Raw genomic sequence first — 144,179 nt, 5'->3', positions numbered from 1 at the left:
GAAAACAAAGTTAATGTGCCTTATACCAAATACAATTGTCAAACATTAACTTGGTTTTCTATCTGTAGATGGTATGAGACCTGCTGAGTTTATCCAGCAACTTCTGTTTATGTTTGTTTCAGATCTCCAGCATCTGCTGTTTTCTGTTTTCTTTTCCTAGAAACTTAATCTAGCTATCTGGATTATTGTAGTTATCACTATACTACCATCTCCCCAAGGGAATTGGAAAGACATAACCTGACAACACAAGGAACTATGGTGTCAGAGCTGCTGGAATGTTGCCTACATCTGGTTCTCAAATAAATAAATGGTCACCAATTGAAGTCTGATCACTGTCTGCAGCTGACTTGTTAATGGAGAAACAAAAACATTGTGGTTACATATTGTGGTTACATATATTTTTGGAATTGTTAAAGAGGAGATTTAAGTACAGAGAAACACATTACTATTTGGGGAAGAGGAAGGGCATCCAAAGAAAGAATTGTCTGAATAATGGAAGTTACAATTAAAAATATAGTAAAGAAGCTGAATATAAAAATATTAAAGAGGGAGTTTGGAAGAGGCAGTAAAAGGGGCAAACAGCTCAACAAAGAACAAAAAGATGTTGTGAAACTCGAAATGGTTCAGAAAAGATTTACAGGATGTTGCCAGGGTTGGAGGATCTGAGCTACAGGGAGAGGCTGAACAGGCTGGGGCTGTTTTCCCTGGAGCGTCGGAGGCTGAGGGGTGACCTTATGGAGGTTAACAAAATTGAGGGGCATGAATAGGATAAATAGGCAAAGTCTTTTCCCTGGGGTCAGGGAGTCCAGAACTAGAGGGCATAGGTTTAGGGTGAGAGGGGAAAGATATAAAAGGGATCTAAGGGGCAACTTTTTCACACAGAGGGTGGTACGTGTATGGAATGAGCTGCCAGAGGATGTGGTTGAGGCTGGTACAATTGCAACATTTAAAAGGCATTTGGATGGGTATATGAATAGGAAGGGTTTGGAGGGATATGGGCCGGGTGCTGGCAGGTGGGACTAGATTGGGTTGGGATATCTGATCGGCATGGACGGGTTGGACCAAAGGGTCTGTTTCCATGCTGTACATCTCGATTTGGTTAGGTCTTTGCTCAAAGGCAAATCCAATTCACAGTAACACAATCTCCACCACAGATGGGGAAAGGAATCAAGTCCAGAATCCATTCAGCTAGCCCAGGGTGAGCCTATGATGGTACTAATCTGAACCAGACCAGTCATCTGTCTAACCAATCTGAGTTCAAGGCAGTGACAACTTTTATAGACTTTTATCTTATGGGGCTATGGATAGTGATGGTACAAGCTCCAACAATTTGTTTCCAACATTTGGAAGTTCTCCCACTCTTACTCCCTACTCTTGATTGCGTTGGAAGAAATTACACATTGATAACCAACCCATTTGGCTGTGTTATGTACATGTCTTCAGTGACTATTGAGTCTCCCCTTAGATGTAGGCATGCTTTCCACTGTGCCACAAGACCTCCAAAAATATTTGGAAAGCGAATAAATATAAAGTTAGTCAAAGTCAAGATGTGACTAATTAGCAAATAAAAATGGCGTTCAGCAAAGGCTTGGGGATGAGGCTTCAACCATCTCGGATTAAAATCTGCTTTATGCTTGCCAGCTGCTTTGCAGATGTGATGAATGACCCTACATCAGAGCTTAAGAATCTGCATTATTTTGTTATGCTATTAGAACCATGCATCTATCTTCACTAGAAAGGAGAATGCTGCCAATAAAGGAAGAGGGAGTAATGATGTTGGTTAAGATAAAAATGTAATTTAAAAAATTCAGTCTTCAAAAGTTGAAATATCATATGAATGAGATGCATTTGGAGTCACTGAGGGCTGTTTAGGATGAAATTTTTTTGGCTGCAGTTTTATAATTCTTGGTATATATAGGGATGGTACTGGACAAATGGTCAACTACAAATATTAAATCTAAACAAATGTGAAGGATAAGCTTGGCGACTAGAAGACAATCAACCATCACTGATGGGAGAAATCTTTGCAGACAATCATGGACAAAATGAATTTGCATTTGATGAGGGTGGGATAATAATTGGAAGCCAAGAAAAAATTGTAAAAGGCAAATTGTATTAATATGACTTCTTCAAATTTTTTTGAATTAATAGAAAAAGAATGGGGATTTTGTGGTTGAATTGTATCTGAACTTCCAGCACATGGTACAGCATGTAAATCTGGTAAAATTGGGATTAAATGAACAGTGGATTCAGAATTGGGTAATGCATGGATAGCAACAGTACTGCTTTTTTGGTACTTCTCAAGGTTAGTAAGATGACTTTTTGATAACATTAATTACCTGGATGTGGATACACAGAATAGTTTGAAAGTCTGTGAATGACACAAAGCTTAGAAAATAATGGAATGAGGTATTATCCTGGGGTTAAGTAGGAACAGGGATCTTTTGGAATGTTTCTACCAGAGTCCTTGAGGATAGTAGGATTATTGAAGAAGGATCGTGAAATACATGGGATTTTTGCTTTGTTAATAACTGTAGAATACTAAAGCAAGAATGCTGTGCTCACCCTTTATAAGGGTTTAAAATGATTGACAAGAGAATCAGATACAGCATGTTGTGTGGTCTCCAGTGCATTGCCTGAAATGGTGGTAAAAGCAGATTTAATAATAATGTTTGAAATAGAATTGACTAAGTAGTTGAAGGAGAGAGAAAATACAGAAAAATAGAGGAAGAGCAAGGAAATGGGAGCAATTAAATAATTTACCAAGACCACAAAATATATGAGCATTCTGCTCATTGAGTCTGCTCTGCTGATAGATCGTGGCTGATATATCCCTCAACCCCATTCTCCTGCTTTTTCCCTTTAATGTTTGAACCCCTTACCAATCAAGAATCTAACAATCTCTGTCTTAAAGTTTCTCACTGACTTGGCCTCCATAGCCTTCTGCAGCAATGACTTTCAGAGATTTACCACCTTCTGACTGAAGGAATTCCTTCTCTGTTCTTAGGGATTATCCCTTCACTCTGATGCTGTTCCCTGGTGCTCCAGGCTCTTTCTTAGTGGAAACATCTTCTCCAATTCCAGGCCTCTTGGTACTCTAAGTTTCAATGAGATCTGCTAGCATCTTTCTGAAGTCCATCGAGTACAGATCCAAAGTGCTCAACTGCTCCTTATATGACACACCCTTCATTCCCAACCCTTCATTGTTGTACACCTCCTGCGATGTTCTCCAGCACCAACACATCCTTCCTTAGATATGGGGCCAAAACTGCTCAAAATATTCCACATATGGTCTGACCAGGGCCTTTTACACCCTCAGCAGTCTATCCCTGCTCTTGTATTCTAGCCCTTTTGAAGTGAATTTTAACATTCAATTTGCCTTCCCAGTTGTCCTTTAAACGCATGTTAAACATTAAGAAAATCCTGAACTAGGAGTCATAAATTCTATTGTGCTTCAGACTTCCGAAGTCTTTTCCCATTTAAAAAATAGTCTGTGCCTCTTCCTATCAAAATACACAACATCACGCTTTCTCATATAAAATTCCATCTATCATTTCTTTACCCACTCTCTTAGCCTGTCCAACTCCTTCTGCAACCTCCTCACTTCCTGAACACTACCTCACCCTCCACCTACCTTTTGTGTTTAAATGCAACTGAAACAACAATTCCTTTATACAAATAATTAATGTATAATGTGAATAGTTGTTGTCCCAACAGTGACTCCAGCAGAATTCCACTGGTCACCAGCTGATAAAAGCCACTTTATTGCCATTCTCTGGCTTCTGTCAGTCAACCAATCCTTTATCGATGTCAGTGTGTTGGCTTTAATTTAGTAGCCTGCTTTGTAGCATCTTGTCAAAGGCCTTCTGGAAGTATAAATAGATTAAATCAGCTGGCATTCCTTTGTCTAACTTGCTTGTTACCTCCTCAAAGAATTTTAACAACAGATTTATTAGGCATGACCTCGCCTTGGCAAAACTGTGATGACTCAGACTTGTTTTATCATGCGCTCCCAAGTATCTCATAGTCTCATCCTTAATAATGGACACTAAAATCTTACCAATAACCGAGCTCAAGCCAACAGCCTGTAATTTCCCATCATCTGTCTCCCTCCCTTAAACAGTGATGTTACATTAGTCATTTCTTATCTTCTGGGATTCTCTGTGACTCGTGATTCCCACCAATGCCTCTATAATCTCCTCAGCTTTCTCTTTCAGAACGCTGCAGTTGTCCATCTGGTCAGGGCGATTTAGTCATCTTCAGACCTTTCAGCTTCCCTAGCACCACCTTTTGTAGTGATGGTCACTACACTAACCTCTACCCCTTGACTCTGCAGGGGTTCTGGTATGCTACTGATGTCTTCTACCGTGAAAACTGATGCAAAGTTAGTAGTCAGTTTCTCCATCGTTTCTTTGTTCCTCATTACTACATCTCCAGCCACTTTTTTTCAGAGGTCCAAGTTAAATAGGGGAAAGCTCAGGAGAGGTCCTTTAAAGTTTCCAGAACAAGTAATAAGACAGAGTATGGTAAGGGTCAGGAATCTAACTTTAGGCACAACGAATACGGGGACAGCTATGAGAAGCAGGGCAGTCAATGCAGGACTGAAGGTATTGTACTTTGATGCGCACAGTATACGAAACCAGGTAAATAAGTTTGTAGTGCAGATTGAAATTGGTTGATACAATATTGTAGGCATCACAGAATTGGCTGCAAGAGTATCAGAGCTGAGAACTAAATGTCCAAGGATGAGCATTCTGTCAAAAAGGCAGGTAGTTGGCAGCCTGCCTTGTTAGTAAGAAATGAAATTTAATTGCTAGCAAGAAGTGATATAAGATTGAAAGGTATAGAATCTGTGTGGGTAGAGTTGAAGAACCACAAAACGGGGTGGGAGCTGGCAAGGTGGGCTGAATAGCCTCCCTTTGTGCTGTAACTTCATTTACAGTTGGCAAGAGCTTGACCCTTGCTGAACCTCAAATACCAGTACCGAATTACTGATAGTGACATGACCCTGAACTTCTAGTCACAGCTTGCCCATTTCTCTCCCTATATGACATTTTTTCTTTTATGGATTTAAGTCTGCCACTCTAACTTGTCCTTTTAAACTTTCGTTGTTTTCTATGTCCATGTCAAGTTCCTCCGCAGTTTATCCTTCCTCCATTCCTCATGGAACATCTAGACTGAGAAACCTGTCTTGGTTGATTTACCTGCACCTACAAGGAAAATGAAATACAGTAAATTTTTCAACGGTGCTTGATTTGTTTTGAGATTAGTTAAATTACTCCATTTTAATCAGTATTTGGCATATTAAGTGGAATATTTTGCCACAAACATTGAAAACCTTGTTGTAACGCGACTTGTTATGGTGTGACTATCAACTAAAATCATTTTTATCACCTCTTTTACAGGTATATGCAAAGTTTTTTAGAGCTGCTAGAGTTTCAGAGCAAAGGGCCTGAAGATCCTCCTGTGTTGAATGAGTAGGAATCTGAATTGTTTTTTATTTCTATCAAAGTACTACATGATTAAGAAACTTTCAGTTGACAGTATATTTTCTTTTAAAAGCTGTCTTCTGTTCTTGCATTCCACTTATTGATGTGTGACTGAAATACATTCAAAAATCTGTAATTTGGCATGCCAGAAATGTCATCTCCTTCCTAATCTATTCTAATTGTGCTGACAACATATTTTTGACTTCCAAAATATGAGTTTGTGCAAGTTTTGATTACACTTTCTGAACAGTACCTTGAATTGCTGCTGAAGGTTTCCTGAACTGCCTTAAGGTAAAGTAACAGAACATAATATATTATTTTGAATTGACTTTGGCTATTTCGACATGTCGAAATAGTATCTTTTCCTTTGAGTTGATTTGCATTGTTAAGTTAACATCTTTGATAGAGTGTGCTGTTTTTATGCATCCGATTCCTTTTGCCTGCATTTGGAAATATATCTCTCCTTTTCTGCACTGCAATTCTTCTTTGAGCTCCGCCTACATCCCACTATACACCAGGCATTATACTTGTTTGTACTGATATACTCAGAATTGCCTCCAGTATTCCAGTGCAGTTTAGAAAACCTTGTTGTGATGTTGATCTGATCCTGAACTTTCTAAAATTTTATCTTTTTGCACTCTAACATGGAAAGATGTCCCAAGATGGTGAATTCCCAAAGGGTCAGGTAGCCTGAAATAGAAACAAAAAGGCAAGACTACTACAGAGGTATTTGGCCTTCAGTAGGAGGATGACCATTCGAATTTGAGGTGGTGATTGATTTTTGAAGCAAAGTAGTTCAGTTACTACAGAGATGATGGGTAACTGCAGTTTGGAATGAGGAATTGTACAGACAGCATGACTTTCAATACACTTAAATTTACAAGAATAGCAGTAAAGATGAGTTTTTTTAAATGTGGGATGTGGGTAGTGCTAGCTGGCCAGCATTTATAGCCCCTCCCTAGTTGCCCTTGAGAAGTTGTGGTGAGCTGTCGTCTTGAACTGCTGCAGCCCATCTGCTGTGGGTTGACCCACAATACCATTAGGGAGAGAATTCCAGGATTCTGGATGAGCGACAGTGAAGAAGTGGCAAAATGTTTCCAAGTCAGTATGGTGAATGGCTTGGAGGGGTTCTTGAAAGTGGTGATGTTCTCATATATCTGCTGCCCTCTTCCTTCTAGATGGAAGTGGTCATGGGTTTGGAAGGTAGTGTCTGAGGATCTTGGGTGAATTTCTGCCACTCCTTTTGCAGATAGTACAACACTGCTGCGACTGAGCATTGGGGTGGAGGGAGTGGATGTGGTGCCAGTTAAGTGGGGTGCTTTATCCTGGATGGTGTCAAGCTTCTTGAGTCCTGTTGGAGTTGCATTCATCCAGGCAAATGGGGAGTATTCCATCACACTCCTCGTTTGTGCTTTGTGAATGGTGAACAGGCTTTGGAGTCAGGAGGGGAATTACTTGCTGCAGTATTCCTAGCCTCTAACCTGCTGTTGAAGCCATCATTTATGTGATGAATCCAGTTGATATTCTGGCCAATAACTCCCAGGATGTTGGTCGTGGGAATTCAGTGATGCTAACACCATTGAATGTCATGGGGCAATGGTTAGATTCTCTCTTATTGGTGTTGGTCATAGCTTGGCATTTGTGTGGTGCAAATGTTACTTAGCACTTGTCAGCCCAAGCCTGGATAATGTCCAGATCCTGTTGCATTTGAAAATGGACTGCTTCGTTACCTGAGGAGTCGCGAATAGTGCTGAACATTGTGCAATCATCGGCAAGCATCCCCACATCTGACCTTATGATGGTGGGAAGGTTATTGATGAAGCAGCTGAAGATGGTTGGGCCTCAGACACTAACCTGAGGAACTCCTGCAGAGATGTCCTGGAGCTGACCTCCAACAACCATGACCATCTTTCTATGTATCAGGTATGACTCCAACTGGCAGAGAGGTTATCCCCTCATACCCATTGATTCCAGTTTTGCCAGGGCTTCTCGATGCCATGCTCGGTTATATGCAGCCTTGATGTCAAAGATGGTCAATCTCACCTCACCTCTGGAATTCAGCTCTTTGTCCATGTTTGAACCAAGTTTGTAATGAGGTCAGTAGCTGAGGGCCCCGGTGTAATCTAAACTGAGTGTCAGTGAGCAGGTCATTGCTGAGCAGGTGCTGCTTGATAGCACTGTTGATGACACCTTCCTTTGCTTTACTGATCGAAAGTAGACTGATGAGATGATAATTAGCCAGGTTGGATTTGACCTTATTGTGTACAAGATGTAACTGGGGAATTTTCCACTGTTGGATAGATGCCAGCATTTAAACTGTACTGGAACAGCTTGGCTGGAGTGACAGAATGTATTATGGATGTGGAACTTCAATGATCATCACAGAGCTAGTCTTGGAGCACATCTGGTGTCAGAACAGATTTTGCATTAAAGAGGGGCTGTGGCCATTCGCAGAGTTGTATTCAATCATAATCATACATCTCAACATCCTGACACATCCCTCACTCCATTATTACCATCAAGTCATGTGCCCAACTGTGATTCAAAAAAAATAGAGCTTGCCACAAGAGCAATACCATAAGACTACATTCATGCTAAACACGATTTGGAGACGTCGATGTTAGACTGTGGTGTACAAAGTTAAAAATCACATAACACCAGGTTATAGTCCAACAGGTTTATTTGAAAGCACTAGCTTTCGGAGCGCTGCTCCTTCATCAGGTGATTGTGGAGAATCATCTTTTAGAATGACCACGTTGGTTTCAGTTCTTTCATATGTAAACCACAAAGCCTTTTTTAAAAGTTACATTCTCAAGTGCACTTTAAGAATTGGTGTCATGCCAGCCCAGATAAGGTATTGAAGGTGTTAACTCCCTGTGAGGCTGTCTGTGCCACAATGGTCAGACTGATTTTAATCTAAAAAACGGATTTACAGAAAAGGTTTTACGATTTACATACGAAAGAACTGAAACTAACATGGTCATACATCACACTGCAAACGTTTTTGCTATAAATTCTGTGTCTTACAATCTTATTCTCCATAATCATCTGAAGGAGCAGTGCTCCAAAAGCTTCCAAATAAAGCTGTTGGACTATAACCTGGTGTTGTGTGATTTTTAACTTCATGCTAAACCACAGAAACAGATTGCAATAGACTGATAGGTCACCTACCAACAGGTTAGATTGAAGTACTGTACTTCTGCCAGATTCAGTTGGTGACAGTGATGGAAAATTCAACAAATGAACAGAATGAGGATGTACCATGATCATCCCCATCTTTCACAACAGAGATTATCAGCAAGTGAATCCCCATTCAGAACAGACAATCTTTAGCTAATTCAGTTCACCACATGATGCCAAGAAGTGGCTGAGCATGCTAAAACAGCAAAAACCAAATAGGCAGATGGAATAAGATGCGGGAAAATGTGAGGTATGCACTTTGACAAGAAGAATAGAGAAGCTGAATGTTATTTAAATTAGAAAGATTGTAGAAAGCGAGAGAACAGAGGGATTTGGAAGTCCTCATGCATGAATGATAAAAGCTGGCATCCAAGGTTAGTATTTGACAGGGAAGGCAAATGTTTATTTCAAAGGAATAGAGTATAAGAACAGAGAGATATTACCAAAAACGTATAAGGGTAAAAAATGAGGTCTGCAGATGCTGGAGATCACAGCTGCAAATGTGTTGCTGGTCATAGCACAGCAGGTTAGGCAGCATCTCAGGAATAGAGAATTCGACGTTTCGAGCATAAGCCCTTCATCAGGAATAAGAGAGAGAGCCAAGCAGGCTGAGATAAAAGGTAGGGAGGAGGGACTAGGGGGAGGGGCGATGGAGGTGGGATAGGTGGAAGGAGGTCAAGGTGAGGGTGATAGGCCGGAGTGGGGTGGGGGCGGAGAGGTCAGGAAGAGGATTGCAGGTTAGGAGGGCGGTGCTGAGTTGAGGGAACCGACTGAGACAAGGTGGGGGGAGGGGAAATGAGGAAGCTGGAGAAATCTGAATTCATACCTTGTGGTTGGAGGGTTCCCAGGCGGAAGATGAGGCGCTCCTCCTCCAGCCGTCGTGTAGTTGTGTTCTGCCGGTGGAGGAGTCCAAGGACCTGCATGTCCTCGGTGGAGTGGGAGGGGGAGTTAAAGTGTTGAGCCACGGGGTGATTGGGTTGGTTGGTTCGGGCGGCCCAGAGGTGTTCTCTGAAGCGTTCCGCAAGTAAGCGGCCTGTCTCACCAATATAGAGGAGGCCACATCGGGTGCAGCGGATGCAATAGATGATGTGTGTGGAGGTACAGGTGAACTTGTGGCGGATATGGAAGGATCCCTTGGGGCCTTGGAGGGAAGTGAGTGTGGAGGTGTGGGCGCAAGTTTTACATTTCCTGCGGTTGCAGGGGAAGGTGCCGGGGGTGGAGGTTGGGTTGGTGGGGGGTGTGGATCTGACAAGGGAGTCACGAAGGGAGTGGTCCTTGCGGAACACTGATAGGGGAGGGGAGGGAAATATATCCTTGGTGGTGGGGTCCGTTTGGAGGTGGTGGAAATGGCGGCGGATAATACGTTGTATGCGCAGGTTGGTGGGGTGGTAGGTGAGAACCAGTGGGGTTCTGTCTTGGTGGCGGTTGGAGGAGCGGGGCTCAAGGGCGGAGGAGCGGGAAGTGGAGGAGATGCGGTGGAGGGCATCGTCGATCACGTCTGAGGGGAATCTGCGGTCCTTGAAGAAGGAGGCCATCTGGGCTGTGCGGTGTTGGAATTGGTCCTCCTGGGAGCAGATGCGGCGGAGACTAAGGAATTGGGAATATGGGATGGCGTTTTTACAGGGGGCAGGGTGGGAGGAGGTGTAGTCCAGGTAGCTGTGGGAGTCAGTCGGTTTATAATAGATGTCTGTGTTGAGTCGGTCGCCCGAGATAGAAATGGAAAGGTCTAGGAAGGGGAGGGAGGAGTCTGAGACAGTCCAGGTGAATTTCAGGTCGGGATGGAAGGTGTTAGTAAAGTTGATGAACTGTTCAACCTCCTCGTGGGAGCACGAGGCAGCGCCGATACAGTCATCGATGTAGCGGAGGAAAAGGTGGGGTGTGGTGCCAGTGTAGTTGCGGAAGATGGACTGTTCCACATATCCTACGAAGAGGCAGGCATAGCTGGGGCCCATGCGGGTGCCCATGGCAACTCCTTTAGTTTGGAGGAAGTGGGAGGATTGAAAAGAGAAGTTATTCAGGGTGAGGACCAGTTCAGTCAGTCGAAGGAGGGTGTCAGTGGAAGGGGTACTGGTTGGTGCGGCGGGAAAGGAAGAAGCGGAGGGCTTTGGCACTAGTCGGACCACAGCAGGAATATTGTGAACAATTTTGGACCTTTTTATCTAAGACAAGATATACAGGCATTGGCGGCAGCCCAGAGAAGATTCACAAGGCTGTTGCTGGATATGGATCAATTGTCTTGGAAGGAGAGGTCAAGTAGGCTAGCCTGATACTCGCACGCGCGCTCTCCCCCTTTTCCCCCCCCCTCGCTCTCCCCCTTCCCCCCCCCTCGCGCTCTCTCTCTTTCCCCCACTCCCCTCTCCCTCTTTCCCTGACTCCCCTCTCCCTCTTTTCCCCCACTCCCCTCTCTCTTCCCTAGTTTTGTTGGGTTGCCTTCACTAATGGAATGGCAGTGTTTGGAGAAGGCAATTAACCACCACCAGTCAAGGGCAAGTCGGAATGCCTTATCAGCAATATTCATATTTTGTGAATAGACAAATTGGAGGTGAGCTAAGAGTTTTGGATTTGCTAATTCTGGAGGATATAATAGCATGGATGAAGGTTTCAGCAAGTCAAAAGCTGAAATTAAGGAAGCTATGGATAACCTGTTGAAATAAATGAATATTTTATGTTGGAGAAAATAGGACATCAGACCACAGATTAGCATCAGATAGTATGTTGAAGTTGGAGTTGTTTTCTGTGACCAAAGACAGGGATAAAATCAGTGATGAGGGAATTAAGTTTATAATAGGAGGTTAAAAACGGGTGGCACAGTGGTTAGCACTGCTGCCTCACAGCGCCAGAGACCCGGATTCAATTTTTGCCTCAGGCAACTGTCTGTGTGGAGTTTGCACATTCTCCCCGTGTCTGCGTTTCCTCCCACAGTCCAAAAATGTGCAGGTTAGATGAATTAGCCATGTTAAATTGCTCGTAGTGTTAGGTGAAGGGGTAAATGTAGGGGAATGGGTCTGGGTGGGATGCTCTTTGGAGAGTCAGTATGGACTTGTTGGGCCGAAGGGCCTGTTTCCACACTAAGTAATCTAAAGACAATGGGTAGAACAAATGTTTTGGTATATTTTTGATATTTTTAGTTTTAAGTCATATTTGTGTGCATGTTTCCATTATATGGCTTCAATTAAAATGATCATTTTTGACTTGAATGTATAATTATCTTGACCCAATTAATTTTTCTGCCTCAGTTTTCTAGAATCTCTGATTAAAATCCGAAATCGACACAATGACGTAGTGCCAACCATGGCTCAGGGAGTTATTGAATATAAGGAGATGTATGGCTTTGACCCATTTATTAGTAGTAACATCCAGTACTTTCTGGACCGTTTCTACACCAGCCGTATTTCATTTCGGATGCTTATCAACCAACACAGTAAGTCTGTTGTCTTTGTGATAAAGTTCAAAGCTTTTTGTAATTTATTTCATGGGATGTGGGCATCACTGGTTATGTATGCCCACATTTGTTGCCCATCCTTAATTGTCCTTAAACTGAGTGTCTTGCTTGACCATTTCAGAGAGCAATTAAGAATCAACCTTTATTGCTGTGGATCTGAAGTCGTACGTAGATAAGGCCAGGTAAGGATTGCAGTAACGAAAGAGTCCTAACTGCTTTCTGAAATGGCCAAACAGGCCACTGAGTTGTTAGAAATGCAGGTCACCATTTCCTTCTCATTAGCAGTTAAAGTGAATGCCGACTTTGCCGTCCTTCTGTGAATGATCAAAGACTGTCATTCCCAGTAACAGTTGTAGCATTTTAATTAATAAAATAAAATTAGCTTTCTTGAATTCAACTGTGTACACAAAGTTACCAAAATTTAAAAGTGGAAAAAGTTTTAAAATGTTTGCTTTGCCAGCTCTGTTCTCTTTTTCCTATTTCATCTTGATACTGATCTTCATGTTTATCTAACTTCTTAAATAAAGCTTGTTCTATTGTGATAGCTCGCAAACCATATTTCAATAATATTCTGATGAAATTTTTTAGCTTTTTTCCACTGAAAAATTTTGTTTTATTTATGATTCACCAAACAGTAGAAATAACATTTTTAGTTTTTTTAGATCCTTTAATAATTTTAACCATTTCTTAACTCTACTGAGCATAATCCATGTATTTTAAAATCCTGATAACTAAGCCCTTTCATCTATTAAATCTATATGTCATCTGCGTAATGCGTGTTACATACTCTGCTTTCAATTAAATCTTTGCATGGATTCATAAATCTTGTTTTGGGTTCCATTTTATACATTTGTTTTACTTAAAAGCTTGCTTTTAAAGATTTGTGTTTCTGCAGTCATACATCTCTTTCTTGTTCAACTGCGCTGAAAATTTATTTTCTGATTCTTTCTCCTACCTGCGAATCTCCAACACCACAAAGTTTACATTTACTGCAGTAGATTAACTTTATGATGCTTTAATATAACACTAGTGATTCATGAATGCCATACACTTTAATGATTGCCATGATGTTTTAGAAAGGGCCCAAGTCTCTTTGCCTTAGTAAAGCAAAAAATCCCTACCAATGGTGCACTGTTTAATTTGAAGTTTTACTGCTTTGAGCTTTAAACCATGCAAGAGAATGTGAAAGCAAGTGCTTGATATAACAAAGCAAATATTTCAGTTAAATAGACTGTCATCGGACTTTCAAAAATATATATAGTAGCATTCCAAACCTCTAGATGTACCAAAGCACTTCATAGCCAATGAAATACCTTTAAAATGTAGTCACTCTTCTCATTTGGAAACATGAAGGAACCAATTGCACACAGTAAAGTCCACAAATGGCCTTCTAACTGACTAAATAGTCATATTTTGAGTGATCTTGATTGAGAAATAAATGTTACAGACATAAAGATAAATTTTAGTTATCATCTTTAAATACTTGAATATTTTGTACCTAAAAGGGAAAACTGAACTTTGCTTTACGTCTTAACCAAAAAACTGTATCTCCTCTCAGTACTGCTCTGAAATGTCAGTCTAGATTGTGTTGCTGTTTTTGGAGGAAAAGACCTGAGTCTGTAACTGAGTCCACAAGTCAGCAGCAAGATATTACCAGCAAAAGAAGGCTGATACCTGGTGAATGTAACATTGCACACAGCCAGATTTTCTGAGAAATGTCAATTACATTCTGAATCGTACTGATTCAGACTGGTTGATCCAAAGGGTCTGTTTCCATGTTGTATAATTCTATCTAGTCATAGTCTTTCTGTACTAGTGTAAGTTCACATTGTACATGAATCAGTACTTTTATTCATATTTTTCTAGAGTTGCTGGAATTTTACTGCATTCTTAGAAACTATAATTTTGGATGTAGGTTTGCTCGCTGAGCTGGAAGGTTTGGTTTCAGACATCTCGCCACCAGACTAGGTAACATGGTGGTGGACTGGTGGTGTAGCCTACGTTCTATTTATGTTTTTGGGTTTCCTTGGGTTGGTGACATCATTTCCTACGGTGATGTCATTTCCTGTTCTTTTTCTCAGGGTTGATAAATGGGATCCTAATCGGTGTGTTTGTTGATAGAGTTCTGGTTGGAATGCCACGATTCTAGGAATTCTTGTGCGTTTTTCTATTTGGCTTGTCCTAGGGTGGATGTGTTGTCCCAGTTGAAGTGGTGTCCTTCCTCATCCGTACGTAAGGATACTAGTGAGAGTGAGTCATATCGTTTTGTGGCAAGTTGATGTTCATGTATCCTGGTTGCTAGTTTTCTGCCTATTGTCCAATGTAGTGTTTGTTACAGTTCTTGCAAGGTATTTTGTAAATTACATTAGGTTTGCTTATTTTGCATTGGTTTTCTTCCTAATCTTTCTGTTGGATTTCTGCTCCCCATCCTGCACTGCCCATTGATTCTTTACTGGCAGCTATTGTATACCCTTCAGTGAATTTTCCATACTTTATGTATGACCCAAATATTAGAATAATATCTTAGAGAGTATGGTCATACGTTCACCACATGCATTGAAATAGTTCAAGAAAGTGGCCCATCTCCATATTCTCAAGTGTTAATAGGTGGATATTAAATGGTTGCCCTGCAGCTACCTACAGCTCAAGAAATGTTTTTTTTTAAACCTGATTAGACTTGATTCATTTCTTTATGTGCTATTGATTATAGTAACCAGAATGTACCTTGGTCTTACACCCTGTGCTTTCACAATTACTTGGAGAATTTTAAAAAGTATTGTGTTTTTATAGGGACTATATATATATTCCTCATTGCATGAAAGGAAACTCACTATTTTCAATTTGTCAATAATTTGCATTGGATAGTCTCAAACTTAATCTTATTAAGATACCCTGCTAGCCAAAAGAAATAGTTTATCAATGAGGATTGATGACTTGCAACTGTATCTCACAGTCATATGCGAAGGCTATTTATCACAATGAACATCTTGTCGCACATAAGATGAATTCCCAGTGCAGAATTGAATTGTGTAATTATATTGAATTTCTGTAAATGTTAGAAAGGCATAGAGCACTCACTTTTCACTATCTTCGAGAATTTCCATAATATTTAACAGAATAAGCAATTTTGTTTCTAAATACCCGAGTGTACAATTTTGTAATTCTAATTTTTTGACCATCTTAAACATGCCTTTTTTGCAGACCACGGCTATTATAATATTGCAGTTTCAAGTACCAAAGAAAATACAATAACTCAACATTTTAATGATTTTTGTTCTTACATTTTGTGTGTTTATCTAATTCCAGTCAATTTTTTACTAAAGAGTTTCTGATTGTACTTTCCCTTTTTTTTTATTATGGTAGCTCTGCTCTTTGGAGGCGACACAAATCCAGCACATCCTAAGCATATTGGAAGTATAGATCCGAACTGCAATGTTGCTGATGTTGTTAAAGGTGAGAAACACCATGAAGAAAATTTCTGTAAGAAGCTTAACTAAGAGCTTTCGAAGTGTTAACCTAAATTTTGTTCAGACTGTTTTATCATATAGATTTGATAAACTTTTACCTTGAAATTGATTAGATATAGTACTAAAACGTTCAATATGCTGGATGGCTTACACATATGCATGTTTAAATAGATCTTTTATTGTTATAGTACAAACATCAAAACTAGTTCAGGCATATGCCTGAAATGTATACAAACAAGGGACCAAGGAACTGTACATTGCCTTTTACTAATGGAGTTGGTCTTAGACATAGCACAGCATGGTTTCCATGCATTAATCACATCCAAAACTCAGCTCTATCTCTGCTCCCTATCTTCTATGCTTCCTGATTTCTATCCTGCATAAAATCTGTTTCACATTTTCTACCTACGTTGGCTTCTGGTTCCCACATTTCTAATTTAACATTCCCATCTTTGTATATAAATCTATTTATGGCCTTTACCTTCTTTTATGTCTTGACTTGTTTCAGCTTTGCCATTTTTCCAACTCAATCCTTTACTGGCTGACAGTGGTTTCTTGTGAATGCCTTTCCCTGTTGTCACATCTTTGACGCAAGTGATTTGAGCTGTACAGGCCCTACGTTTTCTGGTAGTTTCTCCCTAAATGTCTCTGTGCTTCACCTCTGTGTCATCTCTTTGAAGTCACCTTTTCAAACTAATGATTTTCAATCACCTGCCACCACTGAAGTCATGTCTGAAAACTTTAACCAACTCACAGTACTTCAGTTGTCTTTAAACTAATGGAAGCTGCATGTGGCTACGGGTTACATCTTGAATATGTACCCTCATCTGTTACATATTCTTTGGTTTCATAAAATTGTGTTTGAAAGCCAAATGATATGTTAAATATTTTAAACCTGCCCAGTGTGCTGCAGAGGGCTCAGAATTATTCTAAAGCTATTTAGGGATAGATTAAAGGTGCAAATTCAAAGATGATGCCAGTGTATTTGTAAGGCACATGTCCAACTAGGAAATAATTTTTGTCATTTACTTCTTAGTTGCTAAAATGTTGGAAACTAATACACCTGAGTTGTTATTGCTTGTTCTTTGACTTGGAACTTCTTTTTGCTATCTGTATAACTGAATACTCACATGACAACAGCAACATTAAAACTGTGGAAAATGTCCTATAGGCCAGGTGTCTGTCAAGGGACAAAGAGAGTTCATGTCTTTTTAAAGTTGATTGCTTTTCATGAGAACTGAAACCTTGGACGAAATCTTAACCTATTTTGGCAAAGTGTCATTTTTGTCATGTCTCATGAAGGATTTCTGTCTACAAGCTTTCTCAGGCAGTCATCCCAAACTTACCTCATTATCTACCTACTATGTACCTATGGTGCTTCTTTTGTCCATTGCTAGCCCAGCTGTCCCATTTGTCATAGCCAGAAATACTCATTACTGCTGAGATATCCCACAATTCCTGGTGCTGGCACTACCTTTAAAAAAAGATTGTTGTGGATCTGATCAAGCTCTGTTAGTCCAGAGCTGTCCTGCATGGCAGATAAAGGAAAATTTGTTTGTGGACAGGGACTTGGATGTCCGGCTGGATACTGTGGTACAGAGGCAGGTGTCCCCTTCCTCCAAGTCTGGCTGATCAGACCATGACACCAAATCCTACCAGCCTTTCCTGAGATTGCCACTTGGATCAGTGTGGATTCAGCCTTCTGAAAAAATGCTCAGCAATGTCGCAAAAAGGTCAATTACATTTGCTCTATCGTGGTAGATAGAGTCATAGAGATGTACAGCATGGAAACAGACCCTTCGGTTAAACCCATCCACGCCGACCAGATATCCTAACCCAATCTAGTCCCACCTACCAGCCCATCTCCCTCCAAACCTTTCCTATTCATGTACCCATCCAAATGCCTTTTAAATGTTGCAATTGTACCAGCCTCCGCCACTTCCTCTGGCAGCTCATTCCGTACACTTACCACCTTCTGTGTGAAAAAGTTGCCCCTTAGGTCTCTTTTATATCTTTCCCCTCATCCTAAACCTATGTCTTCTAATTCTGGACTCCCTGACCCCAGGGAAAACACTTTGTCTATTTATCCTATCCATGCCCCTCATAATTTTAGATTAGATTAGATTGCTGACAGTGTGGAAACAGCCCCTTCGGCCGAACCAGTCCACATTGACCCTCCGAAGAGTAACCCATCCAGACCCATTTCCCTCTGTCTAATGCACCTAGCACTTTAGACAATTCAACATGGCCAGTTCACCTAACCTGCACATCTTTGGATTGTGGGAGGAAACCAGAGCACCAGGAGGAAACCCATGCAGACATGGGGAGAATGTGCCCGACAGTCGCCCGAGGCTAGAATTGAACCTGGGACCCTGGTGCTGTGAGGTAGTAGTGCTAACCACTAAGGTCACCCCTCAGCCTTCGACACTCCAGGGAAAACAGCCCCAGCCTGTTCAGCCTCTCCTTATAGTTCAACTTCTCCAACCCTGGCAACATCCTTGTAAATCTTTCCTGAACCCTTTCAAGTTTCACAACATCTTTCTGATAGGAAGGAGACCAGAATTGCGCACAATATTCTAAAAGTGGCCTAACCAACGTCCTGTACAACTGCAACATGACCTCTCAACTTCTGTACTCAATACTCTGACCAAGAAAGGAAAGCATACCAAACGTCGTCTTCACTATCTTATCTACCTGCGACTCCACTTTCAAGGAGCTATGAACCTGCACTCCAAGGTCTCTCTGTTCAGCAACACTCCCTCGGACCTTACCATTCAGTGTAATTGACCTGCTAAGATTTGCTTTCCCAAAATGCATCACCTCTCATTTTAGATGATGCCATCTACCCTCTGCTATCCCTCTCTCACTCTGGCTCTGCTATTGCACACACATTCCAGTAAAGCTTGTGTTCTTGATATTGCATGCAACATCTTCCCTCACTTGCTCGTAGTCAACTGATGTCCCTTTACCACAAACTCTGTGTGGCCTCTGTGCTATTTATTCACTCACTAGAGACACCTCACCACCTTTCCGTTATCTGTCCTGGCACTAACAACTGTGCCATCCATTTTCATCTCACTTTGTCCTTCCCTTTCTCTCATTACAGCAGAAAGCAGCTCATAATAGGGCAGAAAAAGACAGATGGTGGGTTGCCTGACACTGGGTTCCTCACCCCTGCCATGAAGAGAGGATCCTGACCCCGATAGCCCAAGTGGTTGAATGACCACACCTAAGCCCCTGGAATGATATTGGAGGTTGTCCTTGACTTACTTCACTGAGACCCTCTGACTGAAGGCTGTCTCCCTTGATTCAATTGAGGACTATTCCCCTTAAGACTTTGAGATGTAGCCATTTGATTGAAGCAGTGTGTTTTGCCACTTACGCTGCCACATGGGAGAGCCGTGAGATTGGCATAGCATGGCATCTTAAACCAACACGTGTCCTACCCCTTGACTGATCTTTGCTGACAATCATGACAAGCTTCCTTGTCGTCCTAAAAGGCAAACCAAAAGGGAAGTGCAATGTATATTTTAGCTTTGGATATGGAGCAAAAGTCTGAAAGGTAAGGTAGGGATGCTGAATGAGTGAACGCTAAGAAAGCAAGCAGCAGCCTTAAGATTCAGCCTGGTTCAATCTGTGAGTTGACGGCAGCATTTCAATTGCCAGTATGCTTCACTGTGCAGCAATGAAATACAGAAGTTTCCTGCAAGATGAGTCATGATGTTGCAGAGAGGCTGGCTTGGGAATGTCTATGTCTGTTGATGTGGAGTGTGTGCTGCTGCTGCTGCCCTGGAGCATGCCTTAAGACATAAATGGTCATGTCCAAGATGGAGGTCTGGAGGAACTAGCAGTGATGGACTTGCCAGCTATCCACTCTGACTTCCCCTTCGAGAATTCATGCATCTAGCTTCTATCAGGCGGATGGGATGATCGCTATAAACAGAAATTGATGGAGAAACTCAGCAGGTCTGACAACATTTTTGAAAAGAGAAACAGTTATTGTTTTACATTTCTCCGTTTCTCTCTCCTGCTGAGTACAAGATTACAAGATTGCTGATTACAAGACCTGCTGAGTATTTCCAGCATTTTCTGTTTTTATCCCATCCTATCACCCATAGAAACTAGATGACATGAATTCTTGACATGAAAGTTTTTGCTATTTCAGATATCTATCATCGGTTGTACTTCGGTTTTGCATTAGTGACCGAATAAAGTTCTATTCCCAGATTGAGCCGATGTTCTTGGCTTGCATTTTACATGTGCTTTATGCTACGTACACTTACGATTTTCAATTTTGTTTTAACACAGATGCATATGAGACTGCAAAGATGTTATGTGAGCAATACTATATGGGATCTCCAGAGCTGGAGATTGATGAGTTCAATGGTAAAAAAAATTTGCAAGCTTTCTCTAGTTTAGAATTGATTTGTAAAAAAAAAATCAATTGAAGTAATTAAGTTTAAATGTATTGACTATTTAATGAATAATAATAACAAAAACAAAATTTGTCATTCCATGTCATTGAGTGGCATGGTGGCTCCTTGCTGAGCAATGCTGCCTGACAGTGCTTGGGATCCAAGTTCGATTTCAGCCTTGAGTGACTATATGGAATTTGCGTGTTCTCCCCGCGTCTGCATAGGTTTCCACCAGTTGCTCCGGTTTCCCCCCACAGTCCTATGATGTGCAGGTTAGGTGGATTGGCTATGCTAAATTGCTCCATAGTATCCAATGATGTGCAGGATAGGTGGGTAGCCATGGTAAATGTGGGGTTATAATTTAAGGTGGACAGCTGGATCTGGGTGGGATGCTCTTTGGAGGGTTAGTGCACACTCTATGTGCGAAATGGTCTGTCTCTGTACGGCAGGGATTCAATGATTCTAATTCAACTTGGAATATGAATTTATCACAAATCTCAATTGCTTTCAGTGGACTAATGTTGATGAGTTATCTTCTGTGCTATCCAACTGATTGTTGGGTTACTTTGGATGTACTGATTGATCCTTGAATGTGCTGGTTAACCAAATATTTTGTGAACTAACAATGACCTGAATGATAACATTTGTCAACCATCTGTGTTCACTAAGCTGATAAGGATGATACTAAATGGTGCCTTTGCTCCATACTGGCCAGTATTATCCTTTCAAAAACCTGGGCTCTTGTGACACAATGGTAGTGTCCCTATCTCCAGGCCAAAATGTCCAGGTTCAAGTTGCACCTGCTGCTGACATGTGTCATAACATGTCTAGACTGGTTGGTTAAAAATGTTTTCAAAAAGGTGCATTGAATTGATGGGCTTATTGTTTTTCCTCTGTTCATTGCAAACATATTGAACTTGTTTGTTAGTGCTTCTCTAATTATTGAAATGACATGCAAACAAACTCCTGGGCTCCTCCACAATATTTATTTTGATGCTTTAATTAGCCATCTTCCCAGAAAATCAAAATATGTTATGTTTGCTCATTAGCTTGATTAAGTTTGAATGAATGGTCGTTGAATTTGTCATCAAATCAAAATTGGAAATTTCCATGTTTGGAATATTTTCTGACTGAAGAATCCTGCAAAAGAAGAGTATAACTAATTAATGAACTTGTGTATTTATTTTAGCTAAAACATCTGTGAAACCAATCCAAGTGGTGTATGTGCCCTCTCATCTCTTCCACATGTTGTTTGAACTTTTTAAAGTAAGTCAGCAATTTTTGTTTCACCAGTGTAATAGTGAGGAAAGTAACAAAACAATCTTGCACTTTCACGTTAAGGTGTTCCATTGTTGTGGTGCTATCTGTCTTCCTGGATGAATGTTTATGAGCATTAAGCACCAACTTTTAAATTGGTATTAATATATAGAGTTATTTTTTTAAAAAAATGCAGGTACTGCAAACTTGTGAACAAATTTGTGCACTTGAAATGTGCCGTTTCCTTAAATTTCTACACCACTTCTCGAAACAAGTATAGGTCATTTAACCCCACAAATGCATTCCACCCTCCAACAATGTCATTACTTAGTTGTGCTAAGGTTAGGAAAAGTCCTTCTCCAATTTACAATTCTAAATTATGCTACAGTACAAATTTAAATTATTGCTGGGGGAAAGCTTCACATTTTTACTTTTGCATTTAGCTTTTATCCTTCAGGAAATAGACATTGCCCACAAAGCCAGTTTTTGCTACCTATCCCCAATTATCTCAAAAGTGATGGTGAGATGCTTCATTAAATTTTATTATTTATTTGTATTATATTTTCTGTATTGTGTTATATAACTTTCCTCATGAATGACCTATGCTTGATTTTGCAGTTACACACCCTTAGCCTCGTCTCCCTACCAGTAGAACAGTTCACTTTAGACACTGTATCAATTCTTCTAAATGTCTGAAACTTACAATCAAAGCATTCTTGAATTTTCTGTATGCCAGACATACAAAACTATTTTGAGTGATTTTAGTGATCAGTCAACTCTCTTTCAACTTGCACTGTTTCTTAGCTTTTCTCTATTTTAGACATACACTGATCACATCTTTTTGGAGCCAGAATGAATGACTTCCAGTTTTTTGCTTTTGAATCAATCACCTATTCATGGTGAACAACCTAGGATCCTTCCGGAATTTGGTTTAATGTCCAAGATTTCCTGACCTGCCATTTATCCTGGATTCCTCTGTGGAGACTGCTCAATGTCTCTGAGCATGTGCACTGAGCTGTTGTGCATGAGCAGTCTAGAGGTGGGACTTGAATGCTCACACCCTCCGCCACAAAGGAGCAACAGCACTGACCAGCACACTTCTCCCTGAGTGCTGTTTGTCTGTGGTAATGGGTGGTTCATTTAGGAAGGGAGTCTGATGTGGTGGGGTGGTGGTGGCCCTTCTTCAAAGGTGGGGTGTCAGGCAGTGGTGGTATTTGGCCAGTGAGGGAATTCTGAGGCTCAAATCCAGTGAGACTCTTCCAGAAGCTTCTGGCAGGGCTGACATTGGGTGGCAGTGGGGATGTTAGCAGCCCTCGAGGGCAGTGAGGCACCCATGAAGGCAAATTCGGTAATTGGGTGAGGGTCGGCTGTTGGTGGGTGATGGTATCTGGACAGCTGCAAGGGCAATAGCAATTTTTCCCTTTATCTGACTGTACGCTCAAACAAATTTAAATCAGTGATACTAGTTGACTATATTTAAGTGACTTCATTTACTTACTCAAGCAGTTTATTTCCACCCTCCGTAACATCACCCATCCAACTCTACCCTTACTTCACACCAGCCTTCCACTTTTCAAATCAATTTGACCGTATAGAATCCAAAATTACCTATGCTCCAATTTGCACAAAGTCTTGTTTGCCAAAGTTTCCACAAAACTCTATTTATCTGTGCAGCACCCTGGGCGAAAACCTGCATGCCTCATTCAATAATGATTAATATGCATGCATGAATACACAAATAAAGTTTAAAGATTCCAGGCACTAATGAACCATGCCATGCACAACAACTGAATTGAGCTTCTTGATCTACATTGTCCACCAGTTGAGCAACATCTCTACTTTAAATTTCTCAGTGTTTGCTTACAAGTTGTTGCACAACTCATGAGGGTGGTGGTGTGTATGGAATGAGCTGCCAGAGGAGATACAACATTTAAAAGACATCTGGATGGGTATATGAATTGGAAAAATTTAGAGGGGAAAGGGTAGATGCTGGCAAATGAGGCGAGGTCAGATTGGGATGTCTGGTCAACTTGGACTGAAGAGTTTGTTTCTGAGCTGTATGACTTCATGACTCTAATTCACCTGACCCTAACCTGTCATCTCCGCTGGGCATGCTTCCTCCAATACTTGAGCGTGTCTAATTTTAATTGCCCTACCATTGGTGGCTATGCCTTCAGCTGTGAATAACCTATGCTCTAATGTCTCAATTTCCGTACTTCACTTCCCACCTTTAAGACATTCCTTAAAACCTACCTGTTTAGTCAGGCTGCTGACATGTGCGCTGAAGTCACCTTTTATAATGTTTGATGCCAAATTTTGTTTAAGGTTCCTTTGAGCACTGAGATATCCTCTTCTAGTAAATACAAATTGTTGATCTTGTTTGACTTGCAACCACCTTTAATGGTTAACCAATTCATTCTGGTACCATGACTCAACCGTTCATTTTGTGTATGCATTCTAGAAATTACGTTTGTATCTGTTCTAAATATGCCTCCTCGACATTACTTTCTTCTCTTCATTGACATTCATCACTTTGGTAAATTATGCCATTTCCCTTTTTGCAAGAGTAGGCACGTTTTGATCAATATCTACTTGTATACCTGCTTTGTGTTATGAATTGTAAATGTCCATATGAATTGCTCCAAACTTCTGGAAACAGATCAAGGAAATACCTGACCAGTCCAAGCTTGTTTTGAGTTGAAACATCGCTTTATTTTTAAGCAAGTAAATGTACTTGTTGGGCTGAAGAGCCTGTTTCCACACTGTAAGTAATGTAAAGCTTGTCTTTGTGGAATGAATTTGCTGTTTCCCTGCATCAGTAAGTCATCCTGCTTAGCTTAATTGATTTAATTGTTTTGACTGGTTAGATCACATATTAGTTCCTCAGGTTTTGGTCACTTGAATGGCTAACATTCTAATGTCTACTCTCAGATACTCTGAAATGAAGTATTTCCTACCAGAAAACTGTTCTTGCTGAGTTTTGAGAAGATTTGTAGTTCAGGTTGAGGTTTTGGATGTAAGTTTGCTCAGAGCTGAAAGGTTCACTTCCGACGTTTCATTGCTTTACCAGGTAACATTTTCAGTGGACTTTATGCAAAGCAATGCTGAAAATTCCTGCTTTCTATTTACATGTTTGGGTTTCTTTTGGGTTGGTGATGTCATTTCCTTTGATGTTATTTCCTGTGGTGAAGTCACTTCCTGTTCCTTTTCTCAGGCGGTGGCAGATGGGGGTCTAACTCTGTGTTTGTTTTTAGAGTTCCGGTTGGAATGTCATGCTTCTAGGAATTCTCGTGCATGTCTTTGGTTTGGCTTGTCCTAGGATGGATGTATTGTCCCAGTCGAAGTGGTGTCCTTTGTCATCCATACGTGAGGATACCAGTGAGAGAGGGTCATGTCTTTTTGTGGCTAGTTGGTGTTCTTGTATCCCGGTGGCTAGTTTTCTGCCTGTTTGTCCAATGTATTGTTTGTTACAGTCCTTGCACGGTATTTTGTAAATGATGTTAGTGTTGCCCATTGTCTGTATAAGGTCTTTCAAGTTCATTAGCTGCTGTTTTAGTGTATTGGTGGGTTTGTGGGCTACCATGATGCCAAGGGGTCTGAGTAGTCTGGAAGTCATTTCTGTGATGTCTTTGATGTACGGGAGAGTGGCTAGGGTTTCTGGACGTGTTTTGTCTGCTTGTTTGGGTTTGTTGCTGAGAAATCGGCGGACCGTGTTAATTGGATACCCATTCTTTTTGGACACATGGTATAGGTGACTTTCTTCTGCTCTGCGTAGTTCCTTTGCACTGCAATGTGTGTTGGCTCGTTGAAATAATGTCCTGATGCAGCTTCGTTTATGGGTATTGGGATGATTTGCTTCTGTAGTTCAATATTTGGTCTGTATGTGTTGTTTTTCAGTAGACGCTGGTTTGAAGTTCCCCATTGGCTGTTTGCTGTACTGTGACATCTAGGAATGGCAGTTTGTTTACCAGTAAGGGGATTATTGATGGTCTTGAAGGTTTCCTCCAACTTGTTTCATTTAGTGATGACAAAGGTGTCATCCACTTAGCGGACCCAGAGTTTGGGTTGGATGGTTGGCAGAGCTGTTTGCTCAAGTCTCTGCATTACTGCCTTTGCTAAGAACCCTGATATCTGAGATCCCGTGGGGTTCCATTGGTTTGTCTGTAAGTTTGTTGTTGAAGATCAAGTGGGTGATAAGGCGTTGGTCCACTAGCTTGATGATATTCTCTTTGTTGATGAAGTTAGTGGTGTTTTGTGTCTGTGTCTTTGGGTCTTCTAATAGTGTAGTCAGTGTTTTCTTGGCCAGGTTAATGTTGATTGAGGTAAACAGGGCTGTTACATCAAAGGAGACCATTATTTCATCCTCTTCTATCTTAATGTCTTTAATGGTCTTCAGGAATTCTTGTGTGGAGTGGTGTGAGCCTTCTACTAAATGTTTTAGTCTTTCGTGTAGCACCTTGGCCAATCTGTAAGTTGGTGTTCTAGGTGGTGAGACTATAGGTCTGAGGGGGGCTCCTGGTTTGTGAATTTTGGGTAATCTGTAGAAGCGTGGTGTGTTGGATCCATCTGGTTTCATTTCTTGAAAGTCAGTCTTATTTATTTGTCCAGATTTCTGAAGCTTTTTGAGTAAGGCTGTGATTCGGTTCCCTAGTTGTGGGGTCAGGTCTATTGCCTCTTGTTGGTAAGTGTTGATATCTGCATGGCATTCCAACCAGAACTCTATCAACAAACACATCGAGTTAGACCCCATCTACCAACCCTGAGAAAAGGAACAGAAAGTGACTTCACCACAGGAAATGACATCACCAACCCAAAGAAACCCAAACATATAAATAGAAAGCATTGCTTTGCATAGTGTCCACTGAAGATGTTACCTAGTAAGGTAATGAAACATCTGGAAATGAACCTTTTCAGCTCAGCGAGCAAACCTACATCCGGACACTGTTCTTGTTTTGAGACTGGCAAAAGTTTCCCCGTTCAGTTTGCTGCAGAGTAGCAACGCTTCTCGCCTACATCTTGATGGGGGCTTCTACTGTTCAATCCTGCCAGGCAGGCCATGAATAACTCAACATAATGCAAATGTGGCTAAAACAGACTGATGAATTATTTACAGTTTTGTGGGCAATAAGTTCATTATTTTGTTATTGGCATTTTTATTATCTCCCATCTCGATATCTATTTTTTAACTTGTGTGAATATACTTTGTACTGCATAGTTGTGTTTTTAAAGTAGTCATATAAAACCAAGATCTGTGAATGCTGGAGATCTGAAGGAAACACATTACTGAGAAACTCAAGTCTGGCAGCATCTGTGGAAAGAGAAATAGAGTTAATGTTTCAAATCCACTGACCATTCTTTGGAAATGCCAAATGCAACTCTGGCTTTCAAAGCAATTCAATGAGAAAGTAAATTAGAAAAACCTGATGAATGAAGTCTTCCTCTGCAGCTTGCACACCATTTAGACTTCCTGAAAATGCAGGATCAATTAATTTATCCTTGACAATATCAGACTAATGTATAGGATTTCTATTTACCACAGAATTCAATGCGAGCTACTGTGGAACTTCATGAAGGCAGAAAAGAAGGTTACCCTCCTATCAAAACTTTGGTGACATTAGGAAAGGAAGACTTGTCTATTAAGGCAATTACAACAATTTTAAAACTTTTTTATTTTCTATATTATGTTGAATATATAGCTGCATTTGTTCTTAATTTTCTGAAAAAAAGTATACTTAACTAAAAAGTGATGCCACATTGATGGAAAATGTTAAAGGGTTATTTATCTTTACTGAGTACTATTTTGAAGATAATACTAACTTGACAGCAAGTCTAGATGACCAAGGCATTCTTATAGTCAAAGTGAACTGATGCAACATTCTGCACTTTGACTGTCAGTTTTCATTTCAGTGCAGATTTGTTGTTAATCGTTCAGCAAGTTTTAAAGTTGACAGTTTTGGGGAGATTATGATTAAAAAGATCAGTCTTATCTGGGCTCTGGTAATTGAAGTGTGTCACCTTGATTTATATAAGACTTGTGCAAATGATAATCCCATTTAATGCAGAAAATTTATCATTGCCTTCAATTTGATTGCGGCAAGTGCATTCCAAAAATCCAAAAGCACCATTTCCAGAATCGTGCATTTTCTTTGTAGTTTTATTTTATGATGACATGTGATAAACTGGAGAGAATGGAAAAAAGGTGAAGCAATTCTAATTAATTCTGCACTGTTAGTCATATATAAGGCTAATTGTGGTTCTGCCTTCGAGTGTAAATTTTTCAGTCCTGTTTGTGAATAAATTTTGCTTTTCAAATGGTTTACTATTTCAAAGAGTAGTGAGTGGAGCTAAAATAAAACTGGTGAATTGTAAACATGCAGTTTGCTCAGTAACTGTATTTTGTTATTAATTCTTGATACATCTCCTGAGAGTAACCATTGATGCATCTCCATAAGTTTAATTTCTTTCATACTAAAATCTGAATCTGAAATGTAAACTATCTTCTCGCTGTGCTGATGCAGAGTCACCTGTTGAGACTTTCCAGTATTTTTCTTTTCTTGTCTCACATTTCAAACATCTGTAGTTTTTTGTAATTGTCTTGAGGGTACAGTTTTGTGGAATTTTCTTGGATGCACATTTAAGTCCACTTGAAAAGATAATTTTCTAGTTGAAAAACTATTCTTAACCTTCACAGTTGGAAATTCAGTTGAATAATAAAGTTAGATTATATACAAGAAATGGTCAATTTTTCTTCAACATTTCATGGTATGCATAGAATTTATTGGGGAAGGTAGCTGTTCTCTTTTAGCTTTCCCTTTAATAATTTATCTTGTAACTTATGTAGATCTCTGATAAAGGTGGTGGTGTTCCTCTGCGGAAGATTGACCGTCTGTTTAATTATATGTATTCAACTGCACCTAGTCCCAGCTTACACCCATCACAGGCTGCTCCTTTGGTAAGTGCATATTGTATTATCCACTGATGACAAAGAACTGTAGTGTTAAAACATTCAGCAAAAGTATTTATTCTTAAGGCATAAACTGCACAAAATTATGGATTAGCATTCTTTTTCTTGATGATTTTCTATGTATTCCAAAGTTGATTATAATTATTTTGGAAGTAGGACCTAAGCAACAAGTCATGAATAGTACTTTTTGGATATTTGCTAATTTACAGCTAAAATGCCAGAATGTTAATTTCTTGTGTTTAAAGGTATTTGAAATATCACCTGTCATGGAACTAACATAACTGTGGTCAAGTAGTTTTCTCCATTATATTTTGCCAATTATTTCCTTACACATATAAACAGAAAATATCAGTATCCATAATGCAGAAAAGAAAATAGTTAATGGAGAGATAAGTATTGTTATTTTTGTAATATAAAACACTCAACCCCATAAGCCATACGAGCAGAAATTAGTCCATTCAGCCCATCGAGTCTGCTCCACCATTCGATTAGCCCCATTCTTCTGTTTTCTCCCTGTGATCTTTGATCCTTTTGATACTCAAGAATCTAACTATCGTCAGTCTTAAATATACTCAATGACCTCGCCTCCACAGCCCTTTGTGGCAATGAATTTCATAGATTCACCATTCTCTGGCTGAAGAAGATTCTCCTTATCTCTGTTCTAAAACGTCTTTCCTGTACTCAAAGGCTTGGGTCCTAGTCTGTCCTACCAAAAGAAACATCTTCCCAACATCTACTCTGTTCAGGCCATTCACTATTCTATATGTTTCAATTAGATCTTCTCTCCTGCTAAACTCGATAAAGTATTAACCCAGAGTCCTCAAATGTTCCTTTATGTTAAACTTTTCATTCCTTGGACCATTCTCGTAAACCTTCTCTGAGAACGCTGCGGGGCCAGTGCATCCTTCCTGAGATATTGGGCCCAAAACTGCGCACAATACTCAAAATGTGGGGTGACAAGAGCCTTATAGGGCCTCAGAAGTACATCCCTGTTTTAATATTCAAGTCCTTTCAAAATAAATACCATCATTGCATTTGCCTTCCTAACTGTTGACTCATCCTGCAAGTTTATCTTGAAGGAATCCTGGACTAGAGCTCCCAAGTCTCTTTGCACTTTGGAACTTCTGCGTTTTCTACCTATTTAGAAAATAGTCCATGCCTCTATTCTCCCTACCAAAGTGCATAATCTTGCACTTTCCCAAGTTGTACTCCATCTGCTGCTACTTTGCCAACTCTCCTAATCTGTCCAAATCCTTCTGCAACCTCCCCACCACCTAAATGTTGTCTGTCCCTTTACCTATCTTTGAATTATCTGCAAACTTAGCCAGAATTCACTCAGTTTCTTCATCTAGATCATTAATGTATGAAGCTAAAAGTTGTCCCAACATTGACCCTTATGGAACACCACTTGACACCGGATGCCACCCTGAAAAGGATCCAAGTGTACTATTTGCTTTCTGCCAGACAGCCAAGCTTGCACCTTGCCTCTGACTCCATGGGCCCTTATCAGTAGCTGCCTGTGTGGCACCTTGTCTGTCCAGGTAGGTAACGTCCATTGGCTGTCTTTGGTCTAACCTGCTCATTATTTCCTCAAAGAATTCTAGCAGATTTGTCAGGCATGAACTCCTGTTGATGAAACCATGCTGACTTTGCCCTATTTTACTGTACACTTCTAAGAATTGAGAAATCTTATTCTTCACAATGAGTTGCAGGATCTTATCCATGACAGCCCTGGCTATTAGCACTTTGTATTGAGTTTGTATCAAACTGTTAGCATTTCTATCAAAGGTGTTGGCTGGACCCAGACACTTTGGTTGGCACTATACACTACTTGTGTGTATTCTGTCCCACACATGCCTTAAACTAATCAACTAAGTTGTGAGTGCATTGTGCTGGCATTCTGGTGGCCCCAGGCAGTGTCTGTATTTGCTCTGCTGTCTCTCTCCATAGTGTGGTCCAGCAGTTATCTTGTGTGTCAAGTGTCCAACCTATGGCTCAGCAGCCATCTTTTGTGTCTGTGTGCCTAGTGTCACCCTGCCCCGCGCCATCTCCCACCTCAATATGCTCCTCAAACAAGGCCTCCTTCAATGCAAGTGATATACTTTATAGGTAGATGTTGCGCCCTCTGAATTATTCTGCCAAGTCACTCAATGATCTACTGCCTAAAATTTAAAGGAGTGGTAATCTCATTAGTTGTGTCTGCTAGTGGGGAGTCGACCTGGACAATGGTGGGTCCTTGGGGGTGGTGTGAATGTTTGGTACGTTTGGTGTGGAGGTCAGGTTGGGTCCTGCTTGGGAGAGGTTGGTTCCACTCTGGTGGGGTCATATACTTTGTTGCCTTTCAGCAAACTTTCAATCAGCTCTTTGGTTACCCCAGAACTGTCGTGAGTGACCTATTGGAAATCTTGTTTCTAAAAAACACCTTTTTTTTTCCTGGGAATTGGATGTTTCTACCTCACAATTCTTGAACTCAGTGTGCTTTGAAGGTTGTGTTCTGCCTTCCTGGTACATTTTTTTTGTATAGGAAGTGCATGTAGAATTGCAAATCTTCCCTATCCGTTCCCTCTGGATGAATGCAATTTTGTGTCTAAATTGGGTCACAGTAGGGAGAAAAGGTTTTGAAGGTTTTCTTAAAGATTAGCTATTCATTTGAATGTTTAACATAACCATTATAGATGACTGTCAAGACATCAATATTTTCAGCTTTCCATCAGTTTAGTGACAAAAAAGCCTGGTTGTACATCTCTCTGCCTCAGTTCTCCTTCCTCTGGGGAAGGGGTGGCTAGGTGACAGTCTAGAAGTATAGTTGGGCATGAGTAAGACAAGTTTGTGATCAGTTTACTGTTACTTAATAGTTAAATTGGACTTTTACATACATAATTTTTCATGAGTAATTGTTTTCCTACTTTGATATTTCTAAAGTGTCCATTATAAATGGATGTTTTCTGAGGGTTCCAGTTGTAAAGGAATTGCTTGGTTGAAAATTCTCTGTCCCTGGCAATTCTTTTGAAATGCACTACTGGGTTCCCAGTAGTCCATAGGTGCAGCTCCTATCTGTGCTGGCATAACAACTGTCTGGCCAGTGGAAATTCTGTGCCTGTTGTCAGTTTTTCGGGATGAATTGCAAATTGATGTTTGGATTGGTCCTTGGTGCTATTCTAAATGACTGACTGACGAAATTAAGAAAAATGAATGCTATCTTTTTTATGCTGATTTCTTAGATTGGCAGCCAGTTAGGTACCAAATATATTTTTGGGTTACTTGAAAAATTTCAGGTGATTTTAATTGCAACTTTCAACATGCCCCAGGTATAAGTCCTGGAGTTAGAAGGAGAAATTTATTAGTAATAGAAAAAGAAAACATAATGACAGGATTCCATGGTTTGAAACAAACAATGTTCCTTTATTATGATGCAAGTTAGAAATAATACAGTCTACAATGCATGTGCAGCTATTTCTAAGAAGCAGTATTAAAGTGTTGTAAAACTTGGTATAATGCAATGTTCAGATCCATACATCAAACAGCAAATGTGATCAAGATAGAGACCATGGAATTCTCTTTAAATCTCTCTTATAAGCCACCCTAATGTCAGGATTTTCCTTTGGCCCTAGATTCTGGGTAATCCAAGATGGAGGACGGGAAAAATTTCTGGCTGTAACAGCTGCTCCTTTTTTGAAGTTTTTTAGGTGTTGGAGGTGATTTCCTCGAATTCCAGGAGCGATTACTGTTTTATGTGCTGCTGCATTGTTTTGGAACTTTTGGAGAAAACAAAATTAAAACCACAGCAATTTTAAAAGGGAGAGGTATAGACAAAGTAAGCACATAGTGAGCTCAGTGCAGGAGAGAGAGAGAGAGAAAGAAACTAGCACCAGAGTGAACCTGCAAGTTACTGCCTTTGCTGGTTGAATTCATGTATCGCTGGACATCGGAGTGCGTCTGCGGAAACCAACAAACAGTGAAATTTACAACTGATCTTGGAGGAACCTGTTTAGGAGAGGTCGCAGCCCAGAAACAGATAAGTGAATAGTTTAAACTGTGGCCGACAGAAATCTCTATTTCTCTGCCTATAGATGCTGCTGGGAATTTCTCACCACTTCTACTCTTTTAAAAGTTGAGCATGAGTACTGTTTTACTGTTTTGTTGGTTGGCAGTTCTGGGGCTGGGTTTCCGATCAGGATGAGCTGTGTAAAGTCCGACGAGTGTGAAGGGAACGTTTCATGGATTTCATGGATTGTCAGGGGGTAGAGAGAGTGTATCTCTGCTCCATGGGATATCAGGCAAAGAAGGAGATCTTGGGTCTGGGGAGGTCAGGCTAGTGGTGTGTTATGGACATCAAGAGTGAGTGTTTGGTTCTGGCAGTGTCACATGGGATACATAGCAGATATAAGTGGTCAGAGAAGCTGGTTTTGGGGGATTGGTTTAATAGATAGCTAGGACTGGGAGTAGATTTTTATTTCTGTACCCTTTCCTGGTCAAGCTTAAGTTCATTAGAACCTACCAAAGTTCCTGATTTTGGGCTTTTCAGGATTTTTCAGATGCAGAGGAAATGTCTATCAAACATTTCAATTTCCCAGGCAAGTCCACTGTCTACTTTCTCTGGAATTCTGTGTGGTTCCAAATCACTATTCCAGTCTGTGCTGCTTCAATGTCATTGGAATATTTGAGCCACTGGCCAATTACATGTTCCATGCTGTGGATTCCCACAATTTTCAAGCTGATCTTGGCATGCCATTTTCTTCAAAATCTTTTATCATTACAGGCTTGTTCAATTCTTAACACTTAGCTTTCCTGGATATGGAGGGGCATGTTAAAAGAGTTAGTAACCAGCAATAAACTAACTTGTTGATAAAGTTGCAAGATTTTGTCTCAAAGTTTAACCTTCCAGAAACGATTCATGTCTTGGGTATTTTGTGCATAACAGTGAAGTATGGATTGGACGAAGAGTCATAGAGATGTACAGCACGGAAAAAGACCTTCAGTCCAACTTGTCCATGCTGACCAGATATCCCAACCCAATCTAGTCCCACCGGCCAGCACCCGCCATATCCCTCCAAACCCTTCCTATTCATATTCCCATCCAGATGCCTTTTAAATGCTACAATTAGAATAGCCTCCACCACTTCCTGTGGCAGCCCATTTCACACACGTACCGCCCTGTGCATGAAAACGTTGCCCATTACGTGTCTTTTTCTCTTTACCCTCTCACCCTAAACCTATGCCCTAGAGTTCTGGACTACCTCCCCCCCCCCCCCCCCACCCGGGAAAAAAATTCGTTGTCTATTTATCCTATCCATGCGCCTCTTAATTTTATAAACCTCTGTAAGGTCACCCCTCAGCCTCCAACATTCCAGGGATAACAGCCCTAGTCCCCAAGGTAGCACGATGACTCAGTGGTTAACCCTGCTGCATCAAAGCGCCAGGGACTCTGGTTCGATTCCAACCTTTGTCGGCTGTCTGTATGGAGTTTAAATGTTCTCCCTGTGTCTGCGTGGGTTTCCTCCAGGTGCTTCGGTCTCCTCCTACAATCCAACGATGCGTAGGTCAGGTGAATTGGCCATGCTAAATGGATGTATAGATTAGGTACATTAATCAAGGGTAAATGTAGTGGAATTGCTCTGGGTAAGTTACTCTTCAGAGTAGTTGGTGTGGACTTGTTGAGCTAAAAGGCCTGTTTCCATACTGTAGGGAATCTAATCTATTCAACCTTTTCCTATAGCTCAAATCCTCCAACCCTGGCAACATCCTTAAGTCTTTTCGGAGCCCTTTCAAGTTTCACAACATCCTTCCGATAGGGAGGAAACCAGAATTGCCTGCAATATTCCAACAGTAGCCTAACCCATGTCCTGTACAGTCGCAACATAACCTCCCAACACGTGTACTCAATACTCTGACCGTTAAAGGAAAGCATACCAAACATTAGTCTTCACTCTCCTATCTACCTGCGATTTTACTGTCAAGGAGCTATGAACCTGTACTCCAAGGTCTCTTTGTTCAGCAGCAGTCCCTAGAACCTTACCATTAAATGTACATGTCCTGCTAAGATTTTCTTTCCCAAAACGCAGCACCTTGCATTTATCTAAATTAAACTCCATCTGCCACTTCTCAGCCCATTGGCTTATCTGATCAAGATCCCAATGTAATCAGAGGTAACCTTCTTTGCTGTCCACTACACCACCAATTTTGGTGTCATCTGCAAACTCACTAACTATAGATGTTAAGCTCACATCCAAATCATTTATGTAAATGACAAAAAGTAGTGGACCCAGCACCAATGCTTGTGGCACTCCACTGGTCACAGGCCTCCAGTCTGAAAAACAACCCTCCACCACCACCCTCTGTCTTCCACCTTTGAACCAGTTCTGTATCAAAATGGCTAGTTCTCCCTGTACTCCATGAGATCTAAACTTGCTAACCAATGTCCCACAGAGAATCTTGGTTAATGCCTTACTGAAGTCCATATAGATCACATCCACCACTCTGCCCTCATCAATCCTCTTCGTTACTACTTCAAAAAAAACTCACATGAGACATGATTTCCCACGCACAACGCCATGTTGACTATCCATAATTGGTCCTTGTCTTTCCAAATACTTGTACATCCTGTCCCTCAGGATTCTGTCCAACAAATTAAGCACCACTTGCTCACAGGTCTATAGTTCCCTAGCTTGTCCTTACCACTTTTCTTGAATAGTGGTACCACATTAGTCAACCTCCAGTCTTCCGGCACCTCGCCTGTGACTATCGGTGATACAAATATTTCAGCAAGAGGCCCAGCAATCACTTCCCTCGCTTCCCACAGAGTTCTGGGTTACACATAATCAGGTCCTGGGGAATTATCCATTTCACGACATCTAGCACTTCCTCCTCTGTAATATGGACATTTTTCAGGATGTCACCATCTATTTCCCTACAGTCTATATCTTCTATGTCTTTTTCCACAGTAAACACTGATGCAAAATACTTATTTAGTGCCTCCCCCATCTCCTGCGGCCCCACACAACGGCTGCCTTGCTGATTTTTGAGGGGCCCTTTTCTCTCCCTAATTACCCTTTTGTCCTTGATGTATTTGTAAAATCCCTTTGGATTCTCCTTCATTCTATTTTCCAAAGCTATGTCCCCTTTTTGCCCTCCTGATTTTTCTCTTAAGTATACTCCTACTGCCTTTATATCTTCTAAGGATTCATTCGATCTATCCTTTCTACACCTGACATGTGCTTCCTTTTTCTTAACTAAAACCTCAATTTCTTTAGTCATCCAGCATCCTGTATACTTATCAGCTTTTCCTTTCACCCTAATAGAAATATAATGTCTCTAAACTCTCGTTACCTCCTTTCTGAAGGCTTCCCATTTTCCAGCCATCCCCTTACCTGCGAACATCTGCCCACCAATCAGGTTTTGAAAGTTCTTGCCTAATACTGTCAAAGTTGGTCTTTCTTCAATTTAGAACTTCAACCAGTTACTCTTATAATAAGTGTTGATATTTTAAAATTTATCTTAAAAACATTTCATGTAATTCATGCATACATCATTCTCTAAAATTGTTTTGTTATTTTGTACAGGCTGGATTTGGATATGGCTTGCCAATCTCCCGCCTATATGCTCGTTATTTTCAAGGGGATCTCAAATTGTACTCCATGGAAGGAGTAGGCACGGACGCAGTCATTTACCTGAAGGTATCTTACGACGCCAGTAAAGTTTTCATGTTTTTTGAATCTGCTGAGTCCACTCCAAACACACGCGGGCAGGCAAGTTTTACTGTCCTTCGCAGCAAAGGTCGACCCTTGGCGCATTGCGAACTCTGTGCCACAGTCTGTGATAGATGAAGGGAGCCACACTAGGTCTAAAGCATCATTTTATTTGGGCAATTATCCAGAGTGTTCCACCTGTGGATGCTTCACCTTAATTATACAATCATGACAAAGAATTTAGGTATGGGATGTGACCAGTATTTTTTATATTCAGAATGCTTGCACCAAGTTCTTTGAGTTGTTCAGCCTGGAGTTTTAAAATATTTATTCTTGTAAGAAATTTATATTTGCCTTCCCCATTCTGGACAGTTCCTGTCTATGGAACCATGTATTGATGGAGTCAGTGCATTTAACAAAATACGTTTGGATGCGAGCATAAGAGGTATAATTAGTAAGTTTGCAGATGACACCAAAATTAGATTACAACAGGATTTTGCATTCCATTTTGTTTTTAAGAAGTGCCCCTGCTTGCTGCTTTCCATTCTTCGGAATTCTTATTGTAAGTAAGGAGTCTGTCGATGAACAGCTAGAGGTAGGAGGATCGACTTCAACACTCATTTTTAAATTAAATTTACATTACAACAGCCCTTGCCACATGCTTCTGCACTGTCAGGATGCAAGGGTACAGCCCCAAGAGCGACGAATGAACTTCAAAATATGATGAAGTTGAACATAGTATTTGAAAGAGTAACTATGATTCTAGATTTAAATAAAATGGATTTCAATGGAATGAGACAGTAAATCCACAGGAAATTGGATAAATCTGTTGATGGATAAAATAGTTGTGTGATCAAAAGGCATTTAATGGAATTCAGGACAAGTTTATTATCCTGAATGAGCTTTACTTGCCACAAAAGAAGCAAGAATAAGTTAAGAGGTAAGCGACAATGTTAAAGCAAAAGATTAAGCTCTTAAAACATGTTAAAAAAAGTAATAAAATTAATTTTTTTAATTCCTGAGTAGAATTTGAGAACACTTAAAAGGGTGTGAGGTCTTGCACTTTGGCAAAAAGAATAAAAGCATAGACTACTTTCTAAATGGTGAGAAAATTAGTAAAGCCAAAGTACAAAGGGATCTGGGAGTGCTAGTCGAGGATTCTCTGAAGGTAAACATGCAGGTTGAGTCCGTGAATAAGAAAGCGAATGCAATATTGTCACTTATCTCAAGAGGGTTGGAATATAAAAGCAGAGATGTGCTACTGAGACTTTATAAAGCTCTGGTTAGGCCCCATTTGGAGTACTGTGTCCAGTTTTGGTCCCCACACCTCAGGAAGGACATACTGGCACTGGAACGTGTCCAGCGGAGATTCACACGGATGATCCCTGGAATGATTAGGTCTAACATATGAGGAACGGCTGAGGATCCTGGGGTTGTATTCATTGGAGTTTAGAAGATTAAGGGGAGACTTAATAGAGACGTACAAGATAATACATGGCTTGGAAAGGGTGGACACTAGGAAATTGTTTCCATTAGGCGAGGAGACTAGGACCCGTGGACACAGCCTTAGAATTAGAGGGGGTCAATTCAGAACAGAAATGCAGAGACATTTCTTCAGCCAGAGGGTGGTGGGCCTGTGGAATTCATGTGGAGGCCGGGACGCTAAATGTCTTCAAGGCAGAGATTGATAGATTCTTGTCTCGAGGAATTTAGGGCTACGGGGAGAACGCTGGTAAGTGGAGTTGAAATGCCCATCAGCCATGATTAAATGGCAGAGTGGACTCGATGGGCCAAATGGCCTTACTTCCACTCCTATGTCTTATGGTCGATGTTTAGTTGTCTTTGCAAACTAGATGGGTGAGGTTGCACAAATGAAATTAAACAGCAGATCTACCATTATTTAACTGCAGGTTGGCAGAGGCCCGAGGGGCTAAATGGCCTGTTTTTGGTTTTCAAATTTTTGTATCGTGTGAGAGTACAATCACTGACCCAAGGCTACTTTCTTCTTTAAAAATGTACTGCATTGTTTTCTACTTACACATTTATTCTTCAAATATTTTTCTGTTCATATAGGCTTTGTCAAGTGAGTCATTTGAACGACTTCCTGTTTTTAACAAATCAGCTTGGCGGCATTACCAGACCACTCCAGAAGCAGATGATTGGAGCAATCCTAGCAGTGAACCAAGGGATGCTTCCAAGTACAAAGCCAACCGGTAGTCCTGCTCTAACCTCAACCTTGAAGACCAGTGTTCTATGTACACCATATAAACTAAGCTATATGTGTTTATAACCTTGGAACCATCAAGAACATGTGGCGAGTACATAATTCTTCTATTGATTATTGAAGCTTCTTTAGTAAGATGTGGAACACGTACAAGGTTAATGGAAAAAGCTTGTAATTCAAATGCGGTTTTGCACTTTAGACTGTACTAGCCTTTTTTCTAAAAAGTGTTACATTGATGTTTTAGCCTCTATAGTTCTATAATATTTTATTAAAATACTCAACTGCTGAATGCTGAAGGAGCCTCTGCAGCTGAACAATGATTCTACAGAGCAGCGCTTGAAATCAAGCTTTTTAAAATGGTCAGCATTATTTGTCAAAGGTATGTAGGAACGTCTGAGTTATTTTAATATACAAAAAGGTGTTGGGAATTTCATACAATTTTAAACAGCTTTATTTTTCTGGTCAACTGAGGGTTTGCTTTTAATCCTGTTAAAATCTGCTTAAATTTGACTCCCATTGTTCAAAATTAACAGTAAATTTGCAAAAATATAAGAACTCCACACATCTTCCACTATTAAGAAATGAGAAATCTAAAGAAATGTGAATCAGGATGGATTTCACTTTTTTTTTGGAACTAGTGCAAAATCTTGTCTAGATTGCGGTTCTGATTTTATTTTCACTGAAAGTTGCAAAAGGATTCTTAGTAATTTGTTTATTCAGTGACAATCCACTTTCCAATGGGTGAAAGTTCACAGGGTGAAATTGCCCAGAGTAAAATTGGTCAGGCCTACTTGATAGCTTAGAGGGAGCTTTTGATTTGCATCATACAAGACTGTTGCTATTAACAGTTCAAAAATAAAATTATCCTTTCTGAAATAATTTTCCTTAAATTAAAAGTTTAGAGACTGGTTTTAGCAGGAGAGTATCAAACTGCTGATTTTGCACTCCACCTGGATATCAGTTTGACCAGCTAAAAGCAAATTTGGGGCGCATGTGTAAACTAGTGTTCAGTTCACGGCTACTAGTTTTCCACTCTGCCACAGTTGAAAGTTACTCCCCACGAAAGAATTTCTAGCAGATCAATGAGGTTGCATTTTCTAAAAGAAATGAGATTTGATGTAATAGATAAGAGACATTGGGTGGACTGTGGGTGGAGAACAGTGTGTAAATCAGGTTAAAACCAGTAGGGCAAGACTTACCTCCTATTCTAGCTGATATAGGCTCAGATCATGTCTCTTCACCTTCCCCACAGTAAAGATGCACAATTCTTTTCTGTGGTTTGATAAATAATTGCCAAAGATCTACATTTTGTCAGGGATCTCATGAAGAAGGATATCAGTTAGAATTTGTTCAGTCTCATTCTGTAGGAAATGAATATGTCAGCCCAGTCTGGATTGCAACCGGCTCGACTGTCAATTGCATGCTCACAAGTGCTGTGTTTTGAATGATTTATTTATATAGTATGCACCAGCTGAAAGAACAAAATGTCTCAACAAGATGTTAATCGCAGTTGGTGTGGGTGGGTGGTGTTCTTTTGTTTTAGCTAATAAAAGTATTCATTTCCCATTACAAATATTCTTGATGTTCATCTGCTACTAGAGTTGTAATGTGTCAGTAACAAAACAAAATCATATTTCTAAGTACTGATAGTTTCTTTCTATTGCACTATTTTTAAGCTATTAAAATATATGTCATGATGTGATAGTTATAAAGTGGATTATCTGGCAGAATACATAGGCACAAGTGTTGATGCAAATAAACATGGTCTCAACTGACCTTCAACTTGGCCAAAATGTGTTTAGGAAGTGAAACTGATTACAAGCCAAAACTTCCATATTTTGGAAAAGGACTCGTCTAAGCCTTCAGATTCACAAAAGAGCTGTTCTTTTTGTCTCTTCACCATAGATGTTTGGAGTTGGATCATGTCAATACTGAAGTTATTCCTTGTGTATAAAGACGATTGGCATTTCAAAATACATGCAAGGCACTTGATTTGTGGATTTTCATAAAATGTAATCCTGAAAAGATTAATATAAATCTTGATCTTTTGCAACGAAACCACAATGTGACTGACTTATTCACGGTAAAACAGTGGTTTTAATGTTTGCCAAAGTGACCTCTTTACTGATAGTTGTTCTATAGTACAGAACAAGGATTACTGAAAAAGGATACATCTTGTTGAAACTGTTTATCTTGCACTCATCAAGACAAATCACAAGAAATACTGAAGTGAAAGGAAAACAACATTGGTGCCAAATGAAATGAAAGTGCTGACTGGTTGGCATGTGGAACCTGATACATGCATTACTGTATAGACTGCCCTAGTTAATGATGATTGTCTGTTTACTATCAGCCTGTTTAAATTTTAAACCATATTGCTGACTGAAACAGATGCACTGAATGTACATGTTATTTCTGTTTGCAAAGAATGGGGCACGGTATATCAATATATGTAGCTTCCAATGTGTCACACTCCAAATCCAACTGACAATCCTGAATTCACTGTCAGCAATATCTCAAAGTTTGAGTGATGGATAAAGGCTAGCTGTTTGATGCTACTACTAACCGCAAGTGGTGTTCGCCATTTACCAGATGCTGTCATCAAGGCAAAAAGGCACTGTGTCTATCTCACAAATGGTAACGTGCATTGTGAATTTCAATGTAAGTCTGGTGCTCATTGGGTAGACTGTGCATCCTAAAGATGGATCATATTAAGCAACATAATCCTTAGGCTATTCACGGCAACCAAGGTAGTGACTGTGCCCAACCAGGTCAAAGTGAGTGCTGCAAATACTGGAGATTAGAATCAAGACTGTGGTGCTGGAAAAGCACAGCAGGTCAGGCAGCATCTGTGGAGCAGGAAAATCGATGTTTTGGGCAAAAGCCCTTCATCAGGAATGAGGCTGCGAGCATCTGGGGTGGAGAGATAAATGGGAGGGTAGTGGGGCTGCAGGGAAGGTAGCTGAGAGTGCAATAGGTGAATGGAAGTGGGGGTAAAGTTGATAAATTGGAGGGGAGGGTGGAACGGATAGGTGGGAAGGAAGATAGACAGATGAGATGGGTCATGAGGACGGTGCCGAGCTGAAGATTTTCCTGCTCCTCAGATACTGCCTGATCTGCTGGCTTTTCCAGCACCACACTCTTTGACGGTGCCCAACCAGCCCACGCTTGCGAAATACGCAACTGTGTCCAACATAAGATGTGATTCTCCAGCTGGGACAATGTTTGGTACATCATCCCGAGTGTGCAGTGTTATTGTGTGAACAATCAAGTTACGATCGACAGCTGGACTTGCATTGTGACCCACTTAGAGGTAATGAAAGCTACCTACATTAACACTCAGGACCCTGTTCTTTGCAGGCAGAAAAAAAATGTAAACAAACCTCCTGTTACACAGCAACAAAATAGATGACAGTCCAACTCTTTGAGAAATGAATCAGCCAATGCCCTGATCAATAAAGTGCCATCTGCCTTATTTCATGTTTTAAAAATCCTGACCGTTAACTTTCCCACATGTGAGGAGTAATATACAATATATTTTTACTACTTAACCATAATGTAATAATGTACAAATTAAGGTCTTTATCAAATCTCTGCTATTTTTTGCCAATATATCTCTGAAATGTTAAATGGTTTAATTATTTCAATACATTTTTGCTGGCTATTTGGTGAAAATCGCATAGTTTGAGCAATAGCAAAGTTTTGACTGTCTACTTGGCCAGTATTTCTGATCATTCACAAGTTGTGAGAGTGTAAAGTACATGGAATTGGAGTCACTTCATTTAAATTTCTGCTCCTAACTGACAAAGTTATTTGTGGTTTCAGAAAAATCTGCTATCTTATTTGGGGCAGGTCTTGATGTTTTAGTAATGTAGCACTTAAACGGCCCATTCTACATCATTATAGTTTTTTATTGTAATTGAGAATTGTCAATCAGGAGAAATGTTCAAATGTGCTGCCAACTTAACACACTATAGCCCAATGTTCAGATAAAGTTTCGTGTCTGTTATAGATGCAAATTTACCAGTCTTTGAGTTATCGCACTTATTTTGCATAAGCCTTTAATAAGGAAAAAAACACCTTCTACTGAAGGAATGTCAGCTTTTATGTGAATATTTGAAGACTGTTCCATCGACCAGTGCATGATACATGGTATGTTAGGGTTTTCTTTTGTGGCAAATTAACTCAACCTCTGTGAGAGCCAGAACTTCAAAACAAATTATACTTGTGTTCTAATTCTACAGCCAACAACAAACATCTAATTAAGGCATTGTAGTTTAAGACAAGCTATATACCAGTGACTGTCCTGCCACTTGTTAAATACTATTTTCAGACTTCAACTGTGCATCACATGCAACTTGATGCTCTTGAACAGGATGTCGACAGATGACGACACATGTAACAAATGTTCATTGTTTGACTCTGTGCATTTGGAGCTGGTAAGTGGTGGTGTAGAGTTATTTGGTTGGAGAAGTTCAACAGTTCTAACAAAGTGTTTTGCCTATCTCTACAGGTATTTCTACTAATATAACTTTGAGGTGAGCGTTCTGTTTTTAAGGATCTTTTAAATGAAAATCACAATTGAGTCCATATTCTACTACACTAATACTTTCAAAGGAAACAGTATTTTGTATATAAAAGAAACAGATTTTTAACATTCATTTTGAGGAATTTAAATATTTGCAGAGTATTCTAGTTAAATGTATGCAAATCTTTGACCTCAGGAGAATTATGTTGAAAGACTTCTAAATTTGTTTAACAACATCAGAGGTTGCTAATGCATTCTCACGTTTAAAATTGCAATTTGAGTCCAAGATGAGAGTGGCACTTTTTAAAATGTCAGGTGCTTACCTTGATGTAGCTCTAGCTTATCCTCCACTTCTTAATTAATAAATCTCATGAAAGTTGTTATGTGGTCCTGTTTTTCTCTGAACAAAAGTAGTTTTGTGCATTCACAGCATTAATTTCAAGAATTTTTTTGCAAGGTTAACATTTAATTAGTTGAGGCATTCATTGTCTACTACCAAACATTCCAGAATGATGTTCACCAGTTTCCCAATTGAAATGTGGTTTGTACGTACAATGAGCAGCACAATAAATACTTTGTGGTGTTTAAATAATAACACACTGAAAATGTTGTTCACTACCTGTGAAGAAAGAAATTGATATTTCAGGTGGTTGATAACCCTTCATCAAGCTTAACTGAGACTTTAGTCCACCATAAATTTCATGTTCTATACTTTGGTATTACTATGAATTACTACTTAAATATCTCACTGTGAAGAAATATTAGGAAAATGCTTAGAAGTTGTAGCTTTTGGTAAAAGATTTTCAAATGCAGGGTATGGAAATGTGACTTTTTGATCTAATAATGCTTGATAATAACTCCCTAATACTCAATAGTTTGGGCTCTACAATCAATAGAGAACACTTAGTGGTTATTATCACTCTCATAATATTGGGCTGGATTTGGAGTCAGTTCAATTCTGCAGTCAAGTTAAAGAATCCTCAGTAGTTCAGCAGCAGATTTGTTATACAGAAGTTGCTGGAAAAGCTCAGCAGGTCTCACAGCATCTGTGACAAGAAATCAAAGTTAATGTTTCAGGTCCAGTGACCCTTCCTGAGAACTGATGGTAGCTAGGAAGATGTCAATTTGTATGCAGAAGATGGAGTGGGGGACAGGTAAGGGTGAAATGATAGGCAGGGATAGAGCCCAAAGAGAGAGAGAAGAACAGTTGGACAGATAAAGGAGTCTATAACAATCTGGTTGGGAAGGTGAATAGCAATGAATGGAGCAGTCAGCCAGACTGCGCTTTGTTTCCCCAGTGTCAAGGAGACCACATTGTGAGCAGCACAATGACTGGGTGACAGCTTCACAGAACATTTATATTCAGCCTGGAAAAAAGACCCAGAGCTTCCTGTTGCCTGCCACTTTAACACACCACTCCGTACCCTGGTCAGTATCTCTGTTTCAGGCTTGCTGCAGTGCTCCAGCAAAGCTCAGCGTGAGCTGGGAGAACAGCACCTCATTTTCCATTTGGGGACCCCACAGCCTTCTGAACTCCAAGTTCAATAATTTTAAGACCTGAACTCTCCCATGTCCTAGCTCCTTACTCCACACACCAGGGTTTGTTATCACATAGTCTGCCAATAGTCTACCTATTGTTAACCACTAACAGTCTCCATTAACAACTATTCACCTTCCCAGCCAGATTGTTATCGACTCTTTTGCCTGTCCAACTATTCTTCTCTTTCTTTGGGCTCTATCCCTACCTATCATTTATTCCTTACCTCCTCCTCCCTCCCTATCTTCTGCATATAAAATAACAATTTCCTGGCTGCTATCAGTTCTGAGGAAGGGTCACCACCCCCAAAACTTTAACTCTGATTTCTCTTCACAGGTGCTGCCAAGTCTGCCAAGCTTTTCCAGTAACTTCTGTTTCTGTTTTGGTTTCTGATTTACAGCATCAATAGTTCTTTTGGTTTTTAATCACAGAAATTTTCTTTCAGTCAGCAAACCAGGAAGTATTTACAGCTAAATGTCATTTTAATCCTCAAATTTGATGCAGAAAAATAAATAGTTGAAACATGCACATATTGTGACCAAGATAAATTTAAGACTGGCCAAGTGAGTGGGAAAAGAGGCAGATGGAGTGGTGGGGTCTGTCTGATCAGAATGGAACGTTTACAAGTTCCTGATGTCAGGATAGAAGCATTGAGTTGGAAACAGGATCTTGGTGCTGATAGCATGCAGCAGCTAGCAAATTGGATGTTTTTGTATTCAGTGAATACTTATTAAAGCAGGTAATGTGGTCTTCGTGGTTGAAGATGAGTCAGTTGGAACTGTTTGTCATCACTAGGAAAGTTTATTGGAAGAGGGGAACAAGAAGCTGAGCATTGCTGACGATGTCAAGGATGACCAAGGGATGCTGGAGGGCCATTGATTGGAGGTCTAGAGTCACAGAACAAAACATGGTTGTGCTGGTAGAACATGTCCTGTCTAAACCTATCAGTCAATTTCTAATCATCTGTATCCCTCTGCTCCCCTCCTACTCATGCACCTGTCCAGTCGCATCTGAAATGAATCTACCATGCCTGCCTCTAGCACCTCTACTGACAATGCATTCCAAACGTCCACCACCCTCTCTATGAAGTACTTGCCACGTGTATTCCCTTTAAACTTTCCACCTCTCGTTATTGAATCCTTCACCCTGGGAAAAAGCTTCTCTATCCACCCAGTCTATACCCTTTATGATTTTGTAAATCTGAATCAGGTCCCCCTTTTTTCTAATGCAAATAAACCTAACCTACTCAACCTCTCTTCATAGCTAGTATCTTCCATACCAGACAATATTCTCCTAAACCTTCTCTGCACCCTCTCCAAAGTGTCCGCATCCTTTTGGTAATGTAGTGGCCTTTTGGTCATGTAATGGAATTGTACACAGTATTCTAAATGTGGCCGAACCAATGGCTTGTACAATTCTAATCTGACTTGCCAGCTCTTATACACAATACCCTGTCCAATGAAGGCAAGCATATGCCTTCTTGACCACTCTATGCACCTGTGCAGCAACCTTCTGGGTATATTGGACCTGCATTCCCAGATCTCTCTGCCCATCAACTTTTCCCAAGGCTCTTCCGTTCATTGTAGAATTCGCTCTAGAATTAGTCTTGCCTAAATGCATCACCTCCCATTTGTCTGGATTGAAATCCATCTGACACTTTTCCACCCAACTCTCCAGTCTATCTATATCCTCCTGTATTTTCTAACAGTCCTTTATGCTTTCTGCTACTCCACCAATCTTCTTGTCTTCTGCAGACTTGCTGATCATACCAACAGTGCCCTCTTCCAGATTATTTATATATATTACGAACAACAGTGGCCCCAACACTGGCCCCTGTGGAACACCACTGGTCGGTCACCTTTTTCCATTTCGAGAAACTCCCTTCAACTACTGTTCTCTTTTTCCATTTGCTCAACCAGTTCTTTATCCACCTAGCTCGAACACCTTGCACACCATGTGACTTCACTTTCTCCATTAGTCTTCCATGGGGAACCTTATCAAACACCTTGCTAAAGTCCAAGCATATGACATCAACACCCCTTCCTTCATCTATCAACTTGGTCACTTCCTCAAAGAACTCTATTAAGTTGGTAAAGCACAATCTCCCCCGCACAAAACCATGTTGCCTATCACGGATAAGCCCATTCTTTTCTAAATATGAATAGATCCTATCCCTTAGTACCCTCTCCAGCAACTTTCCTACCACCGACGTCAAGCTCACTGGTCTGTAGTTACCTGGAATATCCTTATTACCCTTCTTGTACAGGGGAACAGCATGAGCAATTTTCCAGTCCTCCGGCACCTCACCTGTATTTAAGGATGCCACAAAAATCTGTCGGGGCTCAAGTTATTTCCTCTCTCGCCTCCCTCAGCAACCTGGGATAGATCCCATCCAGTCCTGGGGATTTATCCACATTAATAACCTCTAGCCTACCCGACACACCTTCCCTACTTAAGTCAACATGATCCAGACTAATCAAACTTCTACGTCTAATCTCAAGATTCATCATGTTCCTCTCCTCAGTGAACACTGATGCAAAGTAATCATTCAGAATCTCACCCATTCTCTCCGGTTCGACACACAGCCTTCCTTCATAATCCTTTAGTGGATCAATCATTTCTCTAGTTACCACTCGCTTCTTATAAGAATAAAATGCTTTGGGATTCTCCTTAATTCTGCTGGCTAAAACTATTTCATGGAGAAAGTGAGGTCTGCAGATGCTGGAGATCAGAGCTGAAAATGTGTTGCTGGAAAAGCACAGCAGGTCAGGCAGCATCCAAGGAACAGGAGATTGGACGTTTCGGGCGTAAGCCCTTCTTCAGGAATGGCTATTTCATGACCCATTTTAAAGCTATTTCATTACCCATTTTAGCCCACTTGACTCCTCATTTAAGACTTGTCCTACTCTTCTGATATTTCTCCAGGGCCCACTATGTTCTTAGTGCCTAGACATTATGTAGGCTCCCCTTTTCCCTCTTGGCTAGTCGTACAATTTCTCCCGTCATCCATGGTTCATGAATCTTACCCTTCCTATCCTTTGCCTTCAATGGGGCATGCCTATCCTGCACTATCTTTAATCAATCTTGAAAGCCTCCCACATCTCAAATGTGGACTTCCCTTCAAATAGCTGTGTCCAATCCATATTTCTGAGCTCCTGCCTAATTTTGATATAATTGGCCCTGGCCCAGTTTAGTACTCTTCCTTTAGGGCCACTCTCTTCTTTATCTACGAGTATTCTAAAACTTAAAGAATTGTGGTCACTGTTCCCAAAGAAATCCCCCACTGCAACTTATTCCACCTGTCCTGGTTCGTTCCCCAGTACCAAGTCCAATATGGCCCCTTTCTGTTTGGACAATTGATATCCTGCTCTAGAAAACTCTCCTGGACGCTTCTTACAAATGCTACCCCCTCCAGACCTCTGACACTAAGTGTATCCCAATCAATGTTGGGAAAATTAAAATCTCCCATCACCACTACCCTATTGCCTTTACATCTTTCCATACTCTGTTTTCCTATTTGTTTTTCTACCCCTCGCTCACTGTTTGGAGGCCTGTAATATAGTCCCAACAATGTAACTGCACCCTTTTTCCTCAGCTCCACCCATAATGCCTCACTAGCCAAGACCTCTATAGTGTCCTCTATTAGCACAGCCGAGATATCATTCCTGACCAGCAATGCAACTCAACCCCCACCCCATTTTACTTCCTTCCTGTCCTTTCTGCAGTGTCTGTATCCTGGAACATTTAGTTGCCAATCATCATACCTTTCCTTCAACCAAATCTCTATGATTGCAATGAAGTCATTTTCCCGGGCACGAATCCAAACCCCAAGTTCACACACTATACTCCTTGCATTGAAGTTGATGCATTTCAGGCCACCAGTTCTTTTGCGCTCATCTGCTCTCTGCCTACTCTTCCCTTTTATGAATGCTATCTTCATGATTTTTGCCTCAGAAATTGAAAAAGTTCCTGGAGCTTTGCGGCAGAGGCAAGTCACAGAGGAAGAATTAGGTACTATACAATAGCAACTGGACGACCAACAAAGAATGAGACCAAACTCTTTGTCCAGTCAAGATGAAGATATCCTGAGGGATGATTGCATCAACAAGTAATGGTTGTCCAAAGGTCTATCACTCCCACTTAATCACCTACAAACAATCGAGGCAATGTCAGTGACTGCTGAGGCAGGAAGGGAATGCAGTAGCATGGTAATATCACTGGAGTAACATTAATATCACTGAGTGCATAGGTTCAAATCCCATCAGGGCATATGTAAAGTATTTATTCCATAAAAATCTTGACTGCTGAAGCTATGTCACTATTCTCTGTGCTTCAATCCAGGACTGCCTCTGGTCCCTTAGACTGCAGGGAACCCAATGCTATGGCTTATTTCAGGGCTCCATTGGGAATTTGCGTGCCATTTGTGCAGATGGCCACACTTGGCTGAATTAGCTCATAAATACAGTGTTTAAAAGGGACAAAAAGTTTGTACGTAATAGTATAGATCTAGGGAGCCAGATTGCAAGGTCATTGCATATGTCTCACACTTGTAGGGTATTAGCAACTGCACGAACATAGTGATCACAGCTCTGAGACTAGCCAACAATCTTCATAAACAGATGTGCAATTAGTCTGTGATCACAGGAAATGCATCTCCTAGGTTTGCACTCAGTTCTCAGGGAAATCTTCCAGTCAATGTGTTCTTCATAAATGTTTATACCTCTATGCACCTGGTAGGTCAAATTCTAGGTGACAGATCTTCCACTTGCAACTTGCTGATGACACCAGTCAGAAAACCTTGAATGCCAATTATTTAGCCCTAGTAAGCATCCCTGATCCACAAAGGCTATAATAAAGCTGAACATTAGATTGTTGAATGTCGGCCACTTACACCTCACCACTTGCTGAACCTTTCGAATATATCTCAAAAGGTCTTGAAAATGATAGTTTGTAGTGTTTCACACAGCCTCCATTGTAGAGGGGGACAGAATAGCCACATTTCTCATCACAAAAGGATAATGGAGAGGATGCTGTGCAACAGAGTGTGTTTTACCATCAAATGTCAGGGCTCTGGAGAGATGATTGAGGGACATCCTCGAGTTGCTCATTGGAGACCAGTTCCAGTAAGTGTTATGCCATTGTTGCTGAAACCCCACTTTGGGCCTTCGGCCTAAGTGACCATGACACATCCACCCAATATCAAATCACCAACAGCCATCTTAGCCCCCTCTATCTTTGCCACCTCCATCGTTGTGGTGCACAGTTTCCATTCACATTTAAAGGATTGCTATTTCCCATGCAAGAGATTGAACCTGGTTGGCAAGGCAATCCACCAAACCAGCCACCATATATGAAAGAATTGAATGTTCTGTAATCTAATGTTGGAATAACTGTACCATCTTTGGACCAGTGCAAGCTTTTAAAATTATGGTCACAATGATGTGTAACCCTGAAGTGAAGGCAGGCAGCCAAGTGCATTGTACCATTATCTGAGATGCACATGGGCACTGACCTCTGGTTCTTGAGTCACAGAAATTTAAGGGGCCTTTGCACAATTGCCAGGCATTAAGGTCACTGGCAGAGTAGACTGCCAAGAAGCCTTGGACTGCATGATTAGTACTCCTCCATCGTTATGCATGATGGCACTTCCTGATGAGGAAGGGCACCGGAAGGAGATCCAAGTACTTCATTCCCCCTCTCCTCTTGAAGGGTCCCTGACACTGAGGCAGCAGTGCTATCCACTGAACCACCATACTGCCCACTGAGATATAGGAATGAAAATGAAAAGTATCTAAATAGAAGCTGAATTTCTGACCCAAAAATGATTTTTTTTCAGTTACTAACCAGAACCAACCATAGCTTTGTAAGATAATTATATTTGGATTTACTAATCTAGTTTGATTTTCTAGAAGGGGTGATACAATACACCTAAATTAATTTTCCAGACTGAGAGTAAGGTGAATGTTGTCTCTTTAAATTTCCCAGTAAATTATCAAAGATGTCAGGAATAAAAAAAGTGCTTATTTTTGATGGATTTCCGCGCACTATATTATAGTTGTGGTAATCTTAAAGGAAGCATTCCATGGCTTTCTGAAATTTGTAGATTTAACATCTATGGGACATGTAGGTGGCATGGTGGCTCAGTGGTTATCACTGCTGCCTCACAATGCCAGGGACCCAGGTTCGATTCCTGCCTTTGGCGACTGTCTATGTGGAGTTTGCAAGTTCTCCCCATATGTGTGGGTTTCCACCCACAATCAAAGATGTGCAGTTCAGGTGAATTGGCCATGCTAAATTGGCCATCGTGATAGGTGCATTAGTCAGGGGTAAATATGGGGGAGAGGAATGAGTCTAGGTGGGTTACTGTTTGGAGGTTCAGTACAGACCCATTGGGCCAATTAGCCTGTAGGGAATCTAATCTGGGTTTCCAGGTTTGAATACTGATTTATGTAACATTGATCTTTGAAGAAGCTACAGGATCTTTACTATAAAGGGTTATTTCTATTTGAAAATATATGGAAGTTAGATGAGGGATATTTAAATGATTATCTTGCCTCATGTGAACTGCTTTATGTGCGTTTTTGATTTTGCAAGTTATGATGTTCCTCGACTAGACCACAAAATTCCAGTCTGATTCTCAGCCAGTAGCATTTTTTTGTTTAAGTCGGACAAAGAAAGAGATTCAAGGGACATTCTAAAAGACTAAAACTGGAAGTTTTCATGATTTTGAACAAACAACAACATTTGCTATACCATATCAGAATAGTAACATAATCTATAATACATGTACAACTTGTATTCTAACTCCCAGAATTAAAGTATGGTTAATATGGGCAATAGACTACAATTGACCACCCCATAGCATGTATCAAATAGCAAATGGAACCAGTCCAGATCCCATTTATTTCTCAGCAGTTTCCCCAGGACTTAGTGATACAGTAGATCATCAAATCTCACTAAACTAGATAAAGAATTAGGATAAAGATTTGGCATTGATACTCTCTCTCAAGAGTTGTCATGGACTGTCAGTAGCTGCACTCATACATATAGGCACTACTCTGGCTTTTTACTCACAGTTTTGATTGATGAAGTTAGCTATCTCTGGTTTTTGTGAGATCTACACTTCTCAGTTGCATCAAGTAAATACCATTTATGGGTTTTTCAACTCCCACTCTGCTGAACTACTAAGGGTACACTGCTTTGCCTAAGCCCTCAAATCTCCCAAAACATTTCCAGATGCTTGACCCCAACATTTGGGAAAGAGTTTTAGGAGTTAGTAGGCAAATGGGTTCCAAAACAACACAGATTCCAACTACTTTTTGGACTTCTCAGTGAGTCCCTTACAGAGTCCCATGTACAGAACCTTCCCAGCAATACAGCTAAAATAATTTGGAGATGCCGGTGTTGGACTGGGGTGTACAAAGTTTAAAAAATCACATAACATCAGGTTATAGTCCAATAGGTTTAATTGGAAGCACACTAGCTTTCGGACCGTCGCTCCTTCAGGTGGTAGTGGAGGGCTCAATCCTAACACACAGAATTTATAGCAAAAATTTACAGTGTGATGTAACTGAAATTATACATTGAAAAATTGATTGTCTGTTAAGCCTTTCATCTGTTAGAATACCATGATAGTTTCACTTCTTTCATGTATAATTTCAGTCACATCACACGGTAAAGGTTTGCTCTGGTTTCCTCCCGCAGTCCAAAGATGTGCGGGTCAGGTGAATTGGCCATGCTAAATTGCCCGTAGTGTTAGGTAAGGGGTAAATGTAAGGGTATGGGTGGGTTGTGCTTCGGCGGGTCGGTGTGGACTTGTTGGGCCGAAGGGCCTGTTTCCACACTGTAAGTAATCTAATCTAATCTGTAAGTAATCTAATCAAAATTCTGTATGTTAGGATTGAGCCCTCCACTACCAGCTGATGAAAGAGCGACGCTCTGAAAGCTAATGTGCTTCTAATTAACCCTGTTGGGCTATAACCTGGTGTTGTGTGATTTTTAGCTAAAATAATGACTGCCTAACATGGTGTCTTGCAATCATTTTGTGGGGTTCAGTGAGAGTTTGATAATGTTTGTTGAGCTTGACCGTTAAATGCAAAATTTACTTGGCAAAAGTAATGAAATTAGTTAACTGATGTTTTCAGTACATTGTAGTTGTTTCCACTGGGGTCCATAGGGACTCCTTTTGTGGTTCATGTTATATGTCAACTAATGTTTTGTTTGTCACTTACATAAATGATTTGAATCGGAATTTAGGAGGCATGGTTATTAAATATGCAATTGGCACCAACATTGGTGGTAAAATTTGACAGTGTACAAAGTTATTTACAAAGGAATCTTGATCAATTGTGCCAATGGGCTGAGAAGTGGCAAATGTAGTTTAATTTGGACAATTGCAAGTTACTCCATTTTGATAAAACAAAAATGGGCAGAGCTTATACAGTTAATGGTAGGATTCTGAGTAATATTGTCAAACAGACCCTTGGTAAAGGTATATAGATCTTTTAAATTTTTGTCACATGTGGATAGGATGATAAAGAAGGAATTTAGCATATTTGCCTTCATTACTCAAACCATGCTGTATAGGAGTTGGGATTAGATTAGATTACTTACAGTGTGGAAACAGGCCCTTCGGCCTAACAAGTCCACACCGACCCACCGAGGCGCAACCCACCCATACCCTTACATTTACCCCTTACCTAACACTACGGGCAATTTAGCATGGCCAATTCACCTGACCCGCACATCTTTGGACTGTGGGAGGAAACTGGAGCACCCGGAGGAAACGCACGCAGACAGGGGGAGAACGTGCAAACTCCACACAGTCAGTCACCTGAGTCAGGAATTGAACCTGGGTCTCAGGCGCTGTGTGGCAGCAGTGCTAGCCACCGTGCCGCCCACATCATGTTGAGGTTGTACAGGATGTCAGTGAGGCCATTTTTTGGAATACTATGTACCATTCTGGTCGCTCTATTATAGAAAGGATATTATTAAATTGGAGAAGGTTCAGAAATTATTTACCAGGATGTTGCTGGGACTGGAGGATTTGAGTTATAAGGAGAGGCTAGATAGACTGGGACTTCTTTCACTGAAGTGCAAGAGATTTGAGGAGTAATCTTAGAGGTTTATAAAATCATGAGGGGCATAGATAATGTCAGTGGCAAAGATCTTTTCCAAGGAAGGGGGAGTTCAAACTAGGGAGCATATTTTTAAGGTGATTAGATTAGATTCCCTACAGTGTGGAAACAGGCCCTTTGACCCAACAAGTCCATACTGACCCTCCAAAGAGTAACCCACCCAGACCCATTTCCCTCTGAATGATGCACCTAACACTATGGGCAATTTAGCATGGCCAATTCACCTGACCTGCACATGTTTGGACTGTGGGAGGAAACCCACACAGACACAGGGAGAATGTGCAAACTCCACACAGGCGGTCTCATGAGGCTGGAATTAAACCTGGGACTCTGGTGCTGTGATGCAGCAGCGCTAATCACTGAGCCACCGTGCCACCCAGGTGAGAGGAGAAAGATTTAAGAAGGACTGGAGGGGCATCATTTTCACAGAGGATTGGTTTGTGTGTGGGATGAACTGCTAGAGAATGTGGTAGATGCTGGTACAGTTACAACATTTAAAAGACATTCAGATAGGCACATGAATTAGAAAGGTTTACAGCGATATGGGCCAAACACAGACAAGTTGGCCTCGTTTAGTTTGGGGAAACTTGTTTGGCATGGATGAGTTGGATTGAAGGGTCTGATTTTGTACTGTTTCTGTACGCCATGATTCAACAATGTAGACTTGAATTTAGAGGGAGTGAATCAAGAAGTTTACAGATTTATATAAACATTAGCTGTGTTGTTGATTTGTGTTGACTGAGAAGACACCCATGGAATAGTCAGGTGGAAGGTGGTCGAAAATGGAATTCAAACAGAAAAGTGTAAGGTATTATTGAAAAGGAAAAAAGGGCTAAACAATAAGTTGTAGAATAATGAGAAATTAAGAGGAATAGAAGGATCTTAGAGTTCATGTTCACAGCTTCCCAAAGAAAGAAAGACTGGTGGATAAGATGGGTAAAATATGTTTTAAAAACACTTTCATTTAGCAGGAGCTTTTACTAGAACTTTATGACTAGTTAGACTACAAGTTGCTATTGGTCATCCCCTCACAGAATTTATTCAGTTGCACTAGAGAAAATAGAGATTTCTGAGGTTACTTCCAAAATTGGTGAATTGTGGTCATGAAGGAAGATTGGATACACTGTGAGGAGAAAGAAAGCTGAGGGGACTTTTAATTGATCTGTGTAAAATATTAAGGGGCGTAAGAATAATAATGACCTATTTCTATTAATATAGAGGTCAACAGCAAAGGATCATAGATTCAAAGTTATTGGTGGAACTACATTATGAATCAGATTGAACCCTCTCAACACATGTCAAGGAGATATCCTAGGTTTATATTAAAGCAAGTGCTAGGTGTTGCATGGCGGATGCAATTTGATTGATCAAACTATTAGGCTTGAAGCAAAACACACTTTATTCAGCACTATAGTGAAAATATAGATAAATGCAAATCAAAGATCTTGTATGGGGAGATCCAAGATGGCAGCGATCCAGAAAGATCGCGTTGCAGAGCTCCGCACCACATTGCAAGCGGGACAAAGTTCTAACCCGCCCTACCCGGACCACCGCAATATCCTGGGACTCTGGAAAGTTCATGGGGTCTCAGAAAACTGTTAGAGAACAGCTTACCTCAGTTTTCACCATCCAGGTATGATGACAGGAAAGAAGTATGTCCAAGGCCAGGCTCCCAGCCCAGCCTACAGGATTCTCTGACTGTAATTCCTACCAGGTTATGGTAAAGGAGTCGCAAAATCTTGAGAGATGTTGGGGAAACGGATAGGGGAGAAGCTGGCCTCAAACTCTATTGAGCTACAGAAGCACGAACAGCAGCTGAGAGTCTTCCAAGAAAAGGACAGATGAGATAGAACGCAGAGTCATGGTGGTGGAAGCTGGTATCGGTTCCTCCAAAGACAGAATCCAGGTCCTGAAGCCGCAGGTCTGTAATTTGCTTGACCAGGTTGATCTCAAGAACTGGGACAGGAGAAAAAATATTTGGATCGTTGGTCTGCTAAGGGTAAGGAAGGTGAGCAACCAGTGTAGTTTATTGAGGACTGGTTGCTGAAATTCCTCAACTTGGAGGCTGAAATGGGAAGCTTGAAGGTTGAGAGGACTCACTGGGTAACGATGTGGAGGTCAGGTCTGGACCAACATTTGGTGCGGTTTCATCACTGTAGAAATAAGAAAATAATGGAAGCTTCCAGAATCCAGGGGAAGGGTCTGAAGGCCCTAGTTTAAGAGTGCTCTAAAGTTAGTCTTCCAGGACTTCTCAGTGGTGGTAATCCGGAAAAGAAAGTCCTATGATGGCATCAAGAAAAGACTGAGGGAGCTCGGGATCCAATACCCTGAGGTATCATGTGGTGCTTCACATCACCTTAGATGGATCTGTACATCTCTTTGACATGTCAGATAAGGCAAGAGACTTTGTGAACAAATTAACTTAATCTGAACAATTTAATATGTACAAATAGTAGTATTGTTTGGATACGTTTCTTCATTTAAAAAAAAGAGAGACAATCCAGTCGGGACTTTCTTTTCCTGTTTTTTTATTGGTAATAATCTGTCTAAACTGTGCTCGGGGGTGGCTGGGATGTTTAGTTTCAATTTCTAAGTTGTTAGAGCAAAGGATGGGTGGAGTACTTATTGTTTTTATTCAAAATTTCTATGTTCACATTGTTATTCCGTGTTGTATTTTCTTTCTTTGCTCCTTGTGTTTGTGGTGCGGCTCTAACTGGGAGGAGAGAAAATGGTTGGGATGGCTAGATGCCTACTTATGGGCAGTTAATGCCTAGTTCTGACATTTAAATGCTCTGGATGCTCTATTGGCAGTGGAATGGGAAGTTGGGTTTTGGGGTGTGTTGATGCCACCTTTGGGCAGGGGATGAGTTCCCCGATTCAGCGCCATTGACGCTTTATATGTTTTCTTTGGTTTTTGTTGCATATAGTTTTTGACAACTTTGTCAGTTTGTAAACTGCAGTGGTTATGGTTTATGTAGTTTTTACGTTCGCTGGATCTTACAACACTAAGGCTTGACAATTTTTAATTCAAGTTCCTCCTCTCTGGAATCTAAATGTTACTGCAGAAAGTTATGGCTAATGACTTGATTAAATGGTGTATCTGGAATGTCATGGGGAGTCACTCACTAATTAAGAAGAAAAAGGTACTCTCGAGTCTTAGAAAGGAAAAGGTGGCTATTGCTTTATTACAGGAAACACACTTGGATGATGGGGAGCATTTGAAATTACAACAGGATGACTTTGATCAGGTTTACTTTTCATCTTTTAATACTAGAAGTAGGGGAGTGACTATATTGGTTTGGAGGAACCTCCCATTAAAGTTACTAAAGAAGGTTTGTAACCCTCAAAGCCCTGATAAACGGGGCAGACTATGGTTTTTAAATATTTATTGCCCTCTGTCCAATCACCTCAAATTTCTGGTAGATGTGTTCTCAAGGGCAACACAGTGGTTCAGTGGTTAGCACTGCTGCTTCGCAGTGCCAGGAACCTGGGTTTGATTCTGCCTTTGGGCACCTGTCTGTGTGGATTTTGCACATTCTGCCTGTGTCTGCGTGGGTTACCTCTGGATGCTCTGGTTTCCTCCCACATTCCAAAACGTGTGCAGATCAGGTGAATTGGCCATGCTAAATTGCCCATTAGTGTTAGGTGCATTAGTCAGGAGTAAATATAGGGAAATGGGTCTGGGTGGGTTACTGTTTGGATAGTCAGTGTGGACTGGATGGGCCAAAGGGCCTGTTTCCACACTCTAGGAAATCTAATCTAAATTGATCGATCTCGGCATATCATCGTCGGGGGAGATTTTAATTGTCTTATGGATCTCACGGTAGACCGGTTGCTCAAAGGCCCCCCAATACCCTCTGTACTAACTAAACAATTAATGGATCTGTGTGTGGAGTTAGAGTTGGTGGATGTCCGGAGGCGTTTCCACCCTACAGGCAGGGATTTTGTTTTTTTCCAATCCACACAGATGTTACACCAGGATTGATTTCTTTTCCTGACCCCTGTGGCAACTCTGAACTTGGTGGCATCTTGTACGATTGGTAATATTACCGTCTCCAATCATGCTCTAGTGTAATTGTTGGTTAAGTTTAAGGACGCTATAGCGGGCCCAAGGCACTGGCGAATGGATCCCTTTATCCTTAAGAATAATAAGTTTATGGAGTACTTCTCCAAGGAATTTAGAGTGTTCCTAGACATGAATTCAGGCTAGTAGTCCATCTATCTTTTAGGAAACTACTGAAGCCTATGCCAGAAGGTTAGTTATTTCCTATTCTGCCAGTAGAAAGTGCTAGAAAGGCGAGCAGCAATGTCTCCGTGAAGTACGGTTGAAGGCAGCTGAGAAGGCTTACTTTGACAGACCCTTGTTGGCCAAGCTGCCGAGGATTACAGCACTGCAGTCTGCACTGAATTCCGTGCTCATGCAGACAGCAAAGAAGGAGCCTACTTTTGCTAAATAAAAATTGTATGAGCATGGTGACAAATTGGACAAGTACCTAGCATTTCTCGCCAGGAAAAAGAGTGCCCCTCAAGTCGATTTGGAAAGGGGCTGGGAACCTAAAATGTGATTCCAAAAAGATCAATGAGGTATTTCAGAGATTTTACTCCTGAATTATACCAATCTGAGGGTTGTGAGGAGAGGTGGGCCAAGATGGAGTCCTTTTCCAAGGATCAGGAGCTTTCTCTGATGTGACCCTTGGACAAGAGTCTTTTCTCAGTGCCCTTTTATCAAAACAAGAGGTGCAGGAGCCTGTGAAGCAGCTTCAGAGTGGAAAGGCGCCTGGTCCTGACGGACTTCCCAGAGAATTCTATGAGGAATTTATAAGCATATTGTCAGGCCTGATTAGCTAAACATGTTCAATGACTTGTGCAGTCATGGTTGTCTCCCGTCATCTCTACAAGCGGCCAATAATTTCACTTATTCTCTAAAATGGGAAGCTCCCAGAGGACTGTGCTTCTTACAAGCCCTTTTCACTCTTAAATGTTGACTTTAAAATCCTTTCCAAGACTTACATTAAGGCTGGAAACTGTTAGCTTCTATTGTTAAAGAGGACCAGACGGGCTTCATAAAGGGCTGAAGATCCTTCGATAATGTGAGGAGGCTGCTTAATGTAATTCAAGCATGTCAACAGTCAATACAGGGATTGGTGGTTTCTTTAAATGCAGAAAAGGCTTTTGACCAAGTTGAGTGGCTGTACCTTTTATATACTCTGGAGCTGTTTGGCTTGGGTGAAGCCTTTATAAGATGGGTAAAGATTCCCTACAATGACCCTCTCACTGCGGTCATCACCAGTGGGGTATGATCAAGCAATTTTAATATTTTTAGGTGCATCCTCACTTTCTCCGCACGAAAGAATACTTTGTTTGGTTAGGTCTCCAAAAATCCCCCAGGTTGTCGAGTTGGCATAAAATTGTTATTGAGCATATCCCCTTGGATTTTCTTATAAACTGAGAATCTCTTTAAGACATGGTGGCCCTTTTTGGACTACCTGGACGCAGATTTATCTGCCACATTATTAAGGGCTTTTATACATCCGTAACAATTGTGCTTTACGGGTCCAATACCCAGAAAGAGGGAATTGCAAATGTATGAATATGTGAAAATTAATGCTCTCAATATTCGAGAGTTCGTGTTCTGTTTCGCTGAGCTATGTTATTATTTGTTAGTTGGTTGTTAGTTATTTATTTCATTAAGTAGTCAGTTGGGGATTTTTGTATATTTTTATATATATTTACACATTTGTACGAGGGCGTTGGGTTTTAAATTTTTTGTTCTTTCTTTGTATTGTTTTGAAATGTATTGTTTTGTATTTGTAATATTTATATTTTAATTGAAAAATAGATTTGTTTTCTAAAAAAAATCTTTATTAGTCTGATGAATCTGGCATTGACTCATCTTCCACAAACCCCAAGTTATCAGTAGCGAGCCCAATGAGACAAATAACAAACCGGAACAGTCAACAGAGAGATCTGCAGTGCAGTGAACAAAGAGGAAAGAGTCAAAATGGACCCCTGTGGAAGGCCACTGCCCTAGTTTTAGCATCCGTGCTCAAGACAACAGGAGATATGTCAATACCAGATTCATCAACTGCACTCACAAGATTGTGCTTGGGTGACATCCTGCACTATGCAATGCCATCCATGCTCTCAAGACCACCATAGGGAAGGCAATGACCTCATGTTATTATCGCTAGACTGTTACCTGGGTTTCTGGATTAATGTTCTGAGGACTCTGGTTCAAATCGCACCACTGCAGATGGTGTAATTTGAACTCTGTAAAATCTAGAAGTAAGAGTCTAATGATGACTTTGCATCCATTGTCAATAATTGGAAAAACCCACCTGGTTCACTAACGTCCTTTTAGGGAAGGAATCTGCCATCCTTAACTGGTCTGGCCTACATGTGACTCCAGACCCACAGCACTCTGGTTAACTCTTAACTGCCCTCTGGGCTATTAGGGATGAGCAGTAACTACTGGCCCAGCCAGTGATGCCTTCATCCTCATTTTAATAAAAACAACTGCAGCATTGTCATCAAATCAGCAGAAAAACTAAGAGCCATGTAGAATACTGCAAATAAACATTCTGACAACTGAAAAACCTGGAACACTGCAGAAAACTATCTGCTGATCTGACCAAAACTCAACAGACTGATCAAATCTTTGATCCAGACCTTCAGATTATCCTGTGCACTCTCATCTGTATTTCTCACAGACTTCTATTGCCTTCCTTACAGAGCCAACACATCCAAACGTCCCATCGTATCAGACAATAGGACCCTGTGTGAGAACTTCTCTATCTATATTGAGGGCATCTTGATTTGTACAGGGAACCCCCAGCCTCTGTCAATACACGACACATTTTTTTCAGAAACTCAACATCAATTGACCAGTTGAACCAGGAGCATTCCTTATCACAATGGACATTTCAGCAGCACTCTACACCAGCATCCCCCATGACCGCATTGCTGGAACAGCCTCACGATTCAACACCAATAACTGTCAATTTCCAGATGTCATCCTGCAACTCATCCATTCGTTCTTGACCATAACATCTTCACCTTCACCAAACAGCTCTTCATCCAGATGCACAGCGCAGTCATGGGGACCAAATTTGTACCCCAATATCCCACTCATTTTCATGCACAAGCTCAGGCAAAACTTCTTTGCTGCACAAGACCTCCAAAAAGCACTATAATCCAGATGCATCAACAAAATTTTCTTCCTTGGGCTTATGGCAAGGAATCACTGAAATGACTACATGACAACTTTCATCCCACCATCAGACTTACCATGGACTACTCTTCAGAATCAGTCTCATTCTTGGGCATATGCATCTCAATCCAGGATAGACACCTCAGTGCTTAACTCTACCGCAAGCCCATGGATAACGTCATGATATTTCACTTCTCCAGCTTCCATTCTAAACACGTTAAAGGAGTCATCCTCGACAGACAAACCCTGTACATACACAGAATCTGCTCAGATGAGGAGGAATGCAGTGGACACTTACACTGAAAGGTACCTTCATAAATATGGAACCCAATGCTCATCGAGTGTCAGTTCCAACATGCCACAGCAAAAGAAACTGCAACAACGTCCTCAAACAGGCCATTGTTTGCAGTAAACTACCTAGCCTTCAGGAGAACAGTGATAACAACACCACACAACCTTGCCTTGGCAAGACAAGACAGATCATCGATATGGATACGACAATCGCACATGGCAACACCATCAAACACAATAGGCACTCGTGTGACCTGGCCAATGTTGTCCACCTCATATGCAATAGGAAGGGATGCCCCAAGGTATGGTATATTGGTGAGACCATGCAGATGTTACAGCAATCGATGAATGGGCACCACACGACTGTCGCCAGACAGGAATGTTTCCTCCCAGTTGGGGAATATTTTAGTGGTCAAGGGCATTCAGCCTCCAATCTTTAGGTAAGCTTACCTTGAAGGCTGCCTTGAAGGAAACAATAACGCAGAATCACTGAGCAGAAACTGAGCCAATTTCCGTACCCATGAAGACCACCTCAATCATGACTTTGGGTTCATGTCACCATACTGTTCTGTGTTTGTAAAATCTTCCTTACTGTCTTGTTTTGACATCAGCAACTTCGTAACTTATGATCTCTCTACCTTTTTAGTTTGTACAATTTTGGATTACTTGTTACTTTGGTTAGACCCTTGTCATACAACTCTATCTATCATGTTATTTTGATCAGATCATAGGCCATTCCTTCACTTGCTATTCAGCTGTTGACAGTTTACTCTCACTATTTGACAGTTCTGATCACCTGCAAAGATTTTTATTCAGCCTGTCGACTTTGCACTCACACTATTTGTACTATCTTTTTACACTGATAATTATCTGGAATTATCTTGCAATGATCTCTTTGCCCTATAAATTCTGTACCTGTGTGCTTCCCTTCACTTCATCTGATGAAGGAGCAGCACTTCGAAAACTTGATTTCAAATAAATCTGCTAAAGTATAACCTGGTATCATGTGATTTCTGACTTTGACCACCCCAGCCCAACACCAGCACCTCCACGTCTCAGCAATACATGTGGAAGTATTTTTGTAGTGATGGATTTCAGAAGAAATAGACTGCAATGGAAATGACTCGGCACACGAGTAAGCTGGATATTAGTTGCTTTAAACTTCATCTTTATTATAATTTTCCTGTTTGTATTTCTGACCAGTGCATCTTAATAAATAAAAAACACAGTAAATTATACGTGACGGACCTTATCATTTGGAAAAAAAAATCATTAAAATGGCCTCAGGAACAACATACTTTCTCCATATAAATTGTATGGCAATAGTGTAAATCAACATTTTAGAGTACTGAATACATGAACAGAATGTTATACAAAAACTTTGAATAAAATATGTCATGGTATTACTTGCGCAAAACACCCCAGAAGATATCAGAATGTATGAGAACTTTTGGTCAACTTGTGATGTTAAAAGACCCTGATACAAACCATATTTGACAACCCTCCATTCATCAATTTTCAAAATGTGATCTGAAAACCAAAGAAATTCTGCTTTTGCCATCAATTCATGAAGTTCTCCTGGAGTTTGAGTGTTGTGCTGCTCTTCATGCTTTTAGCCTATTAGAGCTCATCTATCTACTTAACTAATTACTTGTCAACAGAAACGTGTAAATTGTAAGACTAAGAATTGAAGATGTGAGATCTGAAACAAAAGCAAATTTCTTGTGAAACTGCTGAGTTTCACCAGCAATTTCTGTTTTTGTTTGTGGTGTAAATTGTTCCTTGGTAAGATTCATTTTCTCTGATTAATGCTCTAAAAATTTAAATTAGGATAGGTAACTGCAGTTCATCAACTTTGTCTAACTATGGAATTCTTCCAGAGTTCTTTATACGTTGAGTAGTGTCTTTGTGCACATTCTCAAAATTATAGATGGAAAATCATGGAAATAAAAGCATAGCATTCAGGACGTTGTTTTACAGCTCGAAGCTGGAAATGTAAAATTAGTTCTGTTCTACTTTACTGTCTTTATTTGCTTCAACTAATAATCTCTAATTAGTTCCCATTAGAAAATGTCTTCCCTGATACTCGCAGAGGCTCTATTAACATTGGATCAGAGCTTTAAGTATAGCCAGATTCTGTAGCCAACCACCACAAGAATTTGTAATTAAGAAGTATGATATATGGTGATAGCTTGGAATTTATTTCAGAGATTCACCTAGTTGTGTAGTTGTGCATAGTTTGTAACCAGTTTTACCCATAATTGCAAAGTAGCTTGAGATCTCCACTCTTCACTTAACAGGGAGATTCCTGATTATTTGATTAATTATTGTGTTCTCACTGGAAACAATGAATAAATGAAGAAGTATGGAATATTAGTATTCTAATGCCCACCAGTATTGTGACTTATGGCTGTAGCTGAATGGTTGAAAGTAGTTTCAAATTAATTCGTAATTTTACAGTTTGTTTCATTAAAGGGCTGTGCATTTGTATCCAGCTGAGCCAAGCAGATGCTTTAAACAAGATCTGTGACCTACTGCCATCCAAATTTTTTAAAAATTTCTGGCATTGTCAAACACAATTCCCCATTAAAATAATAGAAGTAGTTCGCTTCCTTGCTCATAGATTAAAAATTGTGAAAAATACCAGAAGATGCAGCTCAGCATGAAAGGCTGCTTAGTCATCACACACAGAAAGCAATCAATCTGTGTACCTGCAGAAGCAATGTAAAATCCTCTTGGATGATATGGTACTTCATTCATTTGTTCGCTTCAACTACAATGTAACTGGTGTCAAGATTAGAAAATCAGGATTGTCCTCCATGTACAACTGGATGTTTCTTTCATCATCTGCTATCCTTGCCATAATACAGAAGGTTTTGTCAAAAGTTATAAACAATATCCTATGGGAGTGTGACAAAAGTAAATGTCACCTTCTGATCGTTCTCGATCTGTCTGCAATCTTTGATACAGTTGACTACACCATCCTACTCCAATCGTTTTCCACTGTTTTCCATTTGGATAGGAACAGTCTCGTGTGATTTCACTCCTATCTAGCTAATTATTGCGAGAGTATCACTTTTGATTTCTTTCCTTGGCACTCTCCCATTATAACTTCTGGTCCCACATTTGTTGCCTTCCATTTCTCATCTACATTCTGCCCCTTACCAACACTATTGGAAAGCATAGATTTCACATGCATACTGATGACACCCAGTCCTACTTCACCAACATCTCACTTAATTCCATCACAGATCTTAAATTATCAGACTGCTCATTTAACATCCAGAACTGAATGCGCTGACATTTCTTTCAATTAAACATTGGGAAGTTTGAAGTCATTATTTTCAATCAAGGTTCAAAATTCCATTATCTATCTACTAGTTCCATCCATCTCCGTAGCAACAATCTGAGATTAAAACAACCTGTTCACATGTGGTATCACATTTTATGCTGAGATGATTTTTCAACCTCATATTGGCATTATCACCAAGTCATTTCCAGTTCTGTAACATCACCTGACTTCACCCTGCCTCAGTTCATCTGCTGAAACTCTCTTTTCATGCATTAATTGAAAGCCTGTGTCTTAACTCACAGCAAGTTCTAATTGCCTGTTACCTCTTGCTCATTTTATTACATTGTTTTACTGTGGACCAATATCCTTATTCTCAAATTATCATCCTTGTTTTCGAGTTCCTCACATTACCCACTCATAATTCCTTCAGCTCCTGCCATAGTCCTCTGAGATATCTTATCTAATCCTGGACTATTTAGCATCCCTGATCTTCATCAATCCATCATTGATTTGTGCATCTTCAATTGCCTTGACCCTCAGCTCTTCCTGCACCCTTTGGCCTCATCTTCTTTTAAGATGCTCATGAAAACCAACTTCTTTGACCAGGACTTTGGTCAGAAGAACTCAACTCGTGGTTCAGTATTTTTTTAAAAATTCATTTGGTCATTTGGTACAAGCATCATAGGCAACAAATGCCGGCCTAACCAATCTCGAACTTCCCTTTAGAAGGTAGTGGTGAGCCATTCTCAAGAACTGTCACAGTCTATATGATGTAGGGACACCCAATGTTCTGTGAGGAACAGGGTACCAGGAATTCGACCCAGTGACACTGGAGGAACTGTGATACAATTCCAAATCAAGATAGTCTGTGGCTTGCAGGGGGACTTGCAGGCAGTGCTTTTCCCATCCATACTGCCCTTATCCATCCAGATGGAAGACATTCTCAGTTTAGAAGATGGAATTGAAAAAGCATTAATGAAGATGCACTACTACCACTGTGTGCTAGTGGGAAGGAGGTCAATGTTGAAGGTGATGGATTAAGTGCCAGCTGTGAACGCTGCTTTGTCCTGGATGATGAGCTTCTTTAACTTCGTCAAAGCTACACTTATTCAGGCAAATGGAGAGTATTCCCACCCCACTCTTGTCCTATGCCTTACAGATGATGGACAGATTTTTCAGGGTCAGCGACAAGCTACTTACTGCTGAAGTGCAACCTCCTAAATGCACTTGTAATAACAGTATTAATACAGTAGGTCTAGTTCATTTTCTAATCAATGGTAACCCAACAATGTTGGTAGTTGAGGATTCACCAACAATAATGCCATGAATGTCAAAGGTCAGATAATTTGACATCAGTTGTGTCAGAGATAGTTTGAAAACTCCTGTGAAACAGCTTTTGATTTTGTCTTGCATTAAAGTTGCTGGATAAAAGCATACAACTAATTTTAATCTTAACACATTACATACATATCCGGGCAGCTACTAATCCAGTCTTTTGGTTTTTGGGTTGTGTGTATAAAGTTTCAGTAGAAGTCAAAAGTAAATTTGTTATTTCCTTCATTTTGATAGCATTTTTTATTATATGGAAAACATTTTGAATTGTCTGCCAGGTAAGCTTGTACACTTATACTTGTGAAAGCTTCCTTTTTGACAAGGATCCAATAATTCACTCAGATTATAACTTAAGGTGTGCAAAGTTTGTAATATCCTCTGAACTTTTGAGATTAGAGCTATATGCTATTGTGAAAAGACATAGAAAAAGTGACGTTCATATAGTAATTGGTTTGATTTGCTTTGGGTCTTTAGTCCTTTTAGTGCCAGCAGTGATTTTCACAGAAGATGTTATAATTACTGATTTCTATTGTGGAAGGATCAGTAACTTTTCACAACAGATATTTATGGGTCTGTTGTCAACTATTAAGAAGTTCATTGAACAAGGGTAACAATATCTGGTGTTCCATTGGGAAACTTACTGATCAGATTGAAATTTAAAAATGCCTGACTTTAAACTCTCAAAAAAAATTAATTGCTACTGGTCAACGCTGAAAAAATTCTGGAACTTTAAAGCCATGAGACTTTTTTCACCACAAACAAAACTCTGCATTAGCTGTAATTTAGATTCAATTTTAGTTTCCATTACAGTCTGATGTTGTTACATAAACAGTCCTATCATTGGGTATTCTCATTATAATGCTCAAGTGGGATATTTCCAATGCCCAGCCATTGGGGAATAATAAAACTTGAGATTTTTGTTTACAGCTTGACCCCCTGTTTCAATACCTATTGCTGACTTATGTATAAAGCCTGCTTTTTCATGAAACCAAGATGGTGTTAGGTAAATGTCTTAGATACAGAGCTAATTTGTAAGTGTTTTTTGCACAGGGTAAAAATGTTTTTTCATTTATTTTCTCTGACCTCTTTTGCCAAAGATGGAACATCCAGCATTTGTTATAATCCAGTGGCCATTTAGAAATTGTAAAACATTTACGTTTCGATATTTATAGATAAGATATAAAGTGTCCTATTGTGTGTGTGAACTTTCTGCAATATTATCCATGGTGAATTCTAATAGTCATGCATATAAATAAACTGCAATGCAAACTTGTCACAATGCAATTATATTACTGGAACACTTGTTTTAAATTTCTCAACTCCTCTGAACATACTGTGAAAAATTACCATGCTTCAACTAACGCTAGTACTAAATTATTTTAGTACTGTGTTAAATAGAATACCACTTGAAGGTTGACCAAATTTTAATATAGGGAATGAATTACATGTGTGCACAATGCTTCAATTATCCCTGCCTGACCTCCAGCTCTGCTTTAGCTGAAGAATACTGTTCCTTGACTCCTGCGTGCAAAGCACAGAAGATTGACCAGTAAAGTAATGCAAGTGGAAGTGATGGGACGGATGATGCATTTATATTGATGCTTCTCTTACTGAGAAATCGTTTCCACTTTACATCCTGCCAAAATTACAGTTTAGTTCTGGAGTCATTTCCTGCCTTGACTTGTGAACGATTGAGATCCACTGCTCTGAGGCCATATGACTATGTGGACATGGAACACCATCAAGTATTACGCTTGCATAATGTTGTACCTGTTTTGAAAAGTGACAAAAAGATTATTTTATAAAGCGAAGCCACAAATGTTTAAAAAGTGTTTTGTGCAAGTGAGCATTTCTGCCTGACAAAACATTCCAAAGTTACCATGTTGGATGTGTTTTGCGCAGCTCAGTGTATTGCATATCCCACAGTATAAATTCAGCACTTCTGCACACAATTCATCATGTGCTCTCTCTGATCTCAGACACAGAATTGGCTCTGGCATAGCATTCTCCAGTTTACCCCATTGTTAGTTTTCTTTTCCTGTTTCTCTCACCCCAAATTGTTTTCAGCAAATTATGAAAAATACAAATAAGTAATCACATGGCAAGATCAATGGGGTATATTTGACCTTAATTAGCAAAAGGAATTAATAGTATATTTCATTATTTAATGAAACTGAAGGATGGAGAAACAGTAGAACAAAAAGATAATAGATTGCATCAGAGTCAAATTAAAAAAGAAAAATAAATAGAATGTTTGTATTAAAAGAAAGGTTAAATACAGAAAAACTAAGTAAGCTATTTTGAATTTTTAATTGTAGAATCCTCATAGAACAGTATATTATCAATGGGAAGAAACAGCTGAATTTCAATTTTTCCCCTTCTGTACCAGAGAGGGATGAGATGGTATTTCAGGAACATAAATACTATAAAAGGACCTTTATGTCATTAGGAACCAGCCCTAACTTTGTATGGCAATGTTGGTTTCATTTTAAGAGCACATATGCAGCAATTTCTTGAAAACTAATGGGGAGGTTGACAGAAGATGCCTATTTTCATGTGACTAACTGCAGAACAGTGCAAATCTTTTAGCAATTTGTGATGATTCACATCTCACAAGGTATCTTTTCCTTGCCACTAATTGCTGAGTTATTTACACACTAATAATGGTGTGTACATTAAATTCACCGTTATTTTCCCACCAAGTTCTGGGCAAATGTTTCTACTCCTGGATTTAAAAGTAGGTTAAATTGGTTTGCTTATTCCTGTGATAGCAATCATGCAAGAGGTCACAATGAGATAGCCAATCAATGTTGAAGTGGAGTCTGCATTTGAAGATGACCGTCTATTTTTGAATTGTTATTTTTCCCACTGCTCACTAATTTAGAAAATAACAAACAGATGTGTTATCATGATTTTATCTATCCGATGTTTATCATACATCCTGGATAAAGGTTATTTATTTTTTAAAAAGCCTGTCTTGTAAAACCTCTCATATGATTCAACTCAAGAAAGGGAAAGTCTTAAAATTTGCCTCTATTGCTTTGTATTTTCCAACACATTTTGTTTATGGTACTTCATGAGGCAAAATTATAAACATTTTCATTGTATCAGTCACAAATAGTTTACCTACACATTCCCTTTATAGATGGCATCTGAGATGTTTTTGGTTTTACATTGAGGGATGTCTCATGTGACTTATGTCAACACAGGAGCCATGAACATTGTGATGCTAACATTAAATATAGCACAGATTCTTGTAGAGGGGGGACAATTTAGAAGCTGATATTTGTGATGTGTGCACTATAAACATGTTGTAATAATAGGATTAGTCAGACTCTGTTAAGGGCCGGAGAATGAAGGAAAGGAAAACTAAAAGGCTAAGGTTTGCCTGAGATTACATCATTGCTGATCATATTCATCTGCTCACGTGCTGCAGGTTCCCAATCATTCAATTTTCATCCTCTTCTCCATCACTGATGCTACTGATGGAGGCAGAAGCAACTTTCGGGGAAGATGGGGGTGAAGTTTTGGTAAATGGCCACTGGAATGTTGGGGACTGGGACCGTTCTCTTGTTGGGCTACTTGAGGGACTTTGCCTTGGAGACAGAGCTTGCAGCATCCGACCGCCTCTCTCCTGGAAAACTTGTTTCTGTAAGGCACCGAAAGAAACAAAATAAGTAAACCTGCAAGCATTCCATGAGCAAACATACGTAGATTACCTGAATTTCGTAAATGTGAATGAAAAATTCACTTTGATCCAGTGAATAGTAGAGTGGTCCAGCAGAGATATTAAGTTAAATGTGGAAATCATCAGACACTACCAGATTTCCTGGACCAGGAGGTATGGGGAGCAACATAGTAAATGCCTTGGTAATAAGCCCAACTTGCTGCACCAATTAGAATTAGTTTTATTGTCACATGCACTCACATGAATACAGTGAAAGTTTACAAGTCATCACAATAAGAGTTCAAGATGAGCTGCCAGAGTAATTGATGGATTCCTCTGGCAGCTCATTCCATACACGTACCACCCTCTGGTGTAAAAAAGGTGCCCCTTAGGTCTCTTTTATATCTTTCCTCTCTCACCCGAAACCTATGCCCTCTGGTTCATGACTTGCCCACCCCAGGGAAAAGACTTTGTCTATTTATCCTATCCATGCCCCTCGTGATTTTATAAGCCTCTATGAGGTCACCTCTCAGCCTCTGACATTCCAGGGGAAACAGCCACAACCTATTCAACCTCTCCCTCTAGCTCAACTTTTCCAACTCTGGCATAGAAGTGGAGGCTGGTACAATTGCAACATTTAAAAGGCATCTGGATGGGTATATGAATATGAAGGGTTTAGAGGGATATGGGTCAGGTGCTGCCAGGTGGGACTAGATTGGGTTGGGATATCTGGTTGGCATGGACGGGTTGGACCGATGGGTGTGTTTCAGCATTGTACATCCCTATGACTCAATAACAGAATAACATCCAACAAGAAGTACAATTGCAAACTCTAGAGATATTAATACTAAGTAAATGAATGCAGCTAATTAAACTAGGTCAACCGTGTTTTTTACGTACACAATGTCTTTTGTTAAGTGGTTGTTGTAAAGTTCTGGATGAATAAACTGTTTTATGGAGTTGAATTTTTTTTCTGGTGGTGTCAGTTGTGCCAAGTTTCCTAGCATGTTTTCTCATCAAGCCAGACTCATTAACTTCTTACCTTATCCCAAAGGCTGGTCCCATACTAGCCCCATTCAACCACTCACTGTACCCAGAATACTTCACCACTACCTGAATAGTTTGAAATAGTGTGCTGTACATGGAACTTGCACCATCTTTGAAAGGGAATTGTGTACCCAGGTAAGGACTATTAGACAGCTACACTGCCTGGTTCCTGATATTTCCCCTGAACCTGGTAGAGAAAGGAGAAAAGGGCCTGGAGGTACTGCTGGATGGGGTAGTAACGTGGATGCTCTCTCTCAAGACCAGCAGGGGAGGCTACAACACCAGACTATGTCAGTCTCAACTGAGATTGCCACTGGGTCAGTACAGTCTCTAGAGTCTGGAGAAATGCTCAGCAATACAGGAAAAAGATCTGAGACCTTCTCCTTTCTGTTGCCATGTGTGATATCTACTCTCCAATACCTCACACTCAGACTATTTCTCCTGCAGTACCCACCTCCCACAAAGGCTCAGGCTCTACCACTATTGCCTGCAACATCTCTCATTCACTCTCACCCTCCAACCTCCAACACTACTAACCCTGCATGACGTCTGTGCTATCTCTTCTCTGTGACACTGACTTTCATCTCTTAACATCTACCTCTCCTTTTTGGAGGAAAAAACCGACAATAGGACATAAACAGTCATGATGGGTGATGGGCATTTTGACCTTTAGGTCCTCACTCCTTACAAGCAGTGAATCTTGACCTTGACTGCCTCAAGTGGCTGAATGACTGTCTTCAAGTTCCTGGACAGGCATCACTGCTAGCCTCACTACTGTGGGACCTCTGACCCCCATGACTAGATTGAGAGCTGTTGACAATTGGCTTTGTGTCTGCACCCAATGACAATGCAAACTGTAACAATGCAAACTGGAAAATGACTGAGGAGCAAAACACAAGCGGCAAGACCTGAGACATTGCATTGAACTGCAGAAGTGTATAGTAAAGGAGAGGCATGCCATGAATGTTCTAAACTAGCACATGTCAGATGCGAATGTCTGTGGATGTGAAGTGTGTGTATGGCCTGTTCCTATATCATGCGGTCATGGTGGTTTTTTTGGACCAAATAGTGAGCTGAAGTCATAAGGTACCCTCTGACTTTCATGTTGCTGTCCAGTTTGCTTATGGTGGTGGTATGATAGAAGGTTGCATGTTAATGGGGTGATACAGAATCATTATATCCCTACATTGTGGAGGCAGGCCTTTTGACACATTAAGTTCACACTGGCCCTCCACAGAACATCCCACCCAGACCCACACATTTTACCTCTGCATTTCTTATGGATATTATGGACAATTTAGCATAGCCAATCTATCTGACCTGCACATCTTTGGTCTTTGGGAGGAAACTGGAACACCCAGAGAAATTTAGGGTGTAGGTTTGCTCGCTGAGCTGTAGGTTTGATATCCAAACGTCTCATTACCTGGCTAGGTAACATCATCAGTGGCGACCTCCAAGTGAAGCGAAGCTGTTGTCTCCTGCTTTCTATTTATATCTTTCTCCTGGATGGGGTGCCTGGGGTTTGTGGTGATGTCATTTCCTGTTCATTTTCTGAGGGGTTGATAGATGGCCTCTTGATCTATGTGCTTGTTTATGGCGTTGTGGTTGGAGTGCCAGGCCTCTTGGAATTCTCTGGCATGTCTTTGCTTAGCCTGTCCCAGGATAGATGTGTTGTCCCAGTCGAAATGATGGTTTTTTTCATCCATGTGTAGGGCTATGAAGGCGAGGGGGTCATGTCTTTTTGTGGCTAGCTGGTGTTCATGTATCCTGGTGGCTAACTTTCTTCCTGTTTGTCCTACGTAGAGTTTGTGGCAGTCCTTGCATGGAATTTTATAGATGACGTTGGTTTTGTCCATGGGTTGTACTGGGTCTTTTAAGTTTGTTAGTTTTTGTTTGAGAGTGTTGGTGGGTTTGTGTTCTATCAGGATTCTAAGGGGTCTCAGTAGTTTGGCTGTCATTTCTGAAACTTCTTTGATGTATGGTAAGGTGGTTAGGATTTCTGGCTGTGTTTTGTCTGCTTGTCGTGGTTTGTTCTTGAGGAATCTGCGCGATGTGTTTTTTGAGTATCTGTTCTTCTTGAATACGTCGTATAGGTGGTTCTCCTCTGTTTTCCAAAGTTCATCTGTGCTGCAGTGTGTGGTGGCTCATTGGAATAGTGTTTTGATACAGCTTTGTTTGTGTGTGTTGGGATGGTTGCTGGTGTAGTTGAGTATTTGGTCGTGTTTGTCGGTTTTCTGTATACACAGGTTTGTAATTCTCCCTTGTCCTTTCTTTCTACTGTGACGTCCAGAAATGCGAGTTTGTTGTCAGTTTCTTCCTCCTTGGGGAACTTTATGCCTGTGAAGGTGTTGTTGATGATGATGAACCACAACGCCATAAACAAGCACAAAGATCTAGATGCCATCTGTCAACCCCTCAGAAAACGAACAGGAAATGACATCACCACAAACCCCAGGAACCCCATCCAGGAGAAAGATATAAATAGAAAGCAGGAGACAACAGCTTCACTTCACTTGGAGGTCGCCACTGATGATGTTACCTAGCCAGGTAATGAAACGTCTGGATATCAAACCTCCAGCTCAGCGAGCAAAGCTACACCCTAAACCTCAAACTGAGCTACAAACCTTGCGGAGACCCAGAGAAATCCATGCAAACATGGGGCAAATATGCAAACTACACACAGTCGCCCGAGGCTGGAATTGAAGCCACTGAGCCACCATGCCACCCCAATAGCTGTAGTTAATAATCCCTCTTAACAGGCAACTTATTATTGCCTGATGAGAATTTTACCTTGACACCCAAAAAGTTGGGTAGCATGGTGGCACAGTGGTTAGCACTGCTGCCTCACAGCACCAGAGACTGTAGTTCGATTCCTGCTTCAGGCGACTGACTGTGTGGAGTTTGCACATTCTCCCCGTGTCTGCATGGGTTTCCTCCGGGTGCTCTGGTTTCCTCCCACAGTCCAAAAATGTGCAGGCTAGGTGAATTGGCCATGCTAAGTTGCCCGTAGTGTTAGGTGAAGTGGTAAATGTAAGGGAATGGGTCTGGGTGGGTTGCGGGTCGGTATGGACTTGTTGGGCCGAAGGGCCTGTTTCTAATCTGTAAGTAATCTAATCTAATTTCACTACATTTCTTTACCAATATCAGGATAGAGCTTGCTGGACCTCCAGCTGATTCAGCTACACGTCATGCTCATAGCAATTTTTCAAATCAAATTTCATCAGAGTAATATTGGATAGGTACTTTTGATAATAGTATTATAACTGGTGCAATTGTATTTTTCATTTAAGATACATTTTGTTCTTTTCTTGTTATGTGCAAATTTGTCTCACTTCACTGCTTCCTGAAGCCATTGACTGGTTCCTCAGGTGGAGGATCCTCATTTTTTAGTGTCTCAGTCTTAACTGAAACATCCAGTAGATTATTTGCCAGATATCCCAGCCAACCCTCACCCTGTCCTGATGCACCATGGTTACACACACCATCAGCATATACATTTACAAGAGGCACTGCTGGATAATAATCAGGATGGGAACCCTGGCCAATTCTCCCCTACCTAAGCATAGAATGCCAAGGCCAGCTCTCCTAGTTATAGTGCCACCTTTGCGCAGATCGTCAGTTCAATATAAATTGGCCATTGAATATGGAATGTTTATGGTCTCTGCCATTTAATGTGTGTTTTGTTGAATATTTAGAAGAGGTTCCTTGCTCTCACTATAATCCAAATCCCCACCTCCATCTATCCCAATGTACAATGACAAACACACAGCCAGGATTTTGCCTTTTCTGCTTTCCAGTTGTAGGTGGCAAGCAATTCTTTAATAATCATTGCAGCTAATGTAAAAATATAGTTAAAAATCACACAGCACATGGTTATAGTCCAACAGGTTTATTTGGAAGCACTAGCTTTCAGACTGCTGCTCCTTCATCAGGGCAACTATCTGATGAAGGAGCAGCGCTCCAAATGCTAGTGCTTCCAAATTAACCTGTTGGACTATAAGCTAGTGTCGTGTGATTTTTAAATTTGTCCACTCAGTCCAATACCGGCTCTTCCATATCATAAAAATGTAGCAAATAGATGCAGGAGTAGGCCACTCAGCTCTTTGAGCCTACGCCACCATTCAATATGATCATGGCTGATCATGCACCTTCAGGATCCCATTCTAACTTTCTCGCCATACCCTTTGATCCCTTTAGCCACAAGGGCTATGCCCAGTTCCCTCTTTAACATATCCGACAAACTGGCCCCAACAGATTCCTGTGGGAGAGAATTCCACATGTCACAACTCTTAGTCTTGAACAGCTTATCCTTATTCTTAGACTGTGACTGCTTGTTCTGGACTTTCCCACCATTGGGAACATGCTTCCCACATCAAGCCCATCCAGTTCCATTAGGATTTTATATGTTTCTATGAGATTCTAACACCCCCCTCCCCCTATTCTTCTAAATTCCAGCAAGTACAAGCACAGTTGCTCCAGTCTTTCCTCATATGTCAGTCCTAATACCCCAGCAGTCAGTCTGGTGAATCTTCGCTGGACTCCCTCAATAGCAAGAACATCCTTCCTCAGACTAGGAGACCAAAACTGAACACAATATTCCAGGTGTGGCCTCACCAAGACCCTGTGTAACATCAGCAAGACATCTTTACTCTGATGCTCAAATCCTGTCACTATGAAATCCAGCATTCCATTAGCTTTCTTCACCACCTGCTGCACCTGCATACCAACCTTCAGCAATTGTTCCATCATAACCCCCATGTCTTGTTGCACCTTACTTTTTCTTAAACTGCTGCCATTCAGATAATAACCTGCCTTCCCATTTTTGTGACCAAAGTGGATGACCTCACATTTATCCACAAGTATTTGCTCACTCAGCAGGTCTGTCCAAGTCACATCTAGCAGCTTCTTGGCATCCTCCTCACAACCGCCACCCAGTTTAATGTTATCTGCAAATTTGGAGACATGTCATTCAAATCCTTTGTCCAAATCATTCATGTATATTCTGGATGGCTGGGGTGCCAGCACTAAACCCCATAGTACCCCACTCGTCACTTCCTGCCATTCTGAAAAGGATCCATTTATTCCAATTCTCTGCTTCCTGTCTGCCACCTAGTTCTCAATCCAGGTAAATACATCACCACTGATACCATGAGCTTTAATTTTCCTTTCTAATCTAGCTACACAACATCTACTGATTCACCTTTGTCCACTCTACTGGTCACATGCTCAAACAATACCAGAAGGTCCATCAAGCATGATTTCCCTTAAGTGAATCCATGCTGACTGGGACAGATTGTGTCACCACTTTCCAATGCACAGTTATTACACCCTTAATAAGTTTTGCTACATTTCACTGTGCGTCCCTCTCCCAGAAGCTTAAATTTTTGTGTTGTGAAACACAGGGCTGCAAGTTTTGTTTTTGATTGCACCTATTTATTTAAAACAGTTTTCATTCTTTTGCTTCACAGCAAGCCTGTGATCCTCAGCTGGTCTTGTATGGGAACTATTCAGAACTTATTTCAGACTGGGAACCAAAAGAAATCTGGCAGTGAGGCTAGCAATGCTGACTGTTTAGCACTGACAGAGGAAAAAGAACAAAGCAACAGATATTATCACACAACATTCCATTTCAGTTCGTTACAACTAAACAGAGACACTTTTGCGTTGACTATGTGCTTCAAAAACTGAGTGTTCCATAGTTCACATCACCAGCAGAATAAACAAGAGAAATTCCACGACTTTGACTAAGCCTAAAATCTAACACTGTCCAAGTCCCAGTAAATGCAATGCACCTGCAGCAAGTGCAAGCCCACTATCCTTGAGCTGGTGCAGTGTGATGCTTAGTTGTCACAGATGCCTACTAATATACGGTTTCCTTTCCAGCTGTTTGTGGCAACTTAAGCATGTCTTGAGAAACTAGGGTTGATTGTCAGGAACCACAAGGAATTCAGTCTAAGAACTGTACATACAATGGACTTTTCTAATGCCATATTAATAACAGATAACTGACATACTGGTCAAACCTTTCCACTAACATCTTGGAAGTTAATCTGTGATACACACCCAAGTTCCATCTGGACCAAACAGCTCTAAAAAGTTTCCAATAAATTCTCGTGATTTTTCTTCCCATTTTTGTATAAGATCATGGCTTTTTTCCTCCACTTTGTAAACAAATTCTTTTGACTTTTCTTCTACGTTCTTTACTTTTTCTTTCATTTTATCAACATGATTTTGAAAGCGATACTTCTTTTCCTGAAAAAGAATATAACATTCAGCTCAGTGACTGAAAGCAAAATTTATGAAATTGAGTACATTGCAGTCTAATACTACTCCATTTCAAAACTACTTCATCCATTCTTAATTTCTCTGACTGCCTCCTTTCATAGTTCCATAAATAGACACTCATCAAAAAGGTAGATAATTTGTCTCTGGCCTTTTCCAATACTGGAATAAGTTACTCACAAGGTGGAATAAGAAAGCAGTGTCATGTAGATTATTAGCTCTCTAATCCCTCTAAGAACTGTTTTGTGTTTTGCCCAGTTGAAATGCAGAACACATTGTGAGGGGCTAAGCCATCTATCAGATCACATTAGTACGACACTAGCAAAAATTGGTAACAGTACTGTGAAAAGGTAAAGCAGTCCAATAAACTGTAGATATTAATAGCCCAAAAGGTAGGCCTTATGTCACATGAAAAGAATGTGTTAAATATTGCAGTACCAGATTTTCACGATATACAAAATGGCCAGAATAAAATAATTAAAAAATTTTTTTCCAAAATTGGTGAGACTAAATTAGCAGATCAATTTATGAATATGGGAGCAAGAAATTCCATAAGGACACATGTAGACTCAGCAAGGCACTGACTTTTGTTTCTCTCTTGCAAATTGCTTCAGATTCAGTAGTGCATTAAAACTGAAGTAAACAGAAGTGCACATCACAGAATGGTAAATTTAGATCTCAGATCTCATTGAAGGGAAATTTGAGTGCAGTCTAGCTGTTGTGGGTTGACCCACAATGCCACTAGGAAGGGAATTCCGGGATTTTGACCAGCGACAGTGAAGGAAAATTAATATATTTCCAAGTCAGGACGGTGAATGGCTTGGAGGGGAACTTGAAAGTGTTGGTGGTCCCATGTATTTGCAATCCTTGTCCTTCTAGATGGAAGTGATTGTGGGTTTGGAAGATGCTGTCTGAGGATCTTGGGTAAATTTCTAGAGTGTTTTGGAGGTAGTACACACTGCTACTACTGAGCGTTGGTGGTGGAGAGAGTAGATGTTTGTGAATGTGGCACCAATCAAACCAGCTGCTTTGCCCTGAATGGTGTCAAGCTTCTTGAGTGTCATTGGCAGCTGCACGCATCTATACAATTGGGAAGTATTCCATTACACTCCAGACTTGTGCCTTACAGATGGTGAACAGGCTCTGCAGGGAGAGGGGGCATCAGGAGGTGAGTTACTTGCTGCAGTATATCTAGCTTCTGGCCTGCTCTTATAGATACTGCGTTTTATGTTGAAAATCCAGTTGAAGTTCTGGTCAATGATAACCCCAAAGATGTTGATAGTGGGGATATAATGATGGTGATACCACTGAATGTCAAGGTGGTTAAACTATCTCTGATTGGTGATGGTCATAGTCTGGCATTGTGTGACATTAATGTTACTTGCCACTTGTCAGCCCAAGCCTGGCTAGGTCCAAATCTTGTTGCATTTGAACATGGATTGCTTCAGTATCCAAGGAGTCACGAATGGTGCTCAGCATTGTGCAATCATCATGAAACATGCCCACTTCTGACTTTATGATGGAGGGAAGGTCATTGATAAAGCAGCTGAAGATGGTTGGGCCTAGGGTGCTAACCTGAGGAACTCCTGCACAAATGTCATGAAGCTGAGATGAATGACCTACAACAATCTTCCAATGTGTCACAAATGCAACCAGCAGAGAGTTTTGCACCTGTTACCCATTGATTCCAGTTTTGCTATGGCTCCTTGATGTCACAGTTGGTTGAATGCAACGTTGATGTCAAGAGCTGTCACTCTCGCCTCACCTCTGCAATTCAGCTGTTTTGAATCAAGACAGTAATGAAGTCATGAGCTGAGTGTACCTAGCAGAACCCAAACTGGATGTCATTGAGCAGGTTATTGCTGAGCAGTTGCTACTTGATAGCAATGTTGATGACATCTTCCATCATTTTAGTATACTGATCAGACAGAAATTGGTTGGGTTGGATTTCCCCTATTTTTTATGTCCAAGACAGTCTTGGGCAATTTTCCACATTGTTGGGTAGATGCCAGTGTTGTAACTGTACTGGAGGGTTTAAATTCAAGGCAGATTAGGAATGAAGCAAAAAGGAAGAATAACTTAGGACATATTACTGGAGATAATGGAAATCATTAGCATTAAGGTGCTTTACCTGAATGCTTGTAGTATTCTTAACAGAGTAGATAAATTAACAACACAAATCATCGTGAATGATTATGATGTGGAAGACATCACAGATGTGGTTGCAGGGGGTTCAGGACTGGCAGTTACACATCCAAGGATTTACAACTTATGGAAAAGGCAGGGAGGTAGGCAGAGGGGGTGGGATTGCCTTGTTAGTTAAGAATGAAATCAAATCTATGGCACTGAATGACACAGGGACAGATGATGTGGAGTCTGAGAGAGTGGGGTTGAGGAATCACAAAGGCAAATAAAAAACCATAATGGGAGTTATGTACAGATCTTCTAACTGATCAGGACCAGGGATGCAAGGTGCACCAGGAAATAGATAGGGCATGTCAGAAAGACAAGGTCATGGTAATCATGGGGGACTTCAATATGCAAATAGACTGGATGAATAATGTGGCCAGTGGATACAAAGAACTGGAATTCAAGGAATGCTTACAAGATGGCTTTTTGGAACAGCTTGTCATGGAGCCCACAAGGGAGCAGGCAATTCTGGACTTAGTGCTATGTAACGAGCCAGACTTTACAAAAGATCTTAAAGTCAGGGAACACTTAGGAGGCAGTGATCATAATATGGTAGAGTTCAGTCTGCAGCCTGAAAGAGAGAAGGCAAAATCGTATGTAATGGTGTTACAGTTAAATAAAGGTAATTACAGGGGCATGAGAAAGGAACTGACAAAAATCGATTGGAAGCAGAGCCTAGTGGGGAGAACACAGTACAAAGGTTCATTGCAAAGAAAAGAAAGATTATCTGGGTTGGGGGATTAGACTGCCATGGCTGACAAAGGAAATCAGGAAATGTATCGTAGAAAAAGAGAGTCTATAAAATGGCCAAGAGCACTGGGAAATCAGAAGATGGGAAAGACTACAAAAACAAACAGAGGATAACAAAGAGAGAAATAAGGAAGGAGAGGATCAAATATGAAGGTAAGCTAGCCAGTAATATTGGAAATTATAGTAAAAGTTTCTTTCAATACATAAGAAACAAACGACAGGCAAAAGTAGAAATTGGGCCACTCCAAATTGAGGAGGAGAAAGTGAGGACTGCAGATGCTGGAGACCAGAGTTGAAAAATGTGATGCTGGAAAACAGCAGGCCAGGCAGCATCTGAGGAGCAGGAGAATCAACATTTCGGGCATATGCCCTTCTTCAGGGAGGGATTCCTGAAGCAGGACTTATGCCCGAAATGTCGATTCTCCTGCTCCTCGGATGCTGCCTGGCCTGCTGTGTTTTGCCAGCCATCACATTTTCCACTCCAAATTGATGCAGGAAAGCTCGGGATGGGAGATAAAGAAATAGCTGAAGAAGTTAATAAGTACTTTGTGTCAGTATTGACAGTGGAAAACATGAGTAATATCCCAACAATTAAGGAGAGTCAAGGGGCAGAGTTGAGTATGGTAGCCATTACAAAAGAGGAAGTGCTAGAAAAGCTAAAAGGTCTAAAAATCGATAAATCTTCTGGCCCGGATAGGCTTCATCCTAGAGTTCTAAGGGAGGTGGCTGAAGAAATAGCGGAGGTGTTGGTTGTAATCTTTCAAAAATCACTGGAGTCAGGGAAAGTCCCAGCTGAGTGGAAAATTGCTGTTGTAACCCCCTTGTTCAAGAAAGGATCAAGACAAAAGATTGAAAATTATAGGCCGATTAGCCTAACCTCAGTTGTTGGTAAAGTTCTAGAATTCATCGTGAAGGATGAGATTTCTAAATTCTTGGAAGTGCAGGGTCGGATTAGAACAAGTCAGGGTGAATTTAGTAAGGGGAGGTCATGCCTGACAAACCTGTTAGAATTCTTTGAAGAGGTAACAAGTAGGTTAGACCAGGAAAACCCAGTGGATGTTATCCACCTCTATTTCCAAAAGGCCTTTGATAAGATGCCTTACGGGAGGCTGCTGAGTAAGGTGGGGGCCCATGGAGTTAGAGGTGAGCTATTGGCATGGATTGAGGATTGGCTGTCTGACAGAAGGCAGAGAGTTGGGATAAAAAGTTCTATGTCGGAATGGCAGCTAGTGACAAGTCGTATCCCACAGGGTTCAGTATTGGGGTCGCAGCTGTTCACTTCATATATTAATGATTTGGATGAGTGGACTGGAGGTATTCTGGCAAAGTTCACCGATGATACGTTAGGTGGACAGGCTGCAGAAGTACTGAGGAGGTGGAGAGGTGGAGAGGCTGCAGAAAGACTTAGACAGTTTAGGAGAGTGGTCCAAGAAATGGCTGATGAAATCCAACGTGAGCAAATGCAAGGTCTTGCACTTTGGAAAAAAAGAATACAGGCATGAAATATTTTCTAAACAGTGAGAAAATTCATAAAGCCAAAGTACAAAGGGATCTGGGAGTGCTAGTCCAGGATTCTTTAAAGGTTGACTTGCAGGTTAAGTCTGTGGTTAACGAAGCAAATGTAATGTTGTCATTTATCTCAAGAGGGTTGGATTGTAAAAGCGGCGATGTACTACTGAGACTTTATAAAGCTCTGGTTAGGCCCCATTTGAATACAGTATCCAATTCTGGGCCCCACACCTCAGGAAGGACATACTGGCACTGGAGTGTGTCTAGCAGAGATTCTCACGGATGATCCCTGGAATGATAGGCCTAACATACAATGAACAGCTGAGGATCCCGGGATTGGATTCATTAGAGTTAAGAAGGTTGAGGGGAGATCTAATAGAAACTTAAATTCCCAGCGTCCACCCTTTTTAAGCCATCCATTATTTTGTATCTGTTAGGCAGGGATACTAGGGCCCATGGGCACAACCTTAGAATTAGAGGCGGTCGATTTTGAATGGAAATGAGGAGACATTTCTTCAGGCAGAGAGTGGTGGGCCTGTGCAATTCATTGCCACAGAGCACAGTGGAGGCCAGGACCTTAAATGTCTTCAAGATTGGCTTTCTGGAAATTAAAAGATCAGTGAACACAGGGGTGAAGTGTAAAGGGAAAATGACAAAAATTAGGACATGCACTGCAAGAGTTTTAGCAATTAGATAAGAATGAATTGCATTGGGGAGATATAGAATGAGGATGGTGTGGACAACTTTGTTAAAGTCTGCAGACAAGTTGAGAGACATGACAAAGAATAATTTCCTCCAAGTCATAGGCACACAAAATGGCATTTGGGGCTTTAAGACATTAGATTCATCTCACTAATTTTTGGGTAGAGATCTTTTACACGGCAATTCTATGATAATCTCAATCAGCTGTGGAGTCCACATGCACAATACAAAATCAACTTGCTATCACAATTTTAATTCCCTCTAGCTCCATAGGACCCTGAGGTATACATAGAGAAATTCACCTCGCAGAAGCCTATATTTTAGACATTCTTTCGGCACTTTTTAATGAGCTCAACATTATACCATCAGAAACAGGCCAATTATCCATAAATAACAACATAGTACAACAATGCAATAGAATTTTAAAGTTAGAAATCTTAACATTGTTCTTTAAATCAAGTAACATTCATCACTATTCCAACACTACTGTCTCTCAATTCTGCATGTGTGTAGTTGGAAAAATCTAGTGTAACCAGTTGATTTATTCACGTAAGGAATGGTATCGTGTTTCATAAACACTTGATTAATGTTGAAGATGACAACTTTGGGCATGATTATTTCCAGAATGATTTATTCCAGGAAATTAATTCTAGCAACTTGCTGACATGTAACTTTTGTAATTCTCAGAAACCATTAGCTCGTCTGAAAAGCTCATCGGTGTGCAGTTAACAAAAAGAAAAAACACAGATTGATGGTCAGTTTGGAGCAATGTCTCTTGGCATGCTCAGGTGGTCTGTTAGTTCAATTAGCCGGACAGCTGGTCTGTAGTACATAGAAATGCCAACAGTGTGGGTTCAATTCCAGTGCAGGCTGCAATTAACTTGAAAGATGCTGTTTTTTTAATTTCTCCCCTTGCTTGAGGTTAAACCACGACCAGTCACCTCTCACTAATGAGAGAGCAGTCCTATGATTATCTGGGATTATGCCATCTTTACTTACTAAACCCACAATACAAAATGAGTGAACATGAGGAGTCATTATAAAATTAGAAAATTCCTGCAATAACAGAGGATGTAATAACAGAAAGTTGTACCAAAATGGCTACAATGGAGATAAAGCTTTACTTTCAACTGCCAGCAGTGTGAGCATTTTGCCTCAGTGGTAAATAATAGCTGCTGAGAATTTGAATTTGTCTGTGTGTCACAGCCATGTATGTTGCTTCTTAGTTGAATGGACATCTGGGAAAAAGTAACTCAGGGATTAGAAGAAGAAAAATAAAAACTGGTCAGCACTTGGAATGGTATTGACGGTTAACCACATAAAGAAATCAGTGACTCAAACCCTGCTGGGAATAGGAAATGTGTCAGCAGTACTGCCAAAAAGAACAGGGAGAAATCAAACTAAAACGACCAACTATTGGAATAAAGATACAGTCTGCTAATCAAACTGAATTAAATTAATAGTACAATTCAACAGCACTAAGCTTAATTTATTCTTTTCATACTACTGGCATGAAGGTTATGCAGAGTGTACATCAGTTGGACTCTAAACAGTAGGGCAGCTTTTGTTATTGTTAATAGAGACTTTCTTTCCCAGCAGCCCAGAATCTTTGCTGTAGAGAAATGTGCATTGTAAGCAATCCTTTCAAGTCTAAGCTAGACAAAGCCAGCATTTAATTTGGACATTGTACAATAACATATTCACAGTCGGAAAGGCCGCACCATAAGAGGAGACTCACATTTATGAAACTAACGTTAAGCTCTTTGGCTGTGTAACCTCTCTGAAGATTACGTCGGGCATAAACATCATAATCTCTTACAATTCTGGTGATAAGGTCAGATGTAGAGATGCCCTCTGTTCTTTGAGTTGGGACAAACATGCCTAAAAGTTAAAAAAAAATTGCATTAAGGCACTTCAACTCATTATTTAAAAGCATTACATATTGGCTGTAATTTTTAAGATGCTCCATTACAACAGTGACTACACTTCACAATAAATTATTGACTATAATTAGGATGTTCGCTGATAATGGAAAGTGTTATATATTCTTTTAAATAGTGCTTATTTCCTTCTTGAAACAGAGTGATAATTTAGTGGCAATGAAGTGTGTGAACATTTTACTTCCCAATTTTGGGTCTGTCAAACCGGTTTCGGTTATGGTGGTGTAAGAAGTTCAACTTGGCAGCTTTTTGCTCCAAAGTAAAATCTGTCGGTGCTGCCTTCGGGTAGGTTTGCTCACCCAAGAAAAACGCTCAAGAGTTTTGTCTTCTTATACAGTGTCAGTGTGCCAGCTGCTGGCTGAACATAAAGCTGCACTGACAGATACTCAGATCAGGCAAAGGTTTAAACCAGTTAGCCAGTTTTGTGGAAAAAATATGTACCCAGGAATATTTGAGAAAGCACAATAACTCCAAAAACCCATCATTGTGAAAATGGGCAGATATATCGAGTATACCTTTTGCCTCATCCCAGTTTGAATTTCTCCAGTAAACACAGACTCGAGGACTGGTTCACGTAGCATCTGTGTTCTGGACCTTTTGTTTGCCAACCATTTTAATTTCTCCTCCCACTCCCATTGCAACACGTCCACCCTTGCCCTTCTCCACTAGCAGAGTGAGGCCAAACGGAAACTGGAGGAACAACGCCTGACATTTCACCTGAGAAGCTTACAGCCCAATGGCCTCAATATCGACAACACTCCTCTGCCAGACTTGTCCCAAGTACAGTCCCAATCCTCCTCCTCACCTCCCTGACCTGTCCTAATTTCTCCATCTTCTTACTCACCAGTCCATTCCACCCTTCTCACTGAGTGATCACAATAACCGATACCTGCATCCACCTATCACCATCCCACAATCCTTTTCCCCAGCACGAATTCCTTCTCTCCATATATTTATGGGCTCCCTCCCCCTCCGCAGTTTTGGTCTTCTTATTTAAGAAAGGTTGTAAATGCATTAGAAGCAGTCCAGAAAATGTTTAGTCACCTGAACCTAAGATCAGGAGTGGGTGATTATCAGGAAAGGTTGGCCAGGATAATCATTGTGTCCAACAAAGTTTGAATGAGTGAGTGGTAATGTTATTGAAGATTAAGATCCTCAGATGACTTGACAGAACAGATGCTGAAAGGGTGTTTCTCCTTCACCCATTTAAGATGGAGGTGGCAGCTTAATGTTTCAGGATACATATGTTACAGGACGGACAAAAAGGGAGGCAAGAAAGGAGGGGGATTGCCGTTTTTGATAAGAGATAGCAATACAGCTGTACTGAGGGTGGATATTCCCAGAAAGACATCCAGGAAAGCTTTTGGGTTGAACAGAGAAATAACAAAGAGATGATCACCTCATTGGGATTGTATTATAGAGCAATTAATAGTTAGTGGGAAATTGAGAAACAAATTTGTAAGGAGATCTCAGTTGTCTGTAAGAATAATAGGGAGTTTATGGTAGGGGATTTTAACTTTCCAAACATAGACTGGGACTGCCATAGTGTTAAGGGTTTAGATTGAGAAGAATTTGTTAAATGTGTACAAGAAAATTTTCTGATTCAATATGTGGATGTGCCTACTAGAGAAGGTGCAAAACTTGACCTACCCTTGGGAAATAAGGCAGGGCAGATGACTGAGGTGTCAGTGAGGGAGCACTTTGGGGCCAGCGACCATAATTCGATTATTTTTAAAGTAGTGATGGAAAAGGATAGACCAGATGTAAAAGTTGAAGTTCTAAATTGGAGGAAGGCTAGTTTTGACAGTATTAGGCAAGAATTTTCAAAAGCTCATTGGGGGCAGATGTTTGCAGTAAAGGGACGGCTGGAAAATGGAAAGCCTTCAGAAATGAGATAACGAGAGTGCAGAGACAGTATATTCTTGTTAGTGTGAAAGGAAAGGCTGGATGACTAAAGAAATTGAGGGTTTGGTTAAGAAAAAGAAGGAAGCATATGTCAGATGTACATAGGAGAGATTGAATGAATCCTTAGAAGAATATAACGGCAGACGGAGTATACTTAAGAGGGAAATCAGGATGGCAAAAAGGGGACATGAGATAGCTTTGGCAAATATGGTTAAGGAGAATCCAAAGGGTTTTTACAAATACATTAAGGACAAAAGGCTAACTAGGGAGAAAATAGGGCCCCTCAAAGATCAGCAAGGTGGCCTTTGTGTGGAGCCACAGGAGATGGGGGGGGTGGGGGATATTAAACAAGTATTTTGCATCAATGTTTACTGTGGAGAAGGACATAGAAGATATACAATGTTGGAAAATAGATGGTGACATCTTGAAAATGTCCATATTACAGAGGAGGAAGTGCTGGATTACTTGAAACACATAAAAGTGGTTAAATCCTCAGGACGTGGTCAGGTGTACCCTAGAACTCAGATTGCTGGGCCTCTTGCTAAGATATTTGTAGCATTGATAGCCACAGGTGAGGTGACAGAAGACTGGAGATTGGCTAACGTGGTGCCACTGTTTAGAAAGGTGGTAAGGACAAGCCAGGGGACTATAGACCAGTGGGCTTGACGTCGGTGGTGGGCAGGTTGTTGGAGGGAATCCTGAGGGACAGGATGTACATGTATTTGGAAAGGCAAGGACTGATTAGGAATAGTCAACGTGGCTTTGTGTGTGGGAAATCATGTCTCACAAAAGATTGAGTTTTTTGAAGACATAACAATGAGGATTGATGAGGGCAGAACGGTGGATGTGATCTATATGGACTTCAGTAAGGCATTCACCAAGATTCCACATGGGAGACTGGTGAGCAAGGTTAGATCTAGGGTGTAGGTTTGCTCGCTGAGCTGTAGGTTTGATATCCAGACGTTTCATTACCTGGCTAGGTAACATCATCAGTGGCGACCTCCAAGTGAAGCTTTCTCCTGCTTTCTATTTAAAGCTTTCTCCAGGATGGGATTCCTGGGTTTGTGGTGATGTCATTTCCTGTTCGCTTTCTGAGGGGTTGATAGCTTCACTTGGAGGTCACCACTGATGATGTTACCTAGCCAGGTAATGAAACGTGTGGATATCAAACCTACAGCTCAGTGAGCAAACCTACACCCTAAACCTCAACCTGAGCTACAAACCTTCACAAACCTTGCGAAGGTTAGATCTCATGGAATAAAGGGAGAACTAGCCATTTGGATACAGAACTGGCTCAAAGGTAGAAGACAGAGAGTGGTGGTGCAGGGTTGTTTTTCAGACTGGAGGCCTGTGACAAGTGGAGTGCCACAAGGATCGGTGCTGGGTCCATTACTTTGTCATTTACTTAAATGGTTTGCATGTGAGTATCAGTAAGTTTCAGATGACATCAAAATTGGAGGTGTAATGTACAGCGAAGGAGGTTACCTCAGATTACAATGGGATCTTGATCAGATGGGTCAATGGGCTGCGGAATGGCAGATGGTGTTTAATTGAGATAAATTCGAGGTGCTGCATTTTGGGAAAGCAAATCTTAGCAGGACGCATACACTTAATGGTAAGTTCCTGTGGAGTGTTGCTGAACAAAGAATGCAGGTTCATAGCTTCTTGAAAGTAATGTTGCAGGTAGATAGGATAGTGAAGAAGGTGTTTGGTATGCTTTTCTTTATTGGTCAGAGTATTGAGTACAGGAGTTGGGTGGTCATGTTGCGGCTATACAGAACATTGGCTAGGCCATTGTTGGAATATTGTGTATATTTCTGGTTTCTTTCCTATGGGAAGAATGTTGTGAAATTTGAAAGGGTTCAGAAAAGACTTACAAGGATGTTGTCAGGGTTGGAGGATTTGAGCTATAGCGACTGGTTGAATAGGCTAGGGCTGTTTTACCTGGAGCATCAGAGGCTGAGGTGTGACCTTATAGAAGTTAAGAAAATCATGAGGGGCATGGTTAGGATAAATAGACAAAGTCTATTCTCTGGGGTCGGGAGTCCCGAACTAGAGGGCATGGGTTTAAAGTGAGAGGGGAAAGATATAAAAGAGACCTTAGGGGCAACATTGTCATGCAGAGGGTGGTACGTTTATGGAATGAGCTGCCAGGGGAAGCAGTGAAGGCTAGTACAATTGCAACATTTAAAAGACATCTGGATGGGTATATGAATAGAAAGTGTTTGGAGGGGTATGGGCTGGATGCTGGCAGGTGGGACTAGAATGGGTGGGGATATCTGGTTGGCATGGAAGAGTTGAGCCGAAGGGTCTGTTTTGTGCTCTACATCTCTATGACTCTATGGCTCCATGTACAGGATTTTGTTTTCTCTCTCTCTCTCTCTCTCTCTCTCTCTCTCAGGGTTTCAAGTCTTTGAAACTCTCTTTCCTGGAGAATGAAGGTAAGGTCATTGAAAATTTTCAAGGTAATGATAGATAGATTCTTGATGAATAAGGGAGTGAAACATTATTAATGATAGGTGGGAATGTGGATTTGAGGTCATGATCAGATCAGCCATCGTCTTATTAAAGCAGAGCAGGCCGTGGGGGTGAATACATTTTGCTGCTGCTAATATACCTCTTTTGTTGTTGGCCTTGAATATTCCAGTATTCCCCTGGCTAACTTCCTGATCTTTAACCTTTGTATAACTCAGCTCACCCGATTTCCTGCTGCACATATCTTGTTGTGTGTCAATTCCTTCTTATTCCTCAAATCTATTTTCACTGATTTGGATTAGCTCTAATCGCCCAATGCCTTATGCTTTAGATTTGTATCCTCTTGATTAAAGTCCTATGTTGTCTCACACTTTCCTATTTGTATAAGCTTCATCAACAAAACATTCTATTCATCTGACACTAGTTGGGTTTGTATACCTTCACACTAACACTGACAACCATGCTTTCAGTAGAATTTTGTCCCAACTGTATCCATCTCTCTCTCTCATCTAAGATGCTTTTTGGAACTCAACTCTCTTATAAAATCTTTGGTTGTCCTTGTACTCTACTCTGACATAAAATCCTTTTTTCTTGTGGTTCTCTGAAATATCTTGGTACATTTTTCTATATTAAAAGGTTCACAGAGAAGTAGATTATTTTTGTTCTATATGCAGTGAACAGCCAGACCAATCCATACTGGAAGAATTGGGTATTTTAAGTACACGTGTTTATGAACATTTTATGCATTGTCAAATACAGCAAGCTTACGATGGTTAGATTGACAAGAACATACCAGCTTCCTTAATGTGTTTATAGACATCATCTGATCCAGCAGAGGAGTATGGAATATCATCGTGTGCCACAAAATCAATCTAAGAGAAAGTATCATTAGAAATAATTTACAATATGAAGAATTTTCAACTAGTTACTCAAGTAAGATTCAATTGGATACACCTGGATTTTATTTTATTTTCTGTAACCTTACCAGAGAAGTGAATGCAAAGGATGTCAAAATGAGGCATTCTGGGTTGCAGAGGTTCAGTGGGTGCAGTTGGCACCCTCATGAGCTTGGCAGTAACCTGACAGAATGATTGTCCTTCATTATGAGAATTCTCCTGATTTTCAACTTCTAGGAATCAATTGGATGAAAACTGGATGTGTATGACCATCAATAGGCAACCCACACAGCCAGACAACTGCCCAAAGTCAAAATTCCCCAATCTGTAACCAAAGATTTTATATTTTCATTGCTAAGATAATGAAGATTTCAAAAGAATAGATTTGGGACTGGTATCAGCTGTTAATACATAAGGAGAGAGGTACATTGGGATTCAAATCATCCTGGACCACTGGTTACATTAATGGTGCATCAAGTATAGAATAAAACTAGAAAACTAGGAAAACTTGAAATGTGAACCAGGTCCATTGGTATCAGACAGGTTATCACTGAAAAGATAGAGATTGATAGATTTTTGACAGGAAGCGTATATGTGCTTTGGAACAATGGTATGCAAATGAAGTTAAAATATGGATGAGCTATGTCATAATAGACTGGAAGAGTTGAATGACCTGAATTGAGGGGTACACCAGGTTCCAAGTGATCAATTGTGACAGAGGACTCTCTCGTCAGAGACACAGACGTTCTGCATCCCACAGCAAAAAACAGAAGGGCGTGTTGCTGCCCTGGTACCAGGATCAAGGATTACTCAGAGGGTGCAGAATGTTCTCAAAGGGGAGAGGGACCAGCTTTAGATCATTGTACACATTGGAACTAATACATAGGAAGGGAAAAGGATGAGATTCTGAAGGGACAATATAGGAAGTTAGGCAGGAATTTAAAAAGGTCTTCGAGGGTAGTAATATCTGGATTATTCTTGGTGCTATCAGCTAGTGAGGGTAGGAATAAGAGGAGAGGGCAGATGAATGTGTGGCTGAGGAGCTGGTGCAGGGGAGAAGGGTTCACATTTTTGGATCATTGGAATCTCTTCTGAGGTAGAAGTAACCTGTATAAAAAGGATAGATTGCGCCTGAATTGGAAGGGGACAAATGTAATGGCAGGTTGCTAGAGCTGTTCGGGAGGATTTAAATTAGTAACGTGGAGAGGGTGGGACCAGGGAAACAGTGAAGAAAGAGATCAATCGGAGATTGGTACAGATGGGAAAGGGAGCAAATCAAACAGTCAAGGCAGGAAGAAACTAAGCAAAGATCAAGATTGGACTGATAAATTGAATTGCATTTACTTCAATGCAAGAAGTCTACCAGAAAAGGCAGACAAACTCAGGACATGGTTAGGAACATAGAACTGGGATATCATAGCAATTACAGAAACATGGCTGAGGTATGGACAGGACTGGCAGCTTAATGATCCAGGATACAAATGCTACAGGAAGGATAGTAAGGGAGCCTATAGAGGAGAGGCAGTGGTGTTTTTGATAAAGGAGAGCATTACTGCTTTACTTAGGGAGGATATTTTTGGAAATATATCCAGGGAAGTTATTTGGGTGGAACTGAGAAATAACAAAGGGATGACAACCTTATTGGGATTGTATTATAGACACCCCAAGGGTCAGCAGGAAATTGAGAAACAAATTTGTCAGGAGATTCCAGTTATCTGTAGGAGTGATAGGGTGATTATGGTAGAGAATTTTAACTTTCCAAACATAGACTGGGACTACCATAGTATTAAGGGTTTAGATGGAGAGGAATTTGTTATATGTGTACAAGAGAATTTCCTGGTTCAGTATGTGGATATACCTACTAGAGAAGGTACGTCTTGACCTACTCTTGGAAGATAAAGCCAGACAGGTGACTGAGTGTCAGTAGGGGAGGACTTTGGGTCAGTGACCATAATTCTATTAGTTTTAAAATAGTGATAGAAAAGGATAGACCAGATCTGAAAGTTGAAGTTCTAAACTGGGGGAAGACTAATTTTGTCAGTATTAAGGAAGAACTTTCAAAAGCTGATTGGGAGCAGATGTTTGCAGGTAAAGGGACGGCTGGAAAATGGGAAGCCTTCAGAAATGAGATAACGAGAGTCCAGAGACAGTATATTCCTGTTAGGGTGAAAGGAAGGACTGGTAGGTGTAGAAAGCTGGATGATGAGAGAAATTGAGGTTTTGGTTGAGAAAAAGAAGGAAGCATACATCAGCTATGGACAGGAGAGATCGAATGAATCCTTAGGAGAGTATAAAGGCAGTAGGAGTATACCTAAGAACGAAATCAGGAGGGGAAAAGGGGGACATGAGATACATTTGGCAAATAGAGTTAAGGAGAATCCAAAAGGTTTTTATAAATATATTAAGGACAAGAGGGTAACTAGGGAGAGACTGTCCCCCTCAAAGATCATCGAGGAAAAAGTGAGGTCTGCAGATGCTGGAGATCAGAGCTGAAAATGTGTTTCTGGAAAAGTGCAGCAGGTCAGGCAGCATCCAAGGAACAGGAAATTCGACGTTTCGGGCATAAGCCCTTCATCAGGAAGCCCTGCTGCGCTTTTCCAGCAACACATTTTCAGCCCCTCAAAGATCAGCAAAGCAGCATATGTGAGAAGCCGCAGGAAATGGAGAAATACAAAACAGGTATTTTGCATCAATGTTTACTGTGGAGAAGGACATAGAAGATATACAATGTAAGGAAACAGATGGTGACATCTTGAAAAAATGTCCATATTAGAGGAGGAGGTGCTGGATGTCTTGAAACTCAAAAGTGGATAAATCCTCAGGACCTGATCAGAGAACTCTATGGGAAGCTAGTGAAGTGATTGCTGGGCCTCTTGCTGAGATATTTGTTTCATCGATAGTCACAGGTGAGCTTTCGGAAGACTGGAGGTTGGTTAATGTGGTGACACTATTTAAGAAAGGTGGTCAGGAAAAGCCATAGAACTATAGACTGGTGAGACTGACATCACTGGTGGGCAGGTTGTTGGAGGGAATCCTGATGAACATGTATTTGGAAAGGCAAGGACTGATTAGGGATACTGAAGAAGGGCTTATGCCCGAAACGTCGAATCTCCTGTTCCTTGGATGCTGCCTGACCCGCTGCGCTTTTCCAGCAACAAATTTTCAGCACTGATTAGGGATAGTCAACATCACTTTGTGTATGGGAAATCATGTCTCACAAACCTGATTGAGTTTTTTGAAGTAGCAAAGAGGATTGATGGGGGCAGAACAGTCAATGTGATCTATCTGGACCGCAGTAAGGCACTTGACAAGGTTCCCCATGGGAGACTGGATAGCAAGGTTAGATCTCATGGAATACAGGGAGAACCAGCCATTTGGATATAGAACTGGCTCAAAGATGGAAGACAGAGGGTGGTGGTGGAGGATTACTTTTCAGATTGGGGGCCTGTGACCTGTGGTGTGCCACAAGGATCAATGCTGGGTCCTCTGCTTTTCATCATTTATATCAATGATTGGATGTGAGCATAGGAGGTATGGTTAGTCAGTTTGCAGATGACACCAAAATTGGAGGTGTAGTGGACAATGAAGAAGGTTACCTCAATATACAACAGGATCTTGACCAAATGGGCCAAATGGGCTGAGAAGTGGCAGATGGAGTTTAATTCAGTTAAATGTGAGGTGCTGCATTTTGGGCAAGCAGGATTTATACACTTAATGGTGAGGTCCTAGGAAGTGTTGCTGAACAAAGAGACCTTGGAGTGCAGGTTCATAGTTCCTTGAAAGTAGAATTGCACATTAATAGGATAGTGAAGAAGGCATTTGGTATGCTTTCCTTTTATTGGTCAGAGTACTGAGTACAGGAGTTGGGAGGTCATGTTGCACCAGTATGGAACATTGGTTAGGCCACTGTTGGAACATTGCATGCAGCTCTGGTGTCCTTCCTATCGGAAGGATGTTGTGAAACATGAATAGTTCAGAAAAGATTTACAAGTTTGTTGCTGGTGTTGGAGGATTTAAGCTAGAGGGAGAGCCTGAATAGGCTGGGGCTATTTTCCCTGGAGCGCCAGAGGCTGAGGAGTGACTTAACAGAGTCAGACTTAACTTAATAAAATCATGAGGGGCATGGATAGGATAAATTGACTAGGTCTTTGCCGTAGTGGGAGTGTCCAGATCTAGAGGGCATAGGTTTAGAGTGAGAGGGGAAAGATATAAAAGGGGCAACCTTTTGCACATAAAAGATGATACATGTATGAAATGAGCTGCCAGAGGAAGTGGTGGAGACTGATACAATTACAGCATTTAAAAAAGCATCTGGATGGGTATATGGGACAGGTGCTGGCAAATGGAAGTAGATTAGGTTAGGATTTCTGGTCAACATGGACAGGTTGGACTGAAAGGTCGGTTTCTGTGCTGTACATCTCTATGACTGTATGACCTACTGATATTTCTATGTAGAATTTCAGTGGGATAGTTCATTAGAACAAGCTCAATACCAATTCTGTCATATTCTTAATGATACCAGAAACACAAAAATTTGCTTTTATATAGTACTTTAAATTTAGTAAGTGTCCCAAATTGTTTCATCAATGAAAATGACCTTTCAAGCAGTAATGGAAGAATTAAAAGATTAAAAGCATGTTCAAAAGAAAATAGAGTTGTACAGAGTTTTGGGTAGAGAATCTTGGAGTGAAGTAGAGATGACAGAAGGCTCTGTCACCAATTGCAGAGTGTGGAGTAGAGGTGATGAGGAGACATGGTTCAGTGGATCAAAGGCAGGTCTGACTTGAAGGGCTGAACGGTGTACTCCTGCTCCTATTTCTTATGTTCTTACCTAAATAAACAGGAGTTGGATGCATGAATGAATACAGCAGAGCAAAGAGAGAAGAGAGTTGTGCAGTAAGGCACTGTGAGCATGGAGTTAACAACTGCATGGAAGAACAGAGAGAAGATAGGCTAACATGATAAGAAAGATGCAAGAAACCAATTAAATAGTCTAGAAAAAAAGGAAGGGCAGGGCAAAAAAAAAGTTATGGGGGAAGAAATATCCTTTAGGAATTCCAAAGCCTCTTTTGATGTTGGAATGTGATTAATTCAAATGAAATAGATAACCAGAAAGTGTTACAAAAATGGCATTTTCCCAAAATAATTAATTAAACCTTTGCACGCTGACATGAATGCTGGCGTCAATGAAATAAATTAATAGTAAAAGGAGCTGAGTGGCTGAACCTGCAATAATTGAAAAACATAGCTGCATAAATCTGACTGGACTTTCCTATTTCAGGTGAAAAATTATTTCCTATTCAGATGACAGCACAGGAAACTTCCACTTAATTAAAAAATAATAACATTCCTCCAATTTCATTATGTCTGATGGGGAGAGTGACTAAAATTAAAAATAATTGTCAATATATGTTAATTAAGTACTTATTTGGAGAAACAGGCTATAGGCAAACTTTGAAAATTTAACTTTGCCTAGGGTGAAACAGATGTCTGGATCACAAAGTGTCGCACCACAGCGTCATCTAGTGGTGGAAAAACCTCAGCTTACAGTGATTAAAAAAAGCAAGAAATGTGCCACTTGTGATATTCTAATAAGCTATTTCTTCTACTCCAAAATATTGATATATTCAGCTAATATCTTTACATTGTCACTCAAAGATCATGACACATGAACCAAGCTTAATGGAGATAAGAATGCATGCAAAATGCAAGACTTCTAATAATATACCCTGGTTTCTTTGGTTGTTTTTCATTGTGAGTCCAAGTATGACATTTTGATTATTTGTGAGTGTGGGTAGTCAGTTTTACTGCTCATGACGATTACTAGTAGTGCTAATAATTTAAAAAAGAGTGCAATGTCAATACAGCGCAAATATTGGGAATTTGGTAAAAGTTGAAAATATAGCACAATGAAGGAAATACTTTTTTTGCCTTCAGTACTGGTAGTGGTTCCGATAGATTTGCAGCAGTAACTTTGACTTTTATTTGTCTGTCTGTTAGTACTTGTTTAAATTAGCATGTAAGAAAAGCAAGAAGAGATATAATGAACAAATAAATGACAAGTGTATTCTCAATAATCCAGGCAAACCAAGGGCTTATGCCTGAAACGTCGATTCTCCTGCTCCTCAGATGCTGCCTGACCTGCTTTGCTTTTCCAGCAACACACACTCAATTCTGATCTCCAGCATCTGCAGTCCTCACTTTCTCCATGGTAGAATAGTATTAATATCTAAACTCCAGTCCATGGAGCTTTACAGACAGAGATTATCCAAAATGAAATGAATTGGTGTGCAATTTAGGGACAACATCCATTCTATGATTCTACTTCATTATTAAATAGACACATGGGGGTGGCACAGTGGCTCAGTGGTTAGCACCGCTGCCTCACAGCACCTGGGGCCCAGGTTCAATTCCAGCCTTGGGTGATTATCAGTGTGGAGTTCATATGTGTGGGTTTCATCCAGATGCTCTGATTTCCTCCCACAATCCAAAGATGTGTCGGTCAGGTGAATTGGCCATGCTAAATTACCCATAGTGTTAGGTGCATTAGTCAGAGGGAAATGGGTCTGGGTGGGTTACTCTTCAGAAGGTTGGTGTGGACTGGTTGGGCCGAAGGGCCTGTTTTCACACTGTAGGGAACCTAATCTAATAGGGAACATATTATATTCATACTCTTGCTCATATCTTTTCATTAACTTGATTTGTGTTCTCCTATTGCATGTTAATATCCAGCCTGAACTGCAAATCAGACCTATATTGAATTTTAGCAGTTGTTCAGTTGCTATATGCACCCAATGACAGAAGTAGACCTATAGGAAGATACTGGCAGGAAACAACAGAGATATAATTGAAGAGTAGGTGAATGGCAGTCTGCCTTCGATTTCTGTACATTTCAAAGGTATTGGGCTGCAATGGTGGTTGTTTGCTGCTGTCCTGCCCTAACTCAAGAATCATTCTCTAATAGCAAGATCCTTGGGGACTGGCCCTCTATTGAAGAGTGGGCACTGTATTGGAAGTTTCAGGAAGCACTTGGTTGTTGGCTCCACTGGCACCAAGAGTGGGAGCATCCTACTGAGTCCCCCTACTAATTGTCTAAACCAGCAGTTGATAGGAGAGAAGTAGTGAGGCTTTAACTTTAAACATTTAAAATTCCTTAAATTTGGGAAGCCAGCTGAAAGTTTGTTTTCTTGAACCTAAGTAGTGGTGAATCTGGACATTGCATCTTCAGTGGTGGGAAACCTGCAACCAAAATACATCAAATGCATTGGGCTTCTCAATTGTATTGCAGATTTGTTACATTTGAAGAGCTTTTTCCCATTAAATGCTAACACAGAATATTCAGTATAAATGTTCTCATACAAATTAATTGTACAATTCTGAATACAGAGTGTACAGGAATTGAGAACAAATTCACTTTGGATCATATACTACATTTCAACGATTTGTCAGTAGAGGGTGCTTTCTCCTCTTGTTGAGAGTTTAAATGAGCTTTGAAACGCTGTGTCACTTGAACAAAAATGTCCCTTCACGGTATAATCTGTACATGGAGTAATATACAACCAATTTTCTCAAACTATAAAATTAGCATACAGCAGTAACAGTTAATGCATGCAAATGTTTGCTAAAGGTGTATAGACACTTGATAGGAGGGGAAGGGGAAGAAACATACCTTATGTTTTTCAAGAAATTCCGGAGATAGTGTCCATGGTGCATCCCTGATAACCTCATCAACATAGCGACAATGTCTCAGGGCATCATACCGCTCGATCTCATTCATGACAGTGAATCCTTTGTATTGATGTGTTAGATCATCACTACACACTGAGATCAAACACACAAGCACTCCTTATAAGAAATCCATTACACAAGCATTTCCTATAGACATCAGTACTGGTCCTGTCAGCAAATCTTTTTGAATGGCTGTCACCGTTTCACTTTAATGTCTGTACATTCAACTTTGACAAGTATGATCTTATCAAAGTATATGAATTTGTAGAATATTTTACAGTATAACACAGAGCATTCCACTTTATTGATAAGAACAATGTGCTACTGCACAATTTATAATTACTTTATATCCATTATTTTCCATTTCCCTTCTCAAATTTAGTTTTATAGGGAAATAGCAAGCAAAAGTGTCAAGCAAAACTCTGTCATTTGCATATCGGAAGGGAATGCAGAAAGACAAGTCACTTGCAATGTCTAGCTGTTGTTTAAAAGCAGCAGTATAGAGTAGGTGAAAGTAGTGTATAAATGGAACACAATGTGGTCAGTGGCATCAAGGAAGAGGGTAACTAATACAGCAAATATTTACACACTATTCAGTTGAGCAACTCAGGTTTTAAAGATACTCTAAGTCATACCGTTTGTCAGTACATATCTTAAATGTAAGCTAAATCACAAATAATCTACATCTCTCTTTCTTCATGACTATCCTTTGCTTTCATGTCGAATATGTTGGGTACAAGATTGATTGTGTGTGCTGTTATTTAACCATCACTTGCAATGAAAATTTATAACTTTCTCTTGTGATCAAACTATTAATATACCTGACAGTACTTTATCTTGTCATTAACACTAATGTATTCCTTAATACTTGCATCAAAGAAAAAAATTGCTTGTTGCAAGAACATTTTGATTACTGAGCAAAGGAGCTGTAGGAGGATATGAGCAGAACTGTCAACACTGAGGGAATAATAGAAGTGACATTTGAGAAAAGCAAGAATGATACAGATTGCAGATCCATTTAAGGGTTTGAAACAGTGCTTATATTTCAGAGTGATATCATCAAAAGTGGTTATATTTTTAAACCAAAAATTGAATGACACTTGGCAAGCATGAGTGTGTGTGATGGAAAAATCTAGAAAACATAAAAATGTATAGGAGTCATTAGGTAAAGCAGCCACTTTTATTTAGCACTTTTGAACTGATGTACTATTCACATTTGGAACGTCATCAGGGCACAGTGACTGATGCTACACAAGAATGGAGACCAAGTCAACGTTAGCTCTCAATTGAACCAGGGTAACAGTTTTCATCCAGGATGACTACCTTCCATTGAAAGTATGGGGAACAATCTGTAGGAGCCGAATGCACTTCTCATCTAACAGAAACACCCCAGCAATGGTAGAACCACTGGTCCAATGGGGTCAAAAATACATTGAAGAAATATTCATCACATTTTTTGATGTGAGTAGTCATCATAATTTCTCAATTAGTCTTTGAGTCATCCACAAAGGTTTGTTTCTTTTAAGTTGGCACATTTTGTTACAAATTCTTACCTCCAACAAGTAGGTAGGTATTTGGAAAAAGATTTTTGGCCTGCATGAGAGCCCGAGCATGACCCGAATGAAAGAGATCAAATATTCCATCTGCATAAACTCTCACTGGTCTGTCAACTATAAAAGGATAAACCAACACAGGATTACATATGAGCATGGGATCAGGAGCTATTAAAAGTATTGCACAAATGAACATCAAACATAAAAACGGTATATACATCAGATAAAATCTTTAAGTTTTGTTAGGATATTTTCTTTACTGTTATCATACAGGATATTGATTGCAAAATTAACTCCGTGACATTGCTGGAATTGTTGTCACTGAAATCTTCTGTGAGCTATCTCAGACTGTGAACATAATGGTAAGACAAAGAACAATCCAGGCAAGAGACTCTTTCAATGATACACAATACATTGGTACAAGGGTTAAAAAGCCAGTTTTCAGCCCTTGTCTGGGTGTACTATTAGTAAAGTTATGTGCTGTGAGTCACAGCTGAGGAAATTCTTAGTCATTCCTGTGCTTCAACTAAAAAGAAAGGAAGTCTCTCTGCTTTTACTAGAAACCAGAAAATAAGCAAAACCACAACTGCACAAAAAGAGTTCAAACCCCTTGCTGCTGACCTACAAGGCCAAATATCTCAAAATCATCTACCAACGTCACTCAACATAAAGAAAACAATGTCCCATCATCTAGTCTTCACAGTAGCAGAGACTGATCATTATACATTGTTAAATTATTTTGGACTCACCTCTCAAATCTAATATGTGTGTTTGTGTATTCTGTTATTATTTCTTCTTTCTTTATCACTCTATTGTTAAGTTAAGTAAGTGTGGTTAAATTGGCTGCTTTAAAAATATAAATTAACTTGATCTGATAGGAATGTATCACAAGGGAAGAATTCTTTTCTTAAGCTAATCTTGAAGTAACCACTGAGGAGGCCAGTATATAAAGCAAGGAAGCCAGTTAGATGCCCCTCTCTGGGAACTTGACAAATTTAGATATTCCATTTGGGACCATAATGAATTGGAGAACCTTGCCCAAGGACAAAGATATTGTAACCTCCTGAGAGAAGCAGGAGAAATGGGTTCAAGGTGGAGAGATTCGCAATGACACAAAAAGTCATCTTCATGATACTATCACTGGATCATAGAATGTGACCCGAGGTTATACAAGTATTCATCTCCATTATAAATGAGCCACATGAAATATGACATGATAGAAACGTACTGCTGTTTGTAACCATATAACTAAAGTAAGAGCCCTGACACTGAAGTTCCTATAAATGTAACGTGTGTACATCAGGTGGTGAAATAAATGTCTGTTGAATCTTTCAGTATCTCGTTATTCACATCTGGTTCTTGTGCTAGGGAAGTTAACAAACGTATTGCTGCATCAGGTATGAATATGCTGCTGGAGACATAGCCCACACATGGTGGCACTTCACCGATTACATTCCAACCATTATGACAAATCAGAGACTGGGTTGCTAGGTGACAAATGGCTTCTCACTCGACATGTGGCTTATGATTTCCCCCCTATATCACTTGCATTCTGATAGAGGAAATGCCTAGCATTCAAAAACAATTCTACAGCCCAAATTGCTTAGTGGGACGCCTACAGCCCTCCTGGACTGTGTGGTGCAAATTGCGTGGTGAATTTCAGCCTATTACTCTACATGCATTTCAGGAGAGTGTAATCCCTGTCACCAAACCTTCAGATGAAGGAGGGACAAAAGCATTTAGGACCCCATTGGTCTATGTGAGAATGGCTAATCAGACCTCTCTTCCCCAAACATTGAAGATACATGATTTAGCACTACATTTTCTACATATTCCACTTCTTTGCTTATTCTTCTTTGCCAAAGTAATAAATAAAGGACATGACACAAAAAAAACTCCATAACAACTTTATCCAACAATACCTCCAATAATGCAAACAATGTTGAACTATTGAGCTATGTGTATGTAATTTGTGGTCAGCACAGAATCCAGACTGTGTGGAAATGTGATATTGTATTTGTGTAAATAGATAATGTGTTAATAATCTTCAAGACCTCTACCTCAGTAAGAACCTGACTGTCTATGGCAAATGTTAATATGGACTAATATATTGAAAACTATCAATGGATTAAGACATGTCATCAAGTTGTCTTGCAAAGCAACATACATAGATCTCAGGCCCTCAGTCTGTGCTTCCAGTGCAGGCATTGTACTGCTTAGGATGTTGCATCAAGTTGGGTTCACAGGTGCTGTTGGAGTTGGCCATCACTTCCACTTTGGATTGGATAGGATTCTAGCTCTACATGACAAACTGTGCCAGATTAGAGCCAGACTCTGCCATGCCAGTGACCGCAGGCTTTCTGACACTGGGTATCTCCGTGTGCATGCCCATCAACATTGACACAAGGTCAGTTAGACTCAAAACATCAGCTCTTTTCTCTCCTTACAGATGCTGCCAGAATTGCTGAGATTTTCCAGCATTTTCTCTTTTCTAGTTTAACATTCTTTAGAATGCCATCTCATTGAAATCCTCATCTGAGTCCTCTGCAACAGAATTAATTTGTGGCTTCACAATCCAAAAGGCTGTCACATGAGATATCCTTTCTCCTGGTCTGGCTACAAATATGTCATGAATCACCATTTACAGACCTGGCCTCTGTGCACGTTGGCACTTGCAAGTTTCAGGTTATATGATGGAGTGTGTAGTGTGTAGTGTGTCCGTCCCATTTGCAAATTTGGCCTCAGTCACTGCCAGTCCTATCATTTGCAGTGGTGTCTCCCCTAAAGGGCTCAGGAAAAGCAGGTGTCACTGCCTGCCACCATTTCTTTGCCTCATGTTATGTGACCTTGTGCTGCAAAAGAGTAGAAAGAGAGTCAGTGAGTGTGTTGCAAGTAAGTTAGGTAGCAAATGCCAATAAGTCATTCAATTGTAGATAACACCCGGACAGGAATTAAACCTCAATGTTTGGGTGATATATTTTTCATCGATGAATAGTTGGCAGTTTGTGAACGTTTTGAGAGGCAGGTGTGAGGCTTGCAGCTTTGTAAAGTGTATGAAAGTGCAGTGAAGCATCTGGCATTAGACACGAGACCGGGTTGCTCAGGAATTACTGATAGGTGAGTAATGGGGTTGTTTGTTGTACTGAGCAATGCGTAAGGTTCCTGATATAGTTGTTGAAAAAGGCATCCAAGAATGCAAAAACTGACCTTGACCACTTGGGTGAGACCATTGGATTTTTTTCCAAAACTGCATCCCCAAAACCTTGGAGCCAGACTCATTGCACTGCTCACCATTGATAATCACTCCTATTTATTTTGCAGGACAGTTTATGCCCTGAGGAAACTGCATTTTTTTGCCCACTTTCCAGCTCTTTCAGATCATTGATTTGCTCTCTCTGGTCTGCTACCCTATTGAAACTCTTAACTCTGCTCAAACATTAGTTGCTTCTCCCTTTGTTGCAGGCTGCCTTGAAGAAGCACAGTCAAGCTGTAATTTAATGCTCTCCCTGCACATACCCAGGCCCCCTATTCAACAGGCATCCTAACATTTTGCACTGGACAGCACCCCATATCATTGTACTGAACAAGCAGCACAAGATGCTATCTACATCATCGCAACCAAGCATAAGATGATCACACATTGTGATCCCACACCTACAAACACTATTTACTGAGGTACAATTGCTGTTTCCAGCTATCTTCAAGGATCTCACCAAGTAAAGTTCGACAACCAACACCAACAAGTTATTCAACTGCATATTACACCATGGACAGATCTAAACCTATGCTCACCCAAAATCCACATATACAGGCTTTTACACCAGGGATCCCTAACCAATGATATCATTTACTTGGTTTTTCAAAAACTGATTTACCATGGCCCAGAAATTCAAAATTCTAGTCACAAGCGGACTACTTACTCACCATAGAATCTCCACAATTATCATCCTGTAGAAAACTGGACCATAGACAAGACCTACAAGAGCAAGATGGTTGATGAGGAGGGAGAACTGAATGTCACCAGTATACATTTGGATGCTGACCCATGACTTTAAGTAATTTTAAAGGGCAGCATGAGGTGAGGGAGAAAAGTTTGACATGGTTGACAATGTGGGACAGGGCAATATGCTGGTGATGCTATAGGTCTGATCAAGTAGATAAGTGAAAACTGCAAGCAAATCTAATGAACTAGACTGTGGAGACAAGGTTTTTGAAGATCATGGTATGGTCAGAGATTGCCAAGAAGTCAAGAAGGAGGAGATCAGAAAATGGTCACAATCAAAGAAATGTAATTCATGTAAAATCAATGTACTGCAGATGCCTGAGATACAGAAAAATAAGTAACAAAAAGTGCTGGAGAGCTTTAACACATCTGGCAGTATCTGAAGAGAAAGAAATAAAGTTAACATTTTGAGATCAATCCAATTCTTCTTTGGCAGACCGAAGATTGATTGAAAATATCAGCTCAGTATCTGTCTTCACAGATCTTACCAGACCTGCTGAATTTCTCCAGGACTTTCTGTTTTTATTCACAATGTCAGATTTGATTTGGATTAGATCGCTTTCTGTACTTTGGGAGTGAGCAAACCCAGATTGGAAATTTAATCACAGGGACAGATTTTATCAAATGGGCACCTGACCAGCAGACTCTCTGTTGCCAGAGTGTTAATGATATTGTGGTTTTCCATTGAAACATTCAGGCCCATGTGTCTTTGAGGAGAAAATTAATGTCCCATAACCTTAGAGATAAAGGAGCACTTGAAGTCCACACACTGTTTTTGATTGGGGGTGTGAAGAAATGGTGCGAAAGAAGATTTAAGGAGAATATTGAGAGAGAAATTAAGAAGTCTATGGTATCTTTATTCTTCAGAATGGATAAGTTGGCAAAATAGTGGCCAATGCAATGAGATTGTTGTTTGTAACGAGGCTACAATGTGTCCTTTGGAAAATGCCAGGAGAGAAATAAAGGATGTTTGTTAACTTCACTGACAAATAGCTTTGGCTGCATCTGGCAAAGTCAATAAAATATTTTTCAGATCTTAATTCCCGGACCTAATTTGAATTGGCTCAATGCCTTGAAAATACTGCAAAGCATAATAATAAGAAATGTATATGTTAGGAAATCAGAGACTAACTTGGTGTTCCAAAACCGGCCTGAGCAATAGTCAGTCTTTCGTGGGGGGCCTTGCACTGACAGCTTGTTTCATCTGCAAATGCAGCAGGTTCAGTGAATGTCTGAAGAGAAAAACAAGGGAAAGAAAATAAGAATTAAGGCATACTCTTCAGTGCTTTTGTATGGCTTACAGCGTGAATTATTTCTGACAGCTAGAGGAAAGCTGTACAATATTTTACTGAGTGATTGTTCAATTGGTTTGAGGCTCTTCAGCACTTTACATAACATCTTTGTATCAAATCACTTAATATCCACAAAAATCATCTCCTTTGTAAATCCAATATTATTGCAAGATAAACTTGAAACTCTACTTAACTCAGACAATTGTACAATAATACCAAGATGAAATACCTTTAATGATGACAAAGGATCACAAGTAAATTGAGACTTACTTTTATTAATATAGTGATGTGTATTTTAGCTGGTCTTATCGCAACAACCTTTCAAATGTAGCAATTTACACTGGGTTGCAATTAAATTCCTCACTGCCACAAGATAAATGTCAAGGTAAAGACATAAATAGGAATCAAGTAAGAATATAGGAACATTTGAGAAAGGTGTAGACTATTCAATTACTTGGGTCTGCTCCACCAAGATCATGGCATGACTAATTTTCCTGTCTTTTCCTCCATAGACTTTGATACTGTAAGCTAACAATGCTGTAGCTATCACAATCTTAATGGCTTCAATTGTCACTGAATACCTTTAGAAGAGAAAGTTTCCATTTTTTGCATATATTTTTCACACACAGTGCTTCCTAATTTCTAAGTCCTGAATAGGCACCTCTAATTTTAGAATTATGTCCTCTTCTTACTGATTCCCTTACCAGAGGAAGTAGTTTTGCTGGATCTACACATTCAAACTTTTAAACCAGTTCAAACACATCAAATCAGATCAACCCACAATTACCTAAAATCAATGGAACACAGCCAAATTAGTATAACCCAGCCCCTCATTTTATCTCTGCAAGCACTGGTTTCCAATGGCCTATGTTGCGTCTTATTCAAGGCTGACCATTCAAAATTCCTCAGAACATCAGTGGTATCAGGTGATAGGGGCATCCAAGCTGCTAATACAGCAATGAATAAATCATCTTTCCCCATGTTCAAAAACAAATTCCCTAAATTATTTGACAATATGTTGCAGAAAATACACATTTCATAAAGCCACAGTTAAATAAAAATAAATATAGAATGCTTATATCTGTCTAACACATTCATGACTGTCAGTAAATAGACTGATTTGATGCTAGAAAAAGCTACAAAAAGAATTATATCACTTGACTTTGTAGTTGAAATTTGGCCATGCTGCACCACAATCTGCTGAACTACAAGCTGCAACCTTCTTGTAAGCTAAAATGACATAAAACAGCGGTTTGTAAAAGGAATTCAAATTCACAAATGGATTACACTTTTGAAATATTATATTTACAATGTTATATTTCTCACAAATATGGTTTCTGACCATTAGGTGTTTTTTCTATACTGAAAAGGTTATACAATAGTAAGTTGTTACCAGAGTATCATTGACTCTGTAACTGTGTAACTACGATTCACATGACTCCATTTGAAACGTTACCATTTTTTGTTTATTACAAAATGAATGGTCTCCTGTGATTTGGAATTGTGAGTAGATTTTCCCCAGTAGATGATGAGATGACATTCAATCTACAATAGAATTCTAAACTCAACACATACTTCAGTTTATGTTTAGTTTATACTGAGACCTTTCTGCTGTAATCTGAGAGCTGATGTTGACGGCAACGGATTTAGTAAATGAAGAGCACCACAAAGCTACAGCATACTTTTAATAAACAATCTAATTTAAACTGAATTAATTTTTAATACTGATTTGTTAATTAGGAAAACTGTCCCTTTTCATTTCCTATGTAGTTCTCTATCATCCACTTCTTCAAATGGTTGTTTAATCTTTCCTCAAAGAATGCAAATGGTTTCACCCACAATTCAATGTGACAGAAATTTTCACACTTTACAACTCTGGTTATGAAATAAAATTTTAAATTGATAACCTTCCTCATGTTTGACTCTTAAACCCTCACAAATCTCTCGATAATTGTACAATTTTCAATTAAATTTCCTTTCAGTGTAATTGATCCAAGGAAATACTCAATAGCCTAAATATAATAATTACATTCTCATTTTTTTATTTGGATCTAACATCCTTTCAATATGAGTGATCACAAATAGAATTCAATTTTGTGTTAACCACTCCTTGAAAAACAATTTTGCTACTGTACTCTATGCCCTTTCTCAAAAAACTCCAAATGCTGTAGTCCTGTTTAATGGCTTCAATTGTAACTGTACTTTTAGATAATGGCATTGTTCTTTTACTGAAATATATAAGAAATTTGCTATTGATTTTTCCTTTTGTTCCCTGAGTTCATGTGTCTTGGTGTTAAAAGGAAAATCTGCTCCAAAATAAAGTTGCTCATCTTTATTACAAAGCAAAAGAGCTTGTAAGTAGAAAATGCATTTCCAAACAAGACTTTTAATAAAATGCAAATTTGTAGAAATGATATAATAGTTTTGTTTTACAAGAACACTTGTATTGTTCTCATCAATGCTCGATCTGCTATATCTATAATGTTCACTGTAAGTGTACTGTAATTTTCAAAAGCATCTCAGGGCGACATCTATAAAGTGCAAACTTGCATGTAGCTGCAAACCAAGCTTGTTTACAATTGTCACTTTTTTCTGATATTGTCTATAACGAACACAGGAATTCATGCAGTCAACTCCTATTTTTCAAAGCTTTTCTTCAGCTTGTATTTCAGTAGTTCAAGTTAAGTAAATTTAATTAATGCATAACAAAACACTCCACGATTTCTGCAGAGTGCCAAAACCAGAGTGTTTTCCAAAATGCTCATGGTTCAAAGTTAAGCACATCCGTGATGCACATTGCTAAGTCTAATCATTGCAACAATTACTTTGAGACTGTATTTTCCTAGTTTGGGAGAAGATTTGTAGCTCGGGTGCTCGTTGTTGTGGTTCTGTTTGCGGAGCTGGGAATTTGTGTTGCAAACATTTCGTCCCCTGTCTAGGTGACATCCTCAGTGCTTGGGAGGCTCCTGTGAAGCGCTTCTGTGCTGTTTCCTCCGGCATTTATAGTTATTTGTCTTTGCCGCTTCCGGTTGTCAGTTCCAGCTGTCCGCTGCAGTGGCTGCAGGAACCGGAGTTGTTCGTATGGCATGAGGCACGGCACTCATCCATAGATTCTATCAACAAACACATCGACCTGGACCCAATATACCAGCCACTGCAGTGGACAGCTGGAACTGACAATCGGAAGCGGTAGAGACAAATCACTATAAATGCTGGAGGAAACAACACAGAAGCACTTCACAGGAGGCTCCCAAGCACTGAGGATGTCACCTAGACAGGGGACGAAACGTTTGCAACACAAATTCCCAGCTCTGCGAACAGAACCACAACAACTGTATTTTTCTTCTCACCCCTGAGTCACAAGGTTCCAAGTTCAAGACATACTCCTAAACCTGAGTGCATTATTGCACTCTCTAAATCTCAGATAAAATGTTAAATCAAGGTTTTATCTTCCTGTCAATGTAAAATAACTATTATCACCATTGCAAAAAGTGGCAGAGGAGTTACCCTCATTTTCATGCCAATATACATTCCTCAATCACCACAGTTAAGAAAACATTGCCGGATCATCATCACATCATTGCTCCTGGAAGTTTGCTGTCGACACTTGAGTAGCATTTGTCCTACAGCATATACTTCCAAAATTTTTCAAACTGCACTCTGCGACATTAGCCTCACCTTCCTTCCACCATTAGCATCTTCTTACACTACTCAGAAAAGCAAGGATCAGCAAACATTGGCTGGAGTTATTTACAGGTCAAATAGTAGTGGTATAAATCAGGAGATGAGAGAAGCTCGTAGCATGCATAACACACCAATCAGGGTGACTTCCTCCTGCATATAGACTGGGTAAACCGATTGAGCACTAAAATTGTGGAAGACATGTTTGTGAAGTATCTTAGTGATGGCTTTCTAGAGCAGATTGTTGATTAGCCGACTTAGAGGGACATGTAATGAAAAAAGGCTATGCATGGAATGCTGACTCCCCTGCCCCTCAGATGCTGCCAAACCTGCTGTGCTTTTCCAACACCACACTTTTTGGCAATGAATGCAACTGTTCAGATAAACAGAAATCATTGGCTGAGTAGCCTGCCATTCACAATTATCTACATGTCAGATTGACTCGGCAAAATAGCCTCCTCCCCATCTTCATCTCCTCACCCACACCTAATTCTCCCAAGGGAGGCCTGTGTCCCATTGATTATCATTATTTGTATAGGGATCGGAACCAAGACCAGGTAGATTTCATTAACTGTGAGATCCTTGCTTGGGGGTTGTTAACCTGGGCCAAACAGGGAGTCCAGGCTGACAGATCTAAACAGGACATTCAGGAACTAGCTTTGAGCCGACTGGTCAGAACTCATGTACTGTGCACATGTAAATAAAGGGTGACTTAATGATGGAACATCAGTCTCTGTGCAGTTATTTCAGTGGCAATGAGAGAAAATGGTATGTAGCTGAAAAAAACTCTTGCAACAGTTGTCTTTGAGTTGGGGTAAGCATTTCTGACACCATGCCTTTATGGGAATCTTGACTTGTTCAAAGACTGGGTCCAGTATGTGGAAAGAATGCATTGTTTTTCTCCGGGCAAATGACATTGGGGCAGATGAAAAGCAATGAATAATTCTTCTGTCTGTTTAATGGACCTGCAGCATTTTCAGTTACTGGGAACTTAACTTTCCCTGAGGTACCAGATTCTAAAACCTTTCAAGAGCTGACAGATTTACTTAAAGAATATAATGACCCCAAACCTCCTTGTAATTTTGAGGCGCTATCAATTTTAGTTGGCTGTTCAAGAACCATCTTTATCAGGATTTTTGACAAGATTGAGATGACTGGCAGAGACATGTGATTTTGGGTTAACACAGAATGAGATGCTGAGAGACCATTTGGTATGTGGGATTAATGATGTAACCATACAAACGTGCCTACTAGCTGAAGCCCAACTGAATTTCAAACAGACATTACAACAGGCATGGTCATTAGAAAATGTTGCAAATGGAGCATGGGAGCTTCAGGGAATCCCGATGGAAGTGGACACACTCACCTGTTCAACTGAATTTGGCGAACATTACCAGCATAGACAATTGCAGAACCTCATGCAGAGCATGTCCTGAGCAGAAGGAGCCTAGGCAAGCTCAGAGCAAAACCGCAGAACAAATCTGATCCTCTAATAAATGGCTCAAAAATATTCTTCAGGATCCACGCCGGCAAGCAATTGTAGTTGCTGCTAGTGTGTGGACTCAAGATAACAATGGGGTCCTACAAGACCTGATTTGAGTTGATATCCATGAGAGTGCACACCCTAAGAAGTCCACTGACATGTGGCTTGGAACATTTAATTTGCTTAACAACATTCAAATCAGAAGTAATTAAATTAAATGTCTGGTTAACTGGTCACACAGTTCTCATGGAAGTCGATATTGGTGCAGCTATATCAGTGGTTTCAGAATCAGTCTTTAACAAGATTTGTTCCGGACTCCAATCTTTAGGTTTGTGCAAGACCTTGGCCAGACTGAAAACGTACAGCAGGGAACAGATTATGGGTATGACTTTGGATCCTGTCTTCATGAGAAACAGTTGGTGCGGTTTCCACTGATTGTACTGAAAGACTTGGGCCCAAGCTTGATTGGGTGGAATTATGGAGAACGATTCACTTGATTGGATCAACATTTTTTGATGAGAAAATGCCTGTCTAATCAAATACCCAGAAGTTTTTCAGGAAGGGCGAGGGTCTATCAAAGGGGCCAAGGCCACTTGCATGATGACCAGGAAGCAATTCAGCTACTTTGTAAGGTCCACCCAGTGCCATTTGTAGAAGTAAAAACAATGACTGCAGATGCTGGAAACCAGATTCTGGATTAGTGGTGCTGGAAAAGCACAGCAGTTCAGGCAGCATCCAAAGTGCAGCATCCATTTGGAGAGGCAGTAGAGGCAGGAATCAGGAGGCTTGAGAGAGAAGGAAATCATTAAACTAGTGCAGTTTGCACAACGGGCAGCACTGGTCGTACCGATTGTGAAGCCTGATGGCTGTTTGCCTTTGTCGGGTTTTTTTTTCACAAGCGGTAAACCACAATTCCCAGCTGGATAAATCCCAATCCCTCGCATAGAGGACTTATAAACAAAACTGAGGGTGAGGCTATCCTTAACAAAGCTTGACATGAGCCTGCAAGTGTAATTGAATAAGGAGTCCCAGAAATACTCCATAATTAATACCAATAAGGGTTTATACCAACACATATGGCTGCCGTTGGGGTATCATCAGCCTGCGCCCTTTTCCAGGGGACAGTGGAGAACATTTTACAAGGGCCAGCCCAGGTTGCCATTTATCTGGATGACGAAGCAATAACAGGGAAGACCAATAAGCAGCACTTGGACAACATGGACATTGTGCTTAAATATTTCTCCCAAACAGGCGTATGCCTTGGAAGGGAAAAATATGTGTCCAGTGTGCCCCAAATGACCTACTTGGGTTACAGAGTCGACAAAACTAAGTTGGAAGATAAAGTGAAGGTGATCAAAGGAGCTTAGGTCTTCCATTGGTTGTACCAAAGCTTAGTTCATCCATTGGGTTGGTGAATTATTATGAAAAAGTCATATGTAATCTGGCCTCCATTTTGGCACCCTTACACCAGCTATTGAAAAAAGGGTCAGCCTTGAAAATGCTCTGGCCCAAAACGTCGAATTTCCTGTTCCTTGGATGCTGCCTGACCTGCTGTGCTTTAACCAGCAACACATTTTCAGCTCAGCCTTGAAAATGGTCACATAGCCAAAACGTAGCCTTTAGGGAAATGAAAAGGCAGCTATCATCTATGGCTCATTATGATCCTAAGCAAGAGGTGGTGCTGACATTTGATACCTCCCTGTGTGGGATGAGGGTAGTGTTGTCTCACCCAACAGACAGAAACACCTGACAGCATATGCTTCTCAAACTTTGGCTGATGTCAAATATTAATACACCCAGATAGACAAGGAAGATTTGGCAGTCATCTTTGGTGTGACGAAGTTCCACCAATATCTTTACAGATGTAAATTTGTCATAGTAACAGACCACAAACCTCTGCTAGGATTACTTAAAGAAGACAAGGCTGTGTTACCCATGGCTTCTGGTTGAATTCGGTGGTGGACCCTTATTCTTTGTGCATACAAGATGGAATACTATCCAGGAAGCCAAGTGGCAAATGTGGATGCCTTGAGCCACTTCCCACTGGCAGATAATCCACCTGTGGTGCCTCCCCTGGAACAGTATGTTTTAAACTTCCTGGACACCACTAACAATATCTGACTGTGGACACAAGAAGTTCCTATCCTGGCAAAACTAAAACAGCTGGTGGTAGTGGCGAGGGGGTGGGGGAGTTTCTGAAGAGCCATCACAACCAGGATGGAAACCTTTCTGGACCTGGCGAGACCAGTCACCATCGAGGACGACATATTATTACGGGAAGCAAGAGTGATTGTCCCAAGTAAAGGTCGCTGCCAGATACTAGATGAATTCTATCAGGTGCATCCATAGGTTTCCAAAATGAAAATGTTGGCAAGAAGTTATGTCTGATGGCCAGGATTGGATGCAGACATTGCCACATTGGTGAGGCACTGCCCAGAGTGCCAAGAATGATAATTACCACTGGTAGCGCCCCTATTTTTGTGGAAAAGACTGGGTAAACCCTTGATCTGGTTGTACATCAGCTGTGATGGGTGGGGGAATTAATTACTTAATGGACATGGGTTTATTAAAACCCTTAAGGGACAAATCAAACAGTGGACAGACTGCTTGGTGCCTCCACTAGCCTTGTGAAATGGGAGACAGATGGGCAGGAAGGCCACATGCTGCATTTTAAAATTGACCACCAACATGCCGCTCCCCCCATGACAACTTCCCTCCCCATCCCCCACACCCACCCCCATTTTCAAATCCAATGAGTGGGTACATAAAATGCAGTCTTTCACCATAGGGCAGCAGGAAGCCTGGCAATGTCCTCGATAAACAATTCCTTTGACCTTTGTGCTCCTCTTCGAGTTACTGCCTTTTGGTGATCAGCAGTGGTGAACTCTAGGTTCTGCCAGAAATCATTCCTTAGACTCTAGAAATTGGGTTTATCATTAAAAAAAAATCAATAATGCTAATTCTGGGTTACATAATACTATTTATATTTTACCTTAGCTGCTTTTGCTTTTAATTCAAATTATTAAAAAAATCCAAAGTATTTTATTAATAAAACCTTGTGTCACCAAAGTGAGTGGGACTGGGATTTAGCTCCAAGTTTCACATAACTGGGCTTTTTAAAAATGTAACCTATTTGTCTAATCATCTGTTCAGTCACCTCTGGACCAGGAAGGACTTAAACCCAGGCTTCTTGGGGTAGGAACCCTACCTCTGTGCCCCAAGAAAGCTAAAGTACATCTGATCAATTTGTTCAGAGATGTTATTGCTCACCTGTGGAGCAGGTGAGATTTGGACTGAGGCTACCTGGCTCAGAGGTAAGGTGCACTATCACCGCACCACAAGAGTCTACAAATCTGGACTTTTAGGTCTTGATAATTCCTTTCAAATTGCAGAGCCAGTTTAAATTTCTGTTCAGCTTCAGTTAACCAACCTGTCCAGGATTGGAGAATTGGATCGGATTGCTTCCATTGAGGAGGATTTAGGCTGATCAAGGAGCCATCCTTTTGCATCAGTAAAGAATCAACCTTTTCTAGTTTGGGAAACTTACAAGACTCTTTACGCAATATTTATGTCCAGTATTTGACACAACAAGTCTATTTTGGTGTTTGTGTTCCATATGAACTTTTTTTTTTACAAGTTACTATATCAACATTCTTTGATTTCTTTCTCACTCATGCACTTATCTGGTTTTCCCTTAAAACATCTTGCCAAGTGCCTCAGCTTCTTCGTGTGGTAGCAAATTTCATATTCCAACATTCCCAGAGAAAACTAATTTATCTGGTATTCTTTACTGCATTTAACAATGACTTGCATTTACGTCATATATTTGTAGCTGCTATTTGGATTTCCTACAAACATAAGAACATGGCACCCAGGAACAAGAGTAGACCATTTGGCCCTTCAAGCCTACTGCACTGTTTGATAAGTTTCTGGCTGATCCGATTGTGATCACATCTGCAGTTTCCGCTCTGTTACTCCATAACCCTGACATCCTTCTCTATCAAAGATCTAACAAACATGCCCTTGAAATAAAAATTAGTGACCCAGACTTCACTTTCTGGGGAAGAGATATCTGAGTGAAAAAAACCTCCTTATCTTCATCTTAAAAGGGAGATCACTTCTTGTTAAACTATGTCCCCTAATTCTCATCTTGCCCAGGAAAAGAAACACCTTTTCAATATGCACCCATCTGGTTCACTTATAACCTTTAGGGAAGGAAATCTGCTATCCTTACCTGGTCTAGTATACGTGTGACTCTAGCCCACAGGAATGTGGTCGAGCCCTAACTGCCCTCTTGGCAATTTGAGAACAGCAATAAATGCTGGCCCAGCCAGGGAAGCCCACATTTCATGACTGAATTTTAACTGAACCCTTCAAAGATCTTATGGGTTCACTCTTCTCAACTCCAAAGGGCTTAAATCCTGTTCAACCCTTTTAAATCATAAATCTTTCATCAAAGGAATGATGTGGAGGTGCATGGTGTTAGACTGGGGTAGACAAAGTTAAAAATCACACAACACCAAGTTGGACAATAAGTTTATTTGGAAGTACTAGCTTTCGGAGTGCTGCTCCTTCATCAGGAATGAGTTGAGAATTCTGAACTGTGTCTAATGTACTTGTATCCTTCTGAAAAAAGGCAGCTGAACTGTACGCAGCATGCCACATGAGGTCTCATAAGATCCTGTACAGCTGAAGTAAAAGTTTCCTATTTTGGTATTTCATTTCCCTTACAATAAATACCAACATTCGATTTGCCTTCTCAACCAGTTGCTAGCCAGACACTGACTGTTGGTGATTATGTCCCAGGATATTCAGATTCATTTGTATCACCAAGTTCTTCAATTTCCATTGATAGAATATAATCTTTCTGCTGAATTGGTAAGGCTGATTATTCCTGTTCAGTGTTCCACTGTTATGGGACCAGACCAAATCTCTTAAAATTGCACGGTGGCACAGTGGTTAGCACTGCTGCCTCACAGCGCCTGAGACCCGGGTTCAATTCCCGACTCAGGCGACTGACTGTGGGGAGTTTGCACGTTCTCCCCATGTCTGCGTGGGTTTCCTCCGGGTGCTCCGGTTTCCTCCCACAGTCCAAAGATGTGCGGGTCAGGTGAATTGGCCATGCTAAATTGCCCGTAGTGTTAGGTAAGGGGTAAATGTAGGGGTATGGGTGGGTTGCGCTTCGACGGGTCGGTGTGGACTTGTTGGGCCGAAGGGCCTGTTTCCACACTGTAAAGTAACCTAATCTAATCTAATCTAAAATGTATGAAGAAGACAGCCCAGACCCAAACTTTTTCTTATTTTAAAGGCAGGGATTGCATTCCAGATGCGATTTGATTGGTCAAACTACTTGAAGTTAAGCAAAAAACAATTTATTCATGCACTGTGGTTAAAATATAGCAAAGGAAAGAAGAAATTGGAACACTTAATGCAATTAGAAAACATGATAGAATCATAGAATATTTAAGTGCTAAACAGTAACTGTTCCAATGCAGTAACATCTCAGAAACATACCCTTGGCAAAGGCAAATTAAGTAAAATAGATTGTCTCATGGGCAATTCTCTAGTCTAGAAGGAAAAATATCAAGAGAAAACTCAGAGCGTGTGTGTGTACCAGGGAGTGGTATACTGCAACTTCCACCCAGCTACCAGACACCAACAGCTGCTACTGAGAAAACTAAAACTAAAAATCCTGGTTGTGGGGGGGGGGGGGGGGGGGGGGGGGGGGGTTGACCTCACCCATTCAGGCTGTTTCTATTGTTTTAAATTTTAAAAAAAACAAGGATTCACAGGCTATTTACATTATTGGAATCAAATAGACAGCTCATCATCTTTGTCTTCAAACCTCTCTTCAAATGATAAAATACACCACTTAAAGTATTGTCAGACTATTAACATCAAATGTTGCTCAAAGTACCATATCACCAGCACTTAGCCGTCAGCTATCAACACTTTGACCTAACATTCAGAAATTTCAACTTTGCCTCACAAATGCACCAGTACAGCCAGTCTCACATCCACACTTAGATGCTACGACCTATCTCCAGCTAGCAGATTACTCAAATATATTGGAAGCCACTCAATGCCATTCTTCTGTCTCTCTTGAAGAACAATGTGCTGCATATATACTTAGAGCATCAGACAATTATTGAGGTTGGAGTATGATGGCATCAACTAAGTTCTCCTCATAGGGCCACTGTTACTGAATTCATTTCTCTTGATATTAGATTCCCTACTGTGTGAAAACAGGCCGTTCAGCCCAACAGGTCCACACCAACCCTCCGAACAGTAACCCCTAAATAATGCACCTAACACGGGAAATTTAGCATGGCTAATTCACCTAACCTGCACATCTTTGGACTGCGGGAGGAAACCGGAGCACCCGGATGAAACCCACGCAAATACGGGGAGAATGTGCAAACTCCACACAGACAGTCGCCCGAGGCTGGAATCAAACCTGGGACCCTGGTGCTGTGAGGGACCAGTGCTAACCATTGAGCCATTGTGCCGCCCAATGAGAACATTCAGTATACTACTCATTCATACCCCTTCTGAAATTCCACCTCATCTGCAACCTGCTCACTAGCAGGAACTGGATCCTCCGGAGGGAGGACAATATCACCCTCACCGTGTAATGTTACAAATGATGGGGGAAGGGACATGGGCACCAAGAGGTTGAATGCATTAGCAGACCTGAGAGTCTGTTGTTACTGTGAAGGAGCAGGGAGCAGTCCGAATACAACTGGCACAGAATTTCGCACAGTACTTGAAGGCCATCCATTCCAGCGTGGGGTAGGTGACCAACTCTCTCAGAACACCCATGGAATCAAACATGAGCAGCAGCTTCTGGTCAATCTCTCAACTTCTATTGTAGTACCAACAGGAGCCAATCAATGGAAAGAATCTGATAGGAGTCTCAGCAAGGTGAGCTATGGCAAAATCTACTGCAGAACTGGACAGGAAATCCAAGGTTGATATTAATATGGGAGCAACTCACTGTACGTATCAGACACATTACTTGCTACATAGTGAGTCGCCAGTTGAGTGGGATGGGGAGGTGGGGTGGGGGTGGAGTGTTATTGCTGATTCAGCTTCCTAACTTACCAAATGCACCCAACAAGTCAGACAGACATTGTGAATTCTCACCATGGAAATCGGAGACATCATGGACAGGATCAGGCCACATCTCCAGCCTGTTCACTTGCTGTCATCATGCTCATCACTCAGAGACTACCTGAATGCTCACTGCAACCTTGCCTTGCATTGCCTTTTTATACTTTGCCACTTCAGCCAGGGATATCAGCATCACAATACTGCTGTGTTTGTCATGCCATTTAGTATAGGCACAAAACGTAGAAGCTTGTCACACTGACCAACAGGCCTCAGATAAATCAAAGTGGATAGCCTACAGTCAGGGGATTCGATACAATACATCAAGGGCTGCCTCTGACAATAATTCAAAGGCTTGGACACACAGAGTCAGCTGCTTGGGGTGGTCAGAATCCTATCGCCCCCTCAGTAACTGCCTCATTAACAAAATGTTGGGCAATATACCATCCAACTTTCTCCCCTACTGTCTGCTGTTTCCCACCTAGAATGAGAGAGAGAGAGACAATTATTTAGAGAGATGAAGGTTGGTGGCACAGCTGTTACTGTTGGTGCAGCTGGGCAGGTATCTCAAGTGAGTGAGTAGGCAGTGCAGAGTTATAGTAGGATTGGGAGATTTAGCTGGGTGGGAGTGAGTGATGGAGGATGTTTGAGGCCATAGCGAGAGTGATAGAGCATGGGCCTTGGTGGAAGGGGTGTACGATGACAGAAATAGAGTGAGTACGTGGTGGCACTTTGCTTAGCAGATTGGAGAAGGTCATTGATCTTCTTCCTACAGTGCTAAGCATTCCTCCCACTGCATTGACCAGGGTGGCACACTCAGATCAGGCTGGCATGGTTTTATGTCATCATCTACATTACCGTCCTGGAGGAGAGGGGAACCTCCAGGTTCCTGCTCTGCAAAGTGAGGCATCAAAGTTCCTTTGCCTGCCATGTGCAATTCAAATGGGGAGCATAATGACCTTTTTCAGGAAGGTGTGAGTGTTGAAGAAACAAATTGGATTTGGGGACTGGTCATAATATTTTAGAGGACTAATTCAATTTATGTAACAATGTTTTAATAAATCATGTTGATAAGTCTCTCAGCATTTTTTAAAAATATATTTTTATTGAAAAAATAGATTTTTAAAAATTATTACAACAAATACAAAACAATACAATTCAAAGCAATACAAAGGAAAAACTCACAAAAGTAAAAGAAACCAACCCACCCTCATGTACAAATGTATAAATAAAAAAGAAAAATACATAACAAAAAACCCCAACTATTTAACTAAATAAATAAATTAATAACCAACAAATTAATAATAGTAATAACTCAACTCAACCAAGCAAGACACTCATATGATCACAGTTCCTCATCACTGGATATTGGAATCATAAAACACAATCATTACTGTTATATAAAAGCCCTTATTAGTGTGGCAGATAAATCTGTGTCCAGGTATTCCAAAAAGGGCTGCTGTGTTTTATAAAAATTCTCAGTTTTGTGATGTACCATACTTGAAAGAAAATTCAAGGTGATATGCTCCATAACAATCTTCCGCCAACTGGACAGGCTTGGGAGGAGGGGGTTTCGGATACCCAAGTTAGCAAGATATTCTTGCGCAGAAAGTGAGGATGTTGAAAAGTTTTTTTTCTTATGTGTGTCTGCAGGGAACACACTGGGCAGGCCAGGAAGAAGAGAGATTGGGTCCTTCTCCACCCTGACTTCCAAAATCCTCTCCATTGCACCCACCGCAGCACTCCAGTATGTTTGAAGCCTGCCACAGAACCAGAGACAGTAGGTAAGGGTGCCCATACCAACCTTGCACTTGGGACATGGTGAAGATGCCCAAGGTTTAAATTTTGACAAATGGTCTGGAGCCAAGTGGACCCTGTGGAGAATCTTCAACTGTAAAGCATGGGTCCTAATGCAAACCGATATCTTCCTAGCATTTTCCCAAATATCTTCCCCATGCTTCTGAGGAGACCTCAATGCCTAGCTCTCTCTCCCACACCCTGCAGAGTTGATCAAACTCATCTAAGGGAGCACCCCCCAATTGATTATTTCAAGTGCTGTCAGAAAGTGTACTCTTAGTGCTGAGCACCCTCCCCCCTCTGTCAGATTTGTAGGGATCAGTCAAAAGTGTAGTCTTTTTTTGAATAAAATCTCTAATTTAAATAAAAGAGGTCCCTGTTAGATAGCTCATATTTCCGTGCTAACTGATCAAAGGACATCATTGGATGTCCCTCAAAAAAATAGTCCATGCAAGACACACTCCTAGCTGCCCAATGTTTGAATCCTGAATCTATCATCCCCGTTTGAAAAGCTGGCATACCCACGATAGGCGTAAAAGAAGATGTTTTGCCAGTATTGCCTTTCCTCTGCTGAATTGCACTCCATGCTTTAACAATATTGGTAGCTACTGGGTTATGACAATATTCCTTAACTGCCCTCATTTTGTTCCTCCCCCCCCCGCCTCGTGTCCACTTAAATTGGAATCAAGATTCACCCTTAAGACCCAGCATCTTCATAAGACCACCCATATGCATGGCCTCTGATTTTATAACAGGCGAGGCACTAAAACTGTTTGATTTGACAAAAAAATTAGGACATTGTCTGCGTACAACAAAACCTTATGTAATTTTGACCCCACTCCTGAAGCTGATATATTGGGATCCCTATGAATGGCCTCTGCCAATGGTTCAATCACCAATGTAAAAAGCAATGGTGAAAGGGAAAATGTTAAAATTGTTTGATCATACCCCATTGGTAATGACTGCAGCGAGAGGGTCATTGGAGAGAACCTTTACCCATCTAATAAAGACTGCCCAAGCCAAACTGCTCCAGAGTATAGAAAAGGTATGGCCTCTCAGCTCGGTCAAATGCCTTCTCTGCCTCTAGAGAAATAACCAATCCCTGTATTGAATGTTGCTGACATGCTTGAATTACATTAAGCAGCCTCCTAACATAATTGGAGGATCTGCGGCTGTTTATGGAGCCCGTCTGGTCCTCTATAACGATAGAAGGAAACGCAGTCTCCAGCCTTAACGCAAGACTCTTAAATGTGGACTTTAAAATCGTCTCTAAGAGTGAAATGGGCCTGTACGAAGCACAGTCCTCTGGGAATAAGCGAAACATTGGCGTCTCTCAGAGATTGTTGGAGACAATGATGACTGTACGAGTCATTGAACATGTTGAGCATGAGGCCTGACAATATGCTTATAAATTCCTTATAAAATTCGTTGGGAAGTCCATCAGGACTGGGTGTCTTTCCACTCTGAAACTGCCTCACACCTCCTGCACTTCTTGCTTTGATAAGGTGGCATTGAGAAAAGACTCTAGTTCAGGGGATCATGCCCAGGAGCTCCAGGTCCTTGAAAAAAAACTCCATCTTGACCCGGCCCTCCTCACAACCCTCAGACTGGTATAACTTGGAGTAAAATCTCTGGAATGCCACATTAATCTTTTTAGAGTCATGTTAGGTTCCCAGACCCTTCCCTAATCGCCGTAATGGCTTGAGGGGCACTCCTTTTCCTGTCAAGATATGCTAAGGATTTGCCTGGCCTGTCACCATGCTTATATAACCTTTGCTTTGCAAAAGTAAGCTCCTTTTTTGCTGTCTGTGTGAGCATGGAATTCAATGTAGACTGCAATACCGTAATCCTCTGTAGCTTGACCAATGAGGGCCTATCAAACTAAGCCTTCTTTGCTGCCTTCAACCGTACTTCAAGGAGATGTTGCTGCTGACCCTACTGCTGCTTCCTACTGGAAGAGTAGGAAATAACTAACCCTCTGGCATAGGCTTTGGCAGTTTCCCAAAGCACAGACGGGCTACTAGCCAAGCCTAAGTTAATGTCTAGGAACACTCTAAATTCCCTAGAGAAGTACTCCACAAACTTATTATCCTAGAGGATAAAGGGATCCATTCGCCAATGCCTTGAACCCACTGTAACATCCTTAATCTTGGCTAACAGGTACACTGGAGCGTGATCAGAGATGGTAATATTACCAATTGTACAAGATACCACCAAATCCAGAGTTATCATGGGGGTCAGAAAAAAAATTAATCCTGGTATGAAATCTGTGTGGTTAGAAAAAAAATGTAAAATCCCTGCCTGCAGGGCCGAGATGCCTCCAGACATCCAATCAACCCTAACGCTACATACAGATCCACTAATTGTTTAGTTTGTACAGAGGCTATTGGGGGGCCTTTGGGCAACCCTGTCTACCGTGGGATCCATAACATAGTTAAAATCTCCCCCATACAGATATGTCAGCACTAGAGACTGATAAATTCAGAGATCGCGTCTACCAAAAACTTGAGGGGATGGGCCAGAGAGCAATAAACATTTAAAACACCAAGTTCTTCCCCGTTTATCAGGGCTTTGAGAATTACCAACCTTTCACACACTCTAGTAATTTAAATGGGAGATTGCTCCTATCCAATATAGCCACTCCCCTACTTCTGGTGTTAAAAGATGAAAAGTAAATCTGATCAAAGCCATTCTGTCATAGTTTCAAATGCTCCCTATCATCCAAGTGTGTTTCCCATAACAAAATAATATCCACCTTCTCCTTTCTAAGACTCAAAAGTACCTTCTTTGTTTTAATTGGTGAGTGATATTCCAGGTACACCATTTAATCATCAGCCATAACCTTCTGTAGTAACATTTAAATTCCACAGAGGAGGAGCTCAAATTACAAATCCCCAAGTCTTAGTGTCACAAGATCCATCGAACATACAAACTACATAAACTAAAACCACTACATTTACCAAACCGACAAAGATATCAAAAAGATTATATACAACAGAAACCAAAAACAAACCAACATATAAAGCGCCAACAGTGCTAAATAGGGGAACTCATCCCCTGCCCAAAGGGAGCAACTACCCATCCCAAAACCTAATTTCCCATCCCACTGCCAAGATTACAGCCAGGACATTTAAATACCTGAACCAGGTATAAAGTGCCTGTATTTAGGCATCTAGCCATCCCAACCATTTTCCCTCTTCTGAGCTAGAGCTGCACAGCAAACAAAAGCAGCAAAGAAAGAAAATATACCATGAAACAGCAATGTGAACAAAGAAGTTTTTTAAAGAACAAAGGGGTAAACTTAACTTAGAAATTAAGTTACACATCTCAATCGCCGCAAAACATTGGTTTAAACCAGATTATTACCGATAAAAAAGAGGAAAAGAAAGCCCCAACTGGATTTCCTCTGTGTTCTAAAGAAAACTAAACAAAGAAATAGCCAAACAACACTATTACTTATACATATTATACTGTTCAGAATAAGTTAATTCGTCCACAAAGTCTCTTGCATTCTCCAAAGTGTCAAAGAGATGTACAGATCCATCTAAGGTGACTCGAAGCACCACTGAATACCTCAGGGAATACTGGATCCCAAGCTCCCTCAGTCTTCTCTTGACACCGTCATAGGATTTTCTTTCATGGATCACCACTGCTGAGAAGTCCTGGAAGAACATGATTTTACAGCCCTCATAAATTAGGGCCTTCAGATCTTTGCCCTGGATTCTGGAAGCTTCCACGATTCTCTCATCTCTATAATGATGAAACTGCACCAAGAGAGGACAAGGGTGTTGACCCAGACCTGATCGCCACACCGTTGTGCCTCTCAATCTTCAAGCCTCTCATTGCAGCCTCCTAGTTAAGGAATTTCGGCAACCAGTCCACAATAACTTCCACTGATCACTCCCCTTCCTTACCATCTGGCAGACCGACAATCCAAGTATTTTTTCTCCTGCCCTATTCTCATGATCATCCACTTGTTCATGCAAATTATGGACCTGCATCTCCAGAGCTTGGATCCTATTCTTGGAGGAACTGGTATCAGCTTCCACCACTGACTATGTTCAACCTCATCCGTCCTCTTCTCCAGGTATCCCAGCTGTTGTTCATGCTTCTGCAGCATGATAGAGATCGGGTCCAGCTTCTCCTCAATCTGCTTACACAACATCTCGAGACATCACAAGCTCGTTCACTAGGGCCTGGTAGGTATTCGAGTCCAAGGATCCTGCAGGCTGGGCCGCGGACCTGGCCTCGGATGCTCCTCCTCCCTTCCTCGGTATCGCTGAACGGCAAAAACTCAGTTAAGTTGATTTTTCACAGTTTCCTGGGACTACACGACTTTTCCAGAGTCCCAGGATATGGCAATGGTCTGGGTTGGGCGGTTTAGAAGTTTGTCCTGCTTGTGCTGTGGTGCAGAGCTCTGCAATGCAATCCTCCTAGATCGCTACCATCTTGGATCCTTCTCTTAACATTCTTTTAACTTTCTTTTTGTCTCTGTATCTGACCCAATGTATTTCTCAGGCCCCTCATTTATCACTAACTTTAGCTTTGTAACGTGAATTGAATTGATTTTCAGAAATATCTGTCTGTTTCTCCGTGAACCATTAGAGTACCCCTGGTCTACTTGAATATATCCTTCTATTGCTTCTCTTTTATAGTAGGTAGTGTTTCCATTCAGTGTATACAGACTACATTTCCATCTCATTGTTCTGCAATTTGTGCTTCCCCTTTGAATCAACTGTTTCATGCCTTTCTGCATTTTCATCTTCAAATTCATGTTATGACTGTACATTGCCTTATCAGAGAGGGTGCTAGATGAGGTTAGAATTAGGCACTGAATTGTCCTGGTTTGAAACATCCAGGAGATATAGAGTATGAAGGCAGGAAGAAACATGGTGTTATAAATCAGTCTGGGTGGACATCAACACCAAAATTAATCTTAGTAACAATACGGCAGTCCAACTAGTCCATTATGGATTGTTTAAGTGTGCTGTGTGCTTCAGAGGAGCAGTCACACAAGAGTACAAACATTCCTCCAACATGAGACTTTTATTTCTTAATAAATCTATGAATAAACTGTCATCCCTTATCAGAAGAATTTTATTTTATTCTCCAAGTAATGTCAGTCCCGAGGTGATGTTCAATTGCAAGAATGAAGGCTGTTCAAGTGCTTCAGTGCAATCAGCCAAGCTCCTCACAAATACTTGTTGATTCTTGCTAGAAACCTTCCATCAATAACACTGGGGAAAGGAATCTCTTGGGATCTTCCTAAATTGCTCCTTCTTTTGCCTATGTAAACAATCTCAGTAAATTAATTCACAGCATATAAAGTATCTGAGATGTCTGAATCCAGTTTAAGTCAATGCCCTCAAGAGGGTAAAGCAAAATCTTGCAAGGGAAGTCTAGCCATTGCTATCAGGCAGATAGCTGCCATCATGGGATGCCAAGGTATATGATCATGGGAACATGTACTGGAACAAAAATTAATTTTCATTGGTTACCCCACCCATCCAAACTCCTCTCTACAAGAGTAGGAAACTGCAGCCTCTTGCTTCCTAATTACTGATGCAGTTATTCTCTTAAAAGGAGGACTTAGATACGCAAGTTAACTGTGGGTTTCTTTCAACAACCTCAGTCTTAGACTAGCTGAACAGAATGCTGTCTGATACGCTGTCCTGGCTCAGTCCCACATTCGTTTAATATGTACAGAAAATAATCCACCTTTATACGCATACATTGTTTACTGTAGGAGAATGAAACATAAACAATGTTCTTCCACACTAAGTCTTTCGTTTATCCTGTCTACAGGAATATGTTTACACTCTAGTCTGCTGCCAAGGCTGATACACACCTTTAGGTATACAAGGGTCATTTCTGCTGGTGTGGCCACCTACGGTTTTCAGGGGTATAGTTAATTTGATAGTCTGGCACCTGTTGCAATCACTTTTTATAAAATCTTATTTAATTCCCAAAATAGTACAACAAGTAAAATAAGACTGAGAATCGTCCCAAAGTAAAAATTCTATCCGTGAAATTCAGCTCCTGGTCTTTCAGCAGGGAATGCTGTTTGACCTTCAAATTGAGCCAGCAACATTGGACACCTTTTGGATGAAGGTGTTAGCACCCATGCTGGGATTTTGTAATGTTGGTTTGATGCTGACACGACCATTTTACAGCTCAAAGCTCCGGTTAACACTTTCCATAACCTTAGCAGCAGGAAAGAGCATCCCACCGCACTAGTTAAAGGGATCTTCAGCTTCTTTCAGATTTGTTAACGAGTGGCACGGTGGCTCAGTGGTTAGCACTGCTGACTCACAGTGCCAGGAACCCAGGTTCGATTCCAGCCTTGGGCCACTGTGTGGAGTTCTCCCCGTGTCTGCGTGGGTTTCCTCCTACAGTCCAAAGATGTGCAGGTCAGGTTAATTGGCCATTCTAAATTGCCCATATAGTGTTAGGTGCATTAGTCAGCGGGGAATGGGTCTGGATGGGTTACTCTTTGGAGGGTTGGTGTGGACTTATTGGGCCGAAGGGTCTGTTTCCATACTGTAGGGAATCTAATCTGATACCTAAACACTTACAATATTTGGAGAAGTGGTCACCAGTTTCCAGAGTTATTTGAAGTAGTTGTGTGAATGAATTTGTCATGATTTTGATGATTCAATACAAACTATTTGCTCACAGTTTGTACCCATGTGGATGAGACCATAACAGGGAAATGAGCAGAGACAACAATGAAAGAGCAAGCTGCTACAGGGAGGAAGGAGAGGAATGGAGAAATGGGGCTGTATGATGTTCAATACAAAAGCAAAATACTGCAGATGCAGGAATCCGGAAATAAAAACAGAAAATACTTAGCTGGTCTGGCAATATCTGAGTAGAGAAACATGTTGACGATTGAAATTTTGTTCCTTTCTTCGTGACAAGCCAGAAAGTGAGGAGGAGGAGTGGGGAGGAGGGTGTACCTTTCTTCAGTGCTCTGTGGGCAACAGCAGCTGGATGAGGGCCACATCATGGAAGGAAGCTGCCCTCCCAACCAAGTACTGTAAGTGGAATTTGGCAGGAATGAGCTAGTCATGTAGGTTCCAGCAAGACAGGGATGCATTGGTGAAGGCAGGGAGTAACATTGCTAGATTAAATTCCATACAGTGTGGAAACAGGCCCTTCGGCCCAACAAGTCTACACCGACCCTCTGAAGAGTAACCCACCCAGAACCACTCACCTTCTCCCTACTAATGCAACTATTAGTATGGGCAATTTAGCCTGGCCAATTCATCTGACCCACACATCTTTGGACTATGGGAGGAAACCGGAGCACCTAGAGGAAACCCACGCAGACACAGGGAGAATAGGATGGCACGGTGGCTCAGTGATTAGCACTGCTGCCTCACAGCACCAGAGTTCAATTCTCCCCCCAGGCAACTGTGTGTGAAGTTTGCACATTCTCCCCGTGTCTGCGTGGGTTTCCTCCGGGTGCTCCGGTTTCCTCCCACAGTCCAAAGATGCGCAGGTCAGGTGAATTGGCCATGGTAAATTGCCCAAAGTGTTCAGTGCATTAGTCAGAGTTGCTCTTTGGAGGGCCGGTATGGACTTGTTGGGCTGAAGGGCCTGTTTCCACACTGTCGGGAATCTAATCTAAATCTAATCTAATCCACGCAGACACTTGCCTGAGGCTGGAATCAAACCCGAGTCCTGCCGTTGCGAGGCAGCAGTACTAACCACTGAGCCACTGTACTGTAAGAACCATTGGCATAAGCGAGTGCGGCTCCCTCAGTTCAGCAAATAGGTGGCCCCACTACGATTGACTGCAAGGCTATGTGGCAGCATTCCCTTATGCAAGGCCCATTCACCACTGTAGCAATGCCAATGGCCGATAAAAGGGTCTTAATAGGAATTGATTGGTTCAATTGGCTCCTGGGAGGGAGGGTAACATACATGGTGGTGGGAAGATGACAGACATTTTGCCACCCAACTTCCCTCACCATTTTATGGATCTTCCAGCCAGTTCCTAGTGGGCTGATAAATCCTGGCCCAATGTTTCAGGTTGATGGCCTATTGTCAGACCTTTCAAGGGCCAATTCTCCTTAGTCATGGAGTCAGACAGCACAGAAATAGACCTTTCAGTCCAACTCATCCATACCGACTAGATGTCCTTAATTAATCTAGTCCAATTTGCCTACATTTGGCCCAAATCCCCCTCAACCCTTCCTATTCATATACCCATCCAGATATCTTCTTGAACCTCAGATATAACCAGTGTGTCACATGTTGCTACTTTACTAAGGATGTCCTTACAGAAATATGCCCATTTCTACAATCCTAACTGCAATGTCAGAGCAGAGTGAGGATGACATTGCCAGTGGCTGTGAAAGCAACCATGGCAATGAATGTTTAAGTGTTTGTCTCCTTCTAGATATTTACAACGTCTCACAATTTGCCATTCATTTTACTAGGTAAAACCATTGAGGTTCTGTATTCTAAGAGAGCGGAGTATATTTCTTCTCTTCCCAGAGAGTAACAGTAGCAACGAGCACATAGCTTCACAATGGTTGCTGGCTTCACCAATGGTGCTGTGTGACATTAACTGTCTTCATGTCATTTTGGGAATGTCACATGGTAACTCTGACATGTACCAAAACTCAAAGGATTCTAGCTGGTTTGTACATCAGCAAGGGCAAGGGATTCTTGCCTTATGGTGGCATTGTTCCCTAATCTTGACCAGAAGGGTGCAGTTCAAGTCTCACTTGCCCCCATGTGTGTTACAGCATGTCTGCATAAAAGTTGATTAAGAATAATTTATCGTGCAAGTGATTACCCAGTAGCTTTATAGCACTCAGGGAAGATGCTGGAGTAGTAACAATGTCACTGAACAGAAATTCTGCTTTCTCTCAACTGGTGCTGCCAGACCTGCTGAGTTTCACCAGCTATTTCTGTTTTTGTCTCAGATTTCCAGTATTCACAGTTCTTCGCTATTTATTTTTTCAATAATACAAAGAGTTAATGCTTGGGGGACTCAAGTTCAAACCTCAGTTTGGTGATCAGTGAAACTTAAATTCACTTAGAGTCATACAACTGTACAGCACAGAAACTCATCCATGCCGACAAGATATTCCAAATCAATTGAGTCCCATCTGCCAGCATTTGGCTCATATCCCTCTAAACCTTTCCTATTCATATACCCATCCAAATGTCTTTTCAATGTTGTAATTGTACCAGCTTCCACCACTTCCTCTGGCAGCTCATGTACACATGCACTACCCTCTGTGTTAATAAAGTTGCCCCTTCGTTCCCTTTTAAATCTTTCCCCTCTCACCTTAAACCTATGCCCTCCAATCTTTGGGTCCTCCACCCCAGGAAAAAAATCCTTGGCTATTCACCCTATCCATACCCCTCTTGATTTTATAAACCTCTATAAAGGTCATCCCTCAGCCTCCGGTGCTCCAGGGAAAACAGCCTCAGCCTCTTCTGATAGCTTAAATCCTCCATCCCTGGCAACACCCTTCTAAATCTTTTCTGAACTCTCTCAAGATTCACAACATCCTTCCTATAGCAAGGAGGCCAGAATTGTATGCAGTATTCCAAAGTGGCCTAACCAATATCCTATACAGCCCCAACATGACTTCCCAACTCCTGTACACAATGCACTGACCAATAAAGGGAAGCATACCAAATGTCTTCTTCCCTATCCTGTCCACCTGTGACTCCACTTTCAAGGAGCTATGAACCTGCACTCTAAGGTCTCATTGTTCAGCAACACTCCCCAGGATCTTCGCATTAATTGTATAAGTCCTATCCTGATTTGCCTTTCCAAAATGCAGTACCTCACATTTAATCTAAATTAAACTCCATCTGCTGCTCCTCAGCCTATCGGCTCATCCGATCAAGGCCATGTTGTGCTCGGAGGTAACCTTCTTCGCTGTTCACTATACATCCAAATTTGGTATCATCTGCAAACTTAGTAACTATACCTCCTATATTCACATCCAAATCATTTATATAAATGATGAAAAGCAGGGGACCCAGTACCAATCCTTATGGCACACTGCTGGTCACAGGCCTCCAGTTCGAAAAGCAACCCCCCACCACCACCTTCTGTCTTCTACCTTCGAGCAATTCTGCATCCAAATGGCTAGTTCTGCATATATTCCATGTGAACCTACCTTACCAACCAGTCTGCCATGAGGAACCTTGTCGAATGCTTTTGTGAAGTCCATCGAGATCATGTGCACCCTTTGTCTTTATCAGTCCTCCTTGTTACTTCTTCAAAAACCTCAATCATATTAGTGAGACACAATTTCCCATACACAAAGCCATATTGACTATCCATAATCAGTCCTTGCCTTTACAAATACATGTAAATTCTGTCCCTCAGGATCCCCTTTAACAAGTTGCCCAACACGGATGTCAGGCTCACTGGTCTGTAGTTCTCTGGCTTTTGCTTACCACTCAATTTTTAAAAATCTGGAATTCAAAGCTAGTCTCAGTCATGGATTGTTGCAAAAATCCATTTGGTTCACAAATGCTTTTTAGTGAAGGAAATCTGCCATCTTTACCTGGTCAGGCTTGTATGTGACTCCAGACCCACAGCAATGTAGTTGACTCTTAATTGGCCGTGAAATGGCCTAGAGAGCCACTGAGTTTAAGAGCAATTATAGATTGTTAACAAGTGCTAGCCTTGCCAGAGAGCCCGCCTTCCTAGAAGGAGTATAGAAAAATTTAGTTATGATGCCTTCATTCTAAGACATTTTGCTGGGCCATGAGAAGAAACCAGAAGGTGGCCATAGCTTGACAAGAATTACCTGTGAAGTTGTGGCTCATGAATTTGTACAGAGCCCACGTGCACATGAACAACATGTGCCGGTGCTACCACATGAAAGGTAACTGAGCACACAATTGGGGGGTTTAGAGTACCCTCCCGCTGCCTGGAAAAGCACTGACCTGTGTGACTGTCAAGATCTGTGGTGGTATGCTGCATGCTGCACATCTTCACCACCTTGATCAGTTGAGGAGGAAGGAGGTGGAGAAGATGGAGGAAAGAGAGAGAGAGTGAGAGTGAGAGTGAGAGTGAGAGTGAGAGTGAGAGTGAGAGATGAAAGAAGAAGGAAGGCAGCAAACAGTATATCCTCCCTGTGCAGGTATCAACTCAATCAATTACCATAGCAGTAACTACAACCCCAATTCCTCATTCACCAGCAGTTCCACACTTAACCTTCCATTTGCTACTCACTGTCATAATATTTATGTGACCGCAATGCTAAAATAAACAAATAATATTGAGATGTAAGGTGTGTGATTTGTATATCACATTATTTGTTTTGAACTTGAATTTTTGAATTTGAACCAGTGACATATGGGTTTACTGTGTATCTGAAAGGATTTGATGATGATTAATTATAAGCATTTCTATAGCCATGGTGATGTCTTTTAAAAACAATCTGAAAGATATAATTTTGGAGGCTAAAGTGAACTTGTGAATGTTTAGAAGTGAACAACATAAACAAACAGTATTGTGCATTAAGAATTCAGATAGAAGATTCTGGAATTTTTGTGGGGCTTAGGTGAAACACCCATAGCTCAGAAAGAAACTGTCTTTTTTATTTTCAGTTTGGGTAGTTCTGTTGTATACTTGGATAAAGTTTGATCAGTAAAGCAATTGCTGAGAAAGGGATAATATAGTTTTAACTATTCTAAATTGTATTACCTTAGTGTAGGAGTTTCGTTTAAAAGTTTCAGATCAGAAGCGTTTGGTTCTGGAGCTGACAAAGTCTCGGTTACATGACAAATTAAGATTGGGCTATCAGTTTCTCCCCATGGGGAATTAAAACCACAGGTAAGTCAAGTCCTATATGAGATAAAGAAGGGCATTTACTTTACTTTTGGAATACTGTAAAGAAATACTGTTGGGATTAATAGGACTATATTTTTATCATGAATTCTGAAATATTTCAACATTTGCTAGATGGAGGTGATGGCCTCCTGATATTGTCACAAGACTATTAACCCAGAGATCCAGGTAATATTCTTGGGACCTAGATTTGAACCATGCACGGATGACAGTGAAATTTGAATTCAATAAGTATCTGCAATTAAGAGTCTAATGATGACCATTATTGGAAAAATTTGACCTTTAAGGAAAGAAACAGCTGTCTTTACCTGGTCTGGCCTATACATGCCTCCAGACTCTTAAATGATACCTGGGCAATTAGAGGTGGGCAATAAATGTTGATCACTCAATGATGACCACATTCAATATTTTTTTTAAATAATGTACATAGTTTGAATTTTTTCTATATTAATCTATTTTTCATAATAAACATCTTTTACTGTTAAATGCAAACCTGCATCACTGCATGCTTATATTTCAGTGAGAGATCACTTCATCAAAACCAAAACAAATGATCTATAAAGACAGTTTTCAGTCTGGGATCTGATTTGTCCAGAAATACATATTCCAAACTAAATTCAGAAATTGAACAAGTCATCACCCTTCCACAGTCGCTTTGTGCATACCTTGTGGATGTTTTTCCCTGCACTAGTGATCCTTTACAGAACTACCCCACTTGGCTGCCCTACATTTCGGAGAAGCCTGCTCATTTTCAGTGGATGAGATGTTGCAATCCTAGTTTTGGACTCCTCTACCTTGGCATGGGAAACATTAGTGTGAGCTGGCTCATTGAATGATAATAGCAGGAGCACTGGTAGATTGACAGAAGTAGGAGGATGAATCCTGAGAGAGAACCATTTCATGCACCATGGAATCACTGCCACCCTCCAGGATCAATGCTTCAGCAATTCTAGAAATCTGCTTGAGAACAAATTGTTGGAGTGCTGGGACAAGCTCCTTTGCACAAAAGAATCCATAACCATGGTGCCAGCCATCTGTGCTCCCTACTAACCTTGTACTTTGCCAGTCTGTACTTCCAATGCAGCAACCAGACATTATCTGGCTTCTGTTTGTGCTGCAAAGGTTGCTGAGACATCAACCATCATGGATCTGTAAGTTGCTAAATGAACGAGTGCCAGACTTCTTCGAGTTTCTTGATAGTGACAATACGCTTTCTGGCACGTCTGCTAATGCACAAAGCATTTCGGTGTACATTTCTAACAGTCCTCTTCTGTCGGCCACCCCATATACATTCTCATCTGAGTCTTCTTCAGTCGATCTCATCGTGACCCCAACTTGCAGTGAGGTGTAACTAATGATACCTTAGCCCCTGACCCAGCTGCAGATTACTCTCACCACACACAGTCCAGCTGCTAAGCTATCCACTAAAATGCACAGTTTCAAAATCTAAGATGGTCCAAGGAAATGAGAGCAAGTGATGGAAGATCTTCATCATGACATTCTTCCTGCTGTTTTACCACTGCCTGGTCAGGTTGCAGTTCTTGAAAACCTGAAAGGAGAAAGGTATAAGGGTAGGGTTGGGTGAAGAGAGTGGTGAGAAACCACATAGTATATGCTCACACAATTTAATCCTTGTGAACCAGAGGAGATTGTAAACTGAATGGAAGTGGGACATGACAACACAGTCATCTTCTGTGGCTTTTGTTTTACCACTGCCCAAGGTCTCATTCATAGCTGTTACATTGATTTTGACCACCGTTTTCTCCGCAGGGACGGGGCACGCAACTGTGCCTGTCTGTTGCCAGTTAGACCTAGTCGACTCTGGATGTGCTTTACTGTCCTGCAAGTGAAAGGGACTTGTGACAATGAGTATAGCTCCATGAATTTGGGTGATGCAATTTGCATGTGTGAATTGTACCAAATGAGAGATGTCCATGCAAGGCTTGTAAAAGTCTCAGTGTGATGAGATACATGAATGTCAGGTATAATTATGATTATTAGAGTTTATTGATATGTCTGTAATGTTAGTAGAGGTATTGTGCATCAAGCAGTGTGCCAGGCCAGTTGTGCAGTGGATGGGATGTGGCATTTGAAGATTTGCTAGTCTTGAATATACTTGTGAGGTATTAAATGTTTTGAGATATTGCATCCAGATACTAAGGGATGAACTCCTCGACATTGGTCTCCACAGCTAACTGACCACATTCCTTTTGAGAAGTTTGTCTGAAAAATCTTCTGAGGCCCTGAGGTAGAAGACATCCCTCCTGTTCTCCATTTCCTGCACCAAAGTTTGCAGTATCAGAAAATCTTGAAGTCCACATTCTGCCATGTTGTACCATTCTTGTCTTTTCCAGGTCACTATCAGTTGTGGCATGATTTCCAGCATCTGCCAAAACCTCAATGCATGATTCCTTTAATGCAGACTAGTTTGAACTTGTATGCATTTCTCGTAGTTTTGCACATCCTTATCAGGCACATAGCCACATTTAAATAATTGGGCAACCTGAAGTTGTGCATAGGATATAGGTTAAACCTGCGCCATGATTCTAACCTCTGTTTTAGGGCTTTACTGAATTTTTGCATCTCTGAGTTGTAATCATTTGGTTACAGGTGACAGAATTGTAATGGTTATAAAATTAGACAATCACATTTTGACTTTCATTACCTAGTTTTTATAACATGGATTTCTCAGTTCTTAAAGCAAAGACAACTGACTTAAGATGGTCACAGTGATTACCTGAGCACCAGTTGAGCCAGCTCATAAAACCATCAATAAAGAAGATCTGGCCTTAACTGAAATGAAGCTATCCTCAACATGACTGAACTAATCACTTAAAAATATGTCTCCTGTGTGATTTGCATCTTTCTGGAATTTTACTCCAATACAATAGAAGTTACCAATAGAGTATCCAGCTTGACACCGAATGCACAAATGAACTGTATTTCATGATTTCGCTCCTGGGCAGGCCAGACAGGAGAAAGATGGATTCATAACAGCTGAACTGAAAATCTTGCTTTCTCTTTCTCTCTATTTACATTCTCTCTTTCCATCTCTCCCTCTCCTACTTCCTGTGTTTTTCAGTCTTGCAAAAAGATAAAACAAATTGGAGAAACATCTATTCACTGAGAACTGAATGATACAACCTAATTTCACCACTGCTGAGGAGAAATGTAAATCAATTAAATAACCATATACTCAGGTTAAATAGAAACCTCAGAAGCTCTAAAGACTTTTTAAAGGTACATATTCTTGATGCTCGTTTTTACAATAAACACCCTTCCCTCTATTAAACTTCATATCTGTGCACAATTTTAGTATTTTCAGGTTCATTAAGTAATTAAATTTTGTTTTCTTTCATTTAAGAAAAAACTGAGATGTGACTTTATGGTTTTGAACTGGCAAATAGATTTTCAGTCAAGTAAAATATAGTTACTTGCTGAAAAAAAGTACAAACCTTTGGTTTCGCTAACCAAGGAAGCTGAAAAGAGGGGCATTGATTCATTCCTCCTCACCAAATTATAACATTGATCATTCCAATTTATTACTCTAGATCCATAGATACTTTTTCTTGTCTTAGAGAACTCCCACAATTTTGTTTAATCATCAAAGATCAAACAAAAAAATGAATTCTGCCATTTGTTATACCTGCTTCTTTATGTTACAAATGACTAATTTTGTGTCTGATTCGTTGGCTTCTTAATAATGTAAGCTTGCATAAATGACTGAATGCTTACAGCTGATTTTTATAAACACTTTGAATCTGCTGACAGGATTTTTAATCCATATGACACCATTTCAATTTTGCACGAGAACTGGAGATCAGGGTAACATTGACCTATTACATATTTGTTGTGCATTTCCCTAAAATACAATAGCTACAGCAATTTATAATGTTAGCTTCAAAGGAGCATTAATTACAGAAGTGGTTAAGGGAAACACTGATTATATTGCAAACGTTTGGATTTTTTAAATCTCTAAGCATCCCGTTGTAGGTCATGTTTTTTTTCTTTCACAGTTATGTATTAATGTAGGAGCAGCTGTGAATGCTCCCAGAATAATTGGCATGAAAACAATGAAGCTGTCTAATTCACTGGGCACAGTGAACACACAATAAGAGGCACAGCAAACAGAAGCACTGTTTCAAACCTACACAGAGGATCCAGTATTGTTGATCCTTTACTCCGATTAACCTATTTGCCATCTTGGTATTTAACTGCCATATATACGTATCACTGATATCTATTATTTGACTTACCGTACGAGGCTGAGGGCAGGTATGTTCTATTTCCTCCATAGTCTTTGATGGAAGCTTATAACAGGAGGATTTTGGGATACCTTCTAGTGACTCAGCATCAAATTTAAGAACTGGCATGACCGAGGAAAAGCTGCTGTCTCCACGATCTAATTTCACCGATCACTTTGTTGTCCGTCAGTTCCTTTCTTCCCGTGCTGTTTCAGTTTTAGTTCTCACACCCCCAGGGAAACGTGAACATTATTCTCTCATAGAAGCTGCAAGGCAGGGCCTTCAGCTGTCGCTATAACAACCATTCAGTAGGTTTGTTACTACCTCACTAAGCACAATGATTTACATATTGTGCACTGGTTGGCTGTTCTCACCATGGGATGAGAGTAAATACAAAGCACATAATTCTGGTGCTGTGCTGGTGACAATGACGACTCCAGCCCTGGGCCAAGAAGTTGGCAAGGGTGGGGTGGCAGGGAGGGAGGGAGTCAAAATACAATTGCACAGAAGCCGACTTCAAATTCCTGTACCAAATCAGAAAATTGAGAACAGCAAGTAAAGTGGAAATAACAAATACAGTGTCTTCCACCGTGAGTGTCAGGATTGTCACACAGTGGCTGTACTGCGCTGAATCAAATGTTTGAATCTTTAATAGTCGTCGTAGCTGCAGACAACAGTTGTCTTAACAATATTAGCTGATTTTATTAAAGAAAATAAACTTACTGGGCATTGTCTTGCAGGAGCAGCAAAGGTGTCGGCAGCAGGACCCAGGTGAATGACTCTTTCACTCATAGACAGAACTGTGTGATCACACAGTGGCCAAATGAGCAAGGTTGAGAAGTGAGGCAAATTATGTGGCAGGGGCAAGAGGACATCATCGCCCCACCATTACCTCATGGGCTCAAAGATCTGGGTGCTATATTTAAAGAGGAACTGGACAGATATTTGTTCCGTACATGCCAAAAACCTAACTTGGGATTCAGACTGCCTCAGAGAAGACAAGTGGCCCCACAATTCAGCAATGTGGCATTGCAGGTTCGCCTGCAGGCCACCTGGAAAGGAAAGAGATCCTGTTTCCCAGGAAAGGCAGCATGCAACCCTTCTGTCAAACCAAGGCAGCCTTGACTCAGCTAGCTGCATTGGGGCCCACACAAGGATCAGACATGAATGATCAACAACACTCCACAAGAATAACTAGCAGTCATAAATGACACTCATGACAACATTAGATGGCAAAAGCATTAAGGTGCATAGGGATGACAGATAGGAGGATAATAAGCAGACCTCATCAGCATAAGGAAATGTGTGGCAGTCACTTTACAGCTGTGAATGTTCAATCAGTTGCAGGATAGTGTGGTTGGTAAGCATTTACTGGGGAGAGCTCATTAGTATGCATGCCCAAACTACTCACGCAACATCAGGGTGATGCTCAATCCTTCTGTATGTTTACAAGAGAAAGTCAGTTCCAATAAACAGGACCACAGTACGATTAGATTCTGTACAGTATGGAAACAGGGCCAAAGAGGGTCATACCCAGACCAGTTCCCTACTTACTTCTAATGCACCTATCACTATGGGCAATTTACCTGAATTGCACATCTTTGGACTGTGGGAGGAAATTGGAGCATCCGGAGGAAACCCACACAGACACAGGGAGAACGTGCAAACTCCACGCAGACAGTTGCCCGAGGCTGGAATTGAACCCAGGCCCCTAGCACTGTGAGGCAGCAGTGCTAACCACTGAGCCAATGGAACTTGTAGATAATTCTGTTCCAATGCATTTTCTATCCTTATACTACTCAATGTGAGAGGTTGCAGGTTTGGAAGGTGCTGTTGTTGGAGCGTGGGTAAGTTATTGCAATGAATTTTGCAGTTGGTGTGAGGGAGTGAATGCTGAAGGTGATAGATGGGATGCTATTCAAGAGGACTGATTTATCCTCGATGGTATGGAGCTCCTTCAGTTTGATGGAGCTACATGCTTCCAGGCAAGTGAAGGCTGTTACATATCACTCTTAACTTGTGTCTGTAGCTGATGGACAATCTTTGGGGTTCACTTAATCTTTAGATTTGAGTTACTCGCTACAGAATTCCAAACTTGCTAGTGGGTGTAGGGAATGCTTGATGATGAGAGAAATTGAGGTTTTGGTTAAGAGAAAGAAGGAAGCATATGTCAGGTATAGACAGGAGAGATCAAGAGAATCAATAGAAGAGTATAAAGGTAGGAGGAGAATACTTAGGAAGAAAATCAGGAGGGCAAAAAAGGGAGATGAGATAGCTTTGGCAGATAGGGTTAAGGAGAATCCAAAGGGTTTTATAAATACATTAAGGTGAAAAGGGTATCCACGGAGAGTGTAGGACCCCTCAAAGATCAGCAAGGCAGTCATTGTGTAGAGCCGCCAGAGATGAGGAAGATACTAAATGAGTATTTTGCATCAGTGTTTACTGTACAGAAGGTGTAGAATGGAAGATATAGAATGTGGGGAACTAGGTGGTGACATCTTGAAAAATGTTCATATTACAGAGGAGGACATGCTGGATGTCTTGAAACACATAGAAGTGCATAAGCCCCCAGCACTTGATCAGGTGTACCCTAAAACTCTGTGAGAAGTGATTTCTGGGAGCTTTGCTGAAATATTTGTATCATCAATAGTCACAGCTGAGGTGCCCGAAGACTGGAGGTTGGCTAATGTGGTGCCACTCTTTAAGAAAAGTTGTAAGGACAAGCCAGGGAACTATAGGCCAGTGAGCCTGATGTCAGTGGTGGCAAGTTGTTGGAGGAAATCCTGAGGGACAGGATGTACATGTACTTAGAAAGGCAAGGACTGATTAGGAATAATCAACATAGCTTTGTGCGTGGGAAATCATATCTCACAAACTTGATTGAGTTTTTTGAAGAAGTAACAAAGAAGATCAATGAGGACAGAACAGTCAACGTGATCTATATGTACTTCAGTAAGGTGTTCGACAAGGTTCCCCTTGGGAGACTGGTTAGCAAGGTTAAATCTCATGGAATACAGGGAGATCTGGCCATTTGGATATAGAACTGGCTCGAAGATAGAAGACAGAGGATGGTGGTGGAGGATTACTTTTCAGTCAGAAGGCCTGTGATCAGTGGAGTGCAACAGGGATCTGTGCTGGTTCTAGTGCTTTTTGACATTTATATACGTTATTGGATGTGAACATAGGAGGTTTAATTAGTAAGTTTGCAGATGACACCAAAACTGGAGGTGTAGTGGACAGTGAAGAAGGTTATCTCAGATTACAATAGGATCTTGATCAGATGGACCAATGGGCTGAGAAGTGGCAGATGGAGTTTACATTAGATAAATGCAAGGTGCTGCATTTTGGGAAAACAAATCAGACCAGAAAATGTACACTTGATGGTAAAGTCCTTGGAGTGATGCTGAACAAAGAGACCTTGGAGTGCAGGGTCATAGCTCCTTGTAAGTAGAGTTGCAGGTGGATAGGACAGTGAAGAAGGTGTTTGGTATGCTTTCTTTTACTGGTCAGAGTATTGAGTATTGGAGTTGGGAGGACATGTTGCAGTTGTACAGAACATTGGTTAGGTCACTGGAGGAATATTGCATGCAGTTGTGGTCATCTTCCTATCCGAAAGATGTTGTGATACCTGAAAGGGCTTAGAAAAAATTTTCAACAATGTTGCCAGGGTTGGAGGATTTGAGCTATAGGCTGACACTGAATAGGTTGGGACTGTTTTCTCTGGAAGGTCGGAGGCTGAGGGGTGTTCTTATAGAGGCTTATAAAATTGAGGGGCATGGATAGGATAAATAGACAAAGTCTTTTCCTTGGGTAGGCAAGTCCCGAACGATAGGGCATAGGTTTAGAGTGAGAGGGGAAAGATATAAAAGGGACATAATGGGCAACATTTTCACACAAAAGATGGTGCACATATGGAATGAGCTGTCAAAGGAAGTCGTGTAGGCATTTAAAAGGCATCTGGATGGGATATGAATAAGAGGGATTTAGAGGTATATGGGCCAAGTGCTGGCAAATGGGACTAGATTAGATTAGGATATCTGGTTGGCATGGACGAGTTGGACTGAAGGGCCTGTTTCCGTGCTGTACATCTCTATGACACTCTGACCTGCTCTTGTGCTCAACAGTGGGCAGGATAGTTTAGTTTCTCAGCAAGTGACTCCCAGGAAATTGATAATGGTAATGCCACTGAATTTTTCTTGTGGAAGATGGTCATTGCTTGGCAATTGTGCAGAACAATGTTTACTTGTCAATTGTCAGTCTAAGCCTGGCTATTGTCCAGGTCAAGCTGCTTATGGACAAAGGCTGCTTCAGTATCTGAGGAGTCTCAAATTGTGATTGGCCAATTAACATCTATGCTTCTGATTTTATGATGATAGGAAGATCAGAGACTCAGTCCAGTTGAACACACTGTGGCTACCAAATAAGTGCCTGAGTCTGCACTTTATCACTCTAGCCATTGTTGCTGTGCTGCAATGACTAGGTAAGTGAAGGATGAGACACTTTGACTTCCTTCCTGGAGCTCCTCCACTAAAGGACTCAGGGAGGTGTCATCAATCTAGGATCAGAACATCATCAAGGCACCGTGGAGAATTCATCCAAAGAAACATCAGTGGTTCCCAACCTCTCCAACTCTGCTTTGTCAGTGGCCCCATCCCATCCAATAAGTCAGGCAGGAGTGGGTGTAACTTCAACAATGCAGGAGATCCTGAGCAGGTTGGAGCCCTATAGGCCTGAGACCATCAGAAAATGGTTACCAGGTATCTCAGGGAACAGAGCATAGCAGGCAGCAGGTTGCCTCCACATCAGCTGTGCATCTTGGAGCTACACTTAGGTATAGTTGTAGAGAAAGAAAGATTACGAATTTGTAAAGACACAAATGATTCAACATTGTACAGAAGAAAAAAAATTGTAAGTACGTGTTTAGTTCCACTTAAAGTACACCAGTTGTATATCATGATTATATGCGCTCAATGCACAATAATGGCTACAATATTTCTGGACTCTCATTCTGGAGAGTATTTAGGCTTGAGCTATCTAGACACATTTCTAGTTGTCCTACTGTCTGCTTGACTGTTGTCTTTCTTGAGACATATGACCTGATACCTCTCCAAGAACACCTTGTGGGAACCACACTGGTGTTATTAGCTAGATCTTCTGTCACGAATGAACCATGATTGTAGTTGATGAGGTGGAGCAAATATTTGTGGAAATAATTTACACACACCTGAGGATATTTACTTTGTGACCACAGACCAAGTGCAGGTCCAGTCAGCGAAAAGCTTTTCCGTTAATGAAAACTGCTGGTTGAGCTCAGGGAAATCTATGCCACATGTGTACTGCCAATTAGCCCTTGTACTTGCAGCAAATTTGCAATAGCAGCAAATCTCACAGATCTGGCAGAATCCCCAGCTTCTGCCCTGCTCTTCCAATCACTGAACTGATGTGACTTGTCCAGCTCTTTCTCCAGTCAATGATAACCCTCAGGATATTGCAAGTGGGGATTCAGGACTCACTGTATGTCAAAGGAAATGGTTGGATTCTCTCTCGTGGGAGATGATTTGCCTGACAGTTTTGTGTTGAAAATTTATTAGCTGAAGCCTGAATGTTGTCCAGATCTGTTTGCATTTGAGTAAGAACTGCTTCAGAATCTGAGGAGTGGTAAAAACTGCTGAATCATTAGTGAATACTCCGACTTCTGACCATATGATGGCAGGAAGGTCATTGATGAAACAGCTGAAGATGATTGCACCTCGGACACTACCATGAGGAACTGCTGCAGTGATGACCTCGAACCGTGGTGATATAACCTCCAACAAGCATGTCAGGTATGACTCCAACCAGCAAAGAGTTTTCCCCTGGAAATCATTGACTTCAATTTTGCTGGGACTATTTGAAGCTATTCTCAGTCAAGTACAGTAACCTTCATTTTCCCTCTTGGTTATGGCTCTTTTGTCCATATTTATACCAAGGCTGTAATGGGTCAAGAGCTGAGCATGTCAGTAGAATCCAAACTGAGCATCTGTGAGCAAGTTTCAATTAGTAAATGCCACTTGGTAACATCTTCCAATACTTTGTTGATGATCAAAGGAGATGGATGCAGTCGTAATTGGCCAGTTGAATTTGCCTTGCCTTTTATATAAATGACAAACCTCAACAATTTTCCACATTGTTGGTTAGATACCAGTGTTGTCACTGCACTAGAACAACTTTGCAAGGGATACAGATAGTTCAGGAATACAGGTCTTCAGTCTTATTGCTGGAATATTATCAGGATCCACTGTGTTTGCAGTTCGCAGTGCCTCTGGCCCTTAATATCCTGTGAAGTGAATTAAACTGGTTGTAGACTATCATCTGTGATGCTGACGACCGAAGGAGGAGGCAGAGATGGATCTTTCACCCGGCACTTCTCATTGAAAGTATATGCAAATACTTCAATCTTGACTTTTCTGCTGATGTGCTGGCCTTTCCCAGTGTTGCTGATATATACACTTTTTAAACCACCTCCTCTTGTGAGTTGTTCAATTGTTCAACAACATTCATGACTGGATGTGGCAGGAATGCAGGGCTTAGATCTGATCCAGTGTACTTGGAGTCATTTAATCCTGTCGATTTGATGCTGTTTCCACTATTTGGCACACTAGTTCAGTGTTCAGCCTTCACCAGGTTGGCACTGTGTTTTTAGGTACATCTGATGCTGCTCCTGGAATACCCTCTTGCACTCTTCACTGAACTAGAATTGATCTCCTGGCCTGGTGGTAATTTTTAGAGGAGGAAAATGACTGACCATGAGGCTACAGATTGTGGTTGAACACAGTTCTCCTGCTGATGATACACAACAACGCATCATAGATGGCCAGTGTTTAAGTGCGAGATCTGTTCAAAATCTATCCTATTCATCACAGTGGTATTGTTAAATGACATGACAGTGGGCATACTTAGTGTGGATGTGATACTTTGTCACTTCAAAGATTGTTTAGTGGGCACTGTTACTAGCATGGACAGAGGCATTTACGGCAGGCAGATTAATGAGAATGAGATCAAGTATGTTTTCCCTCTTGTTAATTCCCTTTTGATTGACACAGACCCAGTCTAGCAGCCATGTCCTTCAGGACTCAACCAGCTCAATCAGCAGTGGTACTGCTGAGCCATTTTTATTATTGGACATTTAAATTTCTCATCCATTCTGTGCCTTTGCCATCCACCATCTGTCATTCGATATGGAAGAAGAGTGATTCATCACTTGGGACAACGGGGTGTGGGGAGGGGGAGGTGCACGATGTGGGGTGTACATGGTATTCAGCAAGAGATCCCCTTCACTCATGTTTAACCTGAGTTGACCTGGGGTATGGATCAATGATGAGGATTCCCGGGGCAACACCATCCTGATTATATACCACTGTGGGACAGGTCATACCTGGGGAATGTGATGGTGGTTTTTGGGAGATTGACTCTGTGTGAATGTCTATGTCAGGCTCTTGCTTCAGTAGTCTATGAGATACCATTACCAATTTTGGCATAATTCCCAGATGTTGGTAAGGGAGAATAAAGAGTTGGAAGGGCTGTGTTTGCCATTGTCATTTTGATGCCTTAATCAATACAAAGTGATCTGTTTAATTTCATTGCTTTGTTCAGACTGTAGTGATCAGATACCACTAAGTGGCTTGTCAGACTATTTCAGCATTGATCACATTGCTATGAATCTAGAGTCACATGTAGGCCAATCAACAATGGTTTCACAGCATCATTAAATCACATTTCTTTTTTAAAAACCTCAGGTTGTTATAAGTTGCATTCAAATTCCATCATCGACTATGATGGGATTCAAACCCATGTCACCAAAGCATTACCCTGAGGCTTTGGATTTTAATCCAGTGACATCACCACTCTATCACCTACTTCCCCTAATATGTGATGAAGAGAACTTCAGAAGGTGGAGGCTACTAAAGATTAGCCATTTGACCCTTTAAGCTGAGCACATTTGCAAATACGTTAGTCATGTCTTTTGCAGCCATGAATTAGATTCAGCCATCGTTGAGAATGGGAATGCTGATTTATGGAGTCTTTATTGGCAATTGTGCAGATTGATCAACTGCCCTGATGATAATGGAGAAGATGCTTTTCATGTCATTTTAAATTATGGCAGAATATAATTCTGCTGTAGCTGACTGCTGCACAGGTACACAGTTTTGAACTGCAAGTCCTGATCTTATTCTATTAGATTTATTGTTGTGGTTCTGTTCGCCGAGCAGGGAGTTTTTGTTGCAAACGTTTCGTCCCCTTTCTAGGTGACATCTTCAGTGCTTGGGAGCCTCCTGTGAAGCGCTTCTGTGCTGATTCCTCTGGCATTTACACTGGTTTGAATCTGCCGCTTCCGGTTGTCAGTTGCTGTCCGCTGCAGTGGCCAGTATATAGGGTCTAGGTCGTTGTGTCTGTTGATAGAATTCGTGGATGAGTGCCATGCTTCTAGGAATTCCCTGGCTGTTCTCTGTTTGGCCTGCCCTATAATAGTGGTGTTGTCCCAATCGAATTCATGTTGTTTGTCATCTGAGTGTATGGCTACTAGGGATAGCTGATCGTGTCATTTTGTGGCTAGTTGGTGTTCATGGATGCGGATCGTTAGCTGTCTTCCTGTTTGTCCTATGTAGTGTTTTGTGCAGTCCTTGCATGGGATTTTGTACACTACGTTGGTTTTGCTCCTGCTGGGTATCAGGTCCTTTGTCCTGGTGAGTTGTTGTCTGAGAGTGGCTGTTGGTTTGTTTGCTGTTATGAGTCCTAGTGGTCGCAGCAGTCTGGCTGTCAGTTCAGAAATGCTCCTGATGTATGGGAGTGTGGCCAGTCCTTTGGGTTGTGGCATGTCCTCATTTTGTTGTCTTTCCCTGAGGCATCTGTTGATGAAATTGCGGGGGTATCGGTTTTTGTTGAATACCTCGTATAGGTCTTCTTCTTCCTCTTTTTGTAGTTCAGGTGTGCTGCAGTGTGTTGTGGCCCTTTTGAATAATGTCCTGATGCAACTTTGTTTGTGTGTGTTGGGGTGGTTGCTTTCATAGTTCAGGACTTGGTCTGTGTGTGTGGCTTTTCTGTATACCTTCGTGGTGAATTCTCCGTTCGGTGTTCTTTGTACCATCACATCCAGGAATGGGAGCTGGTTGTCCTTTTCTTCCTCTCTCGTGAATCGGATTCCTGTGAGTGTGGCATTGATGATCCGGTATGTGTTCTCTATTTCTGTGTTTTTAATGATTACAAAGGTGTCGTCCACGTATCTGACCCATAGTTTGGGTTGTAATTGCGTTAAAACTGTTTTTTCTAACCTTTGCATTATTGCTTCTGCTATGAGTCCGGAGATCGGTGAGCCTATGGGTGTTCCGTTGATTTGTTCATATATCTGGTTGTTGGATGTGAAGTGTGTTGTGAGGCACAGGTCCAGTAGTTTAAGTATGCCATCTTTGTTAATAGGTTCAGCGTCCTGTTGTCTGTTATGTATGTCCAGCAGGTTGGATATTGTTTCTCTGGCTAGGGTTTTGTCAATAGAAGTGAACAGTGCCGTTACATCGAATGAGACCATGGTTTCTTCCTTATCTATGTGTATATTTCTAATGATGTCCAAAAATTCTTGTGTTGACTGTATAGAGTGTCTGGATCCGCTAATCAGGTGTTTCAGTTTAACTGAAACAGTTCAGCCAGGGAATTCCTAGAAGCATGGCACTCATCCACGAATTCTATCAACAGACACAACGACCTAGACCCTATATACAGGCCACTGCAGCGGACAGCAACTGACAACCGGAAGCGGCAGATTCAAACCAGTGTAAATGCCGGAGGAATCAGCACAGAAGCGCTTCACAGGAGGCTCCCAAGCACTGAAGATGTCACCTAGAAAGGGGACGAAACGTTTGCAACAAAAACTCCCTGCTCGGCGAAGAGAATCACAACAACGAGCACCCGAGCTACAAATCTTCTCACAAACTTTGAATTATTAGATTTATTATTGAGGGAAACAGACAGATGTTCCTCTGGTGGTAGTTGTAACTCCAGGATGGTATGTTGCAACTCTGGTGCCAAGATTAAGGAGGTCACAGAGCAGTTGCAGACCATTCTACTGGTGGTTGGTGATTGAGGTCCACCCTGGTAGACTTAATTATAAAGTTTCATGATCTGGTAACTCTGTATTATCTGAAAACTACTTATATGCACACAGAAGACAATTTCCAATATGCATACCACTGCTTGTTTGAGTTGATGAATAGAAAATATACAGTAATGGCCCAGGATGGCTCTTGCTTTGATTTTTCCTCACCTCCTTTCAAAGATCTCAACATCATCCCAGAGCAGCAAGATTGAAATCAGCGATTCAAAAATACAAGTGAGTGAACTTATATTATGTCACTTGTGTATTGCCAAGCAAAACTGCTCCGTAAATAACATATTGCATAAGCATTCACTCGGAAAGGTCACTGAGCGGTAATTCTAACTGTTTCTCTCCTCACAGATGCTGCCTAATCTTAATGTTTCCTGCATTTTCTCTTTCTAAATTTGATCATATTGAATATCTGGGCCATTACCTAACATGCCATGGAAATCGTCTACATTTTTTTTACCATCAATTTGTTTCTGGCCTCATTTTTTATTAACTGATACA

The 144,179-nt window shown here is 40.9% G+C and overlaps 2 protein-coding genes across 2 annotated transcripts in view; one reads left to right on the top strand and one right to left on the bottom strand.

Annotated features, from left to right (window-relative positions):
• Nucleotides 1–40,181, top strand: part of pdk3a (pyruvate dehydrogenase kinase, isozyme 3a) — a 61,061-nt gene extending 20,880 nt beyond the window's left edge. Inside the window, exons 3-11 of the mRNA XM_060833524.1 lie at nucleotides 5,406–5,477; nucleotides 11,906–12,090; nucleotides 15,475–15,564; nucleotides 19,887–19,964; nucleotides 21,183–21,259; nucleotides 26,790–26,891; nucleotides 28,092–28,202; nucleotides 35,774–35,887; nucleotides 37,973–40,181. Of these exons, the coding sequence (XP_060689507.1) occupies nucleotides 5,406–5,477; nucleotides 11,906–12,090; nucleotides 15,475–15,564; nucleotides 19,887–19,964; nucleotides 21,183–21,259; nucleotides 26,790–26,891; nucleotides 28,092–28,202; nucleotides 35,774–35,887; nucleotides 37,973–38,116 (973 nt within the window). The 3' untranslated portion in view covers nucleotides 38,117–40,181. The remainder of the gene's footprint in view (nucleotides 1–5,405; nucleotides 5,478–11,905; nucleotides 12,091–15,474; nucleotides 15,565–19,886; nucleotides 19,965–21,182; nucleotides 21,260–26,789; nucleotides 26,892–28,091; nucleotides 28,203–35,773; nucleotides 35,888–37,972) is intronic.
• A 28,401-nt stretch (nucleotides 40,182–68,582) lies between these two features.
• LOC132820733 (choline-phosphate cytidylyltransferase B) lies at nucleotides 68,583–133,747 on the bottom strand. Its single transcript, XM_060833003.1, has 8 exons — nucleotides 133,556–133,747; nucleotides 103,230–103,329; nucleotides 98,095–98,211; nucleotides 96,483–96,634; nucleotides 88,711–88,789; nucleotides 83,336–83,478; nucleotides 76,228–76,416; nucleotides 68,583–69,099 (listed from the first exon to the last, which is right to left on the bottom strand). The coding sequence occupies exons 1-8, from the start codon at nucleotides 133,670–133,672 to the stop codon at nucleotides 68,899–68,901; spliced, it is 1,098 nt and encodes a 365-aa protein (XP_060688986.1). The 5' UTR covers nucleotides 133,673–133,747; the 3' UTR covers nucleotides 68,583–68,898.
• Nucleotides 133,748–144,179: the final 10,432 nt, after the last annotated feature.

This window comes from Hemiscyllium ocellatum, chromosome 12 (genome assembly GCF_020745735.1).
Source record: "Hemiscyllium ocellatum isolate sHemOce1 chromosome 12, sHemOce1.pat.X.cur, whole genome shotgun sequence".
Taxonomy (NCBI): domain Eukaryota; kingdom Metazoa; phylum Chordata; class Chondrichthyes; order Orectolobiformes; family Hemiscylliidae; genus Hemiscyllium; species Hemiscyllium ocellatum.
The sequence above is the reverse complement of the archived record's forward strand: the minus strand, read 5'-3'. Positions and strand labels throughout refer to the sequence as shown.

Excerpts from the sequence above, each read along its gene's own strand:
- LOC132820733 (XM_060833003.1), bottom strand. The coding sequence starts at position 133,672 with ATGCCAGTTCTTAAATTTGATGCTGAGTCACTAGAAGGTATCCCAAAA. Across the intron at positions 76,417-83,335 it reads TTAACGTTAGTTTCATAAAT|GAAAAGAAGTATCGCTTTCA; the intron begins GTGAGTCTCCTC and ends ATTCTTTTTCAG. Across the intron at positions 69,100-76,227 it reads TTGGTCCAGATGGAACTTGG|AAACAAGTTTTCCAGGAGAG; the intron begins GTGTGTATCACA and ends GGTGCCTTACAG.